Genomic DNA, 101,169 nt, shown 5'->3' on the forward strand with positions numbered 1-101,169 from the left:
AATTGTACAGGTGATGCCTCATGTCCTCCCACCAGGATAACAAATGACACAGTGGAAGCAGGTCAGCCTTATCTCCTTGTCTGCCTTTTGGTCCCAAGTTGAGAGAGTTTCTCTCTGCAAGCATTGCTAGGTGTGAGTAGTTGGTCCACACTCTCAATTTCCCTTAAAAAGGAACCATTTTTTAAAGCCATGCATTGATACAGGGCAGTCCTATCAAAGGAGATGAAAGATGAATGCACAGCTGGGGCTGTGACACAGTCCTGTGCTGGAGGCTTCAATTGCAGCCCTAGGTTTTATATATTAAAAAAAAAAAAAAAAAAAAAAAAAGCGCCTTAATTCCTGATTTCTAATGTTTTCCATGAAAGAGACAATAGCAAATAAACAAACTAAAAAACCTCCAAAGCAACCAAACAAAAAAAAAAGCCCATGCACAAAACACACACAAACACCACTCCCCACCCCACCCCCACCCCCCCGCAAAAAAAAAAAAAAAAAAAAATCCCTCAACAACAACAAAAAGGAAGCAATAAACATGTCAGTTCCAAAGGGCTGTTTTGGAGGTGTCCTGGAGGCAAGCTTGGGTTTACCTGATGGTTTTTGCAAGTTGGGCATACAACATCATTTGGCCTCCTCTTTCTCTGTGCTGTCATCTCCTGTTTGCTTCTGTTGGAGCTGTGCTTCTGCAGGTGCTTTGATAGGCAGAAAGCTCACTCAGAGTCCTGCCTGCAGGATGGGGACAGGCATTTGCCTCCATCTGCATCACACTGTACTGACATCCACCTCCCATGTGCAGGTATGATCATGCTACAGTTAAGCAGGAACATCCTCTGCCTCGAGCAGCTGTACCAGCAGTGTGGAGTACATCTCTATATCATGGTTCCTTAGCAGACACCACTTTTCAGCCCCCACTGACATCTTCAGCTCCTGGATGGGTGTGAGTTAGGATTTAATTCCACCCAATAGCCTCATGATAAGAAAAGGATTAAAACTTGGAGTAGTATAGTAACTTAAAAGTCAGAACACAGAAACTGTGGATAATGCACCAGCTGCATGGAGTAACATGGAGCCCAGAACAACACTGCCAGGGCCCAATACCACCATGTGATTTTCCTTGCAAGCCTTTTGTCACATTCTACAGCACTTTGCACACCTCAGACTGGTCCCACATTTTCACAAGACACCCACCTCCCTGGGTTGTGCCTGTATCCCAATCTTCTCTCTAATGCCAGAGCATTTCTACCTTGTCTGAACTCTCTTCCCTGAGACTGGGAAGAAAAATGACCTATGGTCCCTCATCTCTTCCCATGCTTAGATAAGCAGTTCCCTCTTCTTAGTTTATCTCCTTGAGACAGCAGAGGAGCCATGAATATAGGGTCAGAGAGTCACGAGAGGGGAGGGAGGGGAGGAAGGTGCTGCACAGCAGCAGGTGAGCACTCGTAGCTTCCAAGGAGACCAACATAGGAGGAAGCAGCAGTACAAACAACATTCAGTGTGATGAACTAACTGCAGATCCCCTTCTCCATTCTCCTGTGCCACTTGGGGAAAGAAGGAGATAAAATGTAAGTGAAGTTAAGCCCAGGAAGAAGGGAGGGATGAGAGGAAAGTGTTCCAAGGCTTGGATTTTATTTCTCATTACTCTCCTCTGTCTTGATTGGTAATAAATTAATTTCCTGGAAAATCTATTTTGTCTGTTTTGTCTATTTTGTCTGTGATAGTAATTGGTGTGTGATCTCTCTGTCCTTAGTACGATCCATGAGTTTTCTATATATTTTGTTACCTTTTATCTCCCCTATCCAGTTGAGGAGGGGTAATGTTAGAGCATCTTTGATGAACACCTGATATCCAGCCAGTGTCAACACACCACAGCCTCTTACATGCTGTAAGAAAAGGAACAAGGATCTCTCTGGTCTACACCTAATATTCAGCCTGCTCCTTCAGCAGGTAAATACTTCTGGAGCAGGAATTTCTAAAATATGTGTCAGGGAGAGGGATAGTGAATCACATAGGTCAAAGTAAGCAGTCAATACAGTGACCCAAATGCAAATCAGTCTGGCACAATCTGTTCCACACCAGTGCACTGAGCATCCATGTATGCTGCAGGGATAGTCTTCCTCACTGAGAGACAGACCCTGACAAACCTACCCTTTCACCTGGGTTGAAATTTTAAGAATGGAAGGCAGCTTCAAGGTTTGCTCCATATGTTTAAAGTTAGCAGTAGGAAGAGCAGCTCCACTAAACCACTCCTGTGACTTGAAAGGAGAGTCTAGAAAAAGAGCACAGCTGAAGTGTAGCAAGCTGTTCTTCCTGTAGCACAGCATCCCAGCTTCCTGAAGTTCAGAGATTTCTTGTACCAGAGGTTATTCATTGGACCATCATCTGAAAATAGAGCTTGCTCTCACCGTCCATGGAGAAGGGAGGCTTGTTCCCATATGAAATAAGCAGATATCTCAGTGGAAGTGAACAAAATATCTCAAATATCTCTATCTCATATGCCCCACCACCAAGGTTCAGCAGCATCCTGCCATCCTGCCAAATGCTGGTGCAGCTTGGAGTGAACTAAAGCTGCAAGTCAATAGCAGGATCCCTGTGCTGTGCATTAAAGGAAATATTTCCATATTTTCCTTTCAGATTGTGTTGGGACTGCCTCTGTGCTTTGGGGCTGACTTGGTAATGCTTGCTCACAGCAGAAAAAAATCCAAATGTCAGGTGGTGTGAAGTCCCTCCTAGGTCTCCTTTTGGGTCCCTCAAGCAGAGGGGATGAGCTGTAGTTCAGCAACAACTTGAAGCCCAGTATAGGGAGCAAGCCAGACACCAGAAGCTGACAGTATCACAATGACTTGTGACCCACCTGGAGGTCCCAGGAGGATCTCAGGAGGTGCAATGTTCAGTCACAGAGAGGTGCTTTTCTCCCTGACAACCATAGTGCCAGCCTGGGGCACTGCTGCTTTCCACCAACTGAGCTAATATTAAAAGTATAGACTGTTTCCTTGAAAAATCCTCAGGGAAAGCAATCTCCTGCCGTTATGCTGAGGAGGAGGAGGATGCAGTCCCTCAGCTGCCTTGCTGCCAGCTGAAATCTCTTCACCAGACTACCAGCAGGATAGGACAAGCAGGGGATGAAGGGGGTTTCCTACATCCCTTTGTCTCCTTGTTTTGGAACATGCATGGCTCCAGACACAGGCTTGGATCTGTGAAGACTAAAATTTGGTTTTAATCACATCTCTTAAGAGAACGTAACAAAAAGTTGTTGGAATATTTGTTTGCAGTATGAATAATTAATGGAGTAAATACCAACCAAAACTGAAACTGTTGTAATTAACCACTATGTAGCAGAAATTTGGGTTCACCATCACAGTACTTTTAAATTAGGGGGTTATTGGCACATAACTTGTAAGTATTATTTAGAAAGGGAGTAATCTTGAAACAACTTGAGTTGCTCTAGGAACACATTCTGGAAGTCAATTTTCTATTTATTTACAGACAACCAAAATGAAAATATTATGTCTATTTCCATGTGGCAGGCTTAGAAAACAAAAACAGTCACAGGAAAAGCATTTGTGATGGAAAGTTACTGTCCTCTCACTGGGACTGCTCAGACTGTGAGAAGAGAAGGAAAGGGGAGGGAAGGAATATAAATGTGTGTGTGTGTATAGATGTATATATTTATCAATACATATTTTGTGTATGTTTATTTATTTATATAGAGAAGTAAGAATCACAATCTTAGGAGAAACCAATATGAGTATTTTTTGTTAACATGAGAATAAATAATACTGTTTCTTAAGCTGGAAGGGAGCAATGTGTGCACACAAATGCACACATTCCTGGTGGGAACTGGAGGCCTGAACTATTGTAGTTTTGCTGATGGCACAAATGGAAGACAGCTAAATCCAGGCTCCAGTTGCCACCATAGCTCATGTCCTGAAGACAAGGAGGGTGTCTGGGTATGGAGAAACATGAGTGGGGGCTGCAGTTCTTACCCAAGTTTCCCATGAGAAGCCTTCAGGGGAGATTTGTGTTCTATAAAGACCTTATACACTGCACTCTGTGAATGTGGAAAGTGACTATAAGGACAATTATCAACTGTCTTCTTTCCCTGTAATAAGGAGCATCTCTAAGAGAGAGAGACAGAGATAGAGGGGGAGAGGGAGAGAGAGAGAGCAAGCAGGTCTCTCACTCAAACTCCTTTGTTCTGCTGCACCCTGTATTCCCCTAGCTTTGCTTCAGCCAGTCCCAACAACACACCAGCCCTGACCTCGCTTCTCTCTCCATCTGCCCCAGGGGCTCAGCCCCTCTGTAAGGAAAGAGACACACTGTGGCCTGAAAAATCAGCATGTCAAAACATCAGCCGGTGCTTTGATAAACAAAAAGGAAGAGCCACTGGATGAGCCCCTCAGAGGCCATGGGGATGCCCGGAGCCCACGCGTGTGCATGGACACGATGCCACCTGCCCGGGTGGGTGTGCGGTGGGCAGCAAGGCAAACCTCACCTGCAGCAATGCTGCCTGACTTGGGGAGAACAAAACCCTCCACCAGCTCTTCCAGAAAAGAAAACAAAAGCCTTGAACAAACCATCCCCAGGCCATTTCAGCCAGCAACAAAGCTAACAAGCAAATCAAACAGAGAAATATCCCAGCAGACCTCAGCTGGTTGAACAAACAAATGGAGAAACTCAGGTTCCAAAGAGCAGGGGAGCTGGGTTATGAAACAAGATTTTTGATATAAAAGGAAGCTTACAGCTATCACTGGTGATTAGACACGGAAGAAAAAGGTCACTCTGGGTGTTAGACCACACTTCACACACATACACAGAGGTTATTCAATCAATATTTGTCCTGGAATCACATGCAGCAGAAAATATTTCAAGTGAACGGTCAGCAGAATTTAATGCTTGCATTCATTCATGTTGTGCTCTTGGATGAACATGTGTTTTTATATCTAGCACAACCTAAGCTTAGAATCCAGGAGGTTTTTAATCAAAATACAGGAAAATCTTGGAACTAAACACTACATTCATATACGCCTTTCAATTACATTTTCAGCAGGACAGGAACACCTCACTTATGATTTTAGAAAGGGATATGTGATAGGAGGGAGATTATTTGAATCTCCACGTTCTGGAACTAACAGGAAAAATAATTCAGTTAAGGCTCCAGAAAGACAACAGTGTCCACAGAAACCTCCCCAGAGCAGAAGGGAGGGACTTATTCCTGCCATCACTGTGTTTTCCAGCCATGCTGCTGCGCTGGCATTAGAGGTTTTATTTAGGGCCACAGCAGTAACAGTGGGAAGATATTATCATCTGATGAACAAGCAGCTGTTACCCCCTGCCTTTGTGAAAATGATGATCTCAGGTTGAGAATGTTGTTTCCTTGAATCATGATATTTTTTATCTCCCTGTGAGTTTGTCACAACAGATTGTTTGCTTATATTCAGATCATAAGGCCATGGCTCAATTTTCTCCCCTCAGCAAGAGTTAAAGGAAATTTGACCATAGGTGACCTAACCATGGACTTTAGAATTTGGGTGTAAACAATGATGACTAAAACACAAACAAAGCAAAACAAAGACAAAGCTCAACCTTCTTGCCTAGTGACTTAATTACAAAATATTTGTGAGGCACAGCAGAACATCCAGTTCAGGTTATGATATATCTGATGGGTGGCATTCAGAAGACTGTCACAGAGGCAGGATGCCTCTAAGTCCTTCAAATAATGTCATGGTGTGACTGAAGAGAGATATTAGTGCTCTCTAAAATTGCATACGAGTTAATTTCAGCTGCACAGGGGATAGCCTTGGAGAAGAGAGCCCCAGTGAACATCACAGAGAGTTATAGAACAAAGGTAAATATGGCTGATTCAAGGCAGAAGCTTTTGGAGAGAAGTTTATTTTAATATCCTAGCTGGAAACTCACTGGAAAAACAGCTCCATCGGCTCTGGTCAGGAAGAATGACAGGGCAGAGATTATGTTCCTCTGGCAGTCGGTCCTGATAAAGCTCCCGTGCTCCAAAGGGGCAAAGCGTTGTCACATCCTGCACCCGACGGCTGTGCTTTCTTCCTCATGCAGCCAACACAAAAGGAAAAAAGCTGTAAGTTGGTCACACTGTATTAAGGATCGCTTTGATGGACTTCAAAGAGCCTGCTGAAATCATCTGCTGTGCACGCAGTGCCACTCTGCTGCCAGAGGAGATGCTGCAGGAGGGCAGGGGACTGAGCAGGGAGCAGGTCAGGAACCACGTCCCGTTTCTCTTGTGTTTCCATTTTTCTTCATCTGTGCACCACCTCCCCTCTGAAAACACCCTCAGGGAACTGCTGACGACCCATGCTGGTGTTCTCTGCGGAGAGGAAACCCCCTATTCAAAGCGGGACACCCTGGCACAAAGCAGGGTTTATCCTGCAAATGGGCCGGCAGGTTTCACACGGGGATTTGTTCTTTCCAGGTTTCACCCGCACGAGGCCATTGATTTTATATTTTGTAACACTTGTAAGGGAATAGTCAAAGCGGAGAGGGAAAGGAAAGATGGTCTGTGAATGTGATTTACTCTCAGAACTTTGGCTCTCACTCTGTTTGGCACTGAGCACTACAGTGCCCTGTCTCAATGGTTCTCTGCCCCGACAGCGGAGCAAAACTGCACAGATTCGGGCACAATTAAAATGATGTTTCATGGAAGTCATTCAATGCTCTGTAATGTATTTCCTTAAATAGCCACAGATTTGGCCTAAAATTACTTGGCTTGATGCCCTTTAGAAATGTCCACTTCAGAAACAATTGCAAGCTGAATTTGAGCATTTGAAGTCCTGGGACCAATTACCCCACATGCATTTGTCTTCCTTTATGGACCATCATCCTCCTGCTTCTCTCTGCAATCCAGGTATGCTTTGTACAGAGCAATAAAAACAACATATTCCTCACCTATCTTGTTCTATTGGCAAGCAAATACTAAAGGCTCGAGACCAGCAGATGGCTGTTCAAACAAATTCAGGTCTTATCAAGCCTAGAAAGGACTGACACACCCATGTTTTCACTGTGTGGCTCTCCTGTGAGCTGTAAGGGTTGTTCTGAAGATAGAAACTACAAATTGTTTTTTCCAAGGGCAGGGTATGTTTCATGATATAGTAACAAATACTGCATTTGGTCCACCAAAATGCTGATTAGGTGTCAGACAGTTTAAAATTCCTATGCATTCTTAAGAACAAAAAAAGGAGAGGTGACAACATGTCGTTGCTGTTTAGAGCATGAAATTTAAACCAGGAAATTTCTTGATGTTAGAAAGAGGAATTTCAACTAATTAAAGTTCTGCCATTTTTAAACATTTCTCTATAGCCTGTTCCTCTTCACTTTTTTTTCTCACAAAGATGCTTACACTTCCCAAAATAAACAATCACTCAGGTGAAACTGTACAGGGAGGTGGCACCTCAAGGCCCCTCATGACTTGCTGAGGTGGCTGAAAACACCAGTACCATGTAAATCAGTGAAGACAGGTCCTGAAATGTGCTTCAAGTTTCTCAACACCAAGTGTCAATCCTATCACATCATGACCAAAAAACTCCTTGGGTGTTTTAACTGATGCCTTAAACATAAAGGTTTCTTAGGCACCTTTAGGCTTTTCTTCTTAGGGCCTCCTTGCCACCCTCTTCCCTAAGGGTGACAGGGGAAATGGCACTCACAAATGGTCCCCATGACTGTAGCACATTAATGTCCCACCCTGGCCCCTCAGAATTTCAAGTAGGGTGCAAGAGAAGCTGTATTAATATAAGAGCAGCAGCCAGGCAATGTCAGCAAAGCAAGGCTATGTCAGTAGAGATGATGTATATAACCAGGACTAAGAACAGAGCTAGAGAAGATATTTGAGCAGTGTTTAAGAGGGGTCTTATCGTGGAGTGATAAGACCCTGACTGGAAGACACAGCTCTGACATCCTTGTTTCATTTCTTTCCATTAGAAAACAGGTACTTCTGCATTTCTAGTAGCAGATGGAACAGAATGAGACCACACTTGGGGTTTCATTTACAGCTCTACTCTTGATGTACAGGACTTCTCACTCCATTTAACTGTGTATTTCCCCCAGCTTACAATCTTGCCTTGAAATCTGAGTTCCAGCTCCCTCTAACTTCTAGTCCATTCATTCATTACCTTCTGGCAAAGAATTGCAGGTGAAGTTCTGTTTCCCTCATATCACTTCCAGACATAAGAACTACTTTGCTGGCAATTGTAGCAGCCTGGAGTTAAAAGTAAAGCACAGACACCTTTGATCAGCTTCAGATCAGGGAATGAGCACTCAGAATATAGATCCAAATAAGTATTCAGCTAGCTGAAGCAACCGCTCTGGTCTCTGATCAACTGGTCAGATCAACGCTTTTCTTCCTCAGAATCTTCTTTTCAAGAATTGCAGAATATCCTAAGTTGGAAGGGACCCACAAGGCTCATTGAAGTACAACTCCTGGCCCTGGACAGGACACACCAAGAATCACTCCATGTGCCTGAGAGCATTGTCCAAATGTTTCCTCAGCTCTGTCAGGTTGGGTGCTGTGACCACTTCCCTGGGGAGCCTGTTCCAACCTCTGGATGAAGAACTTTCTTCTAATATCTAAGCTAAACCTCCCTAACACAGCTTCATGCCACTCTGTTGGGTCCTGGTCACCAGAGACAAGAGATCAGTACCTGCCCCTCCATTTTGCCTTGCCAAGAAGCTGTACATTGCTATGAGGTCTCCCCTCAGCCTCCTCTTCTCCAGGCTGAACCAGCCAAGGGACTTCAGCCACTCCTTGTACAGCTTCCCCTCTAGGTCCTTCCCTTGGAGCCTCCTTTGGGTGCTCTCTAACAGCTTTGGAACTTTCATATGTTGTGGTGCCTACACAGGGCTTGAGGTGAGCCTGTCCCAGTGCAGAGCAGAGCAGGACAATCCTTGCCCAACTGGGGATGCTGTGCCTGATGCACCCCAGGACACAGCTGGCCCTCCCAGCTGCCTCATATCCAACTTGCCATCAACCAAGGCCTTCATGACCCTTTTCCACAATGCCACTCTGCAGAGTTTCATTCCTGTCTGTACACAAATCCAGGGTTGCCCTGTTCCAGGTGCAATCCTTTACTCGCCCTCGTTAGACTCCATACACTTGCTGGTTGCCCAGCCTGATATCACCCCATTTACTGCAACCCTTTGCACCCAACCCATGAGCAGTTGCTCACCCATACCATGATATATTTATAATACCCAAGGGATCTTTGAAGTTTACAGGCTTTTCTTCTATAAGCATTGTTCCTGCTATAAGTCAACATGAAGACAACATAAAACACTTAAAATATATAACACAAGACCTTGTTTGTCAGAAGAGATCTGCATTGAAGGCAAACATTAACATAAAGCCAGACTCCAATGTGCTCCCTCCCACAGAACAGTACTTAAATCAAGCAGTAGTCCCATTGAAGCAAATAGGATTCCTCCTGCAGTAAGGTGCTTTCACTAGGCTGCAGCTCTGAGAAGTAACACTGTAGTTGCATGGAGGGTGCTAACAAGCTTTTACTACCTTGGATGTCCTAATTAGTCCTAATGATGGTTTCAATGCGACTGATTGCATCTTGCCTCATTGGCAGAGTAGAAAAGAACTATTTCAATTCGTTTTGAAAATGAGTGAATTTAATTAGAATATTGCAGAAGGCTTCATAATTACAGAATATTTAATTTTGTGCTAAACACCAAGTTTTTAGCCAGGATTTATGTATTCTTGCTATAGAACCCTCTTGCTTTGAAGGAGCTTGTTCCCATAGGAACACAGTCACACTGGCCACATGGAGACGGCTCAAACATTTCCAAAATCAGCCAGCAGAATAATTCTGCTATGTATTCCTTCTACTGCTCTGGTTTAAGTGTATATATTATGTCCTATTATATCTAGTTGGAATTGCATGCCCACAGGGCAAAGTGAAATACGTATATATTCATATGCACAAACGCACACACACAGAGCAAACCAAAATTTTGTTAATTCTTTTTGCTGTATAGCTGAACTATTTCCTTTATCTTTTCTTTTTCCTGAGGGACTGGCCCAAAAAACAACTACCTCCAAAGACATGCAGTAAATTAGAACTAAATTATTCCTTTTTAGTTAGGAAGAAGGAATCACCAGTGTGTCTAACAGAGATATCTGCAGATGCACCAAGTATGTACCAAATGCCAAGTCAGGAGACCCTCCTGCTACATTGCCTTTTCTTTCAGTTTTCTTTCTGGCCCCTAAGTTTTATTTTGTCATAAACTTTAGGATGGATCAGACAGGTTTTTTCCAGGCCTTACTCTTTCCAGGTCTTATTTCTTCACAACTTAATGGATTTATCCTTTCCTTGGGGCTCAAGAAAGCTTGAATTTTAGTCTTTCAAGTTGAATGCCATCTCTCTCTTCCCTTACTTTCTTCTACACTTGAATGCTTCATTTACTTAACAGCCTCATTGATCTCAATACGAAAATTATTACACTGAGGTGCTATTCAATTTGAGCAGAGAAAGCAGAAGACTTTGGATCTGTCTTGCCAGGGGACTGCCTTTCCATTTATGTAGTTTCCATTTGTTGCTAACAAAACTTTCCTGCCAAAACATTCAGCACACAAATGTATCCTTTTTTAGACCATTTTTTAGCAGCTTTAATTGCTATCAGACTATGTAAAACATGTATGTAGCAAGCTGTGGTTATTTGGGGTAAGATTGAGCTGATGTTTTTCCCCTCTAATGGCAACAAGACACTCCGCCCCCACAGGCAGCCCCTGGTCCTGGCAGACCCCACTGTGCACCTGGGGCACCCATGGCCATTCCTCTGGAGGTAAATTTGCTGCTCCTCCAGCGGGGGGCTGGAGTCCCTCCCCTTGCAACATGAAGACAATCAGGAGGATTTGGGAAGTGGAGGCAGCAGCCCCACAGGAGCAGCACAGCCGTGGCCCAGGGCTGAAGGGAGCAGTGAAAGATCTCTGGAGGGCTGTGATGGCAACCTGAGACTTGACTCGGCTGTGACGAGAACTGCAGCCGGGCACATGCCAGATCAGAGGTGCACAGCCTTTGGCAGCTCACAGGTCTGGGGAGAGAGAAGCTGCCCATCACCGTCCTCCCACCCAGCCTGCAGCTGAGGTTGGACACATATTCCCCTGCCACCAAAGTCACTGCCATTTCACCTTCTTTCTCAGGAGCTCAGTCACTTGTGCCAGCTTTTCCGACCACTCTGGAACAGAGGCAGAGCTGACCTGGCTGGGTTTTATCACGTTGGAAATTTGCCAGTGGCAAATATTTAGCTGGGAATACTGTTCAGGGGATCCAGGCAGGACTTGTGCCCTATCCTGCGGGCAAGGTAAAGTGGCTGCAGACCCTTGGGACTCCCATGCAGGTGGCCCAACGTGACAGACTGCAAGCATGCAGGCACAGGTTTTATTTCTCCCCTCTGACTGCAAGCTTTCCACACAAACCTGCAATGAGCACTACTCACTAAGGATCTTCCAAAGTTAAAATGGCTCTGAAATCTTCTCTGAAATTTTGGACTGAACCAAGTGTGGTGCTCATGGGATATCATGTTGCCTGCAGACCGGAAAACGCCACGAAGCTGAACGCAAAATCCCAGCTTCTGCCACCAGAAGTTTTCCGTTTGCTTCCCTCATTCCCCTTGGAGTCACACTCCTTGAATATTTTCAAGAGGAGAAAAAAAAAAGAAAAATTCTTTGAACTTTTTTTTCCTTTTTCTTGGATATTAAATATTTCCAGTCAAGCTGAACTTGTAGGAGAGTCTCTGAAACACTCCACCAGCATGTCTCTCTGGGAAATTTAGATTCTATTTATTTAGTGTTTTTATTCACTGAAGACCATGTCTGAGAAGGTGTCAACAGCATTTTCCTTCTCATCCAGCTCCTTGGTCCTGTGAAGTGGAGGGTTTTCTTACCCTCAGCACCCAGCAAACTGAAAAGACTTGCCGACATGAATGTTTCAGAAACCTGCAGTCTGTTTTAAAATTATCCCGAGGCGATTAAAAATTAACAGACACTGTGACAAAGACGAATGTTCTTCCAGGCTTCCCTCTGAAATCTTAATGTCCAGTGATTCTGTACTTGATTCCAAATTGCCTCAGAATGGTAAAGGACAGGATAAATCATTGCTGTCACTTAATGAAAACCTTAAAACAGCTCTTCTTAGCAACGAGTCATTCTGTTCTACTGCAGTTAGAAGTTGATTTTTATTTACACCACTGCCTAAGGTGATTTCCAGGCAAATAGGACATTTGCCCCTTCCTTGTTTCAATAGATGACTCCATTGTGAACCTCATGCCTATGTTAGCTTATTATGACACTGAAAAAAAAACTAAAACCCAAACTGATTTCAAAGAAGAAAACTGCAGGAAGACAAGGACAAACAGAAACAGGGGTTGTTTTCTGTACAAGTGCCCACAGTTTTTGTTTTTCAAGGGAAGGAGGAGCTATGTGGCCCTGTTCCCATTTAATCACTCCAGTAGGAGCCAGTAGGAGCCAGCAACAGCCACATTCCAGCTACAGTTCCTACATGGCCACCTTCCTTGTTTTGTCTAGTTATCCTGCAAGCTCACTGAGAGATGGGAGAGTATTTTAGCAGCACACAGCTTCTGGTTTAGTGTGGGTCTTTAAGGGATCCAGTAGTATATAAAGTGAAAAAACAACAGCAGCAACAACAGAAAACCTCAAAGCCAGCTTAAGTTGAATGAGGAACTTTAAAAATTCAAGGATGAAAGAAAGAAGTGAGGAGGAATTAATGCTGGATGTGCAAGCCCTCAGCCCCCTGCTGTGTGCATGCATCCCACCCAAGGATGGTATTTTTCGCTCCTTCAGCTCCTTCCCTCTTGATGTATGATCAGGCTGATCCTTCCTCCACTCCATTTGTCCACTCTGCACCTATGGTCCAGCAGGCACCTCCAGTGTGCCCCAGGGCAGCTGGGAACATCCCTCCCAGTGATCCTGTAGCACTGCATGTGCTCAGCCCCTTCAGCAAAGGTGGAAGTTTCAAGTTGACTCCATGAAGATATATCCTCACAGGCACTGGCAGTTTCAGCTGCCAGGCAGCAATAAGTCTCTAGTGAGCATATGTGAGCTATGATTCAAAAGGCTTACAACTGGACAAAGGTGGGTGGATTTTGACAGGAAGGGGACCCTCTCTTCATTCCCCAGCTCCAACTCAGAGACAGAAGCCCACCTCCTGAATTCTTATCTTACTGTGGGGATGCTCAGGTATTTCAAAGGAGAATAAGAATTTCAAAGGCCATAAGAATTTCTAATGTGGGTAAAGTAATGTTTTTCATGGTCTTGCCCTTGGAGCTCACATAACCATTTTGACCAATTTTCCAAGAAATGCTTGGCCTGAATCGGATCTAGCATGGATCTGACAATGAAAAATATTAAGTGCCCTTAGTGAAGGTGCAATAAATTGGAATAATGATACAGAGGCCAGTTTTCACTTAATTAGACTGTCCTAAATTTTTTAAGAGACAAACAACTATCAAATTGGCTCTACTACCCGTGTGTGCACTACCAGCTTACTGATGATCTCAGGAACTCTTAAACACAAACACAAACACCATGCATGCCGCACCTCTGACATCCAAAATAATTGGCAGGTTGGGTGCCCTGACCTGGCCATCTACACCTCAGCTGATCTGAGGAGACACTGTTTCACCTTTGCTGAGGGCTCTGTGGGTCTTGCCCCACAGTCACACACACGCCTCCAACCATGATGTTTGGTGCTCACAGATTTCTCTCACTTTCCCACTACTGTATTTGAAATTGGTTTCATGTCAACTTGGCAATGTTGGCACCCACCTTGGAATGATGCAAGAAAAATTAGGTTCTGCACATAGAGGCCAGCAGGAACCAATCCTACCCAAGGAACACTGCTTTTCCAAGAAGGTGACACTCTTCTTAGTGTCGAAATTCTACATTTTAATTAGCAAAAGTGACCCTTAACAAGCAAAACATTTAGACTCCTGAAAAATCACCAGTGAAAAGCACAAGCACTTAGCATTTCCGAGAATCAGGCTAAATTTACAACAGACTGAAGGTTTGGGCCTGGCACTAAAACAGGTCTTGCTATCCAGATGCAGTATTAGTCTTTTGTAAAGAATTTGTACTGTCTTTATCCAATTTCCATTCTTAACTATGGCTCTCAGTGAAATTTTTAAAACTCCCCCAACTTTTTTTCTGCCAGACACTCCTTCTAAACAGAAGGATTATTAAATTCACATTCCAAATCTTTCTCCAATGTTACAATTGTTTTCCACTTTTGAAGTGCAATTCTGTTCTGCAAAGTAAAGGAAAAAGAAAGTGTTAATAAAGATTGGATTTGGATTGTTTCTCCAAAGTCTTGCACAGCAAGTTTAGAGTACTCACAGTCTATGGGAACTCTGCCTGGCCATGGGGACCTGATAGTGATATCCAAGTCCATTGGTAATAATGATCTCTGTTCTCACCTACAGGAGCATTATCACCAGACATCTTTGCTGAGCTCTGCATATCAGCGTTACCTGACTGAGCCTGACAGTCAGAAAACGAGACTGTCAAAATTACAAGGAACAATTGCATTTACTCTTTCTTCCCCCAGCTGCCTAGGTCCTGCAGCTCTAACAAGTACCAGTGACAATAAGAAACTTGTTTTTGTCCCCAAAGCAGGCAAGCACTGTGCAGAGGCCACTCAAGAACTAGCATGGTGACTCACACTGGTGACTCAGGACCAGTTATTCCTGCGGAGTTAACCCTCAATATAACACAAATCTTGCCTCTAACTCATATTCTGGGTGAAGTTTCCAACCTACCTGCAAAGATTGCTTTAAGTTTGACCTGACAAACTACTCAGCACCCCAACTTTAGCTCAAGGTCTGTGACCTTTTGGATTTTTCACATCCTGCTGGCCATACAGCAGGACTGCACTCACACCAGTTAAACTAAATTAAAGACAATGTGAGGATTCTACACGTTAAGTTTCCTCTGAGGGTGGGTATGTAGAGGCACTGTTTATCTAATACCATTCCTCAGAATGGTAAACTGTTGAGCTTTTGTTTTTTCCAAACTCCCTCCAATCTCTATAAAGAAAGCCCCTCCATCACCTGTGTTAACAGGCCCCCCAAATTCCATGCTGCCTCTGAACACCCACAACCAACAAGTCTCTCTTGCAGGTCTTGGCGCACTGGGTGAAAAAGCCATCATGCTCCACCACTCCCATTACCACTTGTCATCTAACTGCTTACATAAGCCTGTGACCTCTGAAATAAAAACATTTACTTACACTTGGGTAGAGCTGGTTGGTTGGAAGGGAACTTTGAGAAGGAAATGATTGAAAAAACAGTCAGAGAAGCAAGCTTCCAGAATGTGCCTTTTTGGTTTTCCTTTCAACTTTGCTATTTCCTCTAGTCAACCACTGCTTCCCCATCAAACAAAAAAGTTCCAACCAGCAAAATCAATTTGTTTAACATTTTCACATATCCTCCAGCACACAGGACTTCTATAGCTCATGCAATCACTTAAAGTTTTGCTAAGCACAGATCAAGAGGACATAAGGAACTGGAAAAAAAAGTCACATTATGTTGTGCACATTAATTTAAATTTACTACTAAATGTATAAATAGGTCTAGAGAACTGGGTATTTCTAATGTGCCAATTATCTTTGTACTGTGGTACCCCACTCGTTACCAAAAATAGCTTCACTTCAGACTGAAAAAGTAATTGTGTTCTTGTGTATGTCTTTCTCAAATGGGTTTATTTTCACTTGCAGTAGAAGGGATTTTTAACCAACCTGCAGTGTGACTTTTTGAAAAGACAGTACCCTCCAGAGGCAGCTTGTGCATATTAGACCATGAGCATCTGTTTGGGTCTATTGGGAGTATTTGGGCTGGTGGGCACAGACAAGCACTTTGCAAAGTGACAAAGTGAGCTCAGCTGGATGAGCCAGGCCAGGAAAGACCTACGATCTATCCTGACCACCTAACTTTGATGCAAGGAGGCTGATAGGCTCGACCAGTCACATAAGTGTTCCTGATCGCAGAGACTGTAAAATATGGTTTTGTAGAATTCAGGTGCCAAAATTATTGGGATGCATGTGTGGACAAGGGAAGGGGTAACATTTCCCTCTGGGTCAGCTGTAGAGGAGCTCTAGAACAGAGGTTGTGGCTTCATTTAAAATAATGCTTCCAACACATAGCAATTTATCCCATGACAAGAGTAATTTTGTGAAAGGAGTGCACATTTCTGCACTCATAAAAAATGTCCTAAGTTAAGCCAACCTTTGGAACCCCATCTGGCATTTTGGCTGTGGTTCTCTTTCCCAAACCTGGGTACTGTGAGAAGCTAAATTTGGGAAATATACACCAGCACTCAATTGCCATACAGAGATTTTGAGCTCTAGAGGAAAATACACACTGTTGCTGCTGGCCCTCAGAAATGGAAGAGGGAAAGAAAATATCTCACTTGGTTCTAAGGTGGAGGCATGAGTTTCACCTGACCTATTTACCATTTGTCCTTAGACCAGGGATCAGCATTCAGTAACAAACCAACTACCAGGCTACCAAGCTGTGACATTTTTTCTGTGACCCAGGAGTCCTCCTCCAAAAAGTCCTGAATTCTTTTAAAAGTGGTTGTCTCAAAAGAAGCCTGAAACTCCTCCACAGGAGCCAAGTGCATCAGTGCCCAGACATCTCACTGGTTGCCACTGCAGGGACAATGCCTTTGGTCAGAAAATGGCATTGTCATCAAAGGAAGGTGGCAGGCCTGAAACTCCTCAGCCTTCCTCTCCAGAACAGAAGTTTGAAGGAGCCACTTTGCAATCACAGGGGTAAAGAGCATCCTTCCAACAGATGGGACATGTCAGTTAGGCTTTTCTCTGTGGAGGAGAGTTTAGCATTCTGGCCTACCCACTTGCCATCTAAATGATCCATCCTTGACATGCCACAGGGACAGAAGTGCCCTCCAATAAGACAAAATCAGTGTAAGCCTCAAGAGAGGAGACTGAAATGAGAAGGTCCATCTCAAAACAGTATTCACCTACCTCTCTGAGAAGGTGTGATCTGGAAAACATGTCTTTCTTCCAACATCTCCCCTTCCCCTCCTCACTGCGTCCTGGTCAGGATGCTGCCCATGCAATGTCTCCATCACAAAAGTAACACACCCCAGAGACTTGGTGCCTAAATGTGGGGGTTCTGGTACTCATCAGAGGCCAAAGGTTCAGAAATAAATCCAAGCCACAGAACTCAATTCTAAAGTCTTCGAATGTTTAAAATATCGCTTTTGAGATACCTGGGTCCATGGGGTTCCTCTAACAATGAGATTAGGTTCTCCTTTCTGATCAATCTTTTCTTTTTAATCATCAAATTAGCAAAGTTTTTATGCAATTGTACATCACAATATTTTGTGGCAGTTTGGGGTGGCTTGTGAATCATCCACCAGCTATAACTGGAATGCAATACAAGCCATTGTAATGCTTTATGAAGAAAGCACGTGTTGCTATCCTGAGACAACCATATGTTCCTCCGTTTGCATGTATCTGTTATCCAACCCTTACATAAGCCGTTGATGAAATTATCATCACAGGACAAGCACACTTGGAGCACGGTTGAGTTGATCACAATATAAAAATGAAGGAATGAAGGAGCTTTATGGTGAGGTGGGACGGGCCGCCCGCCTTGGCAAAGGCACAGCTGCAGCCAGAGGCAGGTGCAGACCTGCAGTCACTGCTCAACAGCCGTCACTCTGGGGACGAGTACAGATATCTGGGGCTTGGGCTAAATGTATGCCCTTTTGGAAAAGGGGCAAAGTAAATGTGTTTTCTCTGGTGCAGGGGAGAGGGAAAGGTTAGGGACGGAGTTGAGGGAAAGGCTGGGGAGGAGGTTGCTTTAATGGTTTAGGGAACCCGTGAGATGTTACTTGCACACACAGTGGCACTCGCACTCCTCAGACTGCAGCAGGGGCCGGGACAGCCCAGGCTTGCCGCATCCCAGAACGCGCCGTCGGCATTCGAGCGCATCCCGGGGGCCGCTCCCCGTCCCGCCTGTCCCTCGTGCCCACCGGGCACCACCAGCGCCTGCCCCGGGCACCAGCCCCCGCACGGGAAAACAGCGGGCAGCGCCAGGGCCGCTCGGCACGGCACGGCTCCATCCCGGTGCCGCTCCCCGCCCTGCTCCCGGTGCCGCTCCCCGCCCTGCTCCCGGTGCCGCAGACGGGCCGGGCCGAGCCGCAGCCCCGGGTCCGGGTCCGGGCGGTCCGTGCCGCGCTCCCAGGGCCATGTGCCGAGTACTACGGGCACAGACTCCACCTTCCCCGGCTCCCGCCCGCCCCCACGCATCCAGGAAGGGAAAAGGAGGAGGAGGAGGAGGGGGGAAGGGGGTGAAAGGGAAGAAAAAAAAAAAAAAGCGAGAGAGGTTGAAAGGAGGGAGCTCGCCGAGACCCACCCTTCTCCCTCCTCCTCCTCCGGGCTGCTGGCCGGGCTTTTGTTTTCCTCCAGCGCCCCGTTTCCCACACGTGATTGCCGTGTTATTGCACGGGGCGCTCGGCGGCGCGGCGGCTGCCCCCATAAATACGGGGCTGGCGGGCGGCGGGGGCGCGGGGCAGCGCGGCAGGGCCGGGCGGAGCGCAGCCCCCGGCACCCCCATGCACCCCGCGGGGACCGCGCCCCGCCGCCCGCCCGCCTGACAGCGAGAGGCAGCCAGGGGAGGGGGAGCCGGCCGACAATGGCGGCGGCCGCCACCGCCGCCAGCCCCGGCAGTCCCGCCGCCGGGCCCCTGTCGCCGCCGCCGCCGCCGGAGCCCTGCCCCAGGAAAGCGCCGCAGCCGCCGCCGCAGCCGCCGCAGCCGCCGGCGCGCAGCGACCCCCGGCGCAGGCAGGCCGCGCTCTCCTTCCTCACCAGCATCTCCCTCGACGGGCGGCCCCCGCCGCCGGGCAACGACGGCCCCGCCGCACGGCCCCGCCAGGCGCAGCCGCCCCCGCGCCTGGGCAGCCCCCCGGCGGCGCCCGCCGAGCCCCCGGAGGAGGAGGAGGACGAGGAGGAGGAGGAGGACGCCTTCGCCGCGGTGCAGGTGCCGCCCGCCGCCTTCCTGGGCGCCGCGGCGGCGGGGAGCCGCGGCCGCCTCAACTCCTTCACGGCGGGGGTGCTGCCCGCGCCCTTCGGCCGCACCAGCCCCCAGGGCAGCATCGGCGGCAGCGGAGAGCTGGGGCAGCCCGGCTCCGCCGCCGCCTTCGAGCTGCAGCGGTCCCGGTAAGCCGCGCCGCGCCGCGGGGATCAGGGATGCTCGGGATGCGGGGATAAAGGATGCGCAGGATGGCCATGGGCTCGGGAAGGGCTGGCACGGCGGCGGGGGAAGCCGTGGGGAGGGAGGCCCGATAGCCGCGGGGCGGGAGCCTCCCTCCGCGGGGCCGGTCCGGCCGGGGCAGCGGCGGCAGAGATGTGCACAGGGACAGGTCAGCGGAGGTGCCCGAGCCTCCCGGGCGGCAGCAGCCGGGGCGGTCGGTCGGTGGGTCCCAGCTGGGCTGAAAGTTTCTCTCCCGCTCAGCAGTGCGTGCTGCACCACCGCCGTGCCCAGCCCTGCCCTGTCACCCCGCTCTCCCGGCTGCTGGCGGTGGATTCAGCCCGCCCTGCTGCCTGCCCTATAGACAGCAGGGAACCGGCTCTGAGTCAAGTGAGCTGTAGCCAGGTCTGGCAGCCCACAAGGGGGAAGGAAATCTTTGCATCGAAATCCACGGATTACGGTGCGAGCGCGTGGTTTGAGCAGCGACTCGCTACCACCCTAAATAAGCTCTTTATATCCAAGCAGTTTGTGCTCCTCTGGGTCGTTTCTTGCTGCCGGGTATTCTTTTGCCTTTTAATTCCCAAAAGAACAACCTCACCTGCTTCAGCCCTCGAGCTGAGACTTCTGGCTAAGAAGGTGCAATCATGTAAAAATGTGTAAATGCCTGTGGATACAAAACCACCTTCCTTCACTTCCTCAACAACATACTCAGATATCAAAGACGGAGCGGGGGGGAAGAAGCAGGGAAGAAGCTGAAGGAAATGACTGTGCTCCCCAAGCCCACATGGGCAGCCACTCCCACATTCCCCATTTGCCACACTCCCTCCTTGTTTCTCCCTTGGACGAATAGGTAGACTTTGAGTCACATGTTATTGCAAGAGTTTATAAGGGTAATTGAGCAGAGATCGCTGTAGAAAAGTCCCTTTCAAAACCAACCAGCTTGGAGGAATTGGAGGTATTCCAGGAGAAAGTTATCTTAGCTGCATGCCCCACTGCTGGTTGGTTGTTGGTTTGTTTTGGTTTTTTTTGAAAAGGTAGCTCTTTTGAGCCTCTTTTCAGGTGCTGTCCTGGAGGTAGCCCCACCTTCCCAAGTAAAATGCCTGCTGGCGGGTTGCCACCCATCTTCTCCCAGTCATGTGTCTCTCAAAACATTTTCTGCAGTGACAACCCTCTAACTGCTCCGTGGATCAACTGTACAGCTATGTCACAGACACACACTTGTGAATTTCAGTCTGTGATGTGATTCTGCTCACAGAATGCCCACATTCTGCCCACTTGTGGGGGAGAAGTGACCCACAGACTGTGATTTGGGAATTGCTTTTCTACTCTTGAACTTACTTAGCATTCAAGAGGCTGGATTCTTCTCGACCTTCTACTTAGTGAGTTTATTATTGATGCAGGATTCCAGTGTTACTTTTCTGGATTTCCAGGGATCATCCTTGGTTTTCCTTTCTTGCATGTTTTGGTCCTGTGCTTTGTTCTGGGAAGGATGCTTAGATCTCACTGGTATCACTTCACTTAGCCTTTCCTCTTCCATTTTTTAATCTTGCTCCTTTTTGCCACTTTCTGAATGTTTCCTTCCACAACCTATGTGTTCATTTTTTGTTCATTTTTTTTAATTACATGAGAACAGAGTGGAGTTTAAGAGGGAAAGGTAATTACTGTTCTTGTTTAAAAGCTAGAAATCCAGAGTCTTGCAAGTTCAGCTGCGCTGTTAGCATACAAACAGATAGCCGAAGTCCATGGCAAGGGGAGTAACATAAGGAAACCTTTCCAGGATGCTCCTCCAGTCCTATAGAGGCTGTCATTTGTGCCATATATTTTCTTGTGTTGCAGGCTGCAAGGAAAGTGCTGGTTTTCTCAGGCTGTTTTGTTTTCTTGAGTGCTAGATTCAGCTGTGGTGGAGGCTTTGCATTACTCCACTGACAAGTATGAGGCTCTCCATTGTAGCACTTGCTTAAGGCTGACACTTAAGGTGCAGGAGAGCTCTGGATATTGTCCCCTGCCATTGCTGGCTGTCGTGATGCTGCACATGTGCAGTCGGGGGCAGACTTTGGCCTGCCTTCAATAGCTCTGTTTCTGTTCTGGAAAAGGTATATATTTTTAAACACTGAGAACAGGCAGCTGTGGACTGGGGAGGTTGCAGAGAACATTAGTGCCTCATCTTCTTAATGAAAAGGTGTGGTGGGAGCTCTGATTGCTGGGTTCACCCTTGGCTGTACAGTACAGAAGTTAAATCACAGGCATGCACCGGGCTGGCACAGGCTCAAGAACAGAGGGTTCGAGCAGCCCTTCTGCTGCACTCTTAATGGAGGGGAAGGAGCCAAGTCCCCAGCACACAGCCAGCCCTTCTCAGGGCGACAGGGTGAAAGTCACAGCACCTGCCCAGGGGCAGGTATTAGCTCATCTGAAGGATGAGCAGAGAGGAAAATCAGATTTTTTTGGTAGTTCACGTGTGCACTGGCTGCCTTTCCTCCTACCCCTCTGCTCTCCTTTCTGTGAGTGAGCTTGAAATTGATTTTGAGGAGTTGTTTGACAGACTAGTCCTCTGTGCTGAGACATGTAAGTTATAATGTGAAACCTTTTTCTGTTACAGTATCAGGCAAGACAGGTTGCCTTATGTTGTTATTTTTATTTCGTTTGCAGAAACCATTGTGAACATATAATCAGAGTTCCCTGGCTTTTTTGTTTGTGTTAGCAGTTTGTATAATTGCATACTAGTTTATATTTAACAAGGTTATCATTAATGTGGTTTGGGTTTGTGCTCTATGTGTATTCACAAGAAACAAGTGATACAAAAAAGGAACATAGAGCTTCTAGCTGCTTGAAGGCTAGTATGTAATTATATGTAAATGGCAAAAAATAGGCTTGTTCAGAAGTTGTCTTCTTGGTGCCAAAGGCTCCTGTCTTCCCGCAGAAGGAGTTTGTTTCAATTTGTGGTGAATAGGTGGACAAGGACATGAGTTTATTAGAAACTAGGGCCAGGGTTTCTTTCATGTGAAACTATAAATCATTTAAATAGCATAATCTGAAATTAGTGGTGAGTTCTGTGAAACCAGGTTTCAGTAACGCTGCTTTAAAATAGTTTCACATCTTGTGGATTAGGTGATGGTCCAGGTACCTGTTTTTGTGTACTCCTAGAATTCTTGTTGCCATAGTTTCCTTTGGGAAAAATATTGCTGTTTCCATATGTGAAGTTTCCTTTTCCAGTGGGCCAGGTGGTTATAAACAAGCACACGCTTTTTTTTGCGTATTGTTTGGTTTTGGATTTTTTTTCTGTTTTGCTAAGGAAGCAAACTGATGATTTGATTTGGAGTTCAAAGATTGCTTACAGTTGCATTTGTCTGTGTCACCATGTCAGGTTTCAAGGCAGATGGGCATGAGAATTCCTTCTGGGAGCAGCAGGTGCTAGGAAGCAAAGAGAGAGTATCTGCTGAGTAATCACTGGAGAGAGGTCCACTCAAAAGGACACTGAGGTTATCATGGTCCAAACAGATTTTTCTTCAGAATTTACTGATGTACAATAAATCTCATTTTGTTGGTAATTCTAAAATTAATTTACAGTTAGTAAAGTTTGTGAAAATTCTATTTATTTCTACCTATTAGGAAGGACAGAGCTGTATTTGGCCTCAGTATTTATCTTCTGGTGAGATGCAATGAAGGGAGATGCTGGGATGGTTGACTCGCTTGACTTTTGTAGGATTTGCAAAGTTGCTAATGCTTTATTGTTAATGCAGGAGGAAGCCTCCAGGATGCTGTTTAGGGGCTCAGTCCTGCCATTAAGTATTTGTGGTGGAGGGCTGAGAGGTCAGAATCCAGTTCTCCATGGCCCTGGGACAGGCAGGCAGTGCAGTTTCAGCCCAGAGCAGAAGATCCCTCCAAAGAGACAAAAGAAGAGTGTCTCAGAAACAAGTGTCTTGCAGGCACTGAACACGGAGCAGAACAAAGAGCTGGGGGCACATGTCCACCCCGTGGGGTCATCCCAGCATCAGGAGGTCGTTTGTGAGCCCCTGGAAGCGCATCAGCCCTTTTGTGTGTGGTGGACACTCAGCTATTCACTGAACCTAAAGCCCTTTGGGCAGCCTGAATTTCAGAACGATGTATACAAGCATAGCATGAAAACAGCGATTTAATGGGCTGAGAAGTCAATGGGAAGTGCACATGCTAAACAAAGTCTTTTCTTAGGTGTCTGACCTTGTATACCACTGATAGCTGCTGACTCTAAAGAAGGGGATGCTTATTGACATCAGCTGTCACTTCAGGAGGCTAAATTCCTGTGCCACTCTGAAGGGGGAATGTTCAACAGCAGGGTTAAGACTCAGGTAGTCAAGGCTGTGGCAGTAGGAGCACAGGGTGTACAAGCTCCTCCATGAGTCCTGTAAGGAGGGCTGGGCACACCCATGTCCTTCAGCAGGAGCACACTGAGAGGCTGGGTCCTCACCCTCACCAGGAGCTGTGCAGGGGCAGTCTCTGGTGCTGCTGGGTTCTCCGAGCTGTGCTTGTGCTGAGTGTGGCCAGCCCCACATTGCACAGACCAACTTTCACCACCACTGGTCTCTGCCAGCCATTTCCCTTGTTCGGGGCACAGGTGTTTGTGCTTCTCTCTGTTACTTCCTTTGAAACTGTGGAAATGGGGTCATCTTCCAGGTGTTGGTTGAAGTTGACCAGTGGTTGAGAAGTCATTGGAGTAATGATGACACACTGATGGATGGGACACCGGGGATGCAGCAGCCTTGTTCCCTTAGTACTCAATCATTTAATAACAAATCCCACAGAAATTTGCTCTGGCATATTTTAGGCTCTTATTATTTAGTGACCATCTCTGTCAGATAAAAAAAGCTTAATATTCATCAGACAAGGAAAAAACCCCTTTGCTGTCAATTCTGAGGTGTAGAACAGTGGGACAGAACACAGTGTTCATGAGTACTAGGGAATTAGAGAGCTTCACAGAGGGACAGATACTGACAGGCAGATGTGTCTGCCAGAGCCTCAGGACTTGGCCTTAGAGCTGGCCAAGTGAGAGGGATATACCTGGGTGGGTGCACATTAACCCCTGTGAGGAAACCTGAGCTGGTAACACATGAAGAGTCATGTTTGTGTTGGCTGCCCTCACTGGCTGCCAATTAAAAGCTTTCTAGGTCCAGCCCTGCCATGGGAGGTGCTGTGGTTATACCATGCAGGTACTTGGCTAGTGTGCAGCGACCCCTCATTAGCTGTCAGGAGAGCAGAAGGAGCAAATTTCAGCAGGTTTGCTTATGTGGTGGGTGTATTTCCACTGCTTGATCTTTCTTTTCACCCTTTTCTTTACCAGCAGAGTTCCTGTGCAGGCAGCCAAACTGTCTCTTTTCCTCAGAAGCCTGCTACACAACTTTCATCTGCACCGTAATAGTGTCGAAAACACTTTGAAAGATGAAGATTGGTAGCAGCTATGTGAGTCACTAGTCCAGACCATCACAAAAACATAGTTCCATGGTAGATAAGTAGGATAATGACAGATCATAGTTTGATGATAGCTTTTGCCTATGAAATATGCTTTAGTCTGCAATTATTACAACTTTGAGAACTCTTCTGGCGGAAGATACCGCTTAGCTTGGAACAGTTCAAAACACCTAGAACACAAACATGAGATTGCCAAGTGTGCTCTCTACAATGAAAAAAAAATGCCCAATCCTCTAGTAATTCTGTGATTTCCTTGTTTCAAAAAAGTAAATATCAGGTGGGCTGTCTGGAGACTCAGTAGTGCAGTGAGTATGATGGAAGGTAAAGACCAGAAGCAGAACCAAATCTTGATTTATTTATTTTCTTTAATATTTTCTCCCTCTGATTTCAGCTCCACTACTCCTGTAGTGCAAGTTCTCCACTACACAAATGAAAAGGCATGAGCCTTTATAATGTAACCTAAAAATGCAGAAGAAAATGTTGGGACTTGGGTACACTGAAACTTCTGTAGGTACCAGCTTGTCCCTTGAGAAGTGTGGGAAAGCAGATTCTATTTGCAAATGGGACAAGCTGGTGTCTACAGAAATCTATATGCAAATATCCACAGAATTCACCCCTGTAAATTTGCCAGTACCTCTGAGGGTGTACTCAGCCTTTATGACAAACTCTTTTCTGGACCCAGAATTGCTATGGATGGCTGTGGGGCTGCCACCAGATACCAGACTTAGTAACGCAGCAGGTGCAGCAAGACACAGAGCTGGCTCTTTTCACAACTCAACTGAAAAAACCCTTGCCAGTTTGCTGTGAGAAGTATTCTTTCTACAAAATGGAAATGACATAATTTGGCATATGGAGAGTATCTGCTTACTGGCCTGTCGTTTGCAAATAACATGCTCAGAAATTTAAGGAATGGTATTTGTTTTCATAAGGGCTTTCAGAATTTTGGGGTTTTTTTGTGGTTTTGTTTGTTTGTTTGCTGCAAAAGTAAGATAGAGAGCCTGATAGAGCATTTAGAAGAAAATTTAACGATAGTTAGAGAAAATGTGATGTACCAGTGGGAGACTTCTAGGACTTTTGGGATTTGCTTTTCAGTGAGCAATATGCAGATTTAAGGGGAAGCATATTTAAGGAACTGTGAGGTTCCTTTACAAGGGCTGCTGTGTTATGTTCGTAGCAACTACTTTCCTGTCATTAGTGCTAAATGTATTTTCTGTTCTCATGATGTATTTCAAAGCCAGCACTGCTTTTAGAAGCAGTGTTTCAGGGTGTTTGCCTAAGGAAGATTTTCTGTTGTGGAAAATTGAGAAGTAAATGAGAAGTGAAGGAAGGGCTATCTTCTTTTCAGAAGAAGTTGTTTGTTTGTTTGTTTGTTTGTTTTTAAATAACCTTTCACCTCATCTATGAATATAAAGCAAAATTGCATGTTCTTAGCAAGCAGTGATGTTTCCCCCTGTGTTGTTATAGATCAGGCTAGCAATTTTGTGTAATTGAGGTTTGGGAAAAGATTCACTCGCCACAATTGAAATATGTTTTCCACTCATTGTCTTGGATGACAGAGGAAGGTATATCCTCTCTGACAAGGGATCCTGAAAAGCCTGGGCTGTATGTTTACTTATATATGAAATTGCTCAGTTACATCAAGCACCAGTGTATGATGTTTTGCTGGTAAGTAAATCTCTGCAATATCAGGGATTTGACTCTATAGTATTGGTGGGATTAAAAAATGGAAAGCTAGAGAAATTTATCATAATTTTTCAGTCAACAATGGATTGTGTTTTGGTGCTCCTAGAGGTAATCATATTACCAAGCTAAATATGATTAAGTTTTCAAATCTACATGCTGTCAAGGCAAATCAGACATAGGCACATCAGTTTATAGGTAAAGGCATTCAAAAGAAGCATAAATTTTCCTGCAAAGAAAAAAAGAATCCCCTCATTGTGTAACAGGAAAAATCTGCAAGGTGACATTATGATGACTTCTTTGTGCACCATGTAGCTGGAACTGAGCTGTAGGAAACAAACAGGGATTAAGTTCTTGAGCTTGCTTTTCCCATTCTCTGGGCTTTGGGTAGGATGCTGGGCACCAAGAACTCATCAGTGCCACTAGGTTAGCAGCCTGCTTGCACTAAGCTGGTTTTTTCTGCTGTCCATGTGCTGTCTGCTGTGCGTCTTCACCCATGACTGTGCAGGTCATACCTGCAGATTTTTTTGTGTGCTCAAGGGACAGAGAAGTGATACTGGGATGTGATGATGGTGCCAGTGCATCCTCAGTAGGCAGCAACCACAGGCACCGTTGCTGTCTTTGTTGTCTTCTGCAGTGTGGGAAGGCTGGTGACAGGTTTTTCTCTACCCTCTGTGGGGCATAGTTTCCTTTCCCATTCCAAGAGGAAGGAAGAGCCACTACAGGTGGCTAACAGGGTTAGTAACTCCTGGTGAGGAAATTGAATGGACAAATGTGGATGGCTTCAGCATTTCCAGCATCATTGTTTCTGTTAGGTCTGCCATGGGTGGAAGTGCAGGGAGATGTCTCAGCCCTCCAACAAGGCTGGATGACACAGAGGTTCATATACCAGAAATGAGAGAGAAGGCAAGAGACCCCAAGCTGAGCTCTCACCCTTTTTGACAGGAGGTGTACATGCTGGCACAGTGGCATGGGTTTAGTTTCATCACAACTGAAAGGTCAGATTGCCTTTTACAGAGATAACTCTCAGCACTGGAGCAGTCTGTTGCCCACTGCAGCTGCTAGCAGAGAAGTGGATTCTACCCTCAGCCTCGTGATGTGCCCTTAGAAGGGTGAAAGTAGCACAGCTTTGCCATCCTGCTTCAGAAAGGGGTCTGCTGAATCTGAGTTTCCTGAGTGCATGGTGCTGGAGGAGGGAGAGCAGAGCCTCACTGCTCCAAGGAGATGGGATGCCTTTGGCACTCAGGGAGAACCTCTGTGGCAGCTGGAGGGTTGCCTGGTTTCATGCAGTACCCCCAGCACATGTAGGGATGGAGAATGGGGAAGCCAGGAGGTGAATGTCACATAGGGCCCTTTACCCTCAGGCGTGCTTGATCACATACATCTGTGTAAGTGCAAATGCAGCCCATACCTACAGTTCATAAAGCTCTCATTGCTCCCTGTTCACAAGGACATGTTCTAGGAACCTGCACTCCTCACCCCACTGTACTCAGCCTGTGTAAAGGGTGTAGCATAAAGCAGAAGCTAGATGTCAGCTGTGGTCTGAAATGTGTCTTGAAAATATCTTCCTGGGTTTTTACTTTATTCCTTGTGTTCTGTCAAAGTTTTATTTTCTCATTGCTTCTACACCTCTCTTAGTACCTACAGATCCAATATAAAAGGAGGTGAATTTCCTCCTTTCCCAGTCAAGGCTGCAATCAGCTACACCCAGACAAATGCAGGGTGACAGAAGTATTGCCCACGTGTCCATGGGGTGTGGTGGATGTGCACAATAAGGAGTCAAGTCCTCATTAGGTGGTGGCTACTTGAAAATGAAGACACCCATCTTGATACCTGGGATGTGGGCACAGTTGAGGCGGTTTGGTAGTTACAAGCACACTCCCTAGTTCCCTGAATTTATTTAAGTGAATGATACTGTTTCTGACTGCAAAATATGGAGATGTTTTTTTGGATAACAGGAAGAGAGGCAGAACGGCTACAGTGCAAAGTGCAGTTTAATTGCTTAGGTAGGTGAGTCGTGTAGGTGCTACATCAGGTTATGTAAAAAGGTGTAGAAAGCTCTCTGTCGGCTATTAATAGCCTTGGAAGTGTGGCCCTTTAAGCACAAAGAGTTGTGTTTGTATTTTTAAAAAACGGAATTCACGTAACCCTCTGTCTTCAGCATTGTGGAACCTCCTTAATTTTATGAGGCTGTTTTTCTAAAGCAAAACTGGGTTTGATTTTTTTTAATTGGTGGTGCTCGCTGCTTTGTAGAATCCCATCTTTTAGCATAAGCTAATCCAGAAGAAGTGGCAGCTCAGAGGTGGTTGCTTAAAAAGGCAAAATTATTTACAGCAGAACACAAAGTGCCACTGTCAAGTACCTCCATTGTGACCATTGAGATTTATTTGGAAAATCCATATTTTCCCATGTGCATGACTTGCCTCAAGATAAAATATTCTTCTATTTTAGAAGGCACTCCAGGTACTGCAGAACTCAAGAGCAGCCTCACAAGTAGCAAGTGCCTGCACACATTTGTTTTAAGGAACAAACTTCATTGTCTGAGGCTTTTGCTTCTGTTTGTTTCAAAGAGGTTATTAGAAATACTTGTTTCTTGTTTGTTCATTAGTTTCCTTATTGATGTGAGGCTATTCAAGTCAAAGATAGTGCTAGGGTACAACAGGGAGCAACTCTGAGCAGACGTGTTTGAAAATAAAAACCGCAAATTGTATGAATTTGCCAGCACCCTTAAACAGGCACTTTCAAGGCAGTATTTTCTGTTGCTGTCTTCATGCTCTGTGGGAAGGTTGAATAGATGATGTGAATGGAAATGTATTTTCTCGCAGTGTTTGTGAGCTCGCAGGCTTCCTTCTCCTGGAAGATGTAGTGTTGCAGCAGGAGCAAGGATGTTTTTTCCAGTGCAGTACTGGTGCTGTGCTCAGTGCTCTACAAAATGCCATTGCTCCTCCATATTCCTTAGGAGCTAAGCCCCAAGCCCAAGACCTGTTTAGTGCAATAGGGCACTGCAGAGGGGGGTGTGGGTTGTAACTGGAATTCACTCCCTTGGGGAGAATGGGCTGAGAGCAAAGAGGCTGGTATGAAAAGCCAGCCTTGTAAGCCACTGCCTGTTTGCAAAGATCAAGGCATCTGAAAATGAACAACCTCTGAATTAATTGCAGGGTTGCTCAGGTACAAATGAGAACAGGATTAGGCCTGTCTTTTCTATTTTAAGTGCAGAGGTGCTATTTCCAACCCGTGGAGCGGTTGCGTATCTTGAATATCTTGCTGGATAAATGAATGCGATAGCAACAGTCAAGGGTGGCACGGTGTTTTGTGTAACTGGCACTTGCAGTTGTTGCAGTTCTTTGTTTTGTATGATTGCCCAGGAATATTTCAACATGGTCTCATCTGGTTTTTTGTTTGTTTATTTTGGACTTTTTTTTTTGTGTCATTTTCATATGTTAGAAGAAACGGTCTTTTGAGAGGCTCTTGACCCTCACATCCACTTTCCCAAGATGAGGGGTTATGGTAATGAAAATTTGACTTGGTGGCCTTGGTGAACTGGGGAGGGATCTGTTTTCTTTTTACTGGCCAGTTGTGGGCTCTCTAGATTTTCATTTTGTAATGTGATTCTGCAAAAATGGATATTGCTTTTTTTTTTTTTTTTTAATTCAGTCATTCACATTAATAGACATATTTCCTGTCTGTTTAGTGGAAGAGGTGAAACAGGAAACCCAAAATTTCAAAACTGTGTGTCACATGATGATGGCAGTTTGTGAGCTTGATCAATGTAAAGGTCTGATGTCATACCCAGCATGGTTTTACCCTTGTCCAGGGCTTTTTTTAGACATGAACATGCAGTGACTGAGGAAGTAGTGGTTTCTCTTTGTGTGGTCTGGCAAGGAGGGCTCATTTTTTTTAATAAAAAGAAAATAAAAAGCCCCACTTTTATACAAAGTATAGCTGATTTTACTTTCAGTGGAAGCAACAAGGCAAAATTTTGCCTGTGACTTCTATGTAAGTGGCTACCAAATGAGCCTTCATGCTATACCCCCCAGAGAATTGGCAGGAGGAACCACACCAAGGTTTTTTACAGAGGGGGAGGGTGGTGATCTTCTCTTGATGCTGCTGTCTGCAGCTTCTCACCCTTGTGAGAAACACCTCTGTGTTTCTTCCTTAGCCCAACCAGATGCAGGTGGTGTTTGGCAAGCACATCTCTGCATTTATCTGCGCTGACCCATCCAAGCACAAAGCCATTCCACTCTTTCCTCCACATTAGACAAGCTCATTATTGTTCAGGTCTGAGGAGGCAAAGGGTGACAGAAGGAAAACAGTACAAGTTTTGCATGATTTGTTTTTTTTCCTGCTGCTGTGGGGGCCATGGCCCTCGTATAGTGGCACTTTGTTCAACCTTCTTCCTTTGCAGAGACTTGTGGGAAGGGTGGAAAATGCTGCGGGTTCTCGGGCAGTTGAGGAGACAGCAACGGAAGTGTGGTCTTGGTTCCATATCTGGACAGATTAAGATCCTGCTGCTTCAAAATGAAAAATAAAGGCATATGAGTCTCCTGTTTTCCAAACAGCAATTAGCATATCCTGCCAGGAGAGGAAATCTTCACAGTTCTCATTGTTGCTCTGTCACAGGTAGCTGAGTGCTGTTCTGTTAGCACCTCACATCTCATTTTTCTTGTTGAATTTGTGGAGATGGTTTTCTGCTGTCAGGACCAAGTATTCTAGCTACCACTGCTGGTAGCACTACTCACTGCCCCACAGCAACAACTGTGGGGGAACCTCAGCATTGACCCCATGTCTGCTCCCCTCCCCACTGGTGCAGCCTCCTGACACCTTCTTGCCCTGGAAAGCTTCACCATGGGCACATGGTGGTGGTGACCCTCACATTGCTTGACCATCCCTTTCCTTGCTGACATTGTCCTGGCAATGTCTGCAGGGCTGCACTAGCACCTGTTGGAGCGTGGCAGGGGGGTGGAGTTGCCACTGTGAAAGCTTTGGATGTGCATTTCTTCAAACAATAGCTGTGTGTCTACATTATATTTGTTCTTATTAGTACAATCAAGGATGTTTATTCTGTATTCATAGCTGTATTTATTCTTTGTGAGGTGCTCGAGTTTTTGCTAAAACACAGTTTTTCCTGTCTAGAACTGCAGCAGTTCTACTCCCAAATTTGTTTTCTCTTTTTTTTTTTCTTTTTCTTGGAAACCTTCAAAGGATGTATGCTTCTTGTGGTTAGGTAAAAAAATTAGCTCATATATTAAAAAGAAGGGAAGGAATACTCCTAGGGCCTCTTTCTTGATACCTCTTCTCTCTCATATGAATACAGAAAAGATTTTTTATGCAAGCAAGTTCAAAAGGATGCTGAACAGCTTGTCTTCATGCGTTGTTATATTGTCATCCGGATACTATTTTCTGTGTATTACTTCTCCAGATACTACATTATATATAATTTGAAAGCTTTAAATTACCAAAAATATTCTACAAAACTGTATGTTTCATGAGTTCCAACTTGAAGCAAAGAGAGAGATTTACAGATGTACATTTACAGATGATAAAACATAATATTTGGGGGAGGATTACTGTTTCTTTAATTGCCTGTCTGATATGCTCCTTGGAAGATTAAGTATTTTTGGTAGCAGCTTTGTGGTTTGTACCCTGTTGGCTTAATATCTGCCATAAAATGATGTAACTGTTACTGGCGCAGGTAAAATTGAGCTTGTGTTCAGCTCCCCAGGAGAGTGTTGTGAATGAGAAACTGTTGTATATACATAATCCCATTAGTCAATATTGTTGTTCAAAATCCTTTTTTTTTTTTTCTTTTCTCCTCTCACAACAAAGCTCCTAGGTCTGTGGTGAAGTGTTTTGTGACACATTTTTGAATGGGCCTTTTGCCCTGCATTCAGTTCTTAAATGCAAGAAGCTTTACCAGGAAACAAAAATCTCTTTCTTCTCTGTCTGTGTTTTTTCAGCTTGGGGCTGTGATGTTGAATATGCAGACAGACAGACAAGTCAGATGATCTAAGATGTGTGATATTATGAGGTTATCCATTTCACATGATTAGTATCTGTACTGGAGTTGTTCGGTCTGCATTTCATGTCTGTGCCATCTAAGTATGTCTTAATCCTTTTTAAAAGACAGATTTTTGTGTGTTTTAACACACCCTCAAGGCTGTTATAAAGTAAATCTTCTTCGTATTATATTTAGTGCCATCTCTTGAAAGAGGCAGTTTTTAAAATTAGCTTTTGTCATTGATAAAAGGCTGTATAAAAATAGAGCCTAATCCTGCAAACACTTGCAGATATGTTCAGTCTTACTTTTCCAGGTAATTTGTTGCCTTTGGCTCATAAAGACACTGCCTAAAATAGTCAAATTTGAGTAGTTTTGTAGTTTGATTAGAGCATGAGCCCCATCAGCTGAGGTTTCTGCAGAAGCACACAGTTAGTCATACCGTTAACACCTTCGTTAAGAATACTGAAGTGCGTGAGCTTTTGCAGGATAGGAACAATTTATTGGTATAAGTGACTTCTTTGCAATACTAGGCTGGTATATTTTAAAATCCTAGAGGGAAAGTTCGAGATATTTTTGTAAATGAATGTATACAATTGGTTCTTGCGATACTGGAAGGTGAATATAGCCTGTGAGAAAACTGGATGCTAAATCTGAAGTCTGAAAAAAAGTCATTTTTATCCAAAGTGGGGTCAAAATGAGATTTTTTTTCAAGGCACTTCATGCTTTATGTTCTTTTTAATATACTTAATCTAAGAAGACATGATGAGCTGCTGTCAAACTTTCCTCAGCTGGTTTTAGGTTTAAGGGTTTTGTTGTCTGTGTAATGCCGCTTATAGAACAAAGATTTTTCTGCCTGGAGGTGCCTCTAGGTGATTTGGGGCAATTAAAGGGATTAATGGCCCCAAAGCACAGGCTCAGTGAAGCAAATATGTTCAAAATTCCAAGATTTTATTTCACAGCCTAAAGTATCACCTTAAATAGCTGCTGGGTTAAGCCAGCACAGAGATCTGCTTCTGCTCTCATGTTACCCCACGTTAAATTTTTTCAGCTTTCAGAAGTACACAGTTTAATTGATTGAATGGAGTAGGGGAGCCAGATTGATATTATCCGTTTTCAGGGACTCAAGCTTTATTTCTTTTCTTTCTGCATAAGATTTCAATATGTTGGTTGGAATCATCAATCAATTCCACCATCAATATGATGGTTGGAAGCACTAGCAACATTGCTAGGTCATATGACCTGATAAAGGGTCCCATGTCTCCTCTCCATCTTTGTGGCAGAGGAAGTCATTCCAGTATTTCCAGCTCCAAAGTCTTCCAATCTATGGTAGAAGCTTTTCGAAGTTAATGGATTGTTGAGAAGAGGTGGAGATGCTCAGTCTAATCCCCTTGCATTCTGCCATTTTAACAAAGTTTCTAGCTTTCAAGATTAAAAAAAAATAAATTAGAAAGATGTACCCCTAGAGCTACCTAACAGAAGGCAGAAAATAAGATTCATTAAGGATTCACAGAAATTCATGAATGTTTAATGTTTTAGCTTTGTTTTTGTTGTTTAAACAGAGTCACAGGTCTCTCATGCCTTCCACTTTCTGAGAATCAGCAATGAATACTGAATGCAGCATATACACAGGTAGAGTCCTTGTGTATACGTTTTCATGGAGATGAGGCTCTCTGGAAAATGCTGGATATCACCATGGAAGTGGGAACAGCTCTGCCCATTGCAGTGCTGCTTTTAGTGTCTGCCTTGGTCTTGCTCTCAAGGGAAGATGCAGCTGCTGGGGCAGCTCAGGTACCAAAATGTGCCCCAGTAGTAAGGAGGACTGTCTGGGGAGTTGCCTCTGCACTGGCATCTCACACAGCAGGAGCCCAGGGTAAGGTAGATGTGAAATTGGAAAACAAGCCAGCACATCCTAATGATCAGCAGTGTGGTTCCTGAGTTCATAGGAGGAGGTGTAGAGAAATGCAGCGGGAATGGTGCATCCTTCTGGCTGCTTGACTCTGTTCTTACATCCTCCACCCATCCAGTGTATTTGAGGTTAGGGCCTGGATGTGTGAACAGCTTTTGTTCTCTTCTACCAAAAACTTGTGATACTGAAGTCCATCAGGAGGGACTTCTGATTTTATTTCTTTTTATTATTACTTTTCATTTTCAGCAAGGCAATTGTCTCCTGTTTCAAAAATGCCTTTCTTCTGTGGATGTCACCCAGGGGTACCATTGCCTGTTTCAAGAAAACCAGCTAGCTGCTCTGGGGCATGCCAAATCCCCAACAGGTTGTTAACCTGTCGTGAGATGGGGTGTCGTCTCCTGCTGGGTTGACATGTTCAAATCCAGCTTGGAGCTTTTTCAGACTTACCTGTTTTGTGGTCATACCGACAGTGGTGCCTGCAGGTAGCTCACTGCCTGCTCTTGCTGAAACTTGTCCCAACAGCAGCTGCTTACTTTGTGGTGGCTGTTGGGCTGACAGCTGCCCACAGTCCTGGCTTTGGGGTGTGAGTCCAGCTGTGTGGTGTCTGATTAAAATGCCTGGGTGTGGTTGACCTAACAGTCTTTGACAATAACACATTTACTCACAATAGTAAAAGTACCTTGAAAACTGAGCAGTGGCACTGTGGGATTGTCCCAACACATAATGTCAGGATGGGACAAGCAGCTACCCCTTGAATTTATGAGCCTTATTTATAAGAATTTCTCTCCAGTTGTTGCTGTAATCTGTGAATTGAAATAAAGTCGTACCTCCTCCTGAATATTCGTGAAATTAGGCAATTCCATGGCCAGCTTCCCAGTCCATAGCTTGGGAGGAGGTTGGTGTTACTGAATTTCCTTTCAATTTCTGATTTTTTATGTGTGTATGGTTTGTCAAATCATGGAGTCAGAAGTTAGAGTGAGCATCTTTGAGATCAAGATAAATATTTTTCAAATTCAAGACTTGGTTCTGTGAAAAGTTTAATGGACTTTTTTTATGCTCTGGAGTAGTTCACTGGGCTTCAAATGGGAATTAAAACTAAATGATGCAAGTGACAGTTGTCTTTGCACAGGATTCTGCAGCCCAGCAAAAGATGCTGCTTCAGCTCCCCAGAAAAATTGGCAAGAGCAGGGTAGATGATTCATGAGAGTAAAGGAGGGTAAGGCTTTTTCGTTCATCTTTTTCCAGGACAGAGAAAAGAAAGTAGCTCCTGTTACACACTATGTATAAAGTGAAGATCAAAGCTTTCAGAGGAAATACCAGGTTGGGAAGGGGAAACAGCTGTTTCCTTCTTCCTCCCACTTTCCTCTTCACTTCCCTGTCCTCCCCTATAGCTGGAAGGCTCTCCAAATGCTGCAGAGATTTGGACTCAAGACTTGTTTTGTGGTGAGATGTGGATTGTGAGAGTGGTCGGTGGATAGATACGGCTTCATGTGATTTTTCCTACATTTGCATTAAGTGCAGAGCTGGGGGCAATGTTCCTGAAGCCTGCCCTAGAGAGGCAGGCTGCTGTGGTATCATCCTTGTGTTGCCCTGGGAAACTGAAATTTCATTGACATAAAAAAGTGTCTCTTGGCTGTTCCTGTTTAAGAATAGGATAGATAATTTGGTGAAACCTGGTGAAACCTTGCCACCTCCAAGTGTTTGAAAACTTCTTTGAAACTTTTTTTTTTCCTTTTCTGTCTTTCACTGGCTTGTCTGACAGCATTGGCAGAATACCTCCTGCTCCTCCTCTACTTACAGTCTGGAACTAACGGCTGAAACAATTTCTAGAGAATAAAATTGAGGAGTAATAGAGGATAGAGAACAGCATGGCCACGCTTCATATGTTATCTCTGATGCCTAACAGAGCTTCTTTAATAGAAGACAATTTTTCTCTGCTGTCCCTGTGTTAGCGGAACACAGTCCTACAAGCAAAAAAATAGGATAAATGAATATGAATGAAATCTGTCATTAATTATCACCAGAGCAGACTGTAGAGAATTGGGTTGCATTTTCAGTGGATTTAAATATAACTTTGCTTATGCAATCCTGTTAAACATTGTTGAAGTATGTCACTGAGAAAGCTCATTACATTTGCTATATAAAGATTGCGACTTTTGGGGGAGATTAAAGTTTTAGCAGCGGTTGCCGTCTTTTTTGTGGTCACAACAGCAACCTGTTAAATGTGGAGCAGAGGGGGGGAAGCTGTGGGTAAGCCAGATTTTCTGTCTGTCTGGAAGCAGAACATTTAAAGCTGTTAAGGCAAACCAGAGGAAACTCTGTGAACTTTTTTTCAGAAAGCAAAATTCTTCAGAAAGGAGGCATGTTCAAACAGTGGGAAACATTCTTTTGTTTTCCTGAGTATGTATCTTTTGTATCATACGTGCAGATGAATAGGTATGCTTGTGTGTATATAAAAAAACCAAAAAAACCCTTAGGGAAACATTGGCTTCAGGCAAATCAAAATGCTCCGTTTCCCATGAAATAGGAGATTTTTTTTTTATTTTGCTGTGAATAGTGTCAAAAATAAAAGCAGAAAGTCGTAGCTGGGTGTATGAGGAGGCAGGGCTGCCTTGGCTCGCAGCTTTGGTGTGCTGGGGTGTGTCTGAGGGGGCTGATGTGCAGACACTGCCCTGCAGAGTATTTTATTCACCCCAGGCAGTGCTTGCTCCAACAAGTCATCTGCCAGTTTGAGTTAAAGCAATGTCTGCAGATCGATAGCTCTAACTAGACACAAGGCACCTGGTGTATCAGTGATTAAAAATAAGAAACATTACGACTAGTTGTACAACTTGCTAGAAACCACTGTATAATGATGTTACATTTGCCATCAGATTAGGTCATGAAGCAGCTTTACTGCAGCTTGGAAAATTAGGATCAAAAATAGTGCTCTGATTAAAACTTGAGCTTCTGAAAGCTCTTCAGAGAAGAAAGATATGCAAATGCAGATGTATAGGAGAAATTAAGCAATCTGGTTATGCATGATTATTGAATTTAAAGAGAGCAATTGATGTAACCACTATGCTACTCATTTCTCACAGTCACCCTGCCTTAATACAATTAAATGAAACATCAGAATGATCTGGAAATAAGTTGCCTAAAATACAATCCATAATGGCTCAGTATATTAACATAGTGAACTTAGGAGTTTCTGTGGTTGTGCAGCTGTTCCGCATGTACCGATGTCAGCCTGCAATAGCAGTTTTCTTGAGTTAGATTTATGAATTTCTCCCACATTTAAAAAAAACGCCATAACTTTATCACATTTATCAGCAGTCAAATAATTTCTCTTGGAAAGAACATTTGCTTTCTGATATCATCAGGAGTTGGTCTCCTCCTCCTTTGCCCTTTGCTGCAGCACTATGATTCCATCAACTTCAGGGCATCCGCAGGTCCCTTACATCCTGTCAGGCAATGTTTAAACACTGGGAAAAAAAAAGAATGTTTCAACCAATAGAAAAAAAAGATTAAATTCCAAAGACTGGGTGTGATCAATATTAGCTACAAGCCCGTTTGGCATCTCTATCTGTTGAACTTGAAGGAGTCCAGCTTATTCCTGTGACTGTTTTAGATGCTGCTCACTGGCCGAGTTGAAGGAGGTACCCATAGCTGCAGTGGAGAAAGGTGTGAGGACAGCCAGCAGCCATGGGAGCAGCCTTCCAGGATGCAGGAACAGTTAATCACTTGTGATTTGAGGATTTTGTGCTGATCCCATTGAGGACAGCAGATCTTTTCCTCCCTCACAAAACCCAGTAGAAGCTGATCACTAATTGTTTGTGTGCTTCTCTGGCTGGCTACAGGAGACCCTCTGCTGGTGTGATGCAGGGGGTGGTAGATGGCTGAAGCAGCATGGTGCCTTTTGGTCACAGCATCAGCTAATTACTATAAATGAGGCTGTTTTAAACCATTTTGAAGCTGTAGTTTGCAGAAGGTCTGTGCAGGAGCTGACCTTTACTTTGCTTAATCTTACTTTGATGTCAGGACGTTCTGCAGGTCTCCAAGGGTTAAGTTGTCCATGAAGATAGTTTCTCTGCACAGCAAACTTGCAGTTGTGGGCTGTTCTGTGCATGTAAGGTATCAGGGTTTGATAGTCATGATGGTATTCACTTTTTAAACTCATTTTAGCTGAAATTCAGCACCCTGTTCGTTGACATCTGTCTAACTGATGTTTGTTTACACCTGGCCCCAACCCAGTGATGCTCTGTTGAAGCAGATGCTGCCTGTTGTCTGTGACATGGACTTGATTTATGCTACTGGTTAAGGGCCATGATCATGGTGAATTAATTTGCTGCCTACTCCCTGTGCAGCAGCTCCACAAACCTGAACCACCTACAAGTGTGGTCTTGGAGAGGAGCAAGGAATTACAGGAGAATGTAAAATCAACTGACGATACAAACAAGCAGTGTCCAGTAGGATGTACCCCAGGTTTAGACATGATGTACCCCAAAGTCAGAGATCAGCACAAGTCTTGTGCTTATTCAGAAAATTGTCACAGGCTCAGCTGGAAAGGGCAATGGTCCTCGCAGTGAGCACACTCCTGCTTAGCTGGGGCAAATTCCCTTGCCTGTTTATCAGTGTTCCCAGGCTGAAAGGCTGATAGAAAGTGCTTCCTGATCAGCATGATAAATGGAATTTTGCATGATAATTATGTTTACAGCAGGACAGATGTACTAATAACATGTTCCCTAAAGATTTCAAATGAGCTATAAAAGAATCAAATCTCTGCTGAAAATGCTGGCAGCAGTATTATTAATTGTGTGAGTTACAGCTGATAATTGTCTTGTTTCATTTGAATGAGGCAGTCAGCTATTAATGGCTTGTGCTCTGTAGTACCAAAACAGCAGACTGCGCAAAATTTGTCAGTCTGGATAATACAGTTGTGTATTAACAGTGTTCCTAATGGACATACTCTGGTGGCTAGGGAAGGGAAGAAGTGTTACAGTTAATTTCTAATGCTGTTTCATCTTTTCTATCAAAATACTTGCTTATGTGCCTTCAGGAAGAGAACTGGTTTTTCTTATCTACAAAATTGTTTGATGTAAGACAATGCCTGCAGTAAAAAAACAAGCTCTCTTTGTGGTTATCGAGGATTGAAATGGAGAATGACTAATTTGCTGTCTTGTTCCACTTACCTCTTCCACAGTAGTGAAATGAATGAAAGTCTTACCCTCATTTTTATGTGTGAGAGATCCCACTGTTGTGCAGATCTGTTACAGAGCGTCCACAAGTATGCATGGGCATGGAGATATACGTACATATAATAGAGACACGACCTGAAAATCTGTTAAGAGTTATCAGGCCCGATTTTTAAAATAGCAGTAAAATTAATTTCAAATCAGAAATCGTAGTAAGTATTGTACTAGGCTTACAGTTAAATAAAGATCTTGAAGGTAACTAACCAAATTCAAAGCCCCACTGTTGCAAATTGAATTACTTTTTGTGACATTCTAATTCATTTGCATTCCCAAAGCACGTTTCATTTCATCTTGGGTAAGTTGAGCTGCAGATAATATCCCAGAGGAGCACGGTTCTCATAGTCCTAACCTACATCCTTGCTCTGGCTGATTAATCTGTAAATCCTTCAAAATTTCTCTCCCCTGTTATTACATCAAAGCATGGCTGAGTAAAAAACATGTGAGTAGAATCCTGAAATGTGTTCCCATAGCATGAGAACGACTCTTTGTGTGTTTCATTAGGCAATACTTTGGGATTTTTTTATGGGGAAACAGACAGTTGGCTTTCTAAAGACTGAGATGTGTTCCTGGGTTAGTAAAAGAGAGCTGATGGTCTGGAAAAACTGCCTGGAGATGCTTTGTAAAAGTTGTCCTTGGTTCCTTGTGACCTTTCATCAACTTAATTCATTGCTAATGAGCTGCAAATTCATTGCAATTCGTTGCAGAGCTTTAAAATTGCCACTGAGTCAGATGACAAAGTGCCTTGTTTTATGTTATCAAGAAAAGTCCTCTGACTAAGGGGGACTAGGCAGTAATGCAACTGAAAAAAAGTCATAGACCCTTTGTCTCTAAAGGCTACTGGTGGAAGTGCAGAGATTTTGAGAAGAGAAAGGAAGGGGCAGACCAGAAAAACTAAAAGTTTCACATCCGCATAGGTTCTATCTGTGTGCCTGTTCACCCCAGGAAAATGGTAATGTGATTGATTTGTTCCACATAGATAGGCAGAGCCTTTAAAATCAATATATCCATTTCTGCATTGGCTTAGTGGTTTTTCTTCCTAAAGCCATTTAAAAAGTGCATGTATATAAATAAATTAAACACCAACAAGAAAAAACACACACCAAAAAAGGGTGTCCATCAAAGAAAAATTAAATATGTTTTTGCATTTGCAGTCATGGCATTTGCCATCCCAAGGTCTGCCTAAGGTTGTAGTTAGCATGACTACAGTTATAGCCACAACACTATTCTTCCAGACCCTGGAAATCACTCAAACTAAGTCATTTCAGACTAAGTCAGTGGACCACACCTCATCTTTGAAAGAACCAAGCACCACATCAGCTCAGGGTCCCATGCCAGGTGTTTTTCAGGTCTGGTGCTGTGATTTGCTCCTGTGCTTCCCAGATATTTGGAGACAAGAGACCTTGGGCAGGCAGCTTTGACTGCTGGGAAGATTTGGTAATGTTGAGTGTGCTTTATGCCCTTCTGAATGCTTTTTTAGTACAGCTGTTGACAGGGGGAGGTCCTTCATCACATGTGGGATTATGGAGGCCATCCCTGCGTCTCCTGAGCCTCAGAAGAGGAGGGAGATGCACTATAAAATTGCCTGTCCTGGGACTTTACATTAATTTTTGCCCCCACCTCCTGTGTGTATAAATGTCTGAAGTAATGTACAGGTTATATAAACCTACCATAGCTTAATGTTGTATTATTTGTGCTGAGAGAGCTTGGTAACTCTGGTCCTCCAGACTTCCTGTAAGGTCAGGGTGTGATTCCATTCTCAATTAATCATCTCTATCAGGAGATGGGTTTGCAATGAGTTAATTGTTGGTTATTTTGCTTTAATGATTGCTTTGTCTATTTATTTACTTATATGTTCTATAGACTAGATCAAATTGAGAGCTCAATACACATTTGAAGTGGATCACTGTGAATGTTGGGATTGGTCAGCCAACCTCTACCCTTCCTCATTGCATAATATGAATGCAGCATATCTTTTGGGTGTGCTGGCAAGACACTGAACAAGTCAGGAATCATCACTGAGGTTATTTGGTACAGCAGTCAGTGGTGCTTTAAGGAGGCTGCTTGCTCTTGCATCTGCCAGAGCTGCTGCCTCTGATCCTTCTGGCACAGCATGAGGAAACCAAGACTGGGGAATATGGAAAAAGTGAAATTTATGTCTTGTGCTGCATCCTAATATCAGTCTCCTAAACTGTTATTGGCCAGCTTTGTCACTATGAGATGCTATTTTATCATTCTGATAATATAACGTATCAGTAGACTCAGTCTAACAGAATGCTCTGGCAATTTTCCTCACTTTTGATGTGTTAATGAATCTGCTTTTAGAGTAAATTAGAATAAAATATTGCAGTTGGAAGGGACCCACAAGGATCATCTAGTCAAACTGCCTGACCACTTCAGAGCTGACCAAAAGTTAAAGCATGTTGTTAAAGGCATTGTCCAAATTTCTTGAAGTTTTTTGGTGGTTTTCTCCCCCCAGAAAATTGATTGAAAACTGATACCTCGTTGCTGCGTATTTCCTAGCCAGCCAACTTATTGGCACCCATAGAAATTCAGTTCTCCAATAATTACATAATTTACTACGTAGGAGATTGCTCAGTTCACATTTTATAACCCAGCACTGTGACAGTATGTGGAGAATATAAGGAAATAAAAGGCCATAAATTTGAGAACCTTTCAAGTCTGTATAGCCAGCTGTTTGTGGGGTGGCAGAACAGCATGTGTTCCCTGAACGAGTGGGGATGGTGCCCCAGAAAGAGGCTGTTTACAGCAGAGAGTGAGGGGAGTACTTTCTAGCCTCTGGCCTCTGCCAGTTGCCATGTGTGCTCTTGGGGGCATATTGATCCTGGGAAAGGCAGTTCCTCAGCCTGCAGATGTAGGCTGCATTTGCCAAGTCAATGAAATGTTCATTAGGGTGACTGCTGGGTACTCTCTGTTGGGAAAACAGGTGGGGAGACTTCTTGGCCAGCTTCTCTAAATGTAGGACACGACTGTACAGACCCACCGTACCTTAAAAGAGAGCGATGATACAGCTACACAACCAAATGTTACCAGTGTTACGAGAATTCCTGAAATACTTCCTTGCTGGAAGCAGGGGGAAGCAAGAGTTCCTTGTGGAGATCCAATCTCTTAAATGTCACCTTTTAAACCACCATTAGTCTTTGTGCACCTGTGATAGGCTGAACCATGGTGTTCAGTCTGTAGCTGGTCTTTCACCATGCAGAACTGAATGTTCACAATGGAGTAAACTGGTTTTCAAAAGCATTTAAATTTTTATTAGAGTTCTGTACCAGGAGAGAGTAACTTCAAACTGGGAATGAGCCAATTGTCATAAGCCATGCTGAGCAAAGGAGCTCAACAGAGAGAGAAGAAAATGATCCAACCCTCTGTTCCCAGGAGAAACCCAGTGGCCAAGTAACAGGAAGATGCTGTGCCCAGTCATGATGGCAGGGATGGGGGAAAAAGGAGGATGCTTGCTTTTCCCAGAGTGAAAAATGCTGAGTGGCTCCAATGAGTGGCTCTAGGATCTGTCCCAAATGAGACAAGCAGGGAAGAACTGAGCTCTTCCCCTGCAAGACTCAGGTCCACAAGCCCATTGGTACGTTGAAGCAGTTCTACTGGACAGTAAGGATCTGCCTTTACCCTAATAATGGATCTTGTGGTACTGTGTTTGGAACGTGTCTCCTGTATTGCAAGTATGTTTCTTAGTAAATCATAAGCAAATGCAATACTTTAAATAAATACATATTTTTGAACTCAAAGGCCTTTGGCATTGAAACTGACTGTGCATGAACTAACAAGTAACAAGGCATTAATTCCTGTCGATGCAATAATCTTTAAAATTATGGCACTGGACTGTCTTACCTTATCATAGATATCAAAAAGTTAGGATGTCTAAGCTGTCCAATATGATAGCTGATCTCTGAACAATATGCATGGGCTTGGTCTTCAGCAATGAATGGCCAGGGAAAGCAGAGCACTGACTCTGGGGTATGTAATGAGATGCTGGGAAAAGTGCCTGATCCCAAGGGTATGTGTAGCGGGTGTAGCCAGAACTAAACGCAAAGTACGCACCAGTAAATGCTCAGATTTCTCAGATTTCCACCACCTGTGCCAGCATTTGTATCTCATGCCCAAAATGCCTCATGCTAATAAGCTTTCTCCTATTTGTTTATTCTTTGTGCCCTGCTCACACAGGGGGCTTTTCTTCCTCTGCCAAGAGCTCTATCCAGACCATTCAGTGTCTAGGATATAGTATTTTAGCAGTGCAATTAATTGTATGTTCGGATCTCTTAGTCTAAGAATATTAAGATGTGGGATTGTGGAATACGTTTTCCCAGATAGCACATGTGTGTCTGGAAGCAAGACAGGGATATGAGGTTGGGCTCTAAAAAGCACTTCAAATGAAAAAAAAAAGGCTGGAGTTTTAATTGCATGGTTATGTATGCAGGCTAGAATTAAAGTGTTTTTTTCAGACGACTTAATAGTGCATGTCTGTGTTTCCATATGTTCTGGTATCTACTGCATATAGCTTTGACTTCCAAGTGAGTTTCTTAGTTAATTACAGGACTTTGGGTGTTGTGGAATACAACATATTGTGATTTGATACTTTAGAGACTTGCATGCATTCTTGGCAGCGTGTGATTTCTTAAATACTTGGTTTAAATGTTGATGCTTCATTTCCCTGGGATGTGATGTTTAAGGGGAAACACTACTTTTGGACAGAACTAAATATTCATTGTTTTGCAATGCACAGAGTTTTGTCAGGGATGAATGATACATGAAGAATCTGTTAGATTCATGTTAATCTAACGAAAGCTATTAGGGTGTGGGTTTTACTGTGACAAAAAGACATAAAGATGGACAGTTTTTATGTTCTTTATAGTGCTATTGTATCTGTTTTGGCAAGCCGTGCTTGTTTTCATAAGGTCAGATGATTAATCTTGTTGTTTGCTTCTTTCCCAGTTTTGAGTGTCTCTAATTAAGCTGATGCCCATTGATGTCTTACCGTGATAATGTGTGTTAGGTTAAGAGGTAATGGTTCTTCTGAAAAATATAGCTGTGGAAGTGTTCAGGCATACTGAGAATAAATCGCTGCACAGAAGCCTTCTGAAGGCTATCACACTGCTGCAGAGTCAGTAAAATGAAGACAGTGAATCTGTAAATCACTGGTTAAAGGTAATAGGATGTAGATTTTTGGCACTTCAGCATCTGTGAGAGCTCTGCTGTCTTTAAATGAATCTTACTGAATTGTGGCTGTAGCTCCTCATTATGGCTTGGGCAGAGCCAACAGTATGAGGACTGGGTGCAGAGGCAGCTTCCTGCAGAGGGAAGATAGCATTATTGAATCATGGAATTGTCCAGATTGACCTTTAAGTTCATTGTGTCCAACCATTAACAAGCACTGCTAAATCCACTACTAAACCATGATGGTAGGTTTGAACCAAGATATATCTTTGGAGAATTAGGAATCCTGCTGGGGAAGGTGAAAATTAAATGTTCTTCAAGTTAACAACATGTGGTAATTGTTCTTCTCTTCTCCCTAGACTAAACCTGGGAGTTTCTTTTCCTTCACTAGAGATTTCTTGAAATTATGTCCTCTAGAAAGACTGATAGTGCAAGTTAAATTGTGTATGATGCTTAAAAAGCCCAAAAGTCAAAAAATCCTGTTCTACCATCCTTCTGTTTTTCTACACAGTTGCATGTACACATTCACACTATACAAATGCTTTGTCAATGAACAGCTTGCTACTCAGCACTTGTAGTGAGAGTTCCTTATCTCTTTGGAGTGCTAGTAATCTTGATTTTATATTTGATTTACCCAGACAATCGCTCTGGGGCATTGGGGCAGGGCTGTGCTAGAATTTTGTGTGCTATTTGAAGGATCACATGTGTAAAGCCACATAACAATATGTGAACAGAGCGTTGTGTTGCATTGTGAAAGGTCAGTGGGATACTTCAGTATTGTTGTGTTTATTTTTGTCATTGTTTCTTAACTTCTTGCCTTGTCCATACTTAATTCTTACTTACATCCCGTCCTTATTTAATTCTTACTTACATCCTATCTCTGGGATGGCAATGTAAGTGTTTTTCATGTTGAGATGTTACATGCAGACAGGTCAGGAGGCAGCAGTTCAAGTACTGTGTATTTCGGAGTTTCCACCTTGGATATTGTAGGAGGATGAGGCTTGGAGAAGGAGTTGGATGACCATATAGGTGAGATACTGAGTGCAGGGGGTACCCCTGGTTTAGGAGGAGTGTATAGATAGCACAGAACCATGTTCATGCCATAGCTCTCCTGTCATTTCTTTGTTTCTGTCCATCTTCCTGCTTATGCCCAAAAGGTTGATGGAGACTGTGGAGACATTAGGCATGCCATTATTCTCCTAGTTATCACTAGATTTGAAGGTCTGTCTCTTTGCAGTGCATATCCCAAGAAAGCAGGTTGTTGAGAGTCCTTCCAACTCAGGATCTTTGCTTCAAAGACTTTCTTCACAGCCCATTGCAGAAAGCTGTGGTCTTAGACTGTGCAGGCATCCTGCCTGCACATAGGTGACAGCTAAACGGAGGGCTCTCAGTATGTTCTCTGTGTGTTTGGGTTGGGCTGCTGGATTAACAGAATAACCCATTTTCAGCATGTGCCAGATGCTTTTAACTTCTGTTGTGGGCAGCCTGGACAATACACTGAGCAGTGTGGAAGTCCTAAATGGAGTTTGATGTTCTTTGCAGATAATGGCTCTGCCTGCATAATTATGATAGCAGACAATTAAAAACGGCTCTATATCGCTTCGGGTAGCTCCTGGAAATTCTATTTCCCTTAATAATTTTCAATAGTCTCAGGGTTTGTTTTTCCTGTGTTTGTCTTCCTGTAATATTGGCAAAAGATAGGACGAAAATGAGCTGGGACATAAGAATCCCAGTAAAAACTTCAGAGGGAGGGTGAGAGGTGACTCATTAGCGGGTCTTTCATCTGGGTTCATGCTGGGGCATGAAGTCAGGGGTCAGGAAGTGAATGGGGATTCGTTCACAGCTGATGTCTTGTATAATATTTCAGAAGAGTGTATTAATTGTTGCAGCTTAGCCTGGGAGTCTGGGCAGAGGCATTCAGCCGGCAGGCTGAGGAGGAGTTGGAGAGAAGTGGCATTTACGTTTCTCTGAAGTGGCAAAGGGGCTGGAGCTGCTGGGGACAGGACATGGCCTCTGTCTGGCAGCTCTGCTTATACCTACTCCCCAGGCCTCGGAGTGGGGAAAGAGCCAGCAGCTTCACTTCTGTTCATACCCAAATCCAACTCTCAAGCAGTTAGGGAAGAGAATGGCAAATGATAACTTACTCAAAACTCAGACTAGCCTGCAAGATATGTTTGTAGCCATAATATTGTAATATATAATATGCATAGATAAGTATATATTTGTTTGTTTATTTTTAGTGTTGTTTTTGTTTGTTTTTTTTTTTTTTCATTCTACTACATGGAAGCCTTAGCTCTTAGATCTCACTGAATAGTTTCCTTGTTTTGCTTTTACTGTTCAAGCTATTTTGGTGCTGGAAGGAACAATATGAAGAAAAAAAAAAAAAAAAAAAAAAAAAAAAAAAGGTGATACTTTGCCTGGATTGACCTGTGGGAACTGCAGGTCCCAGAGTATGTTCTGGTAGCTTCCCAGGGAGTGCTTGCAAAGGACAGGTTGGCTTTTGAGCAAGACCTCTTTGAGTCTGGAGCTGGAATCTTTCAGGGGGTGGATGGATGCAGAGGGAGAGACCTTCACTTAAACTTCTAGGCAGGCCCTGAGGTATCCTTACAGGTATCCTGATCTCATTCCCAGTCACTGTAAGTTTTATAGTTACTTTCTTTCCACTCCCCTTCTGCACCTATCCAGGGTAGTGTTTCTGTATGTAGGGTACATCTTTCGTAATGAAGGCACAGTGGAAATAAAGAATCCAGCGTTTTCAAAGTGTCAAGAAGTCCTGTGCTTTTCTGATGCTTCCAAGCCACATTATTATAAACACGGCTTTGATCAGAAGGTAATAGCGGCAGAGGTTTGCCCATTTTGCTCGGCCACCTGAAGGGAAGAGGTAGCCCAGTGGACATGGGAACTGCCAGCATTCTTCAGTTCTGGAAACGTCTTTGTCCTCCCAAGTTCTCCCATCAGAGATAATGCAGCCAGCAGGTGTTCAGATGATTAACACTTGTGTGTCCCATGTCACTGCATCTCTGAAGAGATGCAGTTGTTCCAGACAACATGAAGAAGCTTGTTCTGAAAGGGTGTTTTTTGTTCTGGGAGCCAGAGCACCCATGCTGCTGGCTTCAGCTGTTACAGGTTTGTAATCCTAACAGAAGCAGGGGGAAAATTGCACCCCCAACTTTCACAGAAATGACTTGTATTTAAAATGCAGCTTTTTCTTCCTGATTTTGTAGCTGTGCTAGAAAGTCATTACACATGGATTTATTTTTCCTTTTCTCTTGGATTATCATTGGCTTCCTTCCTTCCTTCCTTCCTGGATGAATTTATCCAGTGTTCTGATTGCAGCTCCTTCTTTTTTTTTTTTTTTTTTTTTTTTTTTTTTTTTTTTTTTTTTTTGTTTTAATCACCTCCTGTCTATGTGGCTTAAGATTTTGTGTGTTTAACATAACCGAGCTGAGTATTTTGCAGCAGCTGAGAGCAAAGATAATATTCCACTGATTGATGGAGTGGTTATAGTGAATATATTTGCAGTCTACTTGTTTTGGCTATTTGTTGTTTTGGTTACAGACCTGCCTTATTTTACTTTTCCTTGTATTTAGTTCCTTTTCTTTTTCATTGTATTTTATTTCATTTTTGCAACTGAGCCCTGTGTTAATCTGACTTTGGAGAGGAGAAACGAAGACAACATTTTAGCTTTTTAAGCAACTTCCACAGAGATTCAGACAGCTGGTCAAAGATAAATCCAGTATGCAGGCAGGGTCATGAGTATCTTAGAAAACAGCCATTTAAAATACCATGGCATCAAATGTCTCTTTAGTTTCTTTCTTTGGTCTGCACTTGGAATCTGATTGCAGAGTATTGGTTATTTCTGGGCACATGCACAGGGAACCAACAGCACAGAAACGGACAAAAAATATTTTAGGTAGGTGTTTAAGGGAGAGTGATATTACATGGTTTTTAAACAAAACAAGTCTGTAAGTTGCATGAGACTGTGGCCATTGCCCTATAGAGGCTGATCATTAGAACAAGGAGGTCATCCTCTTTCCAGTGCTGAACTGCCTTTTTCTGTGTGCATTGGCTGTGAGGAGTGAGGGTGACTTTGGTATACCTAGAATGTGGTGATTAAACTAGGAGGAATTTTGTAAGGTTTTCTGTGGACTAGCAGAAATTAACATTTTTATTGAAACATCTTTTCTGGTTCTTAAGGGCAATTATATTTTTGTGTGTTAGTTGACTGACATTTGCTCTATAAAAGTTTTAAAGCATTTTATATTGAAATTGCATCTGCTTAGAGACTTATCCCAAAGCCTGAATGCTGTGTGAGTCACATAGTGCTGTTTTGTTTTGTTCTGTTCTGCATATATTCTTCCTCCACAATAGAACAATTTTCCCATAATTATTATTGAAATAGGGCATTTTTAAATACAAAATAGGTATCAACACAGCTTTACATCAGAATGATGGTGATATGTGATATAAAACAGTTTGGGTTATTTCAGTGCCAGTGTCTACATATACCAGCTGCTATAGCATGTTAATCAATTTTTGAAAAATAACCCTTTTAGGAGTTGTATAGACAAACCCTGGCTGCTTGCCTGAAGAGAGAGAGATGATTAATTTAAATACTAAAACACCAGTTGAGGTGATTAATTCTTAATGAAGTCAATGAAAAACTGATTTTTCTTGTATTCCCAAGAAAATCCTTTCAAAAGCTTTGCCTTTCCAAAATTGTTTTTTATCCCATGTGTGTGGCACAGGATGTGACTTTGTTCACAGCAGGTAGGTTCATTAGTTGGCATTTCTAGTCTAATATCCAGCTGTGGAAAGCTTATAAAATACTGGTATTTAGGTCATCTTAATTAGGCCTTGAAATAAAGATTTAAGATAAAGTGGAATAATTGCACATCCTTCATTACAGCTGAGCTTCTTCAGTGAAAAGAAGGTGTGATTCCTGGACAGTATGAACTGATTTCAACAGAGTTATTCCTAATCCACCTCTCTGGTACTCCTTCGACGGTGCTGGGAGTTGAAGTGATTAAAACTAATAATTCTTGGGAGAGGTGAAAGATGTGTCAGTTTTCAGCTGGGTTGTGGGCTGGGCTGTCTATACTTGCTCTCACTGCTACCTGTGCCAGTACCTTTCATGTGTGTTTTCTTCCTCTCTTCCTGGATGGATTTATCCAGAGTTATGCTTGTATTATGCCCCAATTGAGAGGGAGCTCAGGTGTCAGTGCTCTTCTCAAGCCTGGGTGAACAAAGAGCTTCCCCACTCCTTTGTGCCAACTCACTTGGCATGTAAGGTACCCAAAATCAGCAGTGGTGAAAATCTATGTGAGGTCTTTCATGCTGGGAGGTGTGGCAGTGATTCCCATCCAGCCTATATTGCATTTGAGGTTAGCAAGCAAAAAACAGGAGGCAGCATCCATGGTGCTGGGTTTAAGAAATTGAGACCAGTGAGGGAAGCCAGAAGACTCCAGCAGGCCACTGGATGAGCAGCTGGTGAAATGCAGTTGTGTGTGTTCTTGGCACCCAGCACATCTGTCTTCGTGGCAGATGCAAGTGTAGGATCTTCAAACCCCAGTCTGACAAACTATGGGCAATGAAGTTGAGGATGGTGCATTACTTCGGGCAAGGAGACTCTTGGAAAAAGGCTTCAGTGGCAGCTGGAATATGCACCTGGTGCTGTTCAAGCACCTGGCACCTACAGGAGATACAGCGTGACTAATTTGATAAATTTAATATAAAGAAGGTGGCAAGGTTGTACCATTGCTTATCTCTCTTTGACTAACAACATGCCAAGTATGTCTTTTGGTGTTGTAACACCACAAGATGGGAGCGTGCCATTATTTGTGTTATTAAGCTAATGATGTATAAAGAAGTATTAAAAAGCCAACAGCTGTCATCTTCCACATCATCTACCAGTGGGGCTAGTAGTTGAAACTTCCAGCTTTTGCTTATGGATCAGTGAAACTAGAAAAGGAGGAGCTCCTCCTGATCTGAATTTCTCCCAATAAGAGCATTCCTGTGTCCTCTCTAATTACAGATGGAGTCATGGGAGCACCCATGGGTGCAGGAGGCAGGTGTTTGGCCTCTTCTTTGTCTATGCCAGCACATCCTAAAATGCAGACTTTTTTTTTTTTAGCATTTTGAAGGTGTATCCTATCTTGCACCAGATCTTCTAAAATCCTAGTTTAGACAAAGCCTGAGGGGATTTAGGTTTGCATATTTTTCCTAAGAGGATTATGCTTCACACTTAGTTGATCTATAAATCGTTTGAAGGGTTTTCTGTGATTTTCTAAGGACAAAAAAAGCTGCGTGCACAAATTGTCATGAAATGCATTGTCTGTGGGTCGGTGATAGAAATTTGGTGTTTGAATTAATAACAAATGGAATCACTGAACCTCAGGGTTATTTTGAACTGAGAAACATTTTGATAATCAGATTTGCAGCACGGCTGCAGGAGCAGTTGTAACAGCACAACTGGAGGGGCAAGGGAATTGCAGGAAGGATTAGAAATTGCTTACGCTGGCATCAGAGAAAACAATTTATTGTGAAAATACAGCCCAGAAATAAATTAATGAGCACCTTTCCAAGCATATAGGAGTGCTCATTACGTTCTTGAAACTTTGCTTGCAAATCAAGGGAGTAAGGCAGCTCAGTGGGAATTGGGCAAGAAATAGTCATAGTCTTTGAAGACTTTTATCATTTATACTCATGAAGTCACTGGCGAGGTGCTCTGTGCCTCACCCTGGGGATGGATGAGTGCTGGCATAGCTCCTGCCAGCCGGGTGCAGGGGCACAGTGCCACGGCTCTGCTGGCTGTTGCAGCTGTTTTGACGCCCATCGACGACAGAGTGGTTTCAATGATTGCCGGCTTATTTTCTCTTTGTGTGCCTGTGGGTGGGCTGTGTCTTGCACATTCATTTATGGTATTTATGGTGGTTTTTTGGAGGGTTGGATGCAGTACTTGTTTTGCACTGCTGTCAGGGTGTTTGGAGGTTGTGCAGTAGCTATGGCTACTTCCCTGCCTGCTAGAACAGCCAGAGTACTTGTAATGCTAAGATTTCCATAATTACTTCTTTGAAGGTGGAGGAAAGATGTGACATAGGAAAATGGTTTAAAACAGCTTAGCTCACCTGTGCTGCTCATGGGGATGGTCAGAGCTTCTGTTTAAACTGCTGCTTTATGACCGGTGTTGCTGGCACTATCATCTTTCATCTCACTTCAGACACTCCTCACAGGAGGGAAGAGATGGACATCATGGAGAAACAAGTGGCACTTGCTTGGTAGAAAGTGCAGGGGGCAAAGAGAAGTGTCCCCTGTGGCAGCGTGAAGGACAGGCAGTCTCTGTGGATCTATGTCTGCATTATTTTGTCAAAGCTCTGTACTTGTAGCATTGCCAGCTCTACTGCAGCACATGTGGGACTGTGTTAGATGGGTGTTAAACCCTTGAAGGAAGGGGAGCACAACTGAGGAGGAGCTGTTGCAAAGCTGCAACTTTGGCTTTGGTGTAGCAGCTTGTATGGAGTAAGCTTGCTTTTGGGTGGAATCAAATAGATTAAGATAAGCAGAACAGAACAAAGTTTATTAATATCCAAAGGTATAGCTTGGGTAGTGAAGGGCATTTTCTGATCTTTGCTGAATAACAGCGCTGAAGACTTTCTTGTGCCCTCTAATCAGCAGTGATGTTTTGTGTTCTGCTTTCTCTGCAGGCGTCGGCTGATCTCCCAGCGATCTTCTCTGGAGACTCTGGAGGACATCGAGGAAAATGCCCCACTGCGGAGGTCATTTCATTTACTCTCTCCCTGGTTTCTTGTTTGTAAAGCACGTATGTGGGCAGGCTTGCTCTCCCTTCTCATGTTGAAAAGCAGCTGGGTCTATTAAGATGTCTATTAACATTAAGATGTTGTTCATAGTGAGTAAAAGTGTTGAAACTTCACACACCCTGCGAGGTGGTGGCTGATGTGAATTGCATGTTCCCTGGCAATTTAGGTCATTAAGCAAAAAGGCAGTATTTAGACAAAATGTCAGGAATCAAAATGCCAGATTTGATTAATAGAAAAGTTTAGTTGTCACCAAAATGAATGACTAGCCCCTAGTCAGTAGTACCCTAACATCTGTGGTACATTTAAAAAATGTATACAGATGGTTTAATACAGTAAGGTTTTGAAGGCTAATGTTGTTAATGAATATCCACTGTTTATTCTCTCAGCACATGCAAGCTTATTTTGGTTACCAGCATTACTGTCTGTGCATTGGCTGGTAGGTTTGTGACTACCACCCCACTAATAAATCTGCTCCCATCCTCATTATATTGGCAGCTTCAGTGCGGTTTGATTTGTGCATCTGGGAGACCACAGCTTCCTTCTCTGAGGACCACAGTAATTAGTCGCTAGGCAGTCCTCTGGGGTGATGGAAAATGGAGCAACTGCTTAACAGTTCAGAAACTGGCTGGTCAGTAATCTGACCAGTGCATGGAATGCTTCCAGGTCAGCTGTTGGGCAAGAGGGCAGCCTAAGTTTGACTGCCTCTTTATCTTAGGACCTGTAACTCAGCTGTTATGCATTGGTGTTTAGCCTATAGCCTTGTTTATCCACATGCAGATTAGCTGTCTCTCCCTACCTCAAAGCAAAGAATAGCAGAGGCTGTACCAATTGGCGTATTACCAAAGCTTGATTATTTTTACAAAGCTCACTGTTGCAAGCTTACCAGCATGTTATGAAGTGTTCCCATAAGTGATTCAAACATGTATAATTGGTAAAAGATATAAACAAAGTATAGTTTGCCAGGCAGTATTTTTACTTGCTAATTTGCAGAATGGGTGGTGGAATGTCTCTCTTGGTGCCATTTTCCTGTGAAGAAGCTAACAAGGCTAATTGCAATCAGAGGGTGAGGGAATCTCAAGGCCTTTACTAGCAGGAGAAAGGCAGAGATGGCAGTGATGAGGTGCCCCTCTTGGGGTGTGTCCGTGCAGCACAATGGTATTTGGGTAGAGTGGTAGGGACTGACACTGTGGTCTGGGGTTTCAGGCTAACATGACCTCCTGGGCTTGAGAAGCCGCTGAACTCTGCCTGTGCAGCAGAGAGGATGGTAAAGATAGGGTAGGGAAGCTTAGCATTGAGGGGCTGTGCTGGTCCTGTGCCCTTGCAGAGGATGCTGTCCCATAGGTGCCACGGAGGATGCAGCAGCCACGGTCCTGCCCTGGCTGTGCTGTGAGCACGGGATTCATCCCCAGTGCCTGCAAGCTCTGCCTTGCCTCAACACAGCCTGAGATGAGACAGAGAACACTTTCACAGACACTGTGGTTTCAGCTGATCAGAAAGAGCATGGGTGGAAGGCGAGGGGAGGATATTGCTGTTTGTCTCATCTCTCTCCTCCCTCTGGCAATTTCTTTCCATAATGCAATTTATAAAGTGCATTCATATGTAAAATAGATTTAAGACTTAATGTTTTGAAGAACGATTATTTTTTTTTCCTGGGGTAGTTTATTTTCTTTTCAGTTGTTTCGTATACTGTCAGGAATGTGAAAAGTAATATTTAGAATTAAAATCAAACAGGAATTATCCTTATAAATAGGAGATTTTAAATCTTTCTAAAATTAAAACAAGCAAGAACTTCCCTTAATGGCTCCTTAATCAATAGCTGAGGAGCATACAAATGCGTGGGTGGGTGTTGGTGCGAATGGGGAAAATTGCATGTTTACTAGGTTTTAGTTCGGTTTAATTTCTTTTTCTTCTGAAAGCTTGGGCTGTCATGACAGATTACAGGAAGTTTTACTTTGCTGAGTTTTTTTTATGGCTTTTTTTTTTTTTTTTTGTCATGAAGGGAGGGGGATGTTGCCTTTTCTTATTATTATTTTAAATATTTTTTTTTGTTTGAGCTGTCATGTTTCCAGACTTATTGTCTTTATTGTTCTTGCTGATTCCTAGCACAGGGTGACTTGAATCATTTGTCTCGTCTTTCCTTCCTGCTTTTGTGCAGACTTCTTGGCGGTACAGCAGGGAACTGAGAACTTTTTTTTCTTCTCCCTCCCCTCCCTTGCAACTGATTTATTTTTCAGATGTCGGACACTCTCAGGATCACCCAGACCAAAGAACTTTAAGAAGGTTCATTTTATCAAGAACATGCGGCAACACGATACCAGAAACGGCAGGTACTGTGCATGCAAAGGCTGCCTCTGCAGAGGCAATTCATGGGATGTGAGGGAAGGGGCAGGATCAGCATGCCCCTGCAAGAGCACAGCCATTGCCACTCACCACGTATCTCCTAATATGTGTCTTTAAAATAATCTGTGAGGGTGCAGGCTGCAGTGCATGCTCTGTCCCCCAGAGAGGTACGTGTCAATGGAAGAGCTAGCCCATAGATTTTAAGACATGTGTCTCATTCATACAAATACCTGCATAAAAGGAAAATCTGTGATGGTGTTGGAGTAAACTAGGCATAATCTGGGTGCATTTCTTCAAGTGTGAGAGAGGCACACAGCTGAACCTGCCTAGACCAAGTTTAGCAATGGTTCAAGGATACTGCCAACATCTATTAGTGGGTATGGCATGCTGGTAAATGCACAGGAAGGGGTGGTTGTGGCAAGATGAGGCATGGGATCCTGGTTTCCATGGCAGATGTAGGCAGAGAGGCTTCCAGGGCTTGTGTGAGAGGTGCACCTGTGTCTGCAGCATGCCCTGAACTGGGATGTGTTGCAGGTTACAGCCACAGGCACTGGTGGGACCCATACAGCAGCCATTGGCTGAGACCTGGCTTACTTCCAGGGCACGGTATTCCCATTAGCTGAAGGTGTATCAATCAGCAAAATGGGTTCTCTATTGTGATAGCATCCAGCTCAGAAGTGAAACTGCATCCTCCCTGCTTGTAAAGAACATATCTGTCCTCTCTGATTTTTCCAATGACAATTTCTCATGTGCCTTATGATCTTTTATTCTTGTTCTTCCAAATCAGAGTGGGTTTGAACTAGGCCACCTGAATAGGCTAAGCTATCCCAGTGAGAATTGACCTTTGCACATGCCTGTTCTCGTAAAACTGCCATGACTGAGAACCATGGATGACTCTGATGAACTGATTTGTGCCTGTAGCCTTTGATTTCTGTCAGACGTGGAACCACGTCAGTAGAAATTCTAACATTGCATTGAACCAGAGGTTTTATGAATTGAATTCTGATAGGTGTTACTTGGCTCAAGAAAAGTTTTCTTCACTGTTATTCTCACACATACCATTGAATGCAGTGAAAGGCAGTAATCAACATAAATGTTGTACAAGGTGGTCCTAAGAGATTTTAGAAACAGCTTTTAGACTCAGCTTTTGTATCAAACAGACACATGCAGAACTGTTGACTTGACTATTGTCTGACTAGCCGCTGATTATTGTCTTTATAACAAATACATGTGGAATCGAACACTGAAAAGCAGCCTTTTAATTTTAGTGCATTTTGTACGTAAGTAGATATATGCTCTGGGAATTTCTTACAGCAAAATATACTTACAAGGTTTTATACAAATTCCACAGAGAACAGTTTCTGGGATGTGTATATAAAATCTAGGCATAAACTTGATAGAAATAATACTGGCAAAAGAATGAATAAATATTTGATTTGTAAACTCCTTTCTCCATGTTTTGCAAAGAAGTATTTGTAGCATATATGCAACATTCTACCTTAATTCAAAGATCGGTCGTTATGTCTGACAATATAACTGAATATTTTTCTTGCTAAGAATGCAGTGAGAGAGCTTCTGTTATTCAGCTGGCTTCTTATCTTTATCAGCAGACACAGTTTTCCAAAATCTTTCCACAATCATAATAAAAATCTCTTTATCTAGAGCACAAATACAGTAAGAATGAGAGACACAGTTTTGGCAATAATTTCCATTCTATATGCATAGAACCACAATGATACTAGCTAAAAATAAAATGCAGAGTTAACACTTAGTGTCATGCCTATGTCTAGCAGTAATTTGAGTGCAGATTCTATTTTTCCCAGGGATCTGGGTGCAGTCACTGGAGTTAATAGGCATTCTGGATGGAAAGAACTTCTAGAAATACAGGTGGTTCTGCTTTATGTATTCATCCTAAACTCAACAGTGTTTCTGAGTGCGTTAAGATCTTTGAAGCTGGTGTCCTCCCCAGTTGCTTGTGACACAGAGGAGCACAGGTGTTGTAATGGATAGAAAACCTTCCTAGGGTTCCTTTGTCCCAGGTGGCTCATGCATGGTTGTGCAAGATGCAGGTGCTGAGGTGAACTGGAGTCAGGCTCTGAGCTCCTTCCAAAACACCTGACCCTTCTGTCACAGCATGTCAGTCTTTCACTTAAGATGAGGAACCCAACTTTGAAAACATCTACACTGAACGTATTTTTGGGTGGTGAATTTGATGACTGGGCTTTAAAATAGCCAGCACTTTCAGAAACTGTGTCACTAGTTTATGACTGTCACAGCAAAGCAAACTGCAGTGTGAATGATAGCTCAGGGCTCCTCTCTCCAGCAGCTGCCCTTGTTTGCATCTCTCAACCTGTAAGATGACGTGTCCTTGTCCTGCGGCACTGACAGCTCTTCTCCTCTCAGCCTCAGGGATGACATGTATTGAGCAACATGCTGGGGGTCCAGCCTTTGGCACTCCTGCGGCAAGGCAGGACCCACTGTGGTTAAAATAAGAGTTCAGCTGTTTAGCACAGAGAGAAAGCTCATACAGAAAAATACACAGACTGGAGCTTAATCAGGCAGTCCTTGTAAAGCTTCCTGTTGATAGTTCTGATTACTGGTTAAACCGGTTTCTTTGGATTTCTAGGTCGTGGCTTATTGAAGAAGTTAGAAGATTAGGGTTCCTAAACTGTGTTAGCAAAGCTGTCTTGTAAAACAGCACAAAATAAATTTTCCAATTTAAAGACAAAGACAAGTCAACCCTGACATAGTTGCAGCACAGGTAGCCACCAGCATATGGTTTTACCCACTTTACTCAGCAGGTTTACTGGTGATATCCTCCATAAACACTGAAGCAGAAGATTAGCAAAAATAAGTCACCGAAACGGCAACCTGAGCCAGCTGAACAAACAGTTACTGGTGAGAATGGGACAAGAACAGCTCTAGAGTTATCATATATAGCAGGTATAAAAAGCAGTAAAACAACGTTCCTCTCCCACCCCCATGCCACTGCTTTATCAGTTTTTTGTTCACAAACACATCTAAGTGAAGGCCAGACACCATCATGAAATCACCTTCTCTTTTGTTGCTCTCTTAATTGCATACACATGCAGACTAGGAGGTTGATGACTGGCAGCACCCTCACAGTTCATAATAACTCTCAGCCACCTTCTAATCACTCTTGAACTTCTGAGACTCCAGAATGAGGGCTGCTGCCCTGACAGCAACCATGGTTTGTGTGTTCATCTTTGTGTGCAGGGCAGCAGAGCCTGGACAGTTAAAAATCATCAATCAGGAATGAGAAAAGATGCCGCAGTATTCCACATGTGGATGGTATCTATGATGTGTGTATCACATTGCCTGATGGCAGGCTTTTAGTGCAACACAATCAAACCTAGACAGATGCTGGGAAAAGCAGACATTATTCTTCAAGTCTTAGGAATTACTGACCCAGTTGAGAGCTTCGTGCTCATAAGGGTTTTTTGTAGTATACACTTCATAAAGAAATTGGAAGATTAGCTTTTTTAGCCTTTGCACATTGTCAGAATTCTCTTGCAGAATAATGGTTGCTCTGAACCATAGTAATTAGTACAACTTTTTGGTGAAATGTGAGAATTAAAGAATGAAAACCTTTTAGTGAGGTGGTTTTGAGCATGTCTAGGTGGCGCAGTTGGAATCAAGGCATGTAAACACTCTCACACAGCTTCTGAGATAGCTCCTTCAGAAGTGTGCAGGATCATAGATGCCCTTTGCTGAAGAGTTGAAAGCCAGGAAAATACTTTTCTCATATAGGCAATAATTTGATTTTCTTGAACAGCAATGGACTTTCCACCACAACTTCTTTTCCAAAGTATACTTTGTGGCAACTTTTTGGACTTTCTGCCCCACCATTGCAGGCCTTCAGGATTTTTTTTGCCTCCATGCATGTCATCAGACCTATACATAAAATGCCATTTTAAATCCCTCCATGATGAGTATCTGACCACTGTTTTCCCTGCTTCTTTTCCAGTCCAGCTCCTAAAGCTGTTTTGCATCACTCTCCCTCAGCAGCTTTGCAGATGAGGTTTTGTGGCATCCTGGCAGTGAAGGCTGTGGGCTCCTCTCGTGTTCTGCCTGGGAGATCTTTGTGTGAAGAGGGTCTGCTGGTTTATGGAAAAAGAGGCAGTACTTGGGTCCCAAGGGAAAGAAATCTGAAAAAAATAAAGGCTGGGCTGGTGCTTTTTATTTCCTTTCTTGTCTGATTTCTTCTGATACACACAGTTCTGTGGTAACTTCCTACTGTTGTCTTTGCTTGTGGACATGGAAGCACCAGTTTGTTTTTCTTTTGAGTATTAAGAGTTGAGTGGTATTTTTAGGGAGGTGCAGGGCGTTGGTGGAAGAGCTGTATTTCCAGAAGCAACCAGAGGGAGGGGGATAATATGCTTAGTGGGTACTGTGGTTTTCCGAATTCAAAGATGCTTTCTGATGTCAGCCTCGAAGCCTGTGCCAAGTTTCATACATCAGCAAACAAGGCTTCCAGTGAACAAGCAAGCTGTTGTGAGTAGCAGCCATTCAGCAGTAAGCAGTGGCAAGCACAAAATTAATCATATGCCAGGGTTTTTTTGCTTGTGGATTGCTGTTCTCAGATGGGAAAAATTATTCCTCCCTGCTCTGTAACTCACTGCCACACCGTGAGACCGTCTTATAGGATCTGAGACATTTCCCTTAGGTAAGGAGTGTTACAGCATTCAGACAGCAGTGAAATTGTGCTTCATCTGCTGCAGGAGAACTTCCTAAAGCTGTATGCGTGTTTATTATTAGAAACCCTTCTTCATTAAAGGGTAAATCCCTCTTTGCTTTCAAGCGGGCTTTTAAGGAAGAAAATAGGATTGCTATAACGGAGTAATCCAGGAGAAGGAAAATTGATCATTCTGCATTTTTCCAAGGATTATGTGCAGCAGCTCTCTTGGGGAGCTAAACCTTTTCCAAGAACGATGACTAAGCTGGTCCCTTAAGGAAACAGTGTTCTAATAACAGTGTAACTGTATAAGATTCGTAGGTGCATGTGCTGGTTTTCAGACACCAAAGAGCAAAGGAGCTTGCTGAGGTTTGTTGTATAGCTTTGACCAGTGCAGGACAAAGGATGAAAAATTCAGGTTAAATCCTCTCATACAGGTCTGTAGGACACAATGTCAGAAAAGTCAATGTTGGAGAGCAGAGTAAGGAAGTAAAATAGCCCTGACAGCCAACATAGTGGTAGGTCCTAGCATTTTCACCACAACTGGAGATTTTTAGAAAGGTTAAATATCAATAAATTCTAACACTAATCAGGTCAGGAAACATCACAAATTGCTGTCACTGTTTTAGAGGAATTTGACATGGTGCAGCCTGTTAGCCAGCTTTAGAGGGAAGAGGGGTCAGTTGTACAATGGTACAATTCTCAGTGTTCTGAAGGTAATAAGGAAAAAGGGTATATTTGTAAGCAGTTACTTATTGGCATTTTATACCTTACTTCTTGACCAAGCTTCTCTTAGGTTCTTACAAGTCTGCATCTCCCAAAACTTTAACTTAGCTGCTGGCATTCTACTGTTTTATGGGAGGTTGGTCTTGACTTCAAGGTGGTTTTTGATGTTGCTTAATATGTCAGAGCCTGATGGCTGAAGGCAACAGTGTGGCTGTGTAACAGACAGGTTGCTTCAACCTATTTGATTTAAAGGAAATGAGCTGTATCTGAGCCAAAACCAGGACAGTATTGCACAGTGACTTTGCAGATGTTGCAGAGATTTGGAGACTGGTTAGAAATACAAGGCATTTGCTTTAAGAATGTCCTGGATTCTGAGATAAGCTCTCTGCAGGCAGATGATGTATGATTTCATGTAGCCAAATCTTGGCTAACTGCCTATGAGGAGCAAAGGCAAGCCATGCTTAGAGGAGGAGGAGGGATGCAGCCCTGACAGTGACTGAGACAGATGTGGCAGGGACCTGTGGGATCGGTTACGCCTGTCAATGCAACATCATAACCAAGAGGGCTAATGTGATTATTGAGCACAGAGGCTGGCGGAGTGTCATGGCTAGACACTGATCTTAAAGGTAAGACTGGGAGATGCGCAACTTCTGAAGTCAAGGATAGTGCCTGGAGACTGAGAAAGGTGCAAAACTGGAGAAGACTCAAGGAGGAAGCTTGAAAACAGTGAAAGGATCTGAAAGCTTAGGAAAATAGCAAACCTAGCCTGATTGATGGATGAAGCCTATTTCAGGAACAAGGAGAGGACAATCAAGGGAGTCCTTTTGTTTAGCAGAGAAAGGTCACAACCAGCAGCCAGACTGTGTATCATTGTTGGTGTGTATCACCTGGGTTGCTGCTGGGTTTGTCTGTTGAGTTTCAGCCATTGTAGTGTGTTGACAGAATGGTCCTGTGCCTCTGTGGATGGACTTCTTTCACGAGGAAAGTATCTGTCCTGGATTCCAAGTCACATATTCAAGATAGTCTTCCTAGAGAGCCTGTAGAGGGGGCTCTGCTACTCATTCACTGCTCATTTGCTGCAGCACAGGCTTCAGCACTTCTGTAAAGACTCTGTGGCTCAATATCTGTGAGATGTAAAAGAGGATGGAGAAATCACCCATTATGGAAGTTTTATGATTGCAAATTCCTCAATGGTAACGTCTATTGCTTTGCTTGTTGTGGTGGGATTTTTAAATTTTAGTCTTTGATTTCTTTTATTTTCTTTTATATTTTAGAATAGTCCTTATCAGCAGCAGAAGATCCTTCTGTAGCATATTTTCAGTGCTGCCATATCGAGACTGTACCCAAGTCGGGTATGTATATTTATACGTGTACTGCATAGTCTTTCTGGGCCTGCATGTAGACCTGATAACAGACAACAGCATGATGGAGGCTAATGCTTTTACATGTCTGCTCTGAGAAGAGATAAATGCTTTTAGGTATATTTGCTTTGTGGACCATTAACAGGTTAAAACTACAGCTCTCAGTCACCACTTTATTTATATATGTGTTGTGGTATCTTTGATTATGAAGCTGGAGAAGACTACCCCCATGAAATCAATGTTCTTGAAAAAATGCACTTTTTTATTGTTTCTTCTGGCTTCACTCATCGTTGACAAAACAAATACTCTAGACAGCACAACTGCAATTGTATAAGCTGTCTTGGCTTTCTCTTTCTCCCATGCAAACATAGTGCTACTGTATCTAGATTTCTAGAACTATAGAGAAATACTTGGATTTAAACAGGATATGTTTTGATTTAATATTTTTAGTCACTGGTCAGATCCCTCAGTCAGTGAAAATGTTATTTTGGCCATAATGTTATACAGGTTCATAGCAGTTGCCTCACATCCCCTGACATGCTGAGACACTGCAACTCTGAGAGAAAAGTTCCTTTGGAATGAAGAAGTTCTCTAAAGACTGAGAAAGCCTTTAGCTCTTCCACTGAAACCACGGAAGTGGAAGAAACTGGCTTTGGCTGGAAGACGTGGCCTGGCAGGCTGTGATAGCCAGCTGGGTGCCTTTAGAGGGGCAGTGCAAGGCTGGGATTGGCAGTGCTGGTGGGCAGCAGCTCTGTGACCCTGGGACAGGGGGGAAAAGCATGGCCACCATGCCCACTTGCCAGAGACCTGAGAAGTCCTTGTGGTTGACTCACTGACTGCAGAGCACAAAATGCATGGGAAATAGTTGATACACTGAGGGGGCTTTGAAAGATCCACAAACCATCTACAGTCAAATCTATCCACTTTATGAAAGACAAATTTTGCTCATACTTTCCAGCCATCTATTTAATTTTGGAGAATGATTTGTCACAATCTCCTTGTGCACCAGTAATTCAAAACAAAGGGAGATTATTTTTAATGCACAAAGGAAAGGAAGCACCTTTGTCAGAGGGTTGACTCTGTCTGCTCTCTCCTACAGTAAATTTTTTTCCCTTAATTAAACTGTGATGACACATCAGGCAAAATCTTGACAGACTAGGAGATTTGTTCTTTGTTCTTGAGTACACTGTCATTCTTTTATGGTCATCATTCTGTGGAAATTGCCTCTTTATTGAAAATTGAACATATTTTGAAATTCTGATGACTGGTTATACCTTCTAAATTACAGCAGTAATGAGCCCAGCTGCAAAACTAAATATTATTTCAGCATGTCATGTCTTGTACTGTGCTTGCACAGCAAGAAGGGCATGGGATGAGAAGATAGCAAGTGCCAGTACGCAACAATCCGACCCTGTTCCTTGGCTAAAAAGCCAAGATTTTAAAAAGTACCCTGTGTCTTTCTTCCACAGCATCAGAGGAAGAGAGAAACAATTCAGTGGCACCTCCTTCCAGGAACAGCTGGTGCAAAGAACAGATGAGGCAGTATAGCATAAACTGTAGCCACTCTGTTCAGGCTGCACAGTGATTGCTTACTTGCACATTTAGGATGTGAAGTAGGCAGGTGGAGAGACACTGGATACTCTCATGAAGTACTGTAATGACAGCATCTTTTAGCTTTGCTTTCTCTGAATCCCTGGATTGCTGATGTCTGTCCCCTGGCAAGATGTCCCAGCTGGTTTGTGTTCTGCAAATATCACTGGGTAAGTTAATGAATAGAAACAGATCATTGCAGAGAGCCATAGACACATCCAAAATTTGAACTGGAGAAAGCCCCCCAGCAGGAGAGGGAGCAGGCAGGAGGAACTGTTCCTTATTCCTTATGAGAGGAGCACATAGTGGAGCTGCTGCTGCTTCTCTGGCTCTCAGGCACTGTTGCCACTGAGGAAATCTCCAGGCACAGCTGTTCTGTGGAGGCTGCCAGCCCATGTTGTACTTGAGGCTGTGCAGAAGAGCTGTACTCTACCAATGCTGGTAGATACAGTCTGCAGGAACAGATGCATTATGAAAAAGTGATAAAAGGCACTTTTTGAAGTCACAACTCTATGTACCTGTCTTGTGTGGATGGGGCAGCATCACCCCTCACCAATGAGTTGCAAGAAGTAGGTTCTAGACTGTGACCCTCACTTGCCTGCCCTCCATGCAGAGGTCAAACTACAACAGCAAGAATCCTCTCCAAAAACCTCCAAACCATGTTTTTAAGTGATTGTACCAATACAAATGGAGGTCTGGGGAGAGGGCTGTAGATGTATGTACATGGAGGGATGGAATAAGTTTCCTAAAAGCTTACTTTTCTTCCACTATCTAGACCAGCAGAGCAAGTGTGAGAGCAGATATCGCCAGGTGAAAACAACGTAAAGAAAGCTTCACTGCAAGTCAGGAGCTGAAGGAGGTGCTGAGCATCTTGCCTGCTGGCATCCCTTGCCCCACAGTATCTCTTGATGTTACAGCCCAAAGTCATCAGACCCTAGGCAGTGGTAGCTAAGGTGGTGTGATGTGGTGGTGTGAAAACACTTGTAACAGTGTTACTATGTATTGGCTCAGCTCTTAATTTAGCAGACACAGAGAAAGATTGTCTGAATGTCTGGCTTTATAACATACAAAGTCGTTGTGTGATGCACAGGTTAGAGGCAAGTGCTGGTACTGCAGGTTTGAGTTGTGCAGTTGTCTCCCATTTTTCAATACATTGAAAACCTTAATAGATAAAGGGTTGCTCTTTCTTCTTTAAATATAATATTCCAAAAGATAAAAGATCTACTTCATAAACAGTGTTGAAACTGCCTTGGTATCCACTACATATCTTCCTTGCCACAGATAAGCATTAATCCCCATCTAGTTCTGTAGATGGGCAGAAAATTGGAGGTGTTGATCTCCCATTTTTATCAGAGGTGCGCCTTGCCCATCCCCTGAGCTGCTGTGGCACAGACCTCCTCTGTCAGAGGTTGGTCACCACTTTGGAAGTCACAGCAAATGGAGTTGAGCCTTGATACTGTTCCAGTTCCAGGACAAGGGGAAGGTGCCTCAGGTCAGCAGCAAGTAGCTGTCCTACCACACACACCCTCAGCACAGGCATGCACACCCACATGCTGACCCCCTCTGGGCCTTCAGAGGGGATTTGTGTCATGGAAAACCAAAGAGTGAAGCCACTTGCAGATGGATTAAATAAGACTTGAAGGAATTATTCGTTTGGAGATGGGCTCCAGATGGTTTGAGGTGAATTGGATTTCAGCCCTTTGAGAGTGGAGACAGGGATCAGACACAAGCAGATATTATCCTTTTAGCCATTAGGCAGGTCATGCTCTGGAGACTCGAGTCCCTGAAGAGGAGCTGTTACAGCCAGACTCGCCTGGAATGTTCCTGAAGGTTTCTGCCCACTCCACTCCCCAGCATGGTGCGTGCAAGGGCGCTCTGTGGACCCACCATGTGGCCTCAGCCAGGATGGAGAAGAACCAGGTTCAGCTCTGCCTACCCTGGAAAAAGCAGATATCCTGGGCAGGGGAGAAGGGAGCCTGTTCTCCATTGCTTGCCTGTTCTTGAAGCTTCTCTAGGCGCCGCCTCTCCATCAGCTTCCAAGGGGATGGTACAACTCTGGCAGTGCCCACAGATGTTGTCGATGTGCTGCACGTGGCCAGCAGAATGTGGTGGCCTGCAAAAATGGTCTGCATGTGCCTGCAGCCAAGTGAGAGCAATCCAGTCCTCATCAGTATAGTCTAAACAGTTTCAAAAAAGGACAATGGCAGTATTTGTCTGTCACTGTTAGAGGTGTTATAAAGGAGAAAGAAGGCACTATGTTGTTTTTCACCCCAAGAATAAAAGGTATTGCAGTTAGTGGGGTTTACAGTTCTGATGTGTGCTTTGTTTTTTATCTTTGCACACACCATTATGCTTCGTGATTTAAAAACATGTTTTGGAAAAGGCACTTTTTAGGCTTGTTTGTATCAATGGCATCCACAGATTAAATCGTACCTATTCTGATGATATTTTTTGTAATGTTGTAAGAACCCTTTTAAGAGCTTCCAAGTTCCTGTACAATCCTGTCCAGAAGATGAATCTAGAGGACCTGGAGGAGGAGGAGAGCTGGCAGTAGGACATAAATGCAGCACTGTAGCCTGGTTAGTCTTACATGGAGCACTCAGGCCTGGGCTCACAGTGACTGACTGACAGCAGGACTGGAGGTGATGAGCCAGAGGACAAAAAACTCTGAGCATCAGATGATGCACAGCCTTATAAAGGTGGCCACTTCACCTCATCTTTTATTCTTCATGGAATTGAATTCATTAAGTGGTTAGAAAGTTACCTGCAGCAGGCATAGCTGCTGAATATTGCTGTCTTGACAAAAATACAGGTATTCATCTGATGAAACTTGCCTCCAGCTAAAGGAAATAATGCAGTATGAGTAATCAAATGGATTGAAGCCCAGGGAGCAGACCATTCTTCTGAAGTAAAGCAGCAAATCACTAGATAAAAAGAATTCTGTCCTTCTCAGAAATGCTGCTAACCAGCTTCATCCAGTTTCTAAAGATAACTCACTGCTGAATTTAACTTTGAATTTAACTAAATACTGGCCAGAACAATAATATGTTCAATGATGCCAGGAGCAAGAGGTTTTCAATGCCATCACCCCAAATACTATCTAATCAAAATGATTGATTAGTCCACAGACCTGGCATTCCCAACAGCCTTCTTTACCTAAACTCTGCAATCTTTGTTCATATTTAGTGTTTAAACTGAGTATGAAAGTCATATGCAAAATGAGGTGAAAAGAAGGACTTGTGTGGTTTTCTTGCTGCCATCAGTTACTTGGCAGGTTAGTGAGTGTGGAAAACAGGGCAATATTTACAGGAGAAATGAGAGCATCTAAACTGCCATATGGATAGTAGCAATAAGCAGACAGCAAGGCAGGATACTCTGTTATATCCTTCAGATTTGTTACCAAATTCCTCGCTGTTCTTCCCCAACAGATTTTGTATGCAAGGCAGCTTTGATTAAGTCATCAGTCTTGAGTGCTTTTCCTGAGCATTTATCATTCTGTAGGCCTGGAGAAGAACAACTATCTGGTTTTCACTTGTAACAGGGAAACTGAATACCCCTGCATTTCTTTACCGTTGCCATTTTCCCTGCTTCTCACAAATTGAACAAAAAATGAAACCAAGCACACATTAGCTTTACAGAAAGACACATAAATCAGAAGCTTTTTTTCTCACAACAGGACATTTCAAAACTAATCATCTCATGTATGAATTTATAGACCCACCATTGCTCATTCTTGTGAGTTGCCTGTTCCCTTAGATCAAAATTGACCAATAAATCTCCAAAAGCTAGTAAGTTTAAATTTTGGACTTCGACTCTGTGTTGGGCAAAACATCAGGAAAAGAGCTGGCATGCTGACAGCTAAATATCTTTGGAGAGAGAAAAAGGAGGCTGGCCCATTAGAGCCATCTTTACAGGAATTTTTTTGCTCCTTCTCCCTGTAAATTGCAGCTGGAGTTGTTCTGGCAACACTAATGGCATTAGGATCTGAAACCTCTTGATCAATTATAGCAGACAGTCTCAGGCAGCGGGAGATCCGCTACTGGTCTGACTGGCAGTGCATCTTTTCCAGAGCTGTCATTGTCCTTGTCTCTATAAACAGAAAGGATAAGTAGAAATTATTTACACTGACAGATGAGAACGCCATCTTTTCTTGATGTCTCGTGAACCTCTTTTGCTTTTAGAATAAATCTTAGCAATGGGGGGGAATAGCTAAGCATAAAATACAGGCAAAGAAGGCTGACATCTCTAAACAACAATTATCAGATTCCTTTTTGCAATAAGCAGAAGGCTCTTTCATGTATCTAGAAGTCTGTTTAATATTTCATGGACTCCTAAATTATTCACAGGTTGGAGTGCTCAACTGTTACTGTCATTTAAAGAGCAAGTGCCCAGCAGGAGTGTTGCATGGGACTTTGTAGATCATGTCAAAGCGTAACATTTGGTTCGTTAAAGAAGTGTTATACTTCCGAAGGTAACAGCATCCAATTTATACTCTGTTAATCCTGGCCTGGCTAATAAAAGACATGATGAGATTGCTTGATTTGATCCTTATCTATCTGCTCAGTAAAACTTTTCACCATCTGACAACAAATCTGGGATCCCATGTCACCTGGTATGGTTCCAAGAAAATCTGTGAACTCTGTTAGATGGAGAAACTTTCTGGTTTTTTTTCTTGCTAAGGACTACCAGTCTGACTACTCAAGAGGCTGCTGGTCACATTCCAGTGCCAGAGACTTTCACTGCTGTTATTGAAGCCACTGTCTGGTGGGTGGCTCCAGTGACCCAATGGGTCCCTACTTGACTCCTCACACACCCCACTCACACAGACCAGGTTTCCTCACTGGTTCAACCCCAGGTTTCCCATGGCAAATTCTCAGATGTCTGTTCCACAAACCCATTTTTTCACAGTGCAGTGACACAGAAACAGCCTGAGCTGTTGCCTCTGAGGATCCTCACCAAGGACCCCCATGGCTTTTATACCCTCACAGTCTCCAGAAATCTCATCTTCCTCCCAAGTCTTTGGCTCCTGCCCCCCTCTCTGTGTCCATCCACCTCCTGGCTCACTGGTTTTCATCTCCTTTGTCACCCAAAAGGCCACAATTCCCAGCTCTTCTGTGTTCCCCCTGTCCATTCACCTGGCTGGTGTCACCCACCATCATGTCCTCTGTTATCCCAAAGGCTGGCAGTTCATGGCCTCTCTTCTCAGGCTCCTACCTGGAGCTCTGCATTTCAGTCTTCAGCTTGTGAGCCTGGCTGATTGGACCCCATGTATTCCTCAACACTCTGCAGTTGTGGATGACTGAGACAATATGTTTAGTTTTGTGGGTCATTTCTAATGCTGTTGAATCTTCCCGAAATGGTATCCATTAATAGAATATCTAGAGCTTGACATTGATGTAAATCAGGGTAACTCCCCAAACTTTGTCAGAAACTGGGATCTAGTTTTTTGCCTCCTAAGGAAATGTTATCCCTGATATTCTCATTTTCTCGAGCTTTCCCTTCTCAAACAAAGTGAAGGTAGTAAAATTAAGTTCCCATGATTTATTTTTGGTTTTGGGTGTCTACTTGAATTCCTTTAAGTCTCTTAAAAAGCACTTTTGGAAATAAAGCGGGAAAATCAAAACTGAGGAAGAGGAGGAAAGAAGTTTTCTTTACTTAAATCCCTCTTTGGCAAGGACTGTTGCTCTTTCTCTACATTTTCTAAGCCCCATTTACTACTGGATAGTGGTTTGTGCAGTTCCTCAGTCCCATTGGTAATTTCAAAAACTTAAAACATAGTGAAGGCTTGATTTGTTTTTTTCTGTGAAGTACCTGTCCTCTGTATGCTCCTGCTTTGTGGGGGCCCTTGACTCTTGTACCATGTAAGGATATGTCCTAAAAAACCTGGTGGCAGTGGATGGTCACACTGGTGCATTGACTGTCCCCAGACAACCATCCTAATCCTTCCGCAGGCGTGACTCAGCCATTTGGAGAGGCCTAAGGGAAAGCATCCCCCAGATTTTTCCTAGTTATTCTTGGGGTGTTGGGGCTGTGTGGAGGAAGCAGCTGTGCTGGCTGGGCCCTCCCCCAGCAGTGGGCTGGCAGCCTTTGGGCTGCTCCCCCAGCAAGAGCTTTGCCAAGACCTTCTTGGGCTCTTCGTCTTTGATAGGAGTGAGGGAAAAAATAAAGGCTCATCAGGCAAAAAAATTTATTAGCTTGCTGTTTATCATACTGATAGGGAACTCAAGAAGGATACAGTAAAGTTGCATAGGAATTCCTTATGAGGTGTTAACCAAGGTCTTTTACAAGAAAGACGTGTATAAGCCAAGATGAGCCTTTCCATTTTTATGCTCATAAGAAACTGCACATTGTTCAGCAAAGATTTTCCTCAAGAGAGGGAGTTTAATTCTCTGTTTTATGGACAGATTTCTCTCCAAACAGTAACACTTTATTACTCCATTTTACAACACAAACAGTCATATACTCTCTAGAAATACAGAGCATAAGTGGAGTAGGGGAACACCCCAAGTAGCTTTTACAAAACAGGGAGAATTACTGCAGTGTTGTTCACAGGGTCCTGAAAGGAGAATCTTCTTTAGAAACACCAGAAAGAGGGGGAAATGGAGGCATTAGTATCCATGGATCTTCAGCTAATGTCCAGGAATCGTTCCTCTGTGTGCTCAGACTTGCCAGCTCACCCTGCTCCCTGCTTCAAAAGCACTGATTTCTTTCCAGTCCTCAGAGGTGATTTTTATTTTTTGAAGCCACTGACTCTTCAAAGGGTGATGGATTTCCATTTGATGAATGGCAGAGTTATCTATCCATGTCTGTTAATTACATGGAAAATTTTCTCCGTGATGTGTTCTCAGAGTTGTTCACAGTATTATTTCTTGCTCTGTGTCTGTAAGGCCTTGAATGGAAAGAAACTTCACTGTTCTGATTTCAGGTAGTTCAGATATTTGTTTTCATTTTGGGGTTCAGGGGCTTCCTCAGGTTGTGTGTTTGTTTCATAGATAAGACCTGCTGAAATAGTTACAATTTGGCATTTATCTCTGTGAGGAGTAGTTCCCTTAAGCACTTTCTGCGCAGGGGCAGAGAGGCTAATACCATGCTTCTGACAGAGAGTTATTTTTACAAAATTATTAGTCCAACCCCTCAGTAACATGATATCAGGAAACAAGAATGATAATATGACACTGTGCTAAGTGAACTCCAGTCAAGAAACTAAGAGGACTTTGTTGGGATTAGAAACTTGATATAGTCTTTTCCTTTGTCACTGAAGTATGTTTTCCAGAAGATAGATGTGTTGGATTTTTCCAGCAGTGAGGTACAGGATTTACTGGGGGGCTCAGGATAGCCATGTTTCAGAGAAATAAATTGTGTGATAGGTTGGAGAGGAAAGACAAGGAAACAGGGTGTATTGTGTGTCACAGCAGGAGATAGCCCAGCCTACAGCTGGGTGACTCCTGGGCTCCATGTCAGCATCTCTCCCACATGGTGTTTTGAGCATACACTTGGACCCCAGCAGCCAGGAAAATATTGCAAGATAAATGTTGCAGAGTTTTATACAGCCGTCATTTGTGAAGCTCAGTTTTGCTCCTAGTCTTTTTTACTTCTGCTCACGTTTTGATCATGAGGCTAAAGCATGAGATACAGCCTGCTTGTCTCAGGCATCTCATTTATCTCCAAATGGAAGATGCCAGGTGGGTCAATCCTTCTAAAGATCCCCAAGTTTCCATACCAGGGTCATGGAAAACTGGCTTTCTCCTGTCAGCCTGCAGCAGAAGGGTCACTAGGCTTTGGCCACTCTCCCGTGTTCTCAGAAGAGCAGGAATCCTTTCTGGAATCTTCCACAGGAAATTATCTCTGTTTCACTTGGGAGAATGTGGGTATGTGCTCTGGGAACGTGTATTCCTGCTGGACACATGGCAGTCAAGTGTTCAGGCTGGAGTGTTGTATCTCACCTGAAGGGTGAATGACTTCCAGTTCCGTCCCAGTGCCAGATTCTGTCAGAGGTACCCAGCGATGGGGAACCTAACCCTGCACTTATAGGGGTATGAGCTGCAACCCTGAACAAAGTGGGGGTTTTCTCTGTGAAGTGTTTTAGACAACACACGTGTTTCCCATAGGAAAGGTTGTCTGGTCTGTGCTTTGCATTGGCATGTCTGAACTGATGCTGCACCTTATTTCAGCATTTGGTGGTGGAAAGTGAACAAGGCATGTGTATTAAGAGCTGCTTCTGCTCTTCTTTCTGCTTCCCAGGGATATGAAGCTGGATGGTGGACGCCAGTGCCATTCTACTGGAGTGTGTCTGAAAGAGATAATTGGTCTTGAAGGTGTGGAGCTCGGAGCAGATGGGAAGGTGGGGATGCTTCAGTTCCTACTCCCTTAGATTTTATGTTACAAGGGGAAAAAATGGCTTAACTAATAACAAGTGCAAATATAACATGCAGTGTAACACAGTAGTTAAAGCACAGTATGTGCAACTGTAAATAAGCTTAGCAGAAATTCAGGAGGACTGCCCAAGCTGTCAACACAGACAACTCTCTATCCTTGCAGAAATTTGCCTCTGGCAATATCTGAGTGTGTAAAGCATTACAGAATTACACAGCCTTCCCCTGACTCTAGCAGGAGGTATCACTGCAGGGTATATTGTGAGGAGGTTGAGAATAATTTCTGGTGAGAGTTGTACCTGTAATTGTTTGCTTTCAATTGTATTTAATAACGTTTTGCTTAATATTTTTCCAGAGAGCAGGAAGACAGTGGCACAAATCTGATGAGTCTTTCAAAATCCAGGAGCTCCTTTACTTGAATAAGAAAATATGAATCTTTAGGAAAGTCATTGATTTTAAAGAAATATGTAGAGTAGAGGCAGTTTCAATCATAGAAGAAAACATTTCTTCCTGAAAGCCTGATTTACTTTCTGCAGTTCAGTTTTACTCAGTCTGCTGTCATACATGGATTTAAAGGCCCTGGGTCAATGCTGCTACACGTGTTGTGCTCACCTAACCAGGTGTCAGGCCAGACCTCAGGCTGTAAATTCCTGAGGACAATCTGTCTGCTTATAAATAATGAAAGCTCACATGTTTTATTTGATACCTGTTCTGACCTCCTCGTAAACCAGTCTAGAGTCTCAAACTCGTTTTTTTTTTCTTCAATGCAATATTATTGTTGGAAAATGAGCCAACAAGAAGCAAGGCATGGCTTTTTCTTGGCCAGGGGTACAAGCAGAGAATCGGGGCACTCTAAAAATAGTTTTGTCACAAGTTACTCATTCACACTTAGTCCACACTGGAGGGGGGGAGTGGGTAGTAAATGATCTCCCACAACCATTGCTGTGTATTGGAGCTCACTTATTACATCAATAAGACTCTGCCAGACAAAGTCCTGAGAAAGAAAAATAGCAGAGAAAGTGCTTCAGTTTAGCAATGTTTAAGTGATTTGCCTCTGGGAGCTGTGTGCTGAGGGACCCATATAGATGATGCTAGTTCAGTAAAGAAGCTGCTGAAATGTGCTACAGAGAAGGTCCAATGGAAAAAACCTGACCAAACAGATATATTTTTAAATCTGACCCTTGAGTAGGATTTTGTAAATCCAGTGTATTAGAGCTTGTGTGTGTATATGTGTGTTTGTTTTGCTGAAGAATAAGTGCCTTTGCAAAAGCATTTTTTGCATGGATAAACTGACTGCAGTGAAGCAAATGTAGGTGACTGGTTTTTATTCATCGGTGCCTAACTACTAAACCTAGAAAATCCTCCATTAATTTGGCTTCTCTTGCTTCCAGATGGAATGCACCAAAGGCATCCCACTGGATCCAAGCTGGGCTGAAAGTAACTGTCTGTCCATTCTGATTTTTTTTATAGACGGTTTCTTATACACAGTTCCTATTTCCCACCAATGCTCTGGGAACTCGGAGGAACACGATAGATTCCACCTCATCTTTCTCCCAATTTCGCAATGCAAGCCATCGTAGCCTTTCTTTGGGAAGAGCTAACAGCACCCAGGGGAGCATTGATGCAGGTAACTTCTCAAGTAGCTCGTTTTAATATCCTTGGATACCCTGATGGTAGGCAGTTATTGCAAAGGACTGACATGTGTTTTAGTCCCCCCCATTAGCTTAAATTAAATAAAACACAGTCTTCTGTTGTGAGTGAAGCACAGCTTATTCCATGTTTGCTTAGAAAGCTTGCCTGTGGAGGATGGAAGTCAAATAAACAAGCACGTTGGTTGTATTGACAGCCCCGATGGCAGCCAGCGTGCCTCCTCCTGTCATCAGCATTGTTTGTTCCTCCTGTATCAGGCTTGTCCTTACATTCCTTTGCTATGGAAAATTTACAGTGGCAACACAGTAGTCATAAGCTGAAGGTGTAAATTCCACTTGTGACCTTTGTTAGGCTGGAAAGGGCTGTGTTTACAAAACCGGACACAAAACATAAGCCAAAGCACTATATGCTTAAAATATTTTGGCGTGATAAATGAAACAAATCAAAACATCTGCTTGAACAGATGAAAACTTGTTGCCAGGAATAAAACTAGTTGTGGAGCTTTATATAATTCTGCAGTTCTCTCAGCCCTAAATTCACATTTACCAGGTAATTCTTAAGCTCTAGGTCCTCTATATCTTGGCAAATCAGGTCGATATAGTAATACTTAAGAGTTGTCAAGACTTAGAGTAATTTTCCATCTCTTTAAAAAAATCCTGAATGGAGATAATATCGTGCATTATCTGTGAACTCATTTGCCACTTCTGTTAAGTCCAGAGATTTCTTGATGTAAGGAAATCCTTTCAGAATTAAAAAACTAAACTGTTCTCTTGTAGGTAGCGACCTGGGAGACTTTGTTGAATACGACCCAAATCTTTTAGATGATCCCCAGTGGCCATGTGGCAAACATAAGCGGGTTTTAATATTTCCTTCATATATGGTAAGTGATATTCTGTAGGACAGAGAAATTCCAGTAACAAAATCCTGAAGGTTGAGGTTTTGTTTGGCTGTATTTTAAGAAGACTCTTATTGTTTTTAATCTACTAATAAGAGCTGTTCGGAATGCTTTGTTCTAAATGACAGTTACTTCTCAAGACATGTTACAACAAACTTGTGGAGGTATTACAAAAGCAAACACTTTTATTACCACTGTGTTTCATAAATGTTTTAGATGAAAGGCTTGTTCAAACAATGCACTCATTCTCTGGCATTCATAGGAAAATTTATACTTCCTCAAACTGGCACCTATTACAAAATAGCAGGATGCCCATTGGGGTTTTTCTGGAGTCATGAAGCTACACTGTGTTTTGATGCTAATCATTCACTCCTCTGAACAGCTTTGTTTCCCAGGTATTTATTTCATCATGGGGTAGTCCTTCCTTTAATTGCAGCAATTATGAGCAGAGTCTGTTTATTTCTCACTATATCCAAACCCTTAACAATACAGACACATAACTGTTCCATGGTCTGTGATCTGACTAAATGTTTTCTGTGGTGAGAGACTTCTGTAGCCTATTTTTTTGATTGCTCAAAATCTGTAGATAATTTTGGCAGGACTGTTCCAAGATGCAATGCAGTCATACACATTTGAACATGTATCTGTCTGATTATACATCCAGAGTAATAGTAGGAAGTAGGGAAAAGATTTTTTTTTCCCCAAAGTGGTGACCTACTACTCTTATCTATATACAGATATGATAGGATTTGAAACACTGAGGTCTAAAGTGGTGTCCATGGCCTTGTTTAGTTTGGAACAGAATACATTATTTAAGAAACTACTAATGTATGTAAAGATACAGCCTTTGTATGTTCTCATTTGCCCCCCACCCCAGAGGTAATTTGGCTCTTGGGTGCTCCTTCTTCAAAATAAGTTCTGTGTGGATATGGATTGAAGATTATCTCCTTGCTAGCAGGAATGTTCCATGTGTTGCACACAGACAGAACATTTGCCACTTAATTGAGTTCTCAGGCTGTATTTATTCTAGATTTTCAAATAGGAAGTCCAGAATGTCCTCTGCTTGCTTGCTGCCTTTTTTTTCCTTTAAGGGTTGGTGACTTATTTTTTGGCTGCCAACCTACAAAGTGACAACCTTTTGTAGCAGCTACATCTGTGTGGGAAAATATTTATCAGGTTTTGATATGGTTACTGTCATGGACAGGGAACTGTCTTTCCTCAAGTAGCAAACATCCAAAGGTAGCACAGCACTAACAGTCATGGCTGTGTTTCTGACCTTCCTCAGGCTGCAAGTGTCTGCCAGGCAGTACAAGTCCCCTAGAATCACCTTTGATCCCTTTTTAACTTGGTGTTCTTATGGACATGGTTAAATGAGTCAAAATGGGGCAACCAGGATGGCATCCTGCAAGGGAGTTCTCCATCCAGGAGTGGGTATGCAGTGCCGTTCTTCTCTGTATGTTGGCAGACCACAGCATTTCAAAGTCTTATATTTGTACTTCTGCTGTAAAAAGCAGCTGCCTGGGGATTTGACAAGGGGTATGACTAGATGCCCTAAAGGTGAAAAATGGACTTCAAGGACAGTTGTTAGAATCAATGTCATTGTTTATTTAGAATATATTTGCATTGACAGGGATCTCCCTGCTTTTTAATTTTCTCTAGGGGTTAATTACTGCTGTGTCTGAAATAATGTCTTATTTGACGGTTGTGGTTTTTTTCCTGAATTTACCTTCCAGACATCACTTCTTCAAGCACTGCCTGCGGGTTTGTGGGACTCCCATCTCCATTTCTGAAGGCAGGCACTAATCTAAGAATGGGTTGAAGGACATTAAGTGCTCTGTTTCTTTTGTTGAGGGATATCACAGGCAGGTGCCAGGAGCTCTCCTGACCAGGGTTTTGCCAAAGCAGCATAGCTGTGATGCTGTGCAGGAGTTGCAAGAAACTAAGGGGCTGATGGTTGTTCTTCAGTGCTCAGCTGAAAGATTTTGTAAGTTGCTGGTGCTTCTTTCAGCCAAGAGAAGGGAGAAAAAGTAGTGCTGGAGTGTCCTGGGAGCTTGCAGGTTAAGTGAGGTTTTTCAGTTTGGGCAAGGATTTGTGCATAGAGCTGAATATTGGCTATGTAGGAGACTTTACTCACAATCTGTTTTAGACTTTCCTGACTCCACTGGCATTCCCTCCCCCTCTCCCTGCAGTTCAAATCAGTGTGAGCAAGAGCATAATAGGCTTATAATTTCAAGTCATTCTCTTCCCCCCCCACCCCCCCATATAAAAATCAGCACACACTGCAATTAAAGCAAATTGCAGTCTGGGGCCAGCAAGAGACCTGTGGGCTTTTCCTGACCATGCACAGCCCCTGCAGCAGTGCCAGAGCTCTGCCAGATGACCACAGAGGCTGGGAGCAGCCGCTGGTGCTGGGTGGAATGTGGCTGGAATTGCCGCCTCTCGCGAGTGCCGGAGCGGCCGAGACCGGCTCTGATAGCGCCCAGCTTTGAGTTGTGCATGGAGAGCTGCAGCTTGTAATTAAAGTTTCGTTACTTGGCCAGGATTTAGCATTAATGCCTGACAGCTGCAAGCCTGTAGATATTCCCCTCACCCCTCCTTTATGGATGTCAGAGCAATTAATGGGGGGAAGGTGTGGAAGAGGAGTGGATGCTGGGCTGCGTCACTGCCTGTGGGATAGAGCTGCATGCACTGATATTACTCCCATGAGCCTGGCTTGTGCTTTGCAGGGCAGGATTTCTCTGTTGGGAAAGCTCTGTGTGAATGCTGCATCAGTAAACACTGCAGGCTTTATCCTGAGGCATAAGACAGACAAAATGTGTGGTCTGGCTTGGAGTTTACTCAGATACATGTGCAGCTAGCACTTTCCGTGCTCAATTTTTGTGCAGCCTGAGTTTATCATCACTGACATTGACTTTATAGTCTTTTAATTTTACTGAGCTGAATTAGCCCTGTCTCTTGGAGAGAAGTGTTAGCTGCAAGTCCTCAGTTGTTTTCAAGGAGGAGGTGAACTTCCTCCTTGAAGATAGCTCTGGGGAGGCAGAAGTGCTTTTGGTTTGTTCTGTTTTTGTGGTTTGGTTTCTTGATTTTTTTTAGAATTACTTTTGTTGTTGTTGTTGTTGTTGTTTGGGGTTTATGGTGGAGGGGTTTATCGTTGTTTTTCTGGATTTTCTGGATTGTTTTTTGTAGTGGAGTCCCTGGCTTAACAAAGCATACACTTCCCTCTTGCATTTCTAAAAGTAATACCCACTAATTGCCTGTCAGGGGACAATTCTGAAAATATTCTTTAATACTTTCCTAATACAAATTCTATGGCTTCTATTAATTGTATTAGTTGTATTTAAAGTCTAGTCTGCCCTGGAGAAATAGTTTCATTTTGGGTTGTCTTTGTAGGAGAGTCTGCAATCTCTGCCATAATATAAACAGTAAGAGATAGAAAAAATTCATGTTGAGGGGTGGGGGGAAGGGAAACATCATGTCATGGTTAACAGATGTCTTCCTGGCTGATACTGCTAAAACAGGAATTCGTGCAAATTCTTAAATCTCTCTAGAACAGGAACTTTATCTACCAGACTAAGCATTAATTCCTTTCCTCGAATCTCATGTTGACTAGCATATGCACAGACTCATCAATGCCCCCCTGGTCTCTCTGCATTCTTTCCAGCAAAAACTCTTTCTGTGCTGAACTAGAAAACTCATTCTCAACAGGCTTGAGGCTGATCCTGCAGTCCTGCTTTTGCTGGTAACACAGAAACACAGGAGCATGTTAGCTGGTCACTGTATGCTGCCAAAAGTTGCAGCAGCAGAAGGGAAAGCCCAGATCAGCAGCACACTGACTTTGAGTGACCCTTCTGTAGTCTCATCCCTGAAATATCCGTCTGTGCTCAAAGGATACATGTGGAATTAGGTTTGGGTACTGAACTACAATCTCCGTGTGTTGGTTTAATTATATAAAAACAAATTGACATCTCCACACCACTAACAAAAGAAGCATGTCACAAAAGTCTGCAGAGCTGCTGCAGTGTCTGTCTGCCAGCCTGCACTTGCCAGGTGCTGTGTTAGTGGTGAGCACCGCCGGGCTGCAATACTTTATGTTGGTCCTCCAGTGTGATTTTAAAATTAGAATTGCTTGCTGCCCCAGCCCTTTGGTCTAACAAAAGCCCTGCATGATGATATAATGCATTTAGTCTGTCATTGCCCCGTTCTGTCTCTCACAAGGAGCACCAAGGTCAGGCAGACTCCACTACAGCCAGCGTCCTTCAGTGCTGTCACCCTATTCTTCGAGCCACTTCTGTAGCTGTATATTAAGTATCTCCAGACTGCTTTTTTATCAGCTGCTGACCTTGTACCCAAAAGTCTCAGGGAGCAGAGGATAGCAGTGGTAGATAATAATATATAAATCCTGTGCTTTGTGCATTTGATGCTATATTTGGTTGAGACTCCAATAAATAACTATTATGAGAATCATTCCAGAGTGTTAACAATATAAAATAAACCGGTTTCTATCCATATACTTATTTACAAAGAGGCAGATTTGAGACTGTTTGCCTTGTGAAATTCAAAATGCTTCAGTTTAAGGTCCTTGAATGTTAATAACTTTGTAACAACAGAAACTTCTTATTTTAGTCTTATCTTTTCCCTTTTTTAGAATTTTATTTATAATTCAGAATCACTCCCATTTCCCATCACAGTTTAAAGTCTCTTCTCTCTCAAGATTTCCCATATATATACATCATAAGCCATAAGTATATGAATTAGGTTACTGGTAGTTGATAGGTTACGTAGCTGGTCACCTATGGGATGCATTAAAGTAGTTGCAGAGTGCAGAGTTTTTGACTTCTTTCCACTTCTTGTGTGTCTGAGAACTTATCAGTGACCTACCAAAAGTCAGTCTTCTGTCTGCTCTCTGTGAAGTAGATTTATCAGGGGTACACGGTAACAGCAGCTGAAGAGAGCCTATCAAACGTCTTTCATTTTATTCACCTATTTTATTCTGATTTTATCCTTCTTAAGCTAAGAGATAGAGGCATCCAAGGCTAGATCATCTTTTACTGGTTGCATGCCAAAGTAGGATTTATTTTCAACAATATTTCATCCTGCCAGTCTTTCCAGCCATTTCAGGCATTCTCTCTGCTCTCGTATTTATGATACTATATATACAGCTTTCCTATGAGAAAGCAGCTGCTCGAAAACACTTGTGAATAACACACAAGCTGAGCTCCAAGTTCAAAACTGCCAGCCATGCAGAAAGTGTGCATAGTAGAGACTTGGGCCGAAGCGTTTATCATGCTGTCCAGGCATCTGTCAGCTACCATATATCAAGGCTTTCATTTGTCTTGTGCAACTTCCATCACCAAAGTAAAATATACATACACAGATTTGTAGACAGAGAACATAACAGAGCCCATGAAGGAGGATTGCTGAATGCTGAACTGAAATGTGTTCTGTGCAAATAAGCTGTGAGAAACAAGACAGACGGTTCTGGATGGCAGAAGTTTAAAACATTGGAGATTAGAGTATGAGAGAGACAGTTTAGTATTCCCAGTGCCTTGTTCCTGTGTCTGACAGTTCTGGAAATACAGAGTGCCTGCCTGGTAGGGAATAATATTATGTATTAGAAAACATGTTTGGATAGAGAAAAGCTGTGATCCTTTTAGGGAAATATTTGCAAACCCTTCATGAAATTTGGACCATCAATATTGATCAGAATCCTGACCCAGGCAATACCAGAATTGTCCTGAACAGACAGTCATGTGTTTTTCTTCACATGGCAGCTTCATGTGGAAGACACAGACAGCTCAAGTACAGTGGCTTAAAACAGAAGAGAAGCTTACATGCTGAGCAGGGAGCAGGCAGAGAAGGATGATGTTGTGTCCAAGTCCTCCCAGCTGGTGGTTCTGGGTTGCTGGACCACCCCAGAGCTCTCCTCCACTCCCTTACTGGTGGGCAGGGGCAGCAGTGGGGGTTGCTGCTCTGTGGCAAGCTGTTTGCAGGGTTCATAAGGTGCCCTGGGCAGGATCAGCGTTGGGGACCAAGATTTCTGTGTAGCCTCATGAGTGCTGTGCCCCAGCAACAAGGGTGCTCAGGTGCCTGGTCAAAAACCGTTTGAAAGGGTAACTGATTTGATCACTTCACAGGTGATAATCCAGCATTGCTTTTAAAATACCTCTCAACAGATATTCTTCAGGGATATTTTCTGCCTGCCTCTCTGCTGGGCAGGGTCCTGCATGCACAGGAGGTATTTCTGTAGGTACCAGCTGGACAAGCAGCATCCTGTTGCTCAAAGTCCAGCTTCTGCAGCAGCTATAAAGGAAAAAAAAAATCAAGGGACAAAAAAAAATTCTTGCACAAATCCTTTTCTTGAGAATAAGGGCAGTTAGCTGAGCTCTTCAGCATGGCACTGACAAGACAAGACAGCTGCCTTAGAGCCAGTGTGTTCAAACATGCTGGTGTTATCCTGTTACATGAATCAAAACCAGCACACACCAGCTTTCATCTGGATTTCATTATTGTGATTTGTATCGTAGAGACTGTTGTCTCACAGGAAACAGCAGTATTCAGAGTTGGAGAGGAGGAGATCCTTATCAACAGGACAGAATTAACAAATCTCCATGTTTAAAAATAACCGTACCTCTTTACTGTTCTCAGTTTTAAGCTGTCTGCTTAGTCTCAAGCCTCTGAGCACTTTGCTTTAAATGAAATTTCTAAAAAGAGCTTTTCTCCTTCCATAGAGAATTTAGCTGAATTCTGGCAAACCTCCCACAGGCTGGAGCAGTCCCAGGTAAAACAAGTTGGTGCCTGCAGAGCAGCCATGGGGAAAGGTGCATCCCAGGGGGCTGTTGCTGCTGCGTGGCAGAGCCCACGGCTCGCTCCTCCTCTGCAGAATGCCCCCCAGAGCCACCCTGATACCCACTTGTTAGAGGTGAAAGCAGCTGAAACTTGCTGTCTGGAACAACTTCTGTGCAGCCCTTCAGCTGAGCCCAGAGGATGGACAGGCCCTCCCTCTGCTGCTGTGCCCTTTCTGTTGAGAAGTGGTTTTTGTTATGCACATAAGCAAAAGGAGAAGATAACCTGGAGAGAGCTAAAGGCAAATTAATTAAGATAAAACTCTGAGCTCTGTGGTAATGAAGAACAAACAGTGGGCAGTTAGGTTTGTAGTGAAGCATGAAATCAGGTGTCAGGTAGCTTTGCACGGTAACACTGAGCTCACTCTTTGTAGGATTACCCAAGACAACCAAAAATACTGTTAGTAACTAGAATCACCTTTACATTTAATAGGATGTATCTGGTCAGTGTCTCTTGGCTCTGTAAGCAAGAGCAGTATGGACCCATGTTTCTATACCCTGAGTAGCAGACAGCAGTGGTCTAAATTAGATGTGGCTTGTTTTGGTGTCCTCTTGTAGCAGTTCTGAGAGGAAGCCTTTAATACATTAAACTCCCAGCATATCTGTACATTAGCAGCACCCAGCTTGCTGATGATCCTTTGGCAACAATACCAAGGAGTAGGCAGTCAGGCTGCAACATTCCAGAGAAAGAAAGGAAAAGAGATAGTTGTTAAGATCTTAGTTCTTCTGCTTTAGAGGTCTGAGCCCTGCCAGGTGAGATAAAGCATGTGAGAAGCTGTCTGCAGTGAGGAGCCACAGCTGCACAGTGCATAAATGCATCCTTCCAGCCTCAGCAGGGTTAAAACCAAGAAGGCCCACACATTCCATTGAAGGCTTTCCCACTGATCCCAGGTAGGGCAAGGCTTCTCTTCCGTCTTTTCGTCTCTTCCTTTTATTCAAGTGTGGCAGCACATTGCCTGCTTCACCATCAAGGCAGCTTATGAATTTTAACCTCAGGGGCACTGCACTGTCTGCCTGAACCTGCAGTCAGACTCATCCTGAGTCTTCAGGGAACATGCAGGGAAGCAGGTGTGGCTGAAGAGTGTTGATGTGGCAGAATGACCCATGTTTTAAAACGTGTGCATGACCATAGCAACACCCCATGACAAAAACTTGGCTTTTTCCTCTCTATTATGTTTGCCGCAAATACTGCTGGGCACTATTCAGGGGAAACACATGCTTTGCTCTGTTTTAAATTCCTAGTAATTCAGTACTATATCTCCTAAATAAAGGGCAGGAAAAGTTAGGTGTGTTTTACTCTCCTTCATGCTTATTTTGGATACAGAGAACAACATGATTGGATAAAGGGAATTGTGTGCTTTCTTTCTAGAGCTATTGCATTTTGTATTCCCCAAGCCCTTCCATATATTATTTTAATGATAGAAAAAAAGCCTGAAAGCATGTTCAGTCAGTCTTTTTGGCTGATTTCAATTCCCCTGAGGATATATAACAGCAGAGTTCCGCCTTCTATAAAGGCATAATATGCAGCAAGGGTTTTGCATGCCTCTTTCCACCTCTTATTGTTTGGTGTTAACAGCCCTTTGCAATAATACAGATTAATCAAAACCAGAAATCAGAAGGGAAATACTATTTTATGAACAGGAGAATGCACTGCACTATCCACTGCTGCTCTCTTACATGCTTGAAGCTGGCAGGGAGCTGGATGCCTGGGGACCAGGCTGTCTCCCAGGTGCCCAAGCTGGCACTCCTCTCCACTTGTGTCCAATGGGAAGATCTGCCAAAGGCTGGAAGAGAATTGACATTACCAAAATAAAAGTTGGTTTGTTGTTGAACTGATAGATTTTGGCCAGGTGAATGGTGACAGAGGATTTGGAAAAATGCTACGTGAACAAAGACTAGGGGAACAAGAAAGGTGCTGGGCACCCACAGATGCAGGTGCTGTGTTGGCCAGGAGAACCTTCTGCAACTTGGGGAGATTCCTTAGGAAGAGGAATCTCAAAGGAAACAGACTCTCCACTCTGACTCTTTTGTCCATTTACTGCCTAACTTACCATAGCATTACTGCCTTCCACTCTATTGAGTGACCTGCCATGTAAACTGGTTACTTATTTTGTCATAAATGTATGCTACAGCAGTCAAGCTGTTTGTACGAGTGGTTTTTTAAAAGAATCAATTTGAGAGAAACTCACAGTGGGTCTCAGAACCATATGGAGGTATGCACCAAAATCTGGTCATCATATCAGTTATTGTGATGAATTTTTTTTTTTATCTTACAAGACTTCTCAGGTATGTTTTATCCAGCCACATTTATCTTAAACTCACTCATAGCAATACATGGAGGATGCTAATGAGGTATGTATTGTTCAAGGCTTGTGCTGAATAGGTCACTTGTTTTGTCAGTCACAAATAAATAGTTGTCTTTGTTCAGACTTAATTTTCCTGTCTGCTGAAAGCATTGGGACTGACTGGCACTTGTTTGGTGTTCCTTGTTTCTGGGAGTCAAGTGATCTTCTTTGTTACAAGCTAAAAGAGTAATTCTCTTTTGACATCTGTTACAGACCACAGTCATAGATTACGTGAAGCCATCAGATCTCAAGAAGGACATGAATGAGACCTTTAAGGAGAAGTTCCCTCACATCAAGCTAACCCTCAGTAAAATAAGAAGGTACGTTGCAAAGCTCAATAAGGCTGCAACGTGATGCAGCTGCCTCACATGTCAGTGCAATTCCTGCCGTACATGAGGGGAAGCACAGCACTGATTGATCTTCCAGGAGCAGTGACCAGCAGAGGTGCAGAGTAAGTCAGATGATCGCTTTGATTAGTGGGATGAGTAAACAGGATAGAAAAATGTGCAGACATGCACTGGTCAGGTGTCAAACACAGCATCTAACAGGATGAGGTTGAGAGCTGGGCATGCACTGTATTAAAATACCCAGAATAACACAACAGAGTCTCTAAGCTCATGGCACTTGGCTTAAAAAGAGACTGAGGAAAGAGAAGTGCTGACTTTTGACAGAAGCTAGAAGAGTAGTTTGCTTCACAGCAAAGTTGTAATATTCCATCTCTATTTCTGGTGCAGCAGGCTAACATATTGCTCCACTGAGGTAATGATAATTTCATTTGACCCTAGTGGCCAGAAGGACACTGAGCCACACTGCCCTATAACCAGACAGTGCTGCAGTACATGGACAGAACTGTCAGTTTGGATTTGACCAACCATAACCAGCAGCAAAAGCTGCATACAGAGCACCAGTAATCAAATTGTTGTTACTAAACAAATGGTATGCATCATAGGATCTCTGATAAAATATTGTTGCTAAAATTGTCAGAGCTTTTTTTGGTTGCCTTTATAGTTTGACACAACTGTCTGTTGGAGGCAGTGAGGGGGAAGTGATGTAAAAATGTGCCATGAAATGTGCCCCCAAAACAGCATAAAGATATCTGCCCAGTAAATTATGTTTTCCTTTCCATTTGACTAAGCAGGATCTGCTTAGTCAAATGGAAAAGAAACAGGAAACAGTCAAAAGGATCATGCTTTCAGAGATCTGAAAGCATGGCTCTTAGGGTGAAATGAGAAATGCTTTAAAACTCATCTCACAGCATTCTTCTCTGATCTCTTTACTCAGCTTGAAGAGAGAAATGCGAAAGCTTGCTCAAGAAGAATGTGGTTTTGAAGAGCCCACAGTGGCCATGGCCTTTGTCTACTTTGAGAAGCTCGCTCTCAAGGGGAAGCTGAACAAGCAGAATAGAAAGCTTTGTGCTGGAGCTTGTGTTCTTTTAGCAGCCAAAATTGGCAGTGACCTCAGAAAACATGAAGTCAAGCATCTTATAGATGTACGTATCCATAGGACTCCAGTGTTCCATCTACATGAAGTGCCAGTGTGTGGTCTGTGCAAGCCTGTTTGTCAGTGGGCATGCTCTCCTTTAGGCTTCCAGCTGTACAGCCAGCTAAATATCTCTTTTTGTTACACATTTTTGTGGAAGTAGTAGTGATCAATGTCCCTGCAGAGGTGTGGGAAGTTTGTTTGATGGGGTAGAAGGCCCTAGTGTCAGAGACTCTGAGGTCTGAGTTGTATCTGACCATTATTCTGTCAATACAAGGCAACAGGTGAACCCTCAGGAAATTAATTTTGCTTTTAATTATGCTTTAATTATGTCATTAATTATATATGTTAATTAATTATATTTAAAATAATTTTCAAGAGTGTCAGTAAGGATTCTCCTTTGGGAGTTAAATGCAGATACTAATTTCAGATGGAGTCCAATAGACATTTGTATTTCTTTTATGAAGTTCAGCTTTTGGGCAAGAAAACCTAGGGAAGTGTTCCCATTAGAACAGCTCACTCCAGATGTTTTTTGTAGAGTAAGGTGTTTGGTCTTCTACCCACTTCACATGAAAAATGTAAAATGGGGGTGTTATGCCATAATCCTCTGCAAGCACCAAGGTACCAATCTGATTTAATGCTACAGAAAGTTAGGTTGTTGTCTTGGTATGTGGCTACAACCAGCTCACTCAATGGAAGAGACATGGGATCATGGATGGGAGGCAGGACTGGACTCATGCCCTCCTCCCACGGTCACAGAGCTGGGTTGACAGTCAGTTTGTTAGAAAGCCCTCTGAATAATCACAAAAAAAAAAAATCAGACAAGTGGAAATTGGAAGATCTGGCCTCTTTTGCTATCTTAAAATGTTGGTCCTCTGTAAGACATTGAACTTTGCAGTAGACCCAGTGGGCAGAGAAGTAGCAAGCTGGGAAGATCCTAAGAGGAGGATGAGGGGGAAAATATCCCTGAGCAACTGGTTGCCTACTTGTAGCATTCAAATCCAGTGAAAACAGCAGAGCATATGGGAGGTTTAGTACATTACAGCACAAAAACAACTATAAAACCTGTCTCATCCCCTGAGGATAGCAGTTTCTATTACTCACTTCTTATTACACCTTCTGCCTCTGAAGTATTAAGATCAAATTGTGGCAAAATAATTTCCCCAACAGGGCGTTATAGCACAGTCTAATGCTGAAAGGAAAACTAGTGATTTCAAGCAGTGCAGGAAATTTGTGGACAATTACAAGATGCATGTCTTCCATTACACAAGTGATTGTGATGTTTGCATGAAGCCAGGAATTTCCTGTTGCTGCAGTGGTAATCACTGTGATCGTTAGAAGACATGTCTTCTCACAGTGGAATGAGTGAAGTGACGAATGTGTCAGAAATAGCATGGCTGGCTGAGCTCTGTGAGTTCACCTTCACAGTAAGGATTCAGTACATCCAGTTCACATAGCTCTGATTTCCTAAGAGCCATGCAAGTCGGTCAGGACAGAAGTTTAATGACAGCAGCACACATGTTTTGAATAATGTCATTTGTGGGAGAGCTCTAGAAAGGCCAACCCTCATTCCATTTTTGTTAATATATATTCTTTCCCCCTGGGCTGTGGTTGCAGAAACTGGAAGAGAAGTTCCGGCTGAACAGGCGAGAGCTGATCGCCTTCGAGTTCCCGGTGCTGGTGGCCTTGGAGTTTGCTCTCCACCTTCCTGAGCACGAAGTGATGCCGCACTACAGACGCCTGGTGCAGAACTCCTAGCGCTGGCTGCCCTGCGGGGAAGGGGCTCCTGACTGTTCCCACTTGGCTCTCCTGAGCCACAGTTACTACTGGAAATGCAAAATCAGACTCCTAACACTTCACTCTCTCTCCCCCCCCAACCCCACCCTAAAACAGTTTTTCTGGCTACAGGAAATACTGCATCGACTCTTGGCTTTGACGAATTTATGTATCGTTACTTTCTCAAAGCAGGTGAAGACTGAGCTGTTGGTAAATAGTTCACGTGCTGAAACTGGGTGGCAACTGACCCTACCTGTAGGGACTACAGCTATAAAAGTAGGCAAAAATTAGAAGGGCAGCCTCCATGACCACCCCTCTCTCCATCACACAAACCCTGGAAGCCCACTGAGTGCATTCTCGTAGCGCTTTTTCTACAGACCTGCTGCAAATTTCAAGAGGACTTCTTAAAGTGAAAAAGCTTTTAAAGAAGATATCTTCACTGTGTCAAAAAGAATGTGCCAATCTATTTTTGTATCAGCAATTGAAAGTGCACTTTTTCCTGTGGGGTATTTGTGTGTGTATCCGTGTGTGTGTGCGTGTGCGACAGCGAACTGATCTCAGTCCAGGTGGTTGGCTTAGCTGTTTCCAAGTGTATCAGTTACTGATGGTGAAGATCAAGGTGACCTTACACATTTACTTCTTGAAAAAATGTAACTACTGGAAAAGTGGTAAATGGGATCTTTTTGGACACTTGGGTTTTTTTATTCTCTGATCTTTCCAACATTGTACCTTTGAAAGGATTACACTACTACTACTACTGCGAGAGAAGGATCAGCAACTGACCTTAAGTTTTCAGCCATGTTTGTGGTAAAGATGAAAGCATTAGTATAAGATTTCCATGTCATGTTTTTTAAAAATATCTTGTGTTAAGCCACATGCATATTTTTAACCTTCGCACTTTTCCCACTGTGGAGATGGTTAGACTTGCACTCTGTAGTGTTGTATTTCTGTGCTCTATGTTAGAGTGCATAATAAGCACATTTATTGTGCTCTATCTTAAAACAGTGTTTTATTAAAAAAAAAAAAAAAAGAGTAGGGCTCAGCAGTATAACGGGTGTCTTAAGGCTCCAACAGCAGGGGCATCAGACATTATAGTTTTGAGGTTTTAATTAGGATTGACTGTGCAAAACCTAAAATCTGTGCCCACTGAGATTCAGTTCTTTTAGACATTGCAGTACTGGAGTTTTATGGTAAAACTTCTTGCAGCTTTCCTGGTTCTGACTGGACACCCAGAAAGCTTAAAGGCTTTATCTAAGCTCCTGATGCTATATCCACACTAAGCTAATGCCATGCTGATGGACATTGTTCAATTGCTGTTACCATGTGGGATTCCACCCCTGTCCAATCTTCCCCTGTGCTGGTTCACTTAACAAGCCTTGCCCTCAACGTGCCCCACATGGATCACTGCTAACGTCAAGTTATTACATTTGTGGTAATTATAAAAGAAATAATAGTCTCAACTGTGAGATTTCAGCTGAAGCCTTACCTCTCTTAAGTTTGGGAGTGCTTGCTCAGAGTATGGAAAGGGCCTGTGAGCAGAACATAGAGAAGTGGGACATACCAGAGGATGCAAACACACTAATGCTTACTTTCCTTCATTCTTTAATCAGTTTTATTATTTCCTTCAGTTAGGCCAGGAAACATCCAGTTTCTTTACCAGCTTTGACTCCTTTTAATTCTAGTATGAAAAAAGCCTATATATAATTGCTCTACAGGATCTGGAAAGGTTACACGTTGGGACAAATGGGAATTTGTTTGATGCTGTTGCTCTCCCCTGATTCTAAAGGGGAGGGTGACTATGCTAGCTTACAGTTATTATTAATACTTAACTGATTACTGATATAGATACATTCCAACAGGATTGGGGAGGAGGGGATGAAGAGAAAAGTGTGTGCACTTAAACCTTCCCAGTGTAACTTCCCATGTCGCTGCAACCCACTCATCACTCAGTCAGCTGCAATGTGAAGGGAGTGGAGCCCTTGACTCTTACTCCCTCCTCCTCTTCCTCCTGGCCCCCACACAGCCAAGGAACAGTGGAGCCAAGAGCCTGGAGCTCACCTGGAGCATCTGGCTGCCTTGCTGGTTTTGTCATCCAAAAAGGCGTTAGGTGTAGTGTGGACCTACAATCCAAAACAATCTGTGGGTCAGCTAGGAGGGCTTCCACCCTTGGCCATATCCCTTTCCACCCAAATTGTGTATATAGATTCAAAATTTGTTTCTGATTGCAGAGATCTGTTTCTAATAGTGACCACTCAAGGCTAAGCAGAAGCTTTACCTTTCCACAAAGGCTTCTACCTTTTGCTTTTGAGTCAGATTTTCTCTTATATTGCTTTATAGCATTGCAGGGGAAAAGCAAATTGTGATTGCAAGATGCAGACTAAAGAATTACAGTCTTACAGTAGTCTTTAGAGATGCTATTGAATCAAGCTGTCACATCTTTTGCCTTCTGTGCTGCTACCCAACCCTGATCTACAGTTTACACAGATTTCTGGGATGAAATCTGATTGCTGGAGACTTTCTGCTTTTCATTGTTGCCACTGTTGTTTTGAGGGTGGAAAAGGGTTTCAGAGTGATGTTCAGTTACAGTTTGAATGTGGAATAAACACTTAAGGTGGTGATGATGTTGCACTGTTCACTTAGGAACGTATATAAAGCCATATGTTGCTAGATCTCAGAGCACAAAGCTTGGTCAGTACAATTATGATTAGGACAATGGGCAGGATTTGCCCCCCTTTTTTGCCCAACCCTGGGAAAATTCAGGCTGAAGAGGTAGAGAATATCTGTACCAAACAAAAACCATGTTGATTATTTTCCTTTGTCTTACATTGCAATGAGTGTTGATTTACAAATGATTTTAGGTTCAACTTTAAATAGTTTGGGAAAATAATCCATTCCATATAACTTGTTCTGTTTTGAAATTATATACCATACACTCTACCATGCAGAGTTTATTCCTTTTCTAAAAAAAATGAATAAAAGTTTTAAAAAAATTGGAAAACACAGACTCTTTTCTACCAGTGACAATATGTAAAATTATTCTGTCTCTCATCTGTATGTGAAAACGGGTTTGGTTTTGTCTCCCCCTGAGACACACAGCTGCTTATTAATAAGCTGGTGGTGGGATTGCCAAAGGACCCTAACCATCTCCTGGTGTTCAGCTCCCTGCAGAGCCTTCATTTCAAGCATTTTCTCTCCATTCCAGATCATAACCTGGAACTGCCAAGAGCAGGGTCTCTTGAGTCCCAGCTGTTGGTATGCCAGTGGACGAGGCACAGGCAGCCTCTTCAGCGTTGTTTGTATCTCATGACTCCTGTTCACAGGAGAATTTGGAATGCGGAATTTGGTTTTGTCCAGGTGGTGGTAAAGCTTACAACCAGCTCATGTGCCAGTTGTAGTTTACAAGCAGCTGCTTCCTCTTTGGAGGCTGAAGGTTGTGTTTTGGACATTCATGTGTTGCACACCCAAGTGGTCACCATGTGTTTTCATTCAAACTATATTTTTTACACCTATGACACCCTCTAAATCCAATGCCTATCTAGGTGGTCTCACCAAACACACCCATTTACTTGTATTTTCCTTCTATATTAATAAAGTTATAGGAAGGGTTTGCCTCCCTACCTTTACCCATCACTCCAGAAACCCACAACTTTAAATCATATTTGTGACAATACAAGTATTACCATGATCTACACAGACTACAGAACATGCAAACATACAGAAAAATACTTGGCAATCATTTTCCTAAACTACTTACTAACATGCAATGGCTTATTTGGGATAGTTTGTAACATATGTAAATGACACAGCTTCAGCTAATTGCTCCAGCCTCCTAAAATATAGAGCATGAGATTTGTGTGGAAGAAATGAGGAGTGGTTTACTAAGAGATGATTGCACCTTCCCACGATGCTAAAGGATTTTGGCACCAGGCCCCACAATAAACATGTAAAAATACACAAACAAGGTAAAAGTAGTTGAGCGAGGTGAGAGACTGAGCAATCGGAGTAACAATGCCAACATCACTGGCTGAGACTGAAATCTGTCCCAGGTTGCACCTTTGGGAATGGAGGAGAGTGTGGGAAGCAGATTTAAACTTAATTTGTTCATCTCCCACTATAAAGTCTGTACTGAAGAGGGAGAAAAAAAGAGGGAAAAAACCATCATGTCCATCCTTTCACAGATGTATGCAAAGCAAAGAGGCCTTTGCAAAATCCTAAACGGTGATGCTTCCCACTGACCTCCTGTGAACCTGTGACAGCCAGAGACCCCCACCTGAGCCTGGAACCTGATGGTCCAGATGAGCTCAGAGGAAAGCTCTTCAGTCCCTGAAAAAAACCAACAAACATACACCCTGCCCAGGCCCCAGCAGCAAATACCAGGGCCAACAGAGAGGTAGGAGAAGCAGAGCTTATAGTGTGGTACTGGGGAAGAGTCAGAACAGTGATCCTGGAAAACGGCCTGCACACCTTCAATGCAAGGCAGGGGTGGACCAAGAAGGTGCTGCTGACTTGAGCAGCAAACAGTAAATACTGGCTGCTATCATAAACTGCCCTTCCTACACATTCATCTAGCTTGTCCTACTCTCCTTTCTATAATCTTGCTAAACATCATCTTAAGCCAGCTAGGACCCTTGGCCGTGTTATACTGCTTAGACAGGTCTTAATTTTTCAAACCTGAAGAAATGTTTGCAGTTTGCAGTCAGATTTCATTGGTGACCAATTTATACCTTTCTGAATTTATGTTAGCATTTCATCTAACTTGAAACTGAAATCTTTTCCCTAAGTGAACTCTGGGGTGTGGTGCTCCTTAGCAGCAATCCTTAACAAAGTTCTGGAATTCACTTAAGCAAGACACTAAAAGGAGAAAGTAGAGGCAAGAAAACCAGTCCTCTCCCAGAGGCTTCCAAGGGTAGCGAAGTGTTGTCCTGGTTAACATCAATGGGTACCAGGGAAGAAGCTGTGCAAGTCAGGTTTTCAGAAACACTGACACAAGACCTAAACTTCCCTCATTTTCAATGCAGTGGCATCCATGAGCAAGCCTTTATACCCTTCTATCCCTTCTTCTACCCAAAGGCCAAGTTTCCTTCTTCTCCATTACTTCCTTTTACCAACAGCTGGAGGGTTTTTACTCTTGAGAGTTAACTGGGAGAGCAGAAGGATGAAGAGGCGGAAGGGTTATAAACCAGTATTAAATCACTCGTGTTCAAAAACAGAGACTGGTTTACCAGGAATGGATTCTGTTCATTGATTTAGGAGAGGAATGTTGGTATTTTCTCTTAGACAGAGCTTTAGCTAAACTTTTCTTTAGACTGAAGCCTTCCAACAAGGAAGGGTTCGGAGACATCCAGACTAACTTAAGCCACCTGTTCTTCCCCTGTTGCTGTACCATTTGTGTTGCCCACAGGGCTGAACCATGCTGGGTTTTTACAAAGGACAAATGTAGTGTTTCGCAGCACAAAAATGACAGGCACAACATCAGCTTTTAATCTCCCACACCAGAAGACTAAAAGAACCGTGTTCTGGTCCCTAGATTTCTTCCCATCTGTTTGCTTATCAGGAATCCCTGGGAGTGCACAGGTCCAGCTCTTTCTCCTTATCTCACACTTATCGAATCATCACATACATCCATATTAAAATAAAAAGGAGGTAAGATGGCAAATCTCAACATATTTATAGAGTGCTAAGAAAGGAGCAAGCTCACCAATAAGTAAGCACAAGACTTTTGTGCTGGTTCACTCCCTTCTTGCAAGGAATACTCGTGGCAGTCACTGGCTGGGGAAGCAGCACACTCGTGACGGCCTCCCCCAGCCCTCCACAATTCAACATGCTCTTAACTAAACAGCCACTCTGGGTGGGGAGGGAAGATAAAGCCAGGAACAGATTCAGAAGAATTGCAGAGCTGAACAGTCTTGACAGGCTGCGTGAGGGAAGGAGGAATGGCTTGCAAAATTATAAATATGTGGAGAACAACAGGAGGCTGTGGTTTCCAGTGGTATTTTTTGTTGGCAAGCAAAGAAGCAGGAATGTTGGGGTGGGATTTTTGTTTAAAAAGGTAAAAAACCTAACGAAGAACCACTTGCCAGCACACCCACAACCACAAGCCTGAACTCCAGACACCTTCTTCACGTTGCCCTGCATCTGTGATTGAGAGCACAGCCTGTGAAGCAATTAACACTTGTCAATCAAACTGCCTCATGTAGTCCTTTTTAATTGGGAAAAATGCAGTTCTGTCCTCAGTATAGGGCAAGAGCACACGGTGGACCTGGTTCCCACCTGGATACATTGGCTGCCTCTAAGTTGCATGCTGGGATGAGGCCTGGCTCTGCACCCACCCACATCCATTCAGCTTCCCTTGAAAAGGAACCCACAGCACTGATGAGAAGGGAAGAAAGATATCATCACTACAATTGTCCATGTGAACATCCCTAGAAGAAAAGGAAGAAGAAAGGAGAACTGAAGCAGTGATTCCCCACTCATCATCACTATCATTATTGTCACCATCATCTTCATCTCTTAAAAGTGTGTCTCTCTTCTCCCACCAGCTCTGAGAGGACTAAGATGGTGCTGAATGAACAGCATGACTGAAATGCAAGAATTAGCGGCCTTCCTTCTGCCTTCAAGATCTAAAGTGAGCTATTTGAAGAGGGCTTAGTCTGAGCTCTGGCCTCCCACCATGCAACCCAGGCACTGACTGCACTGGGGCTCCTCATGGAACATGAGTGTTTCAACAAAACATCAAAGCACAGATTCACACATTTGATGTGGACAAAGTCCAACACATTTCCAAACATCAGTAGGTTGTGACAAAGTCAGTTTCTTCTACTTGTGAACATTTTTTCTAGTCAAAGCTAGACTAAATCCAGCTTAATAAGCATCCCCAATGCATTTACATCATTTACATGCAGATCTTCCAAAAGCACAGCATGTTTTTGAAAGCTCAATATTTAATGCCTTTTTCCAGAGCAACATCCTCCCGCAAGCAGCAGAGACTATGGTATCAACATCTGGAGTGTTTCCATGGGCCGAGGTGACAGTGCACAAAAAACCAAGACCAGAACTGCAAAGTGGTCATCTCCCACGACAGCCCAAGAGGTTCAGTAATGTTTTCTGAATACAAGACTCTGCGAGCTGCCATCTGCCTACTAGGGCAGCCTGTATATCTGTATAGAATGGAGGTGAATTAAGGCAACAACCTGCATAGAATAAAACAAAAAGAAAAAGATTCCCTTTTTTTTTTTTTTCTCTAGTATTTAACCTTTCATTTCCTCAAACCTGAGAAATATGCCAAATCAGACCTGCATCAGTCAGTGGAGCATAGCAGCCATTGCATTCAGATGTACTTTCTAAGGAACACTTTTCAGACCACAGTTTAAATTATGGATCATGTAGATGTATTAAGAACTAGATCCCATTTCCTCTTTTATTCCTTGTTATGTGCTCTTCTCTTGACTGCTGCTGTTTAGGCATCTTATTTTCCTTTTTTCCCCCTCTTTTTGTTCACCTTTTATTTTTTTAATAAGCACAAAGATAAACAGAAAGAAGCTGATGCAGTGCTGGGAGTTGGGTCCAGCTGACTCTTTCACATGGTGCATCCGGAGCTGCAGACTCCACCCTTTGTCTGATTTATTTTAAAAGCCTGCTGTGTCCATTAATGGAAAATTGGACCCTGTTCAGGCTGTGATGGTGTCCATGGACAGGAAAATGGAAAGTTTCCGATTAAAGCTGCAGGAAACCAGGAAGAAAAATATCTGGAGAATTTAATTGATGGTGGCAGTAGAATAATTGCAGACAAATATTAAAGAAATTACAGTCTCTGACTTAAAGCAGATCCTTGGGTCACAAGGAGGGGAGAACAAATGTGTACAAGTCCACAGGGCTGCAAAATTAAGATATTCCTCACCAGAAGGAAGTTCAAACATTTTGCAAAACTGAACACATAGGATAGAACCACTATCACTGGGATGTTACATTTGCTAACCATCCAAGTTATTCACCTCTTAAAGATGTGAGACATATCTGATGACACCCATCTGATTTGAGAAAGTGGTAGGAATCTTGGAGACATTCTGCAGTTTCGTGAGAATAAACAGCTTAGAGGAGTCACCTTTACTGAAAACCTGATCAGACATTGGAGAAGCCCATCAAGGCACATGTAAAACAATCAACACCTGGGTTGCTGCCGTCCATGGAGCAGAAGACAGTGAATCAGTGAAGAGACTTTTCAAATCCCAACCAAGCTTAAAGCCTAGCAATGGGATTCCTAGGGGGAAAAACAAATACATTAAAAGCTGCAAAACCAAGCAGAATTGCAGCTTTTAAACCCACTGACTGATATAATAACAATATTGTCCTCGTATGATTTTTTTTTTTCAGTTAACAGTGTAGCAATGAAGTAAAAGTATCACTGCAATTATAGGTATTTATATAAGACTACTACAGAATACAGGAGAGGATGAAACTAGTATGATGAAACAGAAACTTAATGCGTTCTACAACCACCCCCCACTCACCTGCCTGAATTCTAAAACCTTAACAAATGCTCTAGCTCAGCCATGGTCTTGCTGTATTTTTTGTTTTTAAACTGTTACATGGAAAATGATGATAGAATTCTATAGCAGGAACATATTTTTGGAGTGGTCAAAAATATTTTGGGCTACTTGGTACCTTCCTATTAAGGCAAGAGAACCAAATCTCCAGCCCATGAAAGAATTTGTCATGAAGTGAGTTCATTAAGTCTGTCAGAGAGACCAACACGATTAAGAGAATGTTCCATTCTCTCCTTTCCCTAAGAAACACAAAAACTTGCAAAACCTTCCCAGTCTTTTGTATTAAATGATTGCATGGACTGGAGGTGGTGCAACATAATATTCCATTATTCTCCTCCTGCTAGCTGAAGTCACAGCCTAAGACATTCCCATCAGCACAGCCATCTGTTTACAGGAGCTGTATCTAGCCTGAAGCCCATACAAAGTGAAGAGAGGAACACGATTGATACAGCAGATTTAATTTGCATCAGTTTCAAAGATTTGGCTTATTAGCTCACAGTGCAGAACATGGTACTAGACCCAAGTTACTTTAGTCTAAAAAACTCTTCCTGTTTTCCCATGATCTGCCGGAGTCTCAGATGCTGGCAGCAAGAGGTTACACAGTCATCTCAGCTGTTTTCCACTGTATATACCCCTTTAAAACTGACTTTCTATAGTTTCATTTGAACCAGAATGTTGCTTTTGTGTTATGTTTTCAGAAACAAGAAGAGTGAAAAAACATGAGAGGGATTTTGAAAAGACAGGGGAAGTTATTCTATAGCTTTTACACATTTCTGTAGCAGGAGGTTAAGGGTTCCTCTGTCAAAATTTTCAGTGGTGCTGCCTTTGCAATTCAGCATTTGCTCTGGTGAGCTACACTGCTTCTCTCCAAACATTTCTGAATCACAGAGGGTTTGTTTTATGGGTTGTTTGTTTGTTTTAACCCAAAGGAAAACACTATAGTTGAGTTTTTTCCATCTGAGAGACTGCGGTAAGCAACTTACCCATACAGACGGTTATTCACAACAGGAGCCATTCAATTCTTTGCTCAGCAATTTTAATATTCCCCTTTGAATACAGCTGAACCACATGAAATTCTGTTGTGTAAGGCTCTCCTTCGAAGTAGAGATTTATTTTCTTTGGTAACAGCTCATCAAGTCTTAAGGCTACAGCCATCTGTGTTAGTCTCTGCACAGTCTGTTCTTATTCATCATAAATAATAAGACCAAGGAGCACCCATGCTGAAGACAATATGAACAGACAACTATAATAAAGAAATAAAAGCTGCCTTGCTGAAATTTTTAGCTTCTGTGTCTATCCTACATCCTAATTCTTTGACCATAACTGGAGACATTAAATGAGGGAAAACAATTAACTTCACCCAAAAGGAACATAACATTTGAAAGAAAGTTCAACTATGTTTTCTGAGTGGCCAATATGGGAGTGATTTGCAGATCTCAGGCTTTGGCAGCGGAAAGGAGAAGAGAAGAACTTGGATGCTGTTTGCTTCTGCCTGCTGAAATTTATTGTGTCTCTTACACTACAGCTGTGGGGATGTTCTCTACTAACTGCTGATGCTTCCTGCACAAGTAGACCGGATTGTTCAAGCGCTGGCAGGTGAGATCCAGGGCAATGAATGCCTGCAGACTCACATAATAGCAGTACCTCCAGCTTGATCTCCACTGACACTGAAATGAGGTTGTCACTTCTGTCGTTCAGCTTAAATGGAGAAACTCACAGTAAGGGCTGATCATGCTGAGCATCCTTGGCAACATGCTGGTAATCTTTTTCCTGGCATTGGACTACCCACAGAGTTGCAGACTTATGGGCATGAAGGGTCTCAATTAAAATTTCTTCTGTCTGCCCAAACCTGAAGGAACTTAATTTGCTAACTTGTGAACTTGTGGTGGTAATTGGCACAGGGACCTCTTCCCTGAGAAAGCAAAGAATAGACCAATTTCTCAGTGATCAGTAAGAGAGAAGTGACTCCTTAAGAGATGTTTTCTATGTTTGAAGCCAAGCTCATCCCTCGGTGTCACAGAAGATATGTGACAGAGAAACAGCAAAAATCCTTTTTGGTTCCTGTCTCTAGCCAGGACTAGCCAGACTAGCTTGGCCTCCACAGCTTTCAAAGGAAGGTCTGAGAAATATTTGCCTCGAGGCATTTCCCACTCCAGTCAATGAATGCTTTCTGCTTTTGCGATGTGTGCTAATTACAGCCACAGAGTCCTTACAGTCCTTACCTGGACATCTGTAAATCTCCAAAACATTTCTGCTTAACAACAACTTCATGCCTGAAACACAGTCCATTTAGCGGAAACTCCAACCCTCTTGTTAGTCTAACTGGTTATCAGTGATACTTCTGCCCTTATGCATGGCAAACAGCATTCCCAGCTCTCCACTCTTCCTTTCCATCTTCATTGCCTAATGACCCAGTTTCAATCTGAACAACCATTTCCTCCAAACAACATCAACCCGTCTCCTTATCAGTTTCTAAAGGGTTGTGCTGGTTGTTTTATCCAGCCAGCTTGCTCCAGGCAGATGCTGTTCTTACACCGTATCACAAGGCACTGGTTGCCTGCACCTCCAGCATAAACAAACTTGTTGGTGCACCAGCTTTCCCCATCAACAGTGATAGAGAAATCTGAAGTTTAAGTGTAAACAGGGATCAAACTCCTACAGGAAAATGTGCCTGGCCTTTGATTCCCAAACTGTACTGGTCCTCAAGTACTTGAACTAATATGAGTCTTAGGGTAGAGCAATCACTTCTTCACCAGCCTCACCTATGAATGTGCAAGTTTTCCCCCCTCTCAAAGCAATGTTTGTCTGGAGTCATGAAAGGTACAGGGCTGCTGATGGCAAATAGGAAGCAGAAAAGCTTGAGCAGTAACAGGGTGTCCCACAGTCACATCTGTGAGTGCAGTTATGGGATTTCACCCATTGCCTGGTAGGGGCACAAGGAGAGAATCACATCCATTTCATGATATTCTTCTATATACAGCCTTCTCCATAGGGGCAGGAAGTTCACAGCTGAACAAGTCCTGAGCTATATGTTTTCAAATCTTAATGACAGAACAAAAGAAAAAATGTACTAATCATGGTCCCAGTGTGGCTTTCAATACCATCAAATGTCGCTTTGTATACCATCAGATCAAGAATTTATCATGCCAACTGGCTACTCCCACCTACTCTGGAAGCCAAGACAATTATTAAAAGGTAGAAGAGTAGTGTGACTCCTTCCCATCACAGATACTAAAGAGGAGGTAGACTCCCCATTTTGGTGTTCAAGAAGAGAGCACAACTTTTTTGCCAGCATTATTACAAAATCCAGTCCATTTTCTAGAAGAAATCAAGGCTTACACAATGGCACTTCAGTTAAAAAAAGGGTTAAGCTTCTCAAACCAGGCAAATAATATGGAAATAGTTACACAACCTTTACTGACTCGTCTAATTCCTTTTTGGGACTAAACAGACATGTATTTGTAATACACCCCAATTTAAAAAAAGCAAAACAACAAGCCCACAAAGAAAAACCCCATCCCCCCAAACTTATGAATAAGAAACACATTTTCAGAAGTAAATCTCATCCTATTTTATCTCCTTGTACAAAAGTATTTCAGCCTCAGTTTTCTTCAGTCCTGCCCCCAATCTCCTTCCCCTCACCCACGCCTTCTTTTCAAACCAAATGAGCCTGTCCCTGTGTCTATCCTCTGGAACAGGATTAAAGTTTCACACTGAGCCTGTTGCCTGGTTCACAGTAGCAGATGATCTGTTTGAAAGCTGTTCATTCAGCTCTGGGCAAGGCAAATTTGCCATGGAGTTTTCTTTAACCCACCATCTCCTTTAGCTTACAGGAGCTGGAGGAAACCTTTCCTCAGAACTCAGTACAGCTCCCAGCAACTAACTTTTCTACAATACTTAATAAAGCATCCTTTTCAAAGCACGTGCTATGCTGACATCACGTTTCTTGAATTCTTTAGATCCCCTTGTTTGAGAGTGGGAAACAAGCACACACACCCACACGTATATATATATATATACACTCATCCACCAACTCAGACATAGGTGTTACAAAGAGTAATGGTAAATCAGAATTCTATCCCTTACCAAATAATTTAACGGGTCCAGCGCTTTTACTTTTAAAATAATTTTAAAGGTTTTCCTATTGCTTTTTGCTAAGATCACTTGCTGTGCAGATTTTCAGCTCCTGTTGAAAGACTGCCATAGATTCTCAGCCAACACAATAAGCAATTAGCAATAAGCAACAACAGATTCACTTCAGTGTTAAGTATCAGGTTCATTTAATTCATTTAATAGCATTTTCTGCTGGAAGCTATGTTACAGCCACCAGATCCAGAAGATTGTTTCAAAACAGAATCCCTGTAGCCTGCATTTTTCTAATTCACTTGTAGTCCATATCCAGCAGCTTTACTCTTCAAGTCTTCTTTTGATGGCACTTGGCTTTAAGCAGATGCTCTTTATGTTGAAGGCCAGCCACATGCATGAGTCATGCCACTGCAGTGGATAATACAAGCCTTGTCCCAATTACTTTGTTTAAAAAAAAAAATAAAATAAAATAATAAAAAAAAAATAAAATAAAATAAACCACACACAGTAAGATCAAAAAGGTATGACATTATTCAGGACCACCTCTGTCAGTGGTTTGATCAAAACCAGTAGATGTGAAAAGGGCATGATGAAACAGCCTCTCAGAAAGACCACCACACTCCAATTTTTCTCTCTGGTCTCATGTGTTGACAACCCAAGAACAGTAAATTCCTTAAATGATGGATACCAATAAATCTGGAGTGTTTTGTATGAGTGAGCTACAGACCCACTGCTTTGCATTCAGGCATTAACCGGTGTTGTCGCTTCTCTGCAACCTCAAGGAGCTCCTCCTTCCTCAGAGTTGTGTGTGTTCAGTACTTGATATTTTTGTCTGACTGGAAGGAAGGTCAGTTAGATATAAATGGTCCACCTTTGCATATTCCTGCTCTAAATTACTTAACATAACTGTACACTAGTCTTGCAAGAGCCATTTTGAACTTGAACTTCTGAGGTTTTCTGCTTTGAAGATCACTTTAACAACCCTGAAGTGTGTTCTTTATTATGCAGCATCCCTCCTTCTGTGGCAGAGCTGAATCAAAGACCAGGGCACTTCTTTCTCAGGAAATCATCAGTTTTGCTCTACCCAACCCCCTCCAGTCCCCAGCCTCTGCAAGCAGCCAGTAGTGCCTGCCCTGCCCACATTTCTCCTCTGCTGCCATCACCTGGGTGAGGACCAGGGAGCCCAACCTACTCTGTGTCTCTTGGGAGCCACTGGTGGGAACATACACCTTCCCAAGGGCAGTGGTGGGGAGCCAGGGTCTTCTTGATGCCCTCCACAGCTGACTTTTAGGTTTGTATGACCTGCTCTGCACTGGCAGCTGAGATGCCATCTCAGGGCTTCGCAACTGCTGCAGGTCACTAATTCCCAGCTGGCATCCCCAGCCCAGCACACATGTGTTGAGAAAGGCACCACTTGTTCCAACAGCCAGATGTGCCCCAAGTGCTCTCTCCCCACCACCTCTTGCCCTGCCACAGGGCTGACCCTTTGACAACTCACTGTGAGCAGCACTGAACTAGCCCTTGGCTCACAGGACTCTCCCAGAGGCAGATGCCACACTGGAGCCTGGTTCTACTGCTCCCTCTGCCACAGCCTGAGCAGGAAGGAAGCCAAACCATGCCTTTAGCACCTCAAGACAACTCCAAATATGTAAAGATGGATTTTGAAGGCCATCGAGCTCTATTTCCACCCTACTCTGAGTTTTCAGCAAGACTGGTGAGCATCATGCTGCTCTGCAAGGGTCACCCTCACCTGAAGCAGGTGGGGTTGGTTCAGAGGGTGCTGCACCACTTGTGTCTAACAGAGGAGCCCAACTCCATCACTAACTGTGGTTCTTTGATTTGATATGTAGCAATCAGTGTAAACCTGCTCTTTTTACTTACCTTAAGCAGAGTCTCAGAAATACAAGCACATTGCACTAAGGCACAAAAACTGCAAGCCAAGGTTAAACAGTTCAG

At 43.2% G+C, this 101,169-nt stretch overlaps 1 protein-coding gene across 1 annotated transcript; it reads left to right on the forward strand.

Annotated features, from left to right (window-relative positions):
• Positions 1 to 18,699: 18,699 nt before the first annotated feature.
• On the forward strand, positions 18,700 to 89,582 carry CABLES1 (Cdk5 and Abl enzyme substrate 1; the record flags this gene model as incomplete). The annotated part of the gene is made up of 10 exons (XM_083866903.1): positions 18,700 to 19,223; positions 52,399 to 52,470; positions 54,747 to 54,839; positions 61,549 to 61,626; positions 71,467 to 71,566; positions 73,068 to 73,224; positions 74,024 to 74,127; positions 83,543 to 83,649; positions 84,611 to 84,818; positions 86,426 to 89,582. 10 exons carry the CDS (start codon positions 18,700 to 18,702, stop codon positions 86,564 to 86,566), a joined length of 1,584 nt encoding a protein of 527 aa, XP_083723029.1. The 3' UTR covers positions 86,567 to 89,582.
• Between the last annotated feature and the right edge of the window lie 11,587 nt (positions 89,583 to 101,169).

Source organism: Zosterops lateralis, assembly GCF_965231275.1.
Source record: "Zosterops lateralis genome assembly, chromosome: 1".
In the NCBI taxonomy this organism is placed as follows: domain Eukaryota; kingdom Metazoa; phylum Chordata; class Aves; order Passeriformes; family Zosteropidae; genus Zosterops; species Zosterops lateralis.